At 52.9% G+C, this 140,448-nt stretch overlaps 2 protein-coding genes and 1 long non-coding RNA gene across 5 annotated transcripts in view; all 3 read left to right on the top strand.

Annotated features, from left to right (window-relative positions):
* The window catches only part of H6PD (hexose-6-phosphate dehydrogenase/glucose 1-dehydrogenase), a 35,055-nt gene extending 3,033 nt beyond the window's left edge, over positions 1-32,022 (top strand). The window contains exons 2-6 of one of the 2 annotated variants that reach the window (XM_033228474.1): positions 2,151-2,532; positions 7,106-7,742; positions 9,148-9,265; positions 22,528-22,797; positions 23,977-32,022. In XM_033228474.1, the coding sequence (XP_033084365.1) occupies positions 2,510-2,532; positions 7,106-7,742; positions 9,148-9,265; positions 22,528-22,797; positions 23,977-25,337 (2,409 nt within the window). In that variant the 5' untranslated portion in view covers positions 2,151-2,509 and the 3' untranslated portion in view covers positions 25,338-32,022. The remainder of the gene's footprint in view (positions 1-2,150; positions 2,533-7,105; positions 7,743-9,147; positions 9,266-22,527; positions 22,798-23,976) is intronic. The other variant, XM_033228475.1, reaches the window with a different exon arrangement.
* A 23,184-nt stretch (positions 32,023-55,206) lies between these two features.
* SPSB1 (splA/ryanodine receptor domain and SOCS box containing 1) lies at positions 55,207-132,627 on the top strand. Of its 2 annotated transcripts, XM_033228471.1 has the most exons (3): positions 55,207-55,435; positions 119,570-120,411; positions 132,210-132,627. In XM_033228471.1, the coding sequence occupies exons 2-3, from the start codon at positions 119,718-119,720 to the stop codon at positions 132,335-132,337; spliced, it is 822 nt and encodes a 273-aa protein (XP_033084362.1). In that variant the 5' UTR covers positions 55,207-55,435; positions 119,570-119,717; the 3' UTR covers positions 132,338-132,627. The 2 variants fall into 2 exon arrangements, with proteins under 2 accessions (XP_033084362.1, XP_033084364.1); XM_033228473.1 differs by lacking the exons at positions 55,207-55,435; positions 132,210-132,627 and adding an exon at positions 55,575-56,144 and having other exon boundaries at positions 119,570-119,712.
* Positions 132,628-139,953: 7,326 nt separating this feature from the next.
* Positions 139,954-140,448, top strand: part of LOC117093356 — a 4,483-nt gene continuing 3,988 nt past the window's right edge. Inside the window, exon 1 of the long non-coding RNA XR_004441111.1 lies at positions 139,954-140,136. This is a non-coding gene — a long non-coding RNA (uncharacterized LOC117093356). The remainder of the gene's footprint in view (positions 140,137-140,448) is intronic.

Raw genomic sequence — 140,448 nt, 5'->3', positions numbered from 1 at the left:
CTGGCCGGGCGCGGTGGCTCAAGCCTGTAATCCCAGCACTTTGGGAGGCCGAGACGGGCGGATCACGAGGTCAGGAGATCGAGACCATCCTGGCTAACACGGTGAAACCCCGTCTCTACTAAAAATACAAAAAAACTAGCCGGGCGAGGTGGTGGGCGCCTGTAGTCCCAGCTACTCGGGAGGCTGAGGCAGGAGAATGGCGGGAACCCGAGAGGCGGAGCTTGCAGTGAGCTGAGATCTGGCCACTGCACTCCAGTCCGGGCGACTGAGCGAGACTCCGCCTCAAAAAAAAAAATAGAGATGTATTCCTTTGTCCATATTTCAAATGCAGAAATGATAGTGGTCCTGTGCAAATGGGATTTATTTGTCCATTTAGCAGTTATTTATAGAGCGCCTTCTGTATGGCAGGCCTTGTGTGGAGGTACTGCGGAGAACAAAACAAACAAAAGTCCCTGTTCTCATTGGCACGCACACTCTTGGGGGAAGGAATGGCAGACAGTAGGCAAAATGAATGTAATTATCATACAGTATATTAGAAAGCGATGTACTGCAGAGAGAAATAAAGCAGGAGAGGAGGATGGGGGTGGGCGGTTTACAATTTTAGAGTGGTCTGAGTAAGCCTCACTGAGAAGATGACATTTTAGCAAAGAACTGAAGTTAGTGAGGGAGTAAACCACGTGGACATGGTGGGGGACATGGGGGAGTTGGCCAGGCGGAGAGAACAAGTGCAAAGGCCCTGAGGCAGGCGGCTGGGCAGCCAGAGCCTAGATGGGCAGGATGGTAAGAGAAGAGCTCAAAGAGGTAATGGGTGGGAGGCCAGAATGTGTAGACTCTGCAGATGTCTGCACAGAGGAATGGCATGATCCAGCTGTTAGCTATAAAAAGGTCACTGACTGCCGTGTTGAGGCTCAACCATAGAGGGTCCGGATAGACAGAGGAGACCAATTAGGAAGTTCCTGCAGTAATCCAGACAGAGATGACGGTAGCTGGCACCGAAGTGGAGTGGTGGAAGGTGGTGAGAAGCAGTTGTATTCTGCATAATTTTGAAGATAGAAACTACAGGATTTGCTGACAGATCAGATGACCTCAAGGTTTCTGGGTCTGAACACCTGGAAGGATAGAGTTGCCGTTTACTGAGAATGGGGAAGCTACATTGGAAGCAGGTTGGGAGAGAAATCAGTTCAGTTTTGTACATATTAAGTCTGGCAAACATCCCACTCATGCTCTTAGAATAGCAATTGACTGCATGAGTCTGGAGTTTAGGGGAAGTTCGGGCTGTAAATAATGACTTGGGCAGATAGGCAGTTGTGTGCTGGTAATGTTTACCAACTGACTCTGTGAGGGGTGGGGTTGGTGGTGGGGAACCTGATATAGCCTTTGCCTGTATCTGTCGTGTAAATATTCCCACATTGGCCAACTTCAAATACACTATAATAGAATATCTTCACCTCATAGATGCAGTGGATATAAATAATATCAAGAGCATAGATATTAGTGAAATGCAGTCAGATGATTAGGAAATAATGAGTTTTGAGTATTTATTACCTTTTTAATTTATGTAATAATTTTTTTTTTTTGAGACGGAGTCTTGCTCTGTCACCCAGGCTGGAGTGCAGTGGTATGATCTCTGCTCACTGCAACCTCCAGCGGTTCTCCTGCCTCAGCCTCCCAAGTAGCTGAGATTACGGGCACCTGCCACCACACCCTGCTAACTTTTGTATTTTTAGTAGAAATGGGATTTCGCCATGTTACCCAGGCTGGTCTCGATCTCCTGGGCTCAAGTAATCCTCCCACCTCGGTCTCCCAAAGTGCTGGGATTACAGGGCAGGTACCTAAAGATGGGAATGAGGATTCTCTGAGATGAGAGAGGAACAAGGACCCCAGAGCCCGATCTGGAAGCTTTTGTCCCCATTCTGGCCATGAGGGCAGTGAATGCAGATCAGAGGTCATTGATAGCAGGCTTGATTTTTATCTGCATTGATGGGTTCAGCATAAATGGACCAGAGCAGGAAGAGTGCAAAAAAGAAAACAAACAAACCCCCAAAACCTTGGGTTGGCTATTGTAAAAAGACTAGGCACATCACCGTGTGCTTTAGTTTCAAATGATCTTTAGTTTGAACTTTTGTTTTACTCCCACGTGTTCTTTTTAGAAAATTCCAAACTCATGGGTCATGATTTGAAGAAAATTTCCCTTCCTCCTGCCTGGCGCACAGAAGATAACGTCAAAAGCCGGGAAAGGGAACAGGGCAGCAGCAGACATTGACCTTTACCTCCCAGCTCCTCTCTCCCACCCCTTGTCGGCTGGGCATAAGAGAATTAGAACTGCTTCCTCCTGTGGTTTTCCAGAAAACGCTCTGCGGCTGGAGCTTCAGCACAGGCTAGGTCTGTCTGTACTGGGTCTGGTTGGGGACAGCTGCATGCCTCTTCCGCTTGGGTGAGAACAAAGGCCGGAACCTGGATTCTGATTCAAACCCCCTGGCTGGCCAAGCCAGTGCTCCCACCTTCTGGGATGTTAGCAGAGCCTTTTAACTGGTAAGTCTCTCCCAGGATGACTGGTAGGAGCCTCTCAGGATCAGAGTTGGAGACAGTGAAGGATGCCCAGGACTGGGTTCCTGTGCCCGCAGTCAGCCCTGGCTCTAAGATGAGCCATTAGAAGAAGGTCTTTTCCACCTCCCTGCAGGATGCCCTCACAGCACTTTGTTCCGTAGTGAGTGTATTTCTGGCAAGTATCTTAAATAAGAATTGTAAATGAAATTGCATCCTCCACACACGTAAGTCATAGCTTCAAGAGTTTTTGTCTTAACTGCTGAATGACGCACAGTTCTCAGCTCTTGGCTTCATATTTTAGTTCTGTTTCCCTGCCTGGCTGCAGAGGTCAAGGCTTGAAGCACTCATTTGCCTTATGGAAAAGTAGAGGGCAGTTCCCAGATAATAGGGTGCGGATCTCCTTTCCTCGGAAAACAGGACTTAGGGACACTAAAAGATCACACAGATCCTTTATCTCACCCTCCCATTTCCTAGTTGAGGAAACTGAGGCCCAGCCAGGCTGAATGACTTGTTCAAGGTTATGTGGTTGTTTAGAGGCAGGGCCTAGACAAGAGCCACCATGCATTCCAGTTCCCAGTCTGATGCCTCGTCCTCTTACAGCTGCTCACACTTCTCACTAAAGATTTTCTCATTGATTTGTTCATTTTTTGAAAAGAAGTGATTCATAATTGGATAAGCCTTTGGAAGACTACTTCCATGCTCTTTGACTAACTTCAAGTATGTAATTTCAGAAGATTTATTTCATAGCCCATTCCTCTCAGAGCAGGCAAGGAGGCAGAGAGGAGAAGTGCTTCAGAGGAAAACCTGAAGCAGAGTCTTGCAGCTTGAGGAGGAGGCGTGGAGCCCAGGAGATGTGTTAGAGCTGTGGGTGCCTCTGCTCCAGAGGCTGGGGTCCCTCTGTTCCTGACTTTGACTTAACTGGACTTCTCTGGGCCTGCTTATTTCCCTGTCAGGACAGCAGGGAGGATGACCAAGCCAGCCTTCCTCCTGCTGCTTCCAGACTAGTCAGAAGTGTTGAGTTAGGAACCAGGGTTTGATCTCCAGTGCTGTCTGCAGGGCCTGGCTCTGTAACCCCAGGAGAGGAGAGAGGTTCACAATTTTTTTCCTGAGAGCAATGGTATTACACTACCCTTGGGGGCCAGGAGGAACTTTGCATTTAATTAATTAATCAACATTTGTGTAGCATTTTTGTCACATGTATCATCTCAGTCTTCACTGCCCCCACCCCCTACCCCCTACCTTGGGTTGATGGTATTTGCCTTGTTTTATAGCTGAGGAAATGTGTGTGCTAAGGCTCTAAGTACCTACCTGCCCTTATGGAAAGGTGGAGGGCATCTCCCTGATTTAATTAGCCTATTTATTTAATTATTTACTTAATTTTTTTTTTTTTTTGAGACAGGGTCTCGCTCTGTCACTAGGCTGGAGTGCAGTGGTACGATCATGGCTCACTGCAGCCTGGACCTCTCAGGCTCAAGCAGTCCTCAGCTTCCTGAGTAGCTGAGGCTACAGACATGTGCTACTATACCCAGCTAATTTTTAAATATTTTTTGTAGAGATGGAGGTCTCGCTCTGTTGCCCAGGCTGGTCTGGAAGTCCTGGGCTCAAGTGATCCTCCTGCCTCGGCCTCCCAAAGTGCCGGGATTATAGGCGTGAGCCACTGTGTCTGGCCTAATTAGCTGACTGAATTAGATCACGAAGCTAGGCAGTGGTCCTGAGCCCAGGTCCTTGGACCCAAATGCCTCGTTCTTCTGCTTGACTAAGGAAGCTGTTTAGCATCGTGACTGAGGCCCCAGGCTTTGTGGCTTGACAGTTTCCTTCACCTTCCAGTTTCCTTGTCTGTAGAATGAGACTCCTCACAGAACCCCCTCCGCAAGACTGTTGTGAGGAACGATTGGAACAGTGCGTTTAAGTCACCTGGCACACGCTGACTACTTGGTTAACACAGGTATTATTATATTTTTTTTTTTTGAGACGGAGTCTCGCTGTGTCGCCCAGGCTGGAGTGCAGTGGCGCGATCTCGGCTCACTGCAAGCTCCGCCTCCCGGGTTCCCGCCATTCTTCCGCCTCAGCCTCCGAGTTGCTGGGACTACAGGCACCCGCCACCGCACCCGGCTAGTTTTTTTTTTTTTTTTTTGTATTTTTAGTAGAGACGGGGTTTCACCGTGTTAGCCAGGAGGGTCTCGATCTCCTGACCTCATGATCCGCCCACCTCTGCCTCCCAAAGTGCTGGGATTACAGGCTTGAGCCACCGTGCCCGGCCAACACAGATATTATTATTGGACTCAGGAACAACCAGTTTTTACAAGGGGATGGTCACATGAAACCATTTGAGACTGTTTCGAAGCACCTGTGTTAGGACCTACCCTCTGCCTTCTGGAGCAGAATGTCTTTGTCTTGAGAAAGGCAGCAGGAGGCGAGGCACGCGTGTTTGTTCTGATGCCCTCCTTTGATGAGAATCGATGCTCTGGTACTCACTGCTTGGTATTCCAGAGTCTTGCTACTCAAAGTGTGCTCTTGGACCAGCTGCCAGCACTTCAGGTCCCCTTCCTTCTGCATCAGAATCTCCCTTTAAAAAGATCCCCAGGAAATTCAAATGCTCATTAAAGTTTGAGAAATACTGTAAAGGTTAAAAAACATAATAAAAAAACAAATATCCACACATACCACCCACACCCATTTAGGAAAGAGTTCTCTAGTTGTTTTGAAACACAGAGTAAACAATCATGTTGTAATACCCAATATCTTGGATTTGTTTAAAGAAGTGCTGGGAACATAACAGATAAGGGAAGCCAACCTGAGACCCGGGGACCCAGAACAGGACTAGTTAGGGAGGACTGTGGCAAACCTCAGAGTCAGAACAGGATTAAATAGAGGGCCAGGAGTCAGTTCAGGCCAGGTGGCCATCCGTCACAGCTGTCTGCAGTCTTCTGGGGTGGGGACAGAGGTGCTGGCCCTTGGGGCTCCCCCACCTGCCCATGCCAGCACTCTGGGGGCTTTGCTCCTCCCTTTGTACCAGGCACGTCCAGAGCCCTGGCTACCCGGATCCGATCAGCAGCTCTGAAGCACAGCCTGCCAGCTGGCGGCTCCTCCTTCTCCAGGCTGTTCTCTGGGCTTCAGATTTCTTGCTCGCCCTCTCCCGCACTGACCTTGCAGCTTCTCCTTCTCTCCAGACGGGCGATTGCCGGTTGAGGAAAAAATGCTTGAAGGGCCAAGGACAGGGACTGGAAAACAGGAGGAAAAAGCAGAATGGTCCTGTGGTCCATGTGTATATTTAGGGGTGGGGGCAGATACAGGGAGAGTGGGAGAGAAAGGCTGGGGAGTCACTCGTGTGGCCCCGATCCTCTAGTTAAAGCTCCAGTGATGGACGCGTCGTGTGTCCTATAGACTCTGGCTCAGACACTGTTGTTGGGTCCTCACCTTGGGTGGGTCACTCACTAGGACCCTCTTGGAGATGGATCTCGAGAGCGATGAGGAAGAGGCAGAGGGGGCGGTGGGAGGAGGGGGTCTGAAGTCAGGGTCAGGAGGCAGATTTGGTCCCCTCTGTATAGCGATGGTGGAGAGGTCATTGGGCGTGTCATGCAGTGACTGCACAGTCAGTCCCAGCTCCCCTGCTTTCTTACCCTGGGACCTGGACCTTCATTGACCTGAGCCTCAGCTTTGCCATTTGCAGAATGGGAGAACTATAACAGAACCCACCCCGTGTGGTTCCTTCCAGGATTCTTGTCTGGATTCATTGAGCTCTAATGCATATAAGTACTTAGTGCCAGCACTAAGCGTTTGCTGGTATCACTCTTCCAGGATGACACCTACCACTCAGTGCTTAATAGGTGGTAGGCACTGGCCTAAGCTCATTACAAGCACGAACTCCTTTTATTCTTATAACAACTCTGTGGTGTAGGTACCACTGTTACCTCCATTTCAGGTGAGAAAACTGAGGTGCAGCCAGGTTAAATAATTGTGCAGTTACTAAGGGGTTGACCTGGGATTCAGACTCAGGCAGTTGGTCTGGAGTCCATGTTTCCTGTCACTATGCCATACCAGTTATTAGTCATCATTTTGTAGTTGGAGCCCAGTAGACATGGAAAAGAGGCAGGTGAGAGGCGAGAGGAGGTGGTCCTACCCTCTCACTGTTCCAGCTGTCGCCTGAGGCCCTGCCAGTATACCTAGGCTGGGGCTGCCCTGCTCATCCAGGTGACCTGTGCTCCTGGAGGAGACTGGCCTTGGTCATAAAATGGACAGCTCTACTCCCAGGCCTGCTGCCCTTCCTGGTGGCCTTTGCCACTTTCCTACGCTTCCGGCAGCAAAGTGGTCATCTCTAGCAAGTGGTCTCTAACTTTCCCAGGCAGAGTCCCTGTCTGCAGGGCAGGCTCCCTACCCACTGGCTTCCTGGAACAGAAACCAGGCTGCCACGAGGGAGGGACAAGCCGTGAGCCTATAACATTTTCTCAAGAAACACGTGGTGGTTTCTTGCCAGGCAGGAAATGTTGGTTCCCATCATAGCCACCCGAACCATGTCTGATCCTTCCTTGTTCCTCGTCTGTCTCTCTGTGTACCCCAGGCAGCCAGGCATGTGGAAGATGCTCGTAGTGGTGATGTGCGTGGCCCTTCTGGGCTGCCTGCAGGCCCAGGAGCTCCAGGAACATGTCTCCATAATCCTGCTGGGAGCAACTGGGGACCTGGCTAAGAAGTACTTATGGCAGGGACTGTTCCAGCTGTACCTGGATGAAGCGGGGAGGGGCCACAGTTTTAGCTTCCATGGAGCTGCTCTGACAGCCCCTAAGCAGGGCCAAGAGCTCATGGCCAAGGCCCTGGAATCCCTCTCCTGCCCCAAGGACATGGCACCTAGTCACTGTGCAGAGGAAAAGGATCAGTTCCTGCAGCTGAGCCAGTACCGCCAACTGAAGACGGCTGAGGACTATCAGGCCCTGAACAAGGACATCGAGGCACAGCTCCGGCACGCAGGCCTCCGGGAGGCTGGCAGGATCTTCTACTTCTCGGTGCCACCCTTCGCTTATGCAGACATTGCCCGCAACATCAACAGCAGCTGCCGGCCAGGCCCGGGCGCCTGGCTGCGGGTTGTCCTTGAGAAACCCTTTGGCCATGACCACTTCTCAGCCCAGCAGCTGGCCACAGAACTCGGGAGCTTTTTCCAGGAGGAGGAGATGTACCGGGTGGACCATTACTTGGGCAAGCAGGTGAGCATCAGCGTGGAGCCTGCCAGGGCTAGGGTGAGCTGGGTACTGGTAGACCCCAGCAACAAGGCCACTCACTCATTGTGGAGCTAGGCCCCAGGGCATTGTGAACTCAGAGCTCCCGTGGTCTCCTTGAAGGTAGGCAGGAGGCGAGGGGGTAAAAGAAAGACAGCAGCAGGGCAGGACTGTTGGGTCCTTGTCCGTGTGTCCGGCCTCTTTTGTCCTCTGCAAAGCCCCCATTCTCTTTGTTTCCCAGTCTGGGCTCTGGCTTCTCACAGTTGCCCTGCATCCTCTGTGGAGGTGGCCCAGCGACTCTGGTATCTGGACCTGGCTTCCTGTTGGGTGTGCTGTGGGAATTAAAACGAGCTTTCTTCTCCTGCACCCATCCACCTTTTTTTTTTTGGAAGACAGAGTCTGCTCTGTCCCTAGGCTGAAGTGCAGTGGTGCGATCTCGGCTCACTGCAACCTCTGCCTCCTGGGTTACAGCAATTCTCCCCCCTCAGCCTCCCAAGTAGCTTGGATTACAGGCATGCATCACCAGGCCCGGCTAATTTTTTGCATTTTTAGTAGAAATGGGGTTTCACCATGTTGGCCGGGCTGGTCTCGAAATCTTGACCTCAAGTGATCCACTCGCTTCGGCCTCCTAAAGTGCTAGTATTACAGGTGTGAGCCACCGCGCCCTGCCCCATCTACCTTTTTTCAAAATCTTTTTCTTCCTAAGTTGTCTTTTGAGCCAGAAGGTTGGCAACAAGAGCTTAAACCAGGGAGTAGTAGGACTCTAAGCCCTGGGCAGGGGCATGGGGTAACCTCCTGGATGATACATGTGCGTTGACCAGTTCACTCAAAATGCCTTGGAGGCCCTTGGGCGCATCCTGTCCCAGGAACCCCAGCAGAGAGCGCAGCAGCCCTGTGTTCTGGTACACGGTGCTGGTGGGCATAGGTAGTTGCTGAGGACAGAGACATGGCTTTCCATCCCACCCTGCCTGGAGTTGCCCATGGTAGGATCCTAAGTAGTGATCCTCAGAACTGGGCCAGTCCTGGGGAGATTTTCACTTGTTTATGGCAAGGTGAGAAGAAATACTGAATGTGTTCAATTCGAAGCTCTTCTTGCTACATTTTTGGTGTTATTTATTAAATAACATTTATTTTATTAAAAATTGTAATAGAAGAGAGGAAATTTTAACTATTTCTTTTCTTGGCAAAATACAAATCTGGTAACCCTTTGGAGGTCACTTGCAAGTTTTTGGAACCTTTACTGGCCTGTGAGATCCTGAAGTCCAGAACTACTGCTCGGAGGGCATCTTCTGCTCTGAGCAGGGAATAGAGAGGTCAGAGCCCTTCCCAGGAGTCAGGGTTCCTCCTTCGTCACGAGAGGAACCTGCAGCATGCCCAGTCTTCCTCCTGACAGGCGGTGGCACAGATCCTGCCTTTCCGAGACCAGAACCGCAAGGCTTTGGACAGCCTCTGGAACCGGCACCACGTGGAGCGGGTGGAGATCATCATGAAAGAGACCGTGGATGCCGAAGGTGTGTGACTGGCCCGGCGCTCGGTCCCCCAGCCTCTGCCTGCCCGCTGTCTGCGGTGAGGCATGGTGCGCTTGTCAGAGGGAGGTTTTCTGTGGGCGTGTGGTCTCCCTTTGAGCCTGCCATGTGCCCAGCTCTGGACCGGGCTAAACCCCAGGGTGCCAGCTGGCAAAGCCCAAGTAGCCATTGCTACCCATGGGGAGCGTATCGTCCAGAGAAGTAGACCTGGCACAGAGGCAGGAAACCACTGGCACGTGGTAGAGGCTGGAGTCCCCCTGAGATCCCCCTGAGTTTTTCAGTGTGTAGAGACCATGGGAGCTGCGTGAGGGCTTCTCCGACTGTGGTGCTTGCAGCTGTGGCACCTCCTGCCTGGGGTACTCCCTGTCATGTCCCCCTCACCTCCTGACCTCTCTCTCGCTTGTTAGATCTCAGCTCCATGGCCCTCCAGGAAGCCTTTCTGAGCCCTGCAGACCCACTCCCCTCACCCGCACGGCGCCACACACGTCCCTCCCCTGCCCTGCATGGTGTTACCCTTGCCTCGTCCTTTTCCACCCTGTCCCTCCTGCCAGCCTGTAGGCTCCAGACACACTGAGTAAACACCCGGGAGGTGGGGGGCCCTGCGTCAGCCCCACCTCTGCCTTCAGCTGGGTGGCTTCAGCATGTCACTCCCTGCAGCTGTGAGATGAGCATGTCCTGTCAATGAGGACAGCTAAGGTCCCTTTGGGACCTGGCATTCTGTGATGGTAGCAAAGTTTTGGAGCATTGACCGTGAAGATGGAAAGCACTGGCTCTTGCCCAGTAATGATAACAGCTAAAGTTTACTGTGTCCCCAGTCCCCCAGCCGCCGGGTGAGGTGGGCGCTGTTCAGATGAAGATGGTGTCGGGCCCACAGCTCCACAGTAGAAGGTGGTGGAGCCTGATCCTGGGGGCAATAGTCTGGCCCCAGCACTCAGGCCTGGCGCCGCCACCCTGTGCTGCCAGCGCTGCGTCAGTGGCCAGCTCATCCCCACAGCCGCTTTCTGCAGCTGCAGCGGGAGCACCCGAGGCCACTGGCCCCCCCAGCCCCCGCAATGCGTGCCCGCCACAGGGCAGGGCCCAAGCCCTGGACCCAGGGATGGGCCAGGAGGTTTCTCCTCTTTTTCTGTCTACCTTGCTCTTTCTCTGGGCCATTTTCTCTTTTTCTTTCCCCCACCTTGGTTTCTCTCTTCAGCTGTTTCTCCATTCCTCTCTGAATGTGTATTTAGTGCCAGAAGCTCTCTGCGGGGCTGAGGTGCCACAGTGAGGTACAAAACTCAGCCTCTCAGATATGGCTCCCTCATACTGCCCAGATTCACGGGTGCTGTGGAGGGTGATGATCTCATCACACCGGCTGGTGGGACAAACTCCAAAATGAAGCCGGGCACAGTGGCACACCCGTAGTCCCAGAAACTCGGGGACAGAGGCAGGAGGATCATTTGAGCTCAGGTGTTGGACACCAGCCTGGGCGGCATAGTGAGTCCCTGTCTCTGAAAAAGAAAACAAAATGGGTGACGGGTGTTGCAGGCAGGCAGCATGGTGAGGGGACAATGTTGGGGGGTGTGCGGGAGGCCAGGCAGGACTTCCCGAGCCAGGCCTTGAAGGACATTGCTGGGCTCGAGAAGGCACTGGGTTTCTCTACTCCAGAACCCACAGCAGAAAAGAGGCCCTGCCCCCTGCAGTGGGTCACAGGGAATTGTCCTCTAGCCCTTCCAAGTTTCCCTCCTAGTCCTCAACGGGGCACCGGTCATGGGTTTTCCCCCATGCCTGTCTGTGCCTGATATCCCAGCAGGCACGTGTGCTGGGCCTATCCCTGCTTCATCTTCAGAGAAGTGAGCTGCACCTGGTGCAGAAAGCCTGGAGCAGGATGGGAGGGAGCCCTGCCCCTGCTGCAGCCAGTGGGCTGGAGCCTGCCCTTCTCTACCTGGACTTGGCCCCATCCCCAGCAAGGCTGGGAGACCAGGATTCCTCTCCTCTCCCCTTTCTGGCAACTCCTTCCTGTCCCCGCCCTGGGGTGGGGAAGAGCCATGATGTCTGGAGTTACCTGTTGGTGCTGTTGCCTCTTAGTTCTTCCAACCCTCCCACCGTTTCCTTCTTGGTATGTAGTGTCAATTTGTGGGTTCTGTGTAGGTCCCGTGGAGCCAGGGACCAGGCAGATTACAGGCCTGATTATCCTAGCAAAGGTACTTTTGGATTTTGGAGAAAGAAACATGGAAGATATGAAAGAAAGACAGGCGGAGCTCTGGGCGGGTCTGTTTGCCGAGACAGTCTGAGGATGTTGAGTTTGAACAGCAACACAACAGCCTGGGCTGGCTGTCCTCAAGGTCCAGGAGGGAGAGCTACTTGGAGCCCTGTTGTCACAGCTGCGGGGACTAAATGGACATCCAGCCTTGCCTGCCATGTGGTGCTCTGGGGGAGGGTCCACTGCTCCTAAACTTCGGAGTCCAAGGCCTTTAGTTCAACTGGGCCCTGCACCTTCAGCCCAGGGGCAGAGGGAGCCTCAGCGCAGGACAGGCAGTGGGGCATCCACTAGTCCTGGAGGCTTGCAGCCTGTTGCGCTGAGGCCAGAGTGGGGCTCGTTCAGTCCATGCTTCCTGTCAGAGGTGGCCAGCAGGACTGCAGCCGTCCTGCGGTTTGGGCCTCACTGGTTGGCTTGTTTACCTGCCATTTACCGGCAGGCCCTACCTAACTCATAGCAGGGAGGGACTGCCTGCTGCTGTGCCCAGCCCCCCAGCAAGTGGGCCTTGGACACGGTGCTTTGGCAACAGAATGAGCTTGCTTGCTGTTTCTCTCAGTTTTGTGTGCCTGCGTGCCAGAGGACACATTCTTTCTACATCCCAAGAAGGTGGCCTGGTACAGCCCTGCTGGCCCAAGCACTGCTCTGTGCTGTCTTCTTTGGGTCCTGCTTTGGAGCCAGTCCCTCAGGGGGCCCCCGTCTGTAGTTCAGGCTGGAGAGAGGGGACAGGCACCGCAGACCTGCAGCACACCCCAGCATGGTCAGGAGCCCTGTGCCCAGCACAGCAGGGCCTAGGCTCTCACTGCTGCCCGGGTGAGGACAGGAAACAGGCAGGAGGAAATGCTGCCTTCTACTGGCATTTGGTGGACTTGGCAGGCGAGCGCCACTGCAGTGGGGCTCAGCGTGGGCAGAACGTTTCCAAGGCAGGATTCAGAGGCCCGTGGTCTGACTGCTAAGCAGAGGGGCAAAGTGCACAGCAGGCCATTCTCCCCAACTCCCCACCCCACACACACCACAGGCCATTCTCCCCCACTCCCCACCCTGTGCTCTGCCCCTGCCAAGGGTTCCGGTGGATCCCAGCTGCCCTCCACCCCCGCAGTGGTGCAACCCTAGCTGACTCCTAGGCAGGAGTGGCACCTGCGTAACCCAAGCCAGCACCCTGAGTGCTGGGAAGGGAGGAGGCTGCAAGCCAGGCCTGGGAAATGGAGCATTCCTGGTCCAGAGCTGCTGCAGGCCCCAGGAAAGGGACTTCTGAGCTGCAAGGTCGTTTGGATGTCTTCCCCCATCCGTATCACACACATCTAAGTGGGTAGAAGCCGGCTTCCCCGGCTCCCTCCCCTCCGTCCTCCATGCTGGGTGAGTGCTTTTTTTTTTTTTTTCTTGCGGCAGCCTCTGGCCCAGAGGAGTTTGCTGCAGAGTCAAGGCTACTGCACAGGCCGGAGGGGGTGGGGAGGAGGAAAGGAAGAAGGGATCTGGTACCCAGCTCCCCTCAGCCTGACCTGGGGTGCTCCTCCTGTGTGTCCCAGTCTGTGATCCCCTGAGAGGCACAGCCACCCAGGGTACCCTGGCTGGGGTCTCTGAAGCAGCGTGGGCCATAGAAGGAGAGTCACTGAGCCTCCTTCATCCCAGAGATGACCCTGGCTGGCCCTCATCATGGCATCGGGAGAGCTCTGCAGACAGGCGGGCCCATGTGATGAATGGGCTGTGTTCAGCTGTCTGGGTCTGGCTGTCTTTTTTGTCGGGAGTGCTGGAATTGGAACCGAGGTCTTGGGCACCTCAGAGCCCAAGCCTCTAACCACTGAGCTCCACAGCCTCCCAGGCTGGCCAGGCCTTTAGCAATTGGCCTCCCTGCTGGAACGCACTCAGGGCCAGTCTCCCTGCTGCCCTAGTTTCCCCTCTGTGTAGAAGGCCTGTTGTTGTTAGAAAGAAGGAGGGAGACTTCCTGAGGATGTCACTGCTGGGAGGGTCCCTGTCCTGACATGGGGAAAGGAGCCTGATGCTTGCCCCACCTCTGAGGGCTGGAGTGACCGTTCAGTGCCTCTCACTGAGGGACCAGGGCAGCCAGGGTCCTTCCAGGCACACACCAGCTGTCCCGCCTTCCATCCTGGTGTGCCAGAAGGGGCCAGGAGCTCGCTCAGCAGGGCCAGTTCCCCTTCTCGCCCCATCTGCAGAGCTGTCTGCGAGGTGAGCCCAGGGCAGCTGCTGGATCTCCTGTCCAGAGAGAGCACTAGCCAGCACACTGCGCTTTCCTTGGCCCTCACCTCTTTTTATTTTTAGTAATCCCAGAAGGTGTTGATAGGGATTGCAGCTGGCTCTTAGTTGTTTGTCTTTTTTTTTTTTTTTTAATCTATTTTTGTTGGGAAAACCTGGATTTCCCACAATGTGGAAGCCAATGAGGAGGGGGTTTCTGGTCCCGGTTCTGAAGGCTGTGACCTTCAGCACACCTCTATACAATGCTGATAGCCCCGGTACCTCCCTCTTGGGTAGTTTTAAGGATTAAATCAGATAATGCACACGGAAATACGTTACAAATGGAAGTGTTGTTCTTCTTCCAAGTTTGCAAGGAGAGGCAGCGGCAGTGTGTCTGAGTTCCACGTGACTTATATTGGATTATTATATAAATCCTGTAAATTGATCTATCATAGTCTTTTATGTCCATTCTTTATGTCATATTTCTCTCTCACATATACACACACAGTTGTATACATATTTAAATCTTTATGTATAGTAGTCTGCACAATATATACCTTTTAATACTTATATTTCTCTTCAGTTCTGTTCATACCACAGAATATGTGTTATAAATTCTTTTATTAAGCTTTTTGGTTGTTTCTGGTGTTTTGCTATTTTATTATCTTAGAGATGGAGTCTTGTTATGTTGCTCAGGCTGCTCTTGCACGCCTGGTATCAAGTGATCCTCTCTTGCTTTAACCTCCCAAGTAGCTGAGACTACAGGAGTGCCCCGCCTCCCCTGGCTTCTATCTTAGATATTACTTTATGAGCTTTTTTAAAAATTGAGATACAATGCACATACCACAAAATTTACGCTTTTTAAGTATAAAATTAAGTGGTTTTCAGTATATTTACAAAGTTATGCAACTACTATCTAATTCGAGAACATTTATGAGCATTTAAAAAAAACATCTTCCCTGGAAGTATATGCTTCTGCAGTGGAACTACTGGGCCAAGGGGGAAGAAGTGCTTTCTAGCTGTTGCTCTGTTACGAGACTGAGCAGCAGAGCCGGCGGGCGCAGTCATGGTCCCCCTACTTTGTCATCCTCTGACCTTGGACGAGCTCTGGATGTGCACAGGCGGGAGCCAGGTTACAGCGGTCTTTCTTCCAGTGTCCACCCTGGCTGTGCTTTTCTCTATCCTTTTCTTTTTTTTTTTTTTTTTTTTTTTTTTTGAGGCGGAGTCTCGCTCTGTCGCCCGGACTGGAGTGCAGTGGCCGGATCTCAGCTCACTGCAAGCTCCGCCTCCCGGGTTTACGCCATTCTCCTGCCTCAGCCTCCCGAGTAGCTGGGACTACAGGCGCCCGCCACCTCGCCCGGCTAGTTTTTGTATTTTTAGTAGAGACGGGGTTTCACTGTGTTAGCCAGGATGGTCTCGATCTCCTGACCTCATGATCCGCCCGTCTCGGCCTCCCAAAGTGCTGGGATTACAGGCTTGAGCCACCGCGCCCGGCCCTTATCCTTTTCATATACTGATGGGTTTCAACCTTCAACTTTCAACCCAGGAAAAGATACTAGGAGCCAATATAGATCATTTTTAGGAGAAATCAGTCCACAATAACTGGCAGTAACTAGAAAAGATCAGCATCAGCAGGAGGGCCAGCCCCTCACCTCCTGTCCTTGCACTCAGCTGCATGGCCTCTTCCGGGGAGGTGCCAGGCCATGGTCCCGGTCACTGCATTAAACTCTGAAAAGACAGAGCCAGCCAGGAGAGGAGCAAAGTCCATAAATCTACAGGCCGTGTTAAACACAGGCGCACCCCTGAAGCTTGAAATTAAGGAATAAAGGAAGCTCTCTTTTCCCAGCAGGTAGTAAACCCGTGGAATGCATTCTTTCTGAGAATTGAGAGAGGATAAAAATAGGAAAGGGGCCGCTTAGGGATTTGCTACATTAATGAATAGTAAGCAGATAACAGGGCTTTTAGGGACTCTGTTGTGTTCCCTTCATCAAAAATTCATCTGTTTTTAAAGCTTTAACTATGTTGTTGACATATAAATCTGTAATTCATTGATCAGAAGACACATGTTTTTCATATTTGGACGTCTCTGAAGTTGGGTTTATCCTTAATGGGGTGACCCAGTGGAACTGGAAACCCTTTTCTTTCTTAGGGATTATAAAACAGTGATGCCTCCACCACTGATGGCATTTCAGATTTGATGAAATCCAGTTTCTCTCCAGTGTCTGTTGTCTCCCCAGGCCCTAGTTTATGCCTCCAGCCGCCTTTTAGATAGCTCCACGGGGAGCTGCACCATCACTTCAGATTCAGCAGATTCAGAATGAAAACCACCACTGCATTTTTCTCATGAAATACCAACTGCTTTTTCTAACCTCTTTATTTCAAATGGGAACAGTGCTCTCTGAGTGACCAGGCCGGTAGCCCTTCTCTTACAGCATCTGTCATAAGGAAAATTCCAACCCATATTTATCAGTGTTTCCTATGTGCTACCCACTGTTCGAAGCCCTGTATGGATATTCACTCCTGAAGGCCTCCAGAAGCCCTGCCAAGGAGGCGCGGGGATTATTGCTTGTTCACACGTGAGGTGATGTCGGGTGCTGGAGATCACAGGCCTGAAAGATGGCAGAGCCATCTTTTAAACCAGGGCAGACTGGGCATGGTGGCTCACACCTGGAATCCCAGCACTTTGGGAGGCCGAGACAGGTGGATCACTTGAGGTCAGGAGTTCAAGACCAGCCTGGCCAACATGGTGAAACCCCATCTCCACTAAAATACAAAAATTAGCCAGGTGTGGTAGCATGTGCCTATAATCCCAGCTACTCAGGAGGCTGAGGCAGGAGAATTGCTTGAACCCGGAAGGCGAAGGTTGCAGTGAGCCAAGATCGCGCCACTGCACTCCAACCTGGGTAACAGAGGGAGGCCCCATCTCAAATAAAATAAAAAAAAATAAATATAATATAAAATAAAATAAAATACTGGAGCAGCCTGACTCCAGAGACCACACTCCAGATCATAGCTGTGCACCACCATTCACAGATCCAGCCAGCCACCAAGTAGTTTGTGTTCATCTATAATAACTTCTTTGCAGTTCACTGTGACTCTGTTCCCTCCTACCTGTTACTTCCTTTGATTGCAGCAAAGGCTGCCTCGTTGATTTCACTACCACCAGTCCCATCCTGTTCATCCTGCGGGTCGCAGACAGCTTCATCTGCCTTAAGTACCTCTTTCGTGGGTCTGCTTCCCTGTTCTAAAACCCTTTAAAAAAAGTTTTATTGAGCCATAACTCACAAATCCTGCTACACTTTACTCAGTTAAGGTGGACAGGCCAGTGGGCTTTAGTGTATTCACAGAGTTGTGTGTCAGTACCACAATCAATTTTAGAACATGTTCATCATGGGAAAGGAAACCCTACACCCCTTAGTTGTCATCCCCTAACTTCCCCCTCCCCCCAGCTCCTGGCAACCGTAGAACTGCATTCTCTCTGTGGGGTTGCCTGTTCTGGATATTTCATACATACAGGATCATACGGTGTATGGTTTCTGTCACTTAGCATCCTGTGTTCAGAGTTCACCCATGTTCTAGCAGGTACCAGCACTTTATTCCTTTCTACTGCTGAATATTATCTTATTGTATAGGTATACCATAATTTATCCAGTCTGCAGTTGGTGGACATTTGGGTTGTCTCTACTTTTTGGCAATTATGAATAATGCTGCAATGAGCATTCATGTACAAGCTTTTGTGTGGACCTGCATTTTTATTTCCCTTGAGTATAAACCCAGGAGTGGGGTTGCTGGATCATGACTCTGTTTAACTGTTTGAGGCCAAGAACTCTTATTTATGTATTTATTTATTATTTTTGGAGACAGGGTCTTGATTTGTTGCCCTGGCTGGAGTGCAGTGGTGCAATCATAGTTCACTGCAGCCTTGACCTCCTAGGCTTAAGTGATCCTCACACCTCAGCCTCCCAAGTAGCTGGGACCACAGATGTATGCCACCATGCCCGGCTAATTTTTGTATTTTTTGTAGAGATGGGGTTTTGCTATGTTGCCTAGGCTGGTCTTGAACTCCTGGACTCAGGAGATCTGCCCGCCTCAGCCTCCCAAAGTGCTGGGATTACAGGCATAAGCCACTGTGCCAGGCCTTAGGTCCCTTTCAAATATAAGATGTTCCTAATTTTCCTGTTCTACTATTGCAGGGGAAGGGAAGAATTGTCTTTTTACATTCTCCCAAAAAGGAGAATTGGAAGGTCTGGTCACCCTGGGCCCACACTCCTGTGAGGCACCACCTGAATGCAGCTGAGGTACTTAACTGTCCCTCTGAGGGACACCAGCCTTACTCCATCCTCTTTGCTTTTGCTGGCTCTGGTAGGCATTGGAATCTCTGACGTTTGCCCTAGACCCTTCCTTCCAGAAGCTCAGTTGGCTTCTTCATTGTGCTCCGTTTCTAAAGGCCAGTGGTGCCCACGCCACTTAACTTCACACCATTCTGTTATAGGGTTGAGTAGTAGGTGATTAAAAGGGAAATGTTTTGCAGGCTCTGGGGCCAACTGCCTGGGTTTGAATCTCATTTTTACCTCTTCACCAGCTGTGTGTGACCTTGGGTAAGTTATCAACCTCTCTGAACTTCAGGTTCCTTATATTTTAAAATAGGGGAAATGGAAGGGCCTCCTTATAGGTTGTTATTCTGAGGATAAATGGACTGATCCACAGACATTGCTGTCATCAGTATTCTCTTTTTCTGGATGTCTTCTCAACAATAGCACAAGAACTCTGAAGGCCACAACACTACAGAGCTGGGGGACCTCAGCCATTGTTTTCCCAGTGGGGACCACTCTTGGCATTTTGGTTGGCACAGTTGGGCTGGACTTCCTGTTCCTTTCATGGTTTAGTATCCCTGGACAGAGCTGCACCCTCTAGCTTCCGGTTGCTATGGCTGGGGACAGGGTGCCTTCCTACGAGTGGCTGCCGGCTTCATTTCTTGGCCCCCAACACTGGTGCTGCTGTCAGGAATGGCGTATCGGGCTGGCTTCAGGGCAGGTTGCTCCCCCAGCCATGACATGCTTGCTGTCTAGTTGACCCGAGAGTGCGCACCAACAACCCGGTCAGGGCAGGTGCTCAGGGTTGGCTCCGTGGACCCAGAGTGGCTGCTGGCAGGGAGTATGCTGGGCTCAGCAGGCCTGGACTTAGAATCTGCTGCTTTTGGTCTGTTTGAATTAAATGTTGACTAGATCCTAGGTAAAATTGAAGTTTACAGAATGCATGGAAGAGATACAGAACTATGGTATAACAAACACCAATCCACCTACCACCCGTTTTTAAAAAAGAGCTTGATTCTCCTGCATGTCCCTCCCCACATTCTGACCTATTTCCTCATCTTACGCTTCCGAGTTGTGGATGGATTATTCCCTCACTTCTCCTTATGTTTCCATGCACGCCTCGTTCCCTAAACAACCTGTTGTTTAATTTTGAACAAGAGTCATCCTGTATGTGTCGAGCATGGATCTTTTTGTCTCTGTGTCCAGCATTTGGGAGAATTGTTTCAGCTCTGTCTTCTGTTAGCTGACGCTGTACAGCTGTTTCTCATCTGTAAGGCCCATCATCTACTGAATTTCTAATTTCCAATTACATTTTTCATTTATTGAAGTTCTGTTTATTTTGGTCACTTTATATCCTGTTTTCTTTTTCTTTCTTTCTTTTTTTTTTTTTTGAGACAGTCTCACTCTGTGTTGTCTAGATGGAGTACAGTGGCGTGATCACAGCTCACTGCAGCCTTGACCTTCTGGGCTCAAGCAATCCTCCCACCACAGCCTCCCAAATAGTTGGGACCACACTTGGTTAACTTTTTTTTTTTTTTTTTTTTTTTGTAGAAACAGGGTCTCACTTTGTTGCCCAAGATGGTCTTGAACTCCTGGACTCTGGGCTCAAGTGATCCTCCAGCCTTGGCCTCCCAAAGTGCTGGGATTACCAGCATGAGCCACTCCGCCTGGCCTATATCCTATTTTCAAATTAATTTTTATTTTATCAAAGTAATCATGTTGCTTTCTCACCACATCAGGTTTTGGAGGTTTGTCCGTGATGATGTGTGGATCTTCATTTTCTCTGCTGTCCACTGTCTGAACGTAGTGCTGTGTTAGGGGCTAGGGATGCAGCAGAGGGCAGATACCACTCAGATGGAGCCTCCCTTATAGCGGGGAAGCAACTCACATGGAGCTTCCCTTGTAGAGGGAAAGAAAGAGAAACAGGCCTGAATTACAGTCAGCTGGGCCAGGAGAAGACAGGGCCTCTCAGAAGGGGTAGGCCAAAGCTCCTGGAAGCCGAGCCCTTAAGGATGAGTGGGACTTTGCTGGGTGAACAAATGAATCCCAGGTTAGGGGTCCTGCATGCAGAAGCCTTTGAGAAACGATGGCTCCTCGTGTCATGAGGCCAGGCTCTCTCTGTAGGTGAGATTGTGAGGAGACTTGGGCATTGGAACTCTCCTGCGAGGTGGTATGCGTTGGAACCCTGAGCTCTGGGACTGTCCTGTATATTTGAGTCACTGATAATCAGTGCTCACCAGGGTTGAGCCTCGGAGGAGGGAGTGGAGTAGAGCTCGTGGTTAAGCAGTGCCTGCTTCTGCCCCGTCAGCCTGGTCACCTGTGTCCTTCCTCACTAGTGGAGCAGGAGTGATCATGGTGCCTGTGTGCAGGGTCTTTGTGAGTATAGGGAGGAGTGGCGCGGGCCCAGTGCGGGCCGGGGGTGTTGTCAGCATTGGTGTTGTTACGGTGGTAGTGTTATGTTGGTGTTACACCACTGTTGTTATGTTGCTATTGTTACACCAGTGTTGTTATGCCAGTGTTGTTATGCTGGTGGTAGTGTTACATCAGTATTATTAACGCTGGTGTAACGTTGCTGTTGTTACACTGGTGGTGTTATGTTGGTGTTGTTACGCCAGTGTTGTTACATTGCTGTTATGCCCATGTTGTTACGTTGTTATACTGGTATTGTTATGCCAGGGTTGTTACGTTGTTGTTACGCCAGTGTTATGTTGCTAATGTTATGCCGGTGTTATGTTGTTGTTACGCTGGTGTTACGTCATTGTCATACCAGTGTTGTTATGTTGTTATGCCAGTGTTACATTGCTGTTATGCCGGTGGTGTTATGTTGCTGTTGTTAGGCCAGTGTTGTTATGTTGTTGTTACACTGGTGTTATGTTGCTATTGTTACACCGGTGTTACATTGTTATTACACCAGTGTTGTTATGTTGCTGTTGTTATGGTGGTATGTTGTTGCTATGCTGGTGTTGTTTTGTTGTTGTTGTTGTTGTGCTGGTGTTATGTTGTTACACCGGTGTTACGTTGCTGTTGTTAGTCTGATGGTGGTGGTGTTACGCCGGTGTTATGTTACTGTTGTGTTGGTGTTATGTTGTTGTTATGCTGGTGTTGCTGCACTGCTGTTATGCTGGTGTTATGTTGTTCCACTGGTGGTGGTATGTTGCTCTTGTTACGCTGGACGTGCTGCTCCGTGTTCTCCAGGTGGCCTTCCCTTTTATCCTCACAGTTACCCCGTGCACCTGACAACTGGACATCTGCGCCTAGGAGTCTTCAGCCTAAACATACGTAAACCCTCCACCAAACCCCTCTGCTCCCGCCTCCCCATGTCTGTGAGCGCCTCCACTGCCCGTCCCTCCCCTCAGGCCCCACCTCCAGGGCTCATCTTTGGGGCCTCCACTTTGCTCACACCCACCCCATCTGTCAGCAGGGCCAGTCAATCCTGACTCTGAGGTGCCTCTCCTTCCCCTCCAGCTCCTGTACTGCCCATTAGTCCAGGCCCGGTCATCTCTGCTGAGCAGCTCTGCAGCCTCTTCCTTGCCTTCTCTGCATCTGCACCCATTCTCCCGCTAAGGCCAGGGGTCGATCCCCAGTATAGGTCAGGTCTCATCTTCTCCTGCCTCAAACCCTCCAGTGTCTTCCCTACAACTGAGCTTAGAAAAAAGTCCAGTCTCTTCACCTTGTCCTGCAAGACCCCTGAACTCTTCTCCAGCCTCACCGCTGTCCCCACTCTTTCCTCACCTCCATCTGGCCCCCAGCACACCAAGTTCCTTCCTGCCTCAGGGTTTTGGCACCTGAGGGTCCCTGCATCTGAGATGCTTTCTCCCTGGGTTTTTGCGAGGCTGGCTCTTCAGGTCTCGGAGGGGCCTTTTCATTACTCCCTGTCACAACTGCTCTGTAATTTTGTTTACTTCCTTTTCTCTTCCCCCATTCCCTCCCTCCCACTCCCCTGCACATTGCCTGGCACAGGTGTGCGCCCAGTAGTAAGGCGGCATTTGTTAGTCTCATCCAAGGGCAGGATGCAGGAACAAAAGTCAAGTAACTTGTCCAAGATCACACGCTAGTAAGCGGCAGTCATACTCTGGGGCCCCCGCCCCCGCCATGGTGCCGCAGCCCCCGCCATGGTGCCGCAGCCCCCACCATGGTGCCATAGCCCCCACAGTGCTGAGCCTCCTGCTGGCAGTGGCCAGGCAGGGCAGGGTGAGGGGCTGGCCAGTATCTGCAGAGGCAATCTGTCGTTTGCTGGGAATAGAGCTTTCTTCATGTGGATTTCTGGAGAAGCTCACGGATTTGTCGCCTTCTCTTACAATAGTTCTCATTGACAGAGGTGGCTCCAAGACTTCCTCCGTCCCTTCTCGTGGTGAGGTTGGTTTTGGTGTGCACCATTTTTATAGGCCCTGTGGACTGGGGGAAGAGGATGCAGGACAAATGTGCAGGCTGGGGTTTTGGTGCACCTTGGGGAAATCTGATGCTCTGGCCTCTCTTTACATCCTCCTCACTTCTCCACCTCCCTCCACCAGGCCGCACCAGCTTCTATGAGGAGTACGGTGTCATTCGCGATGTCCTCCAGAACCATCTGACGGAGGTCCTCACCCTCGTGGCCATGGAGCTGCCCCTCAATGTCAGCAGTGCGGAGGCTGTGCTGCGGCACAAGCTTCAGGTCTTCCAGGCGCTGCGGGGCCTGCAGAGGGGCAGTGCCGTCGTGGGCCAGTACCAGTCTTACAGTGAGCAGGTGCGCAGAGAGCTGCAGAAGCCAGACAGCTTCCACAGCCTGACGCCAACCTTCGCAGGTGGGCCCTGGGGCCGGGCATGGGGCACTGGGCTGCCCACTTCACCGGGAGCAGCTTTCCAAAGCAGATGCCCTTGGGTGGGGTGGAGGGGACTTGAGGTGGGATTTCCCCCAGGGTGCTCGGAGGCAAGGATAGCATTCCCCTGTCTCCCTGGCCTCCTGCCAGCCTGAAGCGGCAGGCCAGCTGGTGGTGCTCTCCGGGCAAAGGACATCCCAATGGCCATGGCCTCACGTCAGCCCCAGTTCAGTCCCAGATGCTTCCCAAGGGTTTGTCGTGCGAGGCTCAGACAGACCTGGTTTCTACCCCATAGGGCCTCCCCAGTGAGGCCGCAAGCCTTTTGCCTGGCCACAGCTGGAGACACTTCCAGCGGCCAAGTGCCATGCCAGGGCTGTCCTCTGGGCAGTTCCAGAGGCCCAGGGCTTTCTGGGAGGGGCTGGCTCCTCACCAGGTGGCAGCCAGGCAGTGAGAGCCACAGCTGCCTGTTGAGCATGCGCCGTGTGCCAGGTGCTTTATAGATGCCTCTCATAGAAGCCTCACGCACCAACCACGAGGCAGAGGCCATTAGCCCCGTTTTATAGGTGAGGAAACGTAAGGCTCGGTGAAGTCGTCAAAATGAACCAGGCTTGGAACTTGGGCATGGAATACTGTCAGCCCCTGGCTCTTGCCACCAGGCCTTGCCCCTCCTCGCCAACACTCCACCCACGGGCCTCTGCTGGGGTGACTGTCTCCCCACTCCGCACCACTGACCCTGCGTCGGGTGCATCCTGAATGCTTCACAGACAGGAGGGGAGCACGTTTCTCTGTAGGACCCCTGCCCCCTCACACACCTAAGAGTCAGGGTCCCCCACCCCACTTGCCCCCACTGTGGGGCGTCCTTTAGAGTCTCCAGGTTGGATGCTCTCAGCCCGGTTCTCCTTTGCTGGCGGACCATAACTCTAAGAGGGGCCTCAAGGAAGGCAGGTGTCAAAGCCGTAGAGATAGCCCCAGAGGCCGGTTTTCAAGCATGGACTGGGAAGAGAAGGTCATGGAAGAGATGCCAGGTGAGGAGTGAGCATGGCAAGGTGAGGGGCTTCCCTGAGGCAGGGGGACGCCCAGAGGGCCCAGCGAGGAGAGGAGAGGGCTGGCCGGAGAGTCCTGTTCTGTGCCAGAGAGTCACCCTCTGCTGTTCCCTCACCTCAGCCGTTCTAGTGCACATCGACAATCTTCGCTGGGAGGGCGTACCTTTCATCTTGATGTCTGGCAAAGCCTTGGACGAGAGAGTGGGCTACGCTCGGATCTTGTTCAAGAACCAGGCCTGCTGTGTGCAGAGCGAAAAGCACTGGGCTGCGGCACAGAGCCAGTGCCTGCCTCGGCAGCTCATCTTCCACATCGGCCACGGTGACCTGGGCAGCCCCGCCGTGCTGGTCAGCAGGAACCTGTTCAGGCCCTCCCTGCCCTCCAGCTGGAAGGAAATGGAGGGCCCACCTGGGCTCCACCTTTTCGGCAGCCCTCTTTCCGATTACTACGCCTACAGCCCTGTACAGGAGCGGGACGCTCACTCTGTCCTCTTATCCCATATCTTCCATGGCCGGAAGGATTCCTTCATCACCACAGAGAACTTGCTGGCCTCCTGGAGCTTCTGGACCCCTCTGCTGGAGAGCCTGGCCCATAAGGCCCCACGCCTCTACCCTGGAGGAGCTGAGAACGGCCGTCTGTTGGACTTTGAGTTCAGTAGCGGCCGGTTGTTCTTTTCCCAGCAGCAGCCGGAGCAGCTAGTGCCAGGGCCAGGGCCGGCCCCAATGCCCAGTGACTTCCAGGTCCTCAGGGCCAAGTACCGAGAGAGCCCGCTGGTCTCCGCCTGGTCCGAGGAGCTGATCTCTAAGCTGGCTAACGACATTGAGGCCACCGCTGTGTGGGCCGTGCGGCGCTTTGGCCAGTTCCACCTGGCGCTGTCAGGGGGCTCAAGCCCCGTGGCCCTGTTCCAGCAGCTGGCCACAGCGCACTACGGCTTCCCCTGGGCCCACACGCACCTGTGGCTGGTTGACGAGCGCTGCGTCCCGCTCTCAGACCCGGAGTCCAACTTCCAGGGCCTGCAGGCCCACCTGCTGCAGCACGTCCGGGTCCCCTACTACAACATCCACCCCATGCCTGTGCACCTGCAGCAGCGGCTCTGCGCCGAGGAGGACCAGGGCGCCCAGATCTACGCCAGGGAGATCTCAGCCCTGGTGGCCAACAGCAGCTTCGACCTGGTGCTGCTGGGCATGGGTGCCGACGGGCACACAGCCTCCCTCTTCCCACAGTCACCCACTGGCCTGGACGGCGAGCAGCTGGTTGTGCTGACCACGAGCCCCTCCCAGCCACACCGCCGCATGAGCCTTAGCCTGCCTCTCATCAACCGCGCCAAGAAGGTGGCAGTCCTAGTCATGGGCAGGATGAAGCGTGAGATCACCGCGCTGGTGAGCCGGGTGGGCTATGAGCCCAAGAAGTGGCCCATCTCGGGTGTCCTGCCGCACTCTGGCCAGCTGGTGTGGTACATGGACTACGACGCCTTCCTGGCATGAGGGCGCCTGTGCCCCTTGCCCGCTCTGCTCCTGTGCTTTCCTTCGCCCGTGTCTTCCCTCCCTTCTCGGCTCCACCACCTGCCCAGCGTGCCCTGGCTCTCCAGAACCTGCTGCCCCACAGTCAGGCCCCAGAGGCCAGGACAAGGCCTTGTCCCGATGCTTTTGACAGGCAGCTCTGGCTAGTGGTGGATAGATGCAGAAACAAGGAAGAAATGGGAATCTGTTCATGAGAAGCTTCAAACCCAGGCCAGGAGAGAAGCCTTAAGAAGCCTCCAGCAGTGACACATCCACATCAACCAGCACAACACGGATGGCGCCCAAACTCCGGTGTTCACAAGAGGAGACGTGGTGGGCTGAGGTCCATCAGGGAAGGTTTCCTGGGGGAGGTGATCCTTGCACTGGCTCCCGGGGAACATTCAGAGCATGATTGGTAGACAGAAGGGTGCAGAGGCGCCCAGGGGAGTACATGACCCTGTGCAAAGCAGGGGCACTGAGGACTGTCTTGAGACCCTGAGGGGGTCAAGCCCCTCTTTCCCCAGCTGCCTGTTCTTCTAGAACCTCTCTGCACATCTAGCCTCTGGCCCTCCTCTTCATTGCCTCCACCTGCTCCCGCTTGTCCTCCCTCTCTCCTCCGTCCTGGCTGTGCGGTAGAGTGCCAGGCTCCTCCCTGGGTCTTTGCTGTTTCTCAGACTCCATTTATAGAGAATGAGGGCTGATAACGGGAATACAGCAGCAAAGACTAGACTGTGAAAAGGGTTCCAGAAATTTTTTTTTTTTTAATTAAAAAAAAATATTTGCAGAGATGAGCTCTTGCTCTGTTGCCCAGGCTGGTCTCAAACTCCTGGGCTCAAGCGATCCTCCCATCTCAGCCTCCCAGAGTGCTGGGATTACAGGTGTGAGCTGCTGCGCCTAGCCCCAGAAATCTCAGCGCTGTTCGGGGCTCCCTTTCTCAGTCGATGACCTGCTCTGCATGGGGAGGTGGAGTCTCCTTCCCCCAGCTTCCTCAGGGAGGACCCCTGCCCTCTGCTGCTCCTCTGTCCTGCTGGCCTTCCTCCATGAAGCACGCTGGGTGCAGATAATCAGGCCATTCTGGGGAGCCCCAATTTAAGAGGGTCATTTCAATCTCAGCAGACTCCCAGGTGGGTGTTTCTGCTCTCAGTAGCCCCTCTTGTTTTACCAGGAAAGATCCAGTTAAATCACCCACTGAGGTGACAGCTCATTAGCGGGGAGAGAGATGCAGCATTAAGTGACACTGGGCCATCCAGGCAGCTCTGCTCCCACCAGACAGGAGCCAGGCCTCTGGCAGGAGGCTGCCCACAGCCTTTTCAGGGGCTCGCTTGGCGGGTGACAGGGCCACAGCCAGGCCTTCTCTCCCTGCCCCTTGGTGACCCCCCCCCGTGACTTCCTGTGTGCCAGTCTCTCCTGCCACCTCTCACTTCACCATTAACTCTCTGCCTGAGACTGGGGAAGTGATTGGGTATCTTCTCGGTGAGCATAGGTTGGGGACTGTGATCTTGAGAAGCCATGGGCCAGCAATACCTGCTTTTCTGAAACCCCCAAGGAGGGCTCTGACATTCTTTTAAAAAACAGCACAAAGCAAAATTCCCAGGACACATGTAGTTTTGTTTGTTCAACATCCCACAACTCAAGGCTGGGAGATGGAACTCTTGGTTAAGGTCGATTTTTCTGTGTGGCTTCTCCCCCACCTTACACTTGCTCTGTGGATCAGGCAGATACAAAATTTCTACCGCATTTTCAGAGAGGGCTTTCATGGGTGAGGGAGCATGGCGAAGTCAGTTTCTTTCCTCTGGACTTTATACTTCAAGGCTATGGATTTAAAGGAATCCTGGCTTTCATTTTCAATACCAATCTGAGACATGGTTCCCAAGCTGGGGCTCTTGTTCAGACTACCTACTCTGGCCGCCAACAACCCAGGCCAGACAGAGCATCTTGCCTTTTTTTTTTTTTTTTTTCTTTTCTTTTTCTTTTTTTTAGACGGTCTCTCTCTGTCGCCCAGGCTGGAGCACAGTGGTGAGATCTTGGCTCACTACAACCTCCACCTCCCGGGTTCAAGCAATTCTCGTGCCTCAGCCTCCCGAGTAGCTGGTACTATAGGCGCCGGCCATCACGCCTGCCTAATTTTTGTATTTTAGTAAATACAGGGTTTCACCATGTTGCCCAGGCTGGTCTCGAACTCTCGAACTCAGGCAGTCTATCCACCTCAGCCTCCCAAAGTGCTGGGATTACAGGTGTAAGCCACCGCACCCAGCTAGAACATCTATTTTTATACCCAGAGAGCGCCCCTCTTAGGACAGAACCACAGTGCTCAAGCCGGGAAGCCACCCTCCTGGCGCCCAGCATCTGAGCTGCTACCCGTGATGGGCAGGCTCAGGAGAGGACTGGGGGTCGCGGTGGAAGTTCCACAGCTGGCCGCGTGGGGGAGCCCTTGCACTGTACTGCCGCCTCCGGACTGCCCCGCTCCCTGGGCAGCTCCTGTGCCGGATTTCTTTTCATTTCCTTCCTCTCTCCCCGGTGCCTGGCCCCAGCCCTCTCCCATCTGTTCTTCAGGAACCGACTCCTCTCCGGTTGCAACACCAGAGAGAAAGGGGCCTCCACATGCCCAAGGAGGTGGGGTCCCTCCTTGAGGATGTAGCCCTACTCTTGGGCCCCCAAATTAGCAGAGTAATCAAAGCTTCCTACCATTTGGCCTCCTATTCCAGACTATTCCCTTGAGGGGTTTCATTCCAAAATATGCAGGGCTCGGGCTCCCTACTCCGGGCCTGTCTCCTTTGCTTCATCCCTGAAGGATGAAGGGCAAGCCGGCCCTTGATGTCACCATTTCTGAATAAGAGTCACTGCCATAGAGCCTAGGATATCCTGTTCGAACTCAGTCCTGCCTTGGATGCATCACAGATCTGTGCGGAGTGGGTGTGGGAGCGTGGGTGAGGGTCGAAATGCCAAAAGTCTGCTTTCCAGAATCAAGTGCCTTCCGCAAATACGTTGGAAAAGTCCAAACCTGGAGATGTCCGTGTGCCTCTGCCCCTGCCCACCCCTTTCCCTATGTTAGGAAGAAGTTCTCAGAACCCTGTAGGCTGGTGGCTTTCAAACTTCAGACCATGCGCTGCAGCAAGAAATGTGCCTTCCATTATAAATCAGTTCATTTGTTTACAGCTGTGTTCCAAGCAAGTTTCATAAAGAAGTTCTCAACCCTTAGGACTTCAGATATCCTCTATTTTTTAGTTTTCATTTTTTAAAAATGCTTCTTAAAATTCACCAAATTGTGCTAGGTGCATTGGCTGATGCGTGTAATCCCAGCACTATGGGAGGCTGAGGTGAGAGGATCACTTGAGCCCAGAAGGTTGAAACCAGCCTGGGCAACATAGTGAGACTCGATCTCTACAAAAAGTTATAAAACCATGCATGGTGGTGCCCACCTGTGGTCCCAGCTGCTCGGGAGGCTGAGGTGGGAGGATCACCAGAGCCCAGGAGGTTGAGGCTGCAGTAAGGTGTGATTATACTATTGCACTCTAGCCTGGAAAACAGAGTGAGACACTGTCTCAAAAAAAGAAAAGAAAAGAAGAGAAAGAATGATGACAACAGCCCAGGGAGCAGCCCCACTCAGAACCCAGGTCTGCAGGGTTCCAGGTTCCAGCCTGTGTTCCCAGGCAGGATGCCTGCCTCTTCCTGGCCTCGGAGCCCTTGGGTCCTATGGTGGCAGCAGTTACCACCGTCCAAGTTCCCTGGTGGGGACCAATGATTCCACTCGCATGGCAGCCCACGGGTGCACTTAGGGGCCCATAAGTGGCAGAAGGGCCCCTCCTTTGGGAGACCTTGTCAGTCAGCCTCTCTAGGGCAAGCATGATTCCCATTTGTAGAGGGGAAGGGGAAGGAATCAAGGAACTTGAAGCTAGATTTCAGCTAGGTCAAAATCGGGGGGAATATTTTTCTGCTAACTGCAAGTTAAAATAGGCCCTTCTGATTGAATTTCCCTATTGTTTGTTTCTCCGCAGACAATGCTGTAGCCCTACTCTTGGGCCCCCAAATTGGCAGAGTAATCAAAGCTTCCTACCATTTGGCCGACTATTCCCTTGAGGGTTTTGATTCCAAAATGTGCAGGGCTCAGGCTCCCTACTCCGGGCCTGTCTGCTTTGCTTGCATTTCTCCTGTCCCTGTTCTCCCGGAGGGCCCAGGTGGAACTCACCACAGGGAGGGAGCAGCTTCCCAAAAACCTGCAAGGCTGTTTCCCAGAATTTGGTTTTCAGGTACAAAACTTTTTGTCCTGTCAGATACACGCAGCCTCACAGAAGCAGCCTCTGCATCCGCTTTCCCCAGCTAGATTTTTATCTTAAGCACATGGGGCTCCCTTAGAACTTACTCCACTGGTTTAAAAAAACAAACAAACAAACAAAAAAAAAGCTGCCTGGCAGCATCTCAGTGTGAGAGTGAGCACGGCACAGGAAAGGCCCGTGGTGACGAGGGTGAGGTGGCCACAGTGACCAGACGACACCCTAGCACCCATCCACCCTGCAGATGAGACTCTATAGAGGGCAAAGATTGGCAGCCTCCAGATGTCACAGGCCATGTGACCCACTAGGGACCACTTACCCCTGGCCTTCTGCTGGCTGAACTGAACGCATTCCCTCTCCGTGCAGCTCTCCCATGAGGCTGCACCCTTGTGGGTGGCACTTGAAGCGGCGCTGTTTGCATTGTACACAGGAAGAAGGAAGTTCTTCCAGCCTCACCAGCACCTAGCAGCGAATCAGCCTGCGAGGGCATCCGAAGCCATGATGCAGTACGATCCTCCCAGCTGGTGCCGCTCTGCCCTCGGGGGCTCCAAGCATTGTGACTCAGTCATGGGAGCTGCCTCAGTGGAGTGCAGATTGATTCCTGTAATAATTCTGCCTGCTGTTATCTCTTGTCCACTGACCAAGTGTGAGTCCCGGTGTCAGTTGGCCCAGTCCAGTGTCCGTCTTCATTTGCTCATGCAGAGGGGATGAGTTGGACACTCCCTGTTCTTGGTTTTCCTTTTGCAACGCAGTGGGCAGTCTCCCTATAAAACAAAAACCCTACTTTCTGTGCCTTTTGCTCTAGAGCAGAGCTCCCCCTCCCATTTCCTCAGTCTTCCCTGCAAAATCTGTCCACTGGGGAAGACAGCAGGAACCCTGGGCAGCGGATGTTCTGGGAAGACTAGTGACAGCAGATGTCATCCAGGAACAGCCACACACATAGTTCTGCAGGCCGCCATCAGCAGCTCGAGGTGGGGTGTGAGTGAGAAGCTGAGGATCTCGCAGCTTGTTGCTGAGCAAGGTGCAGCCGGGCTCATGCTGTCATCAGCACAAGACAGGGTGGCAAGGGCTTTCAGATGCATTTCTGAGAGTCCAGCGAGCCAGGGGGAAAATGATCCGTTTGCCGAAGCGTTCCCTCTAGCCAATTTTTGGGAGTGCTTCTGTTTGCAAAGCACTGGGGATGTGCCTGTCTCTGTGTGACCCACGCACGGGAAGGGGGAGCACTGGAGTAATTATACTTCTGCTGCTGCTTTGATTCTCAAGGCTCATCTTTAAAACCCTCCCCTTGCTGTCAGGTGCTTTAAAGGCAGTCTACATCTTTTCTTCCCTTGGTGTGGGAGAGGTAAACACTTTGATTTGCTGAAAACTGTATGAAGTATATTTGAATAGTTAGTAGTTAGCTTTGAAAGTGGACGTGTGAACAAACACTACCTGTGTCAGTTTGGGTCCTTCACTTGACCCCCACAGAAGTCTAGAGGCGTCTGTTATAAAGCGTTACGGCAGGAGGAAGGACCTGTATTCGCTGGAAATCATCAGGAACCCAGCTTGCCTCCATCTCTCTGAGATGTGCTGGGTACAGCCTGCCCCTCCTAGTTCTGTCCACCGGGAAGAGGCGGCTGGCAGCAGATCCTAGGGGCAGAGGCCCTGTTGGGTCCTGGGAGCTCATCTTGACCTGTGCCCGAGTGAGAACTGTGATTCCAGCCGGGCAGGTCAGATTGGAGCAGTGCTAAGAGGCTGTTGCAGGAGAACTAGACCGGGGCAGGGCCTGCTGCATCTGGATCATGTTTCTGCACTCTGCCCTGCGCTAGGGACTCAGGGTCTGGGCTTCTGCCAGGTGAGGAGCAGAGAGACTGTTCCCTTGGGTGGAGAGGCGTGGGCATGAGAGCCACCCACTGCCAAGCAGGAAGAATGTTGGTGCTTTTTTTCAGGGAGGGGAACCCCACTGGTTTTTATGGAAACAATGGAAACTTACAGATGCCTGGGATGATGAGGCACATTCAGAACAAATGCTTTTTTTTTTTTTTGAGACAGAGTCTTGCTGTGACGCCTAGGCTGGAGTGCAGTGGTGTGATCTCGGCTCACTGCAACCTTTGCCTCCCAGGTTCAAGTGATTCTCCTACCTCAGCCTCCTGAGTAACTGGGATTACACCACCATGCCCAGCAGATTTTTGTATTTTTAGTAGAGATGGAGTTTCACCATGGTCAGGCTGGTCTCGACCTCCTGACCTCAGGTGATCCACCTGCCTCAGCCTCCCAAGGTGCTGGGATTACAGGCGTGAGCCACCATGCCTGGCTAGAGCAAATGCCTTTTTAAACCTTTTAAAAACATTTTTAAAATGCCTTTTTCTATGTCAAATGTAACATTTATTTTTTTAAACAATAAAATTGATTTGCCAAAATCCATGCTTTAATTGTTTATTTGGGGGATGGGGTGTAGGGGTTTCTGGGCCCCAGCATCGTGCTGTGTGTGTTCTTTGAGGAGGGGAGGGCTGGGGTAAGTGAGGGCCCTGAACCGAGGACAGCCACATGCCTGTTGGAAGTATAAGTGTGTCTGAGCAAGCCAGTGCATTCCATTTGCAAGAGGGTCTGCGGACCTCATGGGAGAGACAGCGGTGGGCAGGATGAGCGCATTTCATAGACTCCCAAGCAGTCTGGGAAGAGTCCCCCAACCTTGCCGGCAGCCCACTGGAGGGGAAGGAACTCACCCCTGCATGGGAGATACCAGGAGGGGAGGGTCTTGGAGGACACCAGAGCCTGATGCCTTCATTTGTCTTCTCTCCTGTCCCCTGCCTGAGTCCTCCCTCCAAGCTGTGTCACACTCCCAGGAATGTAAGTGTTTTGGGGAAGTCAAATAGGATTTCAGGACCACTTGAGGTGCAGGAGTTAGAGATTTGCAGGTTGTCACCAGCGGCATGCAGGAGCCACGCAGGTTTGGTGACAGCACAAGGTGGCAAAAGGAGCAGCATGTCCATTCGAAATAGGTGAGCTCTCGGCAGGGGCCCCACGGCAGAGGGGACAGAGACGGGGTGAGACATGCCCAGAACCTGCAAGGGAAGATGTCACGAAGGCCAGAAACCAGAGCTGCAGTGACCGTCCCCGCCTGTCCCTCAGATGGGAAGCGCGTGGGAGATGTGCTGCTTCCCTGGGGGTAGCCCAGGGCGTCCCTCCCTGCTTCTGTGTGGTGATGGCTGCTAGTTCTGCAGTCCTTACAGAAACATGGCCAGGCAGGACTGCGGGTCCCAGCCAGCATCTGTGAGGGGCACACTGGAGAATCACCTGGTGCCCAGCCCCTGTTTGGGGACCCTGCTGTACATGTGTTCTGGGGAGTTCTGACGGCAGGCATGGGGCGTGGGACCCAGTGCTGGCCGATCAGGACATCCAATGCCCACAGCTGCAGCAATGGGATCAGGGAGCGCTCAGGGCCCAACCTGGTCAAATCAGAGTGACCCCAAGGACTCAGGCTGAAGCGGCACCATTGGTCTGGACTCAGGTCTTGGTGAGCTGCAGCAGCCATCTCAGCACCACGGGGCCTAAGGAGAAGGCCGGCATGGAGGAGAGGGGAGCCCCAGGATCCCACTTTGGGGGCCATCTCTGGGACCTGATTCCAGTCTCCTGAAGTCAGCCTGCAGACCTCATTTCTGGGTGCCTAAACTACCTTGTAGCAGCAAAACCTAATAGATACCAGAGCTAGGAGCGTTGTTACGTATTTCCAGAACCCCAGCAGAAACCCTACACTGACCTAAGTAAGAAGGTGATTTGCGTGAACCAAGGGGACAGATCCTTCTGTTTCGGGTCAGGGTTTCGTCAGGCCAGTGTGGCAACACCAGTTGGGTGGCCCCTGCTGTGCAGCTTCGGTTTCTTCTTGCTTAATTGGAACAGTTTTCCTGATAGACCATAGTTTTGGAGATGCAGGGACAGATGGAAGGGCAGGAGGGGAAGAGTTGGGCAAATCATAAAAGAAGCCATGGTGGAGACAAGCTCAGGAGCTGCTGGCCTGAGTCCACCTTCTCCAGGGTCTCTAACAAGCTCTTTAGAAGCAGCCAGAGCCCAGGTGGGGTCAGCCAGCCGCCCTCCCTGCCGCCAGCTCCCAGCAGAAGGGGAGGGGATGCCATTGCCCCTGTGCCCTCTGTTACCCCCATCTTCCCACTCACCTGTCGGGCTGAGGACCACGAAGGCAGAGACTCCACATGTTCTCAGTTTTGTGTTTCTGATACTTTACATGCCACCCTGCAGTGAATGTGTGAGTGAATGAATGAGTGAATGGTAATAATGAAAGCAAGGTAAGAACTGTTATCTCCAGCTGGGAGAGGTCTGGGATTGTCCCGGTGTGATCGTCCACAGGTCATCCAAACACTTGTAGGGTTGATGCTCTGGACGCCAAAACCTTGTGCCCTCTTCTTCTGAAGGAGGACGGAGCGGGGCTGCTTCCTTGGTCGCCTGGGGAAGCTGTGCCAGCAGCTGCTCAACCAGTGCTCACGACCTAGGGGTGAGTCACCAGGAAAGGCTCAGGCAGGATCTGCGAGTGGGACCCAAGGCAGGTGGCACAGCACCAGTCCTGGTGTCTGTGGATCAGGAGAAGAAAAACTGGTGGGTCGGGCTCAGAGTTTCCATAAGAGACTGGTCAGCAGAGCGGCTGGAGGGGTGGAGGCCTGAGCAGGTGTGGGGCCAGCGCTGAGCCTGGCATGTGTCATCCTTTCTAGGGGAGGGAGGCTCTGAGCACATGGGTCTCCTGTGCCCAGAGTGGGGCAGGGCCTAGGGGTGCAATGGATGTGGTCCAGCCATGGCAGGCCACCACCCTTGTTGGCACCATGGGATAGGAGGGTCACTCAGAAGTAGGGCAAGGCCTGGCCCCCACTCCTGACAGCTCCCGCTGGCTGCTGATGGAGAGCAAAACCAGGGTCAGTGCCTACTGCCGGATGCTGCAGCAGGGATGGCAGCCGGGGGGCCCCCAACAGCCTAGGGCCGCTCTGCCTCCCTGGAGAGACCTCACTACAGCCCTTTCTTCTCCCCCGTCCCCACTCATTGACTGCAGAAACCCAGCCTCATGAGTTCTGTTTGTCTGAAGAAGCATCGCTGGGAGGAAAAATTATCAAACTAAGCTCATGCTGTCAGTCAGGCCCTCCTCCTACTCTGTACATCTTTATTTTTTTACTGAAAAAAAGAAAACACAGTAAGCACTCGGATGAGAATATTAATCCATGGAGATTGCCCTCTTCAGCATTCACTGTATGAGGTCTTTTTATACTTGCTTTTTAAAAAGAAAAAACACAAATATATATTTTTTGACAGCAAAAACCTGGACACACGTTTTTGTAAAGCTCACACATGCTTGTTACAAATGCATTCAAGCAGTGAAGAAAAGTACACAAATGTGTGTAAAGAAAATCACTGTAGTCCAACCCTCCAGAAATTAGCAATAGCAGCACCAGGCACACATCCTTCAAGACACAGATGCAAACAGAAGATCAAAAATATTTCATAAAAATGGGATCCTCCTCTTGATGCTAATTTTAATCTTAACAAATAATAGTGCATTAATAATTTTACTAGAAACTGAAGGAATTGCTGGACTTCAGAAATATATTTTGTCACACAATCAATATCATTTCCCAAAAGGTCTCTTTAACATTAGAAGTGTGTGAAAAGCCGGGTGCGGTGGCTCACGCCTGTAATCCCAGCACTTTGGGAGACCGAGGCAGATTATCTGAGGTTAGGAGTTTGAGACCAGCTGACTAACATGGCGAAACCCTGTCTCTACTAAAAATACAAAAATTAGCCGGACGTGGTGGCAGGTGCCTGTAATCCCAGCTACTGGGGAGGCTGAGGCAGGAGAATCACTTGAATCTGGGAGGTGGGGGTTGCAGTGAGCCAAGATTGTGCCATTGCACTCCAGCCTGGGGGATAGGCCGAGACTCTGTCTCCAAAAAAAAAGAAGAAGAAGAAGAAAAGGAAGAAGAAAGAATAAGAGGAAGAAGAGGAAGAAGAAGGAAGAAGAAGAAACATTAAGTCTGAAGTCCTTAATGGATTTTAATGTGATTTTTAACTCCCTGAATCAGTTTTGATTGGGGGTGTCTATTGACAAATATGGATATTGATTCTCCATTACTTCCCGTTGCCTGGCTTCCAACTCTGGATTTTTTTTTTTTTTTTTTGAGATTACTCAGTCTGTCACCCCAGGCTGGAGAGTAGTGACGTGATCTCGGTTTACTGCAACCTCTGCCTCCCGGGTTCAAGTGATTCTCCCGCCTCAGCCTCCCAAGTAGCTGGGACTACAGGCACACACCACCATACCCGGGTAAGTTTTGTTTTGTATTTTTAGTTAGCAGCGTTGCCACTTGGCAGCTGTCATCTCGGGCAAGCTAGGTGACTTCTTAAAGCCTTGGTTTTGCATCTGCAAACTGGGAGCCTGTTACCTGAGCTGTGAGTCAGCTGTTGTGGGAGTGGTGGCCTCTTATCCTCTTGTGGGCGCAGCCTCCGAGCTGTGGATTTGTCCTGCAGCAGGGCAGTGGTGGCCTCTGAGATAGTGCCTTTCATCGTCTTTAAAGTCTTTGGGTTAAAATGGTGAGAGCTGGTGGGGACAGCAGAGGGTAAGGAAGACTCTTTTGAAGATGGGTGGGTGAACGCCAAATAAGGGAGCAATGCAAGACTCAAGAGAACAAAAAGCATACGGCCCAGGAGGATGGGGTCTTGGTTCCTTGGTATCCCCTGGAACAGTGCCCAGCCCTGAGCCAGTAGTCAACAGTTGTTAGGACGTGAGCCCCACGTGCTAGGCAGTGCAGGGCTGTGTGGTCAGCCTGCCTATCCACATGCATGAGGGACAGATGGACACAGCCAGAATATGGGGCAGCCCTGGCCTCAGCAAGAGAAGAAGGGTGCTCTACAGGCAGGAAGACAAATGAGACGTGGTCATGCCTCCATCCTCCTGGATAGGAGACAGTGCCTTGAGTTCAGGCATTAGAAGTGGGAGGCAGCCAGGTGGGGGCCCACAGGAAGCAAATCGGACAGAGTAAAACAAGGAAGGAACAATGAAGGATCCTGAAGAATAGTGAGAAAAAATCCAGAGTTGGGGCCAGGCCCAGTGGCTCACGCCTGTAATTCCAGCATTATGGGAGGCCAAGACGGGTGGATCACTTGAGGTCAGGAGTGTGAGACCAGCCTGGCCAACATGGCTAAACTCCATCCCTACACATAACAAATTATTTATTTGCTCCCAAATCCACAGCTTGGAGGTTGCCCCCACAAAAGGGTAAGAGGCCACCACTCCCACAACTGCTCAGGTAAGAGGCTCCCAGTTTGCAGACGCAAAACCAAGGCTTTAAGAAGTCACCTAGCTTGCCCAAGATGACAGCTGCCCAGTGGCAATGCTGCTAGAGTCTGCCTGAGCCCTTGGTGCACTCCCTTAACTAGCAGCTGCTCCAGGGAGAGGAAGAGCTGACACTGGGCAAACCCACAGCTCTAGCCACCAGCAGCTGATCCATTGCTGGACGCTGTGTTACATCTCCAGTCTGTATCAGGCCCCCAGGGCCCCCAGGTCAGAACTCCAACCAACACTGGGATACAGTTTCCCCGGCTCTGGCTTCTCCCGCAGGAAGCATCTACCTACTGAGCCACAGCAGACAGTATCATTCAGTTGGGGCAGGAGCTGTCACCAAGGCCTGCTGGCTGCCACCAAATCTAGGAGACTAAAACGATGTCTGCCAATCCTGAGAGCAGGTCCAGAGAGGTAACTTTTCTTTTTATTGCCTGGGCTGCTCTATTGTCCTCTTGCTTTATTCTCTTTGTGAATTTAATTATGGGGGGCACAAAGCTGAGGCTTGCCCACCTTCTCACTTCTTCTCACTTAAGGCAGTTTGTTAAGGGTGAATTTTCTCCCCTTGGATTTCTATTTATGTGTAAAAACTACCTTGGGCCGGGTGTGGTGGGTCACACCTGTAATCCCAGCACTTTGGGAGGCCGAGGCAGGAGGATCACTTGAGGTCAGGAGTTTGAGACCAACCTGACTAACATGGTGAAACCCCATCTCTACTAAAAATACAAAAAATTAGCTGGACGTGGTAGTGCATGCCTGTATTCCCAGCTACTTGGGAAGCTGAGGTGGGAGAATCGCTTGAACCCAGGAGCCAAGATTGCACCACTGCACTCCAACCTGGGTGACAGAGTGAGACTCTGTCTCAAACAAACAAACAAAAAAATTAATCATGTAACCAAAAACAACTTGTTGGCTACTGAAATAAAATATATATGTATATATAATATTCTAATGAAAAAAATATAAAATAAAAATAAAACGACCCAGTAAGTACAAATTTCTTTGCAATGGAAGACAAATGCTGATATAATTCAAATCACAATAACAGCCAATGGCCTAAGAAAGAAAGGAAGGGAGGGTTTAGAAGACTCAAGATAGCTCAGGCACAGGTGGAGGCCCAGAAAAGCTTTAGGTCAGGAAAAAGGAGTGAACCTCAGGTCACTTGCTATGTAGGCAGCTGCAGGGATGCAGGGCACCCACCTTGAGAGAAAAGAAAGGCTGCCCTGGACCAGAGGCCATGACACCAGACCTCGAAATTCTCCTCTAGGAGATTTGGGCCCCTGTGTACTAGTCTGTTTTTACGCTGCTGATAAAGACATACCCGAGATTGTATATTTTATTTTGTTTTGTCTTGTTTTATTTTATTTTTTTGAGACAGAGTCTCAGTCTGTCACCCAGGCTAGTGTGCAGGGTGCAATCTTGGTTCACTGCAACCTGTGCCTCCTGGGTTCAAGCAATTCTCCTGCCTCAGCCTCCCCAGTAGATTAGCTGGGACTGCAGGTGTGCGCCACCATGCCCAGCTAATTTTTGTATTTTTAGTAGAGACAGGGTTTCACCTTGTTGGCCATGGCTGGTCTCAAACTCCTGACCTCAAGTGATCCGCCCACCTCGGCCACCCAAAGTGCTGGGATTACAGGTGTGAGCCATCCCACCAGGCCCAGACTGGGTAATTTATAAAGCAAAAGAGGTTTAATGAACTCACAGTTCTACGTGGCTGGGGAGGCCTCACAATCATGGCAGAAGACGAGAGGCACATCTTACATGGTGGCAGGCAAGAGAGAATGAGAGCCGACTAAAAGGGGAAACCCCTTATAAAATCATCAGATCTCGTGAGACTTACTCATAACCATGAGAACAGTACTGGGGAAACCACGCCCATGATTCAATGACCTCCCACCGGGTCTCTCCTACAACACTCGGGAATTCTGGGAGCTACAATGCAAGATGAGATTTGGGTGGGGACACAGCCAAACCATATCACCCTGGTTCTAAACTCTCCCTCTCCAAGCCGCTAGATTTCCATGCCACACCTCACTTTGATCCTGAATTTTGGCCATCACTTTCTATATTTGCCAGGACTCCTTTGGTTGCAAGGGACAGAAACCCAACTCGAACTAAATTTAAAAATGAAAAAATAAAAATAAAAAAAGGAAATGTCCTGGCCCTTCTTCTTGGAAGCCCCAGGGGTGGAAACAGCTTCAGCAGAGCTAGGTCCAGGGACATTAAACAACGTCGCCAGGAAACTGTGAGTTCAGCTCCCTTTGCATTCGTGTTGCCAGATTGAGCAAGTCTATCTTCAAGATGCCTAGTTAAGTTTGAATTTCAGGTAAAGAATAAATACAATTTTCATGTAAGTATGTCCTTTGCAACATTTGTGACATTTTTATACTAAAAATTATCTGCCGTTTATTTGAAATGCAAATGTTCCTAGGTGTCCTCTGTTTTATCTGGCAACTCCACCGTATGTATCGGCCATTTTCTTGCCTCCTGCATTTGGCTTTTCTTGTAAGGAAAAACGGCTCCAAACAGCTCTCAGCGTCCTGATGGCCCAAAATGCCAGAGGAAGAGAGGCCATCCAGCTGCATGGCTGTGCCTTGAGCATCCTAGGGAGACCCTGGCTGGGTCTGTTGTGGATGCCGTGGCTGCAACATTGGGAAGCCCCTGGGGTGCCTTCTCACTTCCCCCAACCCCAGCAGCCTCCTCCCTCCCACACCAATTCTTGGGTAGGACTGGTTGAGAGTTTCTCAGTCTTTGTCAAGGGCTGTGCCAAGGCAATTTCAAGCCTGGCTGTGCTCCCTCTTCCAATCAGATTCTGCCCAGAACCCCTCCCCACGGGGATTCTGGTAGGGTTCACGTCTGAAGCGATCGCTTGCTGGATTGGGATGGGGGCCGGTTGTCCAGCCATGGGGTGTTGCACGGCCCTGAGTGAGATGCTCCCAGAAGGAAATGCTGAGCACAGAACCACACGGATCCATGCAGGGGCTGGAGGTGAAAGTTCCGAGGGATCCCGGAACTTGTCACTAAGCGTCTACCAGGCCATAGAAATCAGGACAGCCTAGTGAACAGAAAAAACAACTTTAGCAGTTGTGATTCCATGTTCCAGGGAAGGGAATATCCACCCAAAAGTTTTTCTAATCATAAAGTTATTTCAGAAGCAAGTCATGCCCCAAGAAAACCATGCCGAGGGGTGCATTTATATTTAACAGCCTCACAGGGAGTCGGCTCCAACGCCCACCTGTGTTCGAGAGCAAAGTTCGCAGGAGACTGAGGTGGGAGGGGAAGAAGCCTCTTCCTGCTCTCGAAAATCAGCGTGGGCCGCAGTGCTTCCCTTCCTCAGCTCCCCACCGTAGGCTGCTAAAATGACCCCGAATGCCTCAGAAATCTCAGGGCCACTGCGGCCTCTCCACTCTCAGCCATGGTTCGATTCCTTGTAAATATTAAGACTTCATGTGCTGCTGTGGGGGATTTTCACCAAGTCCTAAAATGCGGTGTAGAGGTTCCAGGGAAGAGGAAGCAGGTGACATTCCTGGCCCGCTCGGATGCCAGGAGACGAGCCACGAGCTCTGCAGACGCCGAAAGTTTGCTCATGTGAGGCGGGAAGTGCCAAGGGTTGGGCCTCAGGTCATGCAGAGGCCAACTGTGGGCCAGGGTCCCAGCGTCAGCCTCCCCCACATCCCCCAGGGCTGTGTTGAACCCTGGAGAGAGAGAGCGAGCCAGAGAGAGAGCGAGCGAGAGAGACAGAGCGGGAGAGAGCTAGCATGAAGGCTTGTCGGAGGCCTGACTCCCCAAGGCCAGACCCTGAGGCCTTGAAGGTCAGCCAAGAAGTTGACCAAGCCAAGAAGTCCTGAGACTTGGAGCCATAGGGCCAGTGGGGCACCATCTTCCCAGAACAAAAACCGTACCCCAAGAATTGAAGGGAAATATTATTTTTACTCTGAAACGTTCTGGAGCAGAACACAAAATTTCATCCCTTTCAAACAGAAAACACAAGGCTTCAAAGCTTTTCCCACTTGACGTGGGTGAGGGTGCTTTTGGGGAAGAGTTTGACAGTCGTTTCCTGAGCACTGGGCAATCATCAGAGGGTGTCTCCCTCGGGAGGGGTCCAGTCAGGCCTGGCTACACCGGGATGGTCAGTGAAGCAGGGCTGGGCTAGGAGCGGCGGCTCCTCCTCAAGTCAACCTTTCATTCATTCATTCAGCAAATGGCAGCTGCCGGGTAGGCAGCCATGCACACGTGGGTCCTTGCCCGCTGCCCTCCCTTTCCATTCCAGACCGTGATTGATCCGTGCACGCCCCCGCTCCCCGCCCCGCCCCGGGCAGCGGGCAAGGACCCACGACTCATCCCATGGCCTCCCTCTGGCTAAGTGCTTGTCGACTGAGTCAACGACTGAATCAGCCGCGGTTGTCAGGGCTCAGCGGGACTGAGCGCTGCTGCCTGTGGGCGTTTCCTCCTCATGTGTTTTTTATCAGCAGCAGCGGATACAGGATCCCCGTGCCCAGGGGTTGCCTCTGCGTGCTCACTTTGCCCCGCGCTCTGCCCACACCCCTGCTCCATCCAACCCGCAGATGGAGCGGTTTCCTTCGAGCCTCAGGCCTGTCCAAACACAGGGCGGTGCTGGGCTTTCCCTGTGGCACATTTTCTACACTCTCTGTAGGCGGGAAGGAGCAAGCACATGGAGGCAGCCCTGTTGTCCTTGGCCTTTCCAGGACACCTGGGAGGAGACAGCACCTTGTAAGGCTAAGAGTTGAACTCTGGAGTCAGAAAGGTCTGAGTTCAAATCCCACCTCTGCTGCTGAGAGAGTGGCACAGGGCAGTTTCACCACTGCGAGCTTGTTCCTCCTCTGTGAACTGAAGCATAAACCCTGCTTTCCAGAAAAGAGGCGCACAGTGAGGACTTGATCGTAGAGCCCACGATGAGCTCCCAGGGTCTGAGCGAGAGACCCGCAGCACCGCTTGGTGGGGGCAGGGCCATGTATCTGTGTGTGCACCTGTTCATTTGCTCACCGCAGGCTCTCACATGCCAGGGGCTTTGCCTTCTACAAAGATGACCAAGACATGGTCCTGCAGTCAGGCAATGACAGGCAAGGAGCGCTCTCGGGTGGCAGATGTTGTGGAAGCATTTGGGACGGAACCACAGGGCTCTGGGCAGAGACTGCAGTTCTGTGATGAGGGAAGGAGATTAGGGAGTCAGGAAAGATCTCCATCATGTGGGGGCCTCAGATTAGAAGTTCAGCAAGTGCCACTGACTGATTTCACATCCCACCGCAAGTATTTATTGAGCACCTACTGTGTGACAGGCACTGTGCTTGGTGCTGGGATAGATAAGATGGTAGCACAAAGGAAGACACTGTCTGGGGCTCCTGGCCTGGTGGGGAAAGTGATGGTAGCCCCAAGGGGCAGGGCCAGGCTGGGCCATGTGGAGGATGCTGGGGGACTGCCTGGCAGGGGCACCCACCCGCCCTGGGGATCAGCACAGGACATGATTCCATCCTGATGGAAAAGATGTTTTGGCTGGGAGCAGAAAAATGAGGAAAGCGCTGCTGTGTGGCATGGGGCCAGCTGCTTCCTCTCTCTGGGCCTTGGTCTTCTCACCCACAAGCAGAGGGACTTGGAGCTCTGCTCTCTCAGGTTCCGGTGGCTCTGATGGGATGTGACAGCCATGACATTCCCAAGGGCTGAGAGGCTGTCCTGCTACTTGATAACCTGGTAGCCCTGTGAAAGCTCAGGGCTCTGTCAATGTAGGAATCAAGGCTGTGGAGGAGATTAGCGGCAGGCCAGCCAAGGGCCGGGCCCTGCTCAGCACACCTCCTCTGACTGGCATTGCCTGCATGCCCCAGTCCTGCCACAACTGCACACTCCACCTCCCAGACTGAGCCCCAGGGCCCCAGGGCCCTCTGAGAGGAGGCAGAGCTTCTCTCTTGGCCTTTGCTGCAGCTCCGCGCCCTCCCCAGCTGGCCCAGGAGCCAGATGGGATCCAGCCGAGTTGCAGAACCACCGTGAACCTTCCTGCAGTCCTCAGCCTGGGACCCGAGGATCACAGGCTGACGGCCTGATGCAGCTTCCAGACAGAGCTCAGCCCACTCTTGGGAAGTGCCAGCTGCCTGGGTGGTCTGGTATCGGAATGAAATCCAGAGGCCAGAAGGAGCCCGGGGTTCAAATTGCCACCAATTTCCTGAAAGTTCCTCTAGAGCTCCAGGCAAACCCACCAGTTGAGTGTGGAAAATAACAGACCCCTCACTTAAAACCAGATGTCAGCATCTGTCTTGAACCAGCCCAGGGAGACAGAGGCCTCCTGCTCCCTCCTTTTCCTCCTCCTCTCCCTCCCCCTCCCCCTCCCCCTCCCCCTTACCCCTCCCCCTCCTAGTCCTCCTCCTGTCCCCCTTCCAACTCTGCAACCAGGTCAGCCACGACCTCTGGCCCCACAACAGACCCTCTGCAAAGGAAACAACTTCTTAGCTGGCACCTACAAATGTTGACGTGTGTTTTTCTTTAAATAGACAGGAAACTCACTCACTCCACCCCAGTGCTCCTCTTTCTGGATTCTGAGTGGGCACCCTGGGACCTCACCCAGACTCAGCCGCCCCCTCACTGAGCCACCTCGGTTCGGAGGGATGGAGCCATTTAGGATGCAGGAGGGAGTGGGGCTTGTCCACTCCTGAGAGAGGTCTCCTGGGGCAGGGTGGGAGTGGGGCTGGCCGGAGAACAAAGCCCATTCATCCAGAGAGGGATGGCCTCTGATCAAGGAATGGGGTGTCTCTGCGGCACATATAAATCAGAGGATGAGGTGGTCACGGTTACCAGATGATCCATAAAACAAGAAGAGTGACAGGGGCCAGGCACAGTGGCTCATGCCTGGAGTCCCAACACTTTGGTAGGCCAAGGTGGAAGGATCACTGGAGGCCAGGAGTTTGAGACCAGCCTGGGCAACATAGAAAGACCCTGTCTCTACAAAAAAAAAAAAAAAAATCTAGCTGGGCATGGTGGCATGTGCCTGTAGTCTACAGGCACTAATTGGGATTCTGAGGCGGGAGGATCACCAGGAATTGGAGGCTGCAGTGAGCTAGGATCATGCCACTGCACTGCAGCCTGGGTGATTCTACCACTGCACTGCAACCTGCCTCTAAACAAAGAAAGAAAAGAACAGGAAGAGGGTGACAGGGAGGCTCTGAAGCCTCAAGCAGGCAGGCCTTGCCCAGATCTCCAGGGCTTATTGAGCTTACCCCGCCCCAGATCCCCACGTGGACCTGTCTGAAAAGCAAGTCAATGGACAGTGGCCAGGGCAGGAGCATCTCCTTCTGGGTTGGGTGCCAAGGCTGTGAGCTCTGCCTGAGAGGAGAGGCCCCTGGGCCTGGTGGCTCTACTCCTGCATCTGTGGCTGGGCTTATAAAGGCCCTTGAGCTCACACAGGCCCCTGCAGCTGGGAGCTCCTGCTTGATAATGAGGCACAGCCATGCGATAGGAACTAGGGAGAGACCCTCATGCGCTGACGGGAGCCATCTCCAAGTCAGGTTGTTGGGGGAAAGAGGAAAGAGGCAGCCATGCGTGTGGTGTGAGGTACCTATCTTGGAGAGCACAGATGGGTCTGAAAGCTCTAGGCAACGCCCAGGAAGCTGGCCAGAGGGTGACCACTGGAGAGGGGAACGGAGATTCCTTTTATACTGTCGGAATCTCCTTTTCTCGATTTGGTTTGCGTTTTCATCCAATAATGCATGCTGCTCAGATCTGAATGTTTGTGTTCCCCCCAACCCCCAAATTCCTCTGCTGAAATCCTAACCCCCAAAGTGGTGGTATTAGGAGGGAGGAGCTTTGGGAGGTGATGAGATCATCACGGTGGAGCCCTTAGGATGGGATTTAGTGCACTTGTGAATGTGGCCCCAGAGAGCTCCCTCACTCCTCCACCACGTGGGGTCACACAAAAAGAGGCCAGCCCTCAGGGAACAACAAATCTGCCAGCACCTTCACCTTGGACTTCCCAGCCTCCAGAACTGTGAGAAATAAAATTTATGTCATATATTTATCTTTGGCTTATAAGCTACCCAGTTTACAGTACTTTGTTACAGCAGCCTGGATGGACTAAGACACATACAAATAGTTTTTTTAATGTCAGAGTGTTACAAGTAAAACAAAACAAAAGAAAAAACCCCAACCACTTCCTACCCCACCCCTTCCCACACCCAACTGCTACACCCAAGAGGTGACAACTTCCTATTCTTTTTAGCTGTTCTGATATTTACTGCTGTTATTTCTCAATAGTCTGCTTATGCTTCTGTTTCATAATCTTTTCATTTCTGGAAATGTCTGAAATCTAACAGGCTACATAGAATAATGGTTAAGATGCTGACTTCTGAGCCAGATTACCTGGGTTCAATTCCAGGTGCTGCCACTTACTAGCTGTGCAACCCTGAACAAGTCACTAATCTGTGCCTCAGTTTCCTTATCTATGACATGGGATCATAGTACCTACACCATAGGGCTCATGTGAGGACTAAAGGAGTTTACACATGTAAGTATTTATTCTGTGCTTGGAAGATAATAAACTCTCAATTAAGTGTTGGCACTATTATTATTATTACTATTAACTTCCAGGTATGAGAGATGAGGAGTCACACTCTTCTTCCAACTTCATGGTATGGTTGTATTACAACTTTTGGTTAAATCAATATTTGTCGTATTATTATCAGTATGTAAATATTATTTACAGCTGAGCCATGTAGTGTACTATGATTAAATTTCCTTTCTAGTTTATTTTTTGCTCTGTTTTTCCTATATGTAATTATTGCTGTGTCTTTTAATTTCCTAACATGAGTTTTTCCCTCCAAATCACTGACAGAATTGTGACTTTTCTGTCAATATAACCAGTACATAAGGTCACCCATTGATTCCACTTTTGGAGCCTGTTGGCCTCCTCCTCCTCCCCATTGTGATGCCTCTTTGAGCAGGTGTCTAGCATGGCCAAGGGCCAGTCTGAATGGGCACCCAAATCCTGAGTTCCAAATATCTCTCTCCAGTAAAAGCAACTGGCCGCCCTGACTGTGAGTTGCCTGCATGGCAGAAATCATAATCAAAATAATGGACTCCCATAGGGGTTGAGGCTGAGCTTGGGGCTCACTCTGGAGGAAGGAGAGGGGCTCCCTGGTGTGACTTATGGGTTTGCTTGGGGTCCATGGCACAGAGAGAGACTTTACAAACAGTTCTACTTCCAGTCTTGGAATTTAAACCTAAAACACTAAGACTAATTTCTAATTTCTGTTGCCCACTAGTTCTGGGCCTTGAACAAGTCACTTAGGTCTGCATGCCTCAGTTTCCTCACTCAGCCATCATGGGTGTTTCAGGATCATCCACTCCCCCAAGTTCTGGCATTGGAGGATTTTGTGATTTGGGGGCTGCCCAGCTCATGTTCCAGGTTGGTAGGGGAAGCATTGGTCCACTGCTGCCTGCCTCTGGGGAGGGGGTCTGTAAGGAAACTTCCAGAAGCTGGGAATGTATGGTTCTTTTGCTATAAGGAGAGGGAGGGGAGGCCAGTCGATGTTGGGGTCCAGGGCTGACGGAGAACACACTCCCCCTGCCTTTCAGCTCTTGGGTGAACTGCAAAGGTATCAATAGAATAGCAGAGTGAATCCAAATACAGTAGAGGGAAGGAATAATAGAAAATATTACAAACAATGAAATGGAACATGAAGAAATAGTAGAGAAGATCAATAAAGCAAAAAATGATGATTTTAAAGACAAAAACAGAACATTCACACTTGGCAAACTTGATCAACTACAAAGACAGAAAAACAGAGAGAGAAATGCAAACAGTATTAGAAATGAAAAATGGGAGCTAAATATAGAGACAATAGAAAATATAAAGATCGAAAGAATGGACCATGAAAAACTTCTTTATGGCAATAAACTTGAAAACATATATTCTAATAAACAGGGATGCCCAGTATACATATGGTATACACATTCTACACTTGTGGCATGACTAGAAATCGGCATAGAGTCCTGGTTGAGTCTGGCTTCCTAGAATGGAAATTCATTCATTCAATTAATATTTACAGATACCTACTGTATACTTTTAATTGTGCTAGTGCTAACTTTTTTTTTTTTTTTGAGACAGAGTCTCACTCTGTCGCCCAGGCTGGAGTGCAGTGGCGTGATCTTGGCTCACTGCAACCTCTGCCTCCAGGGTTCAAGCGATTCTCCTGCCTCAGCCTCCTGAGTAGCTGGGACTACAGGTGTGTGCCACCACTCCTGGCTAAGGTTTGTATTTTTAGTAGAGACAGGGTTTCACCATGTTGGTCAGGCTGGTCTTGAACTCCTGACCTCGTGATCCGCCTACCTCAGCCTCCCAAAGTGCTGGGATTACAGGCATGAGCCACCACACCCAGCCTAACATATTTTTATAAATGAGATAGACATTAAACAAATCAGTAAAAGAAATAAGTATTAACAACTGTGGTAAGTGCAGTATAGGAAAAGCGAGAGTGTTTGACAGGGAACCTAATCTCACTAGGGCAAAGGGCAGATCAGCAAAGGTTACCTGAAAAAGTGATATTTAAGCTGTGACCTCAGTGAGTAGAAATAATCCGGGTTAGATGGTGGTACAGAGTCTAAATACAGAGGAGAAAGAAAGCGATATATGAAAGCAGTATGATATGAAGGATCAACCGGGGATCAGAGGGTACAAAGGTAGAAAGGTGTGTGACTCGGTGTGATCAGAGGGGGGCCCATGGGAACCACGGGGAAAGTGAGCGGCAGAGGGTCCTGTCCCAGAATCCTCTTCTGTGGCCATGGCAGGGCCAGCGTGTGTCGCCCCATAGTGGAGGTGGGCAGGTACGTGTATGTCCTTCCACAGGAGCCTAATGCTAACCTTGGCAGGGTCCCCTGGAGACGGTTTCCTGAAGGCCACCTCAGGAGGCCAGGGCTGGGGCCCATTAGACCTACAGACTCCCAAGTTCCTCCTTCGGTTTTTCACCTGCTGTCTCTTTGTTTCCACTTGACTCAGTTTTGCTCAAGGAAACGTCTCCATTTCTTCAACAAACATTGTTTGAAGACAGTAGAAGATTACATTAGTGTTCAAATGTTTACTGTCCCCCCACCCAGTGGAGCAGTGTCCTTCTCCACCCCATGGCCTGGGACTCGACCATAGGACTTGTTTTGCAAAGCACTGGAAGTGAATGGATGGGACTGAAGCTGAATTGAAATGCACTCGCTCCAATGGGCTTTTCTTCTCCTCTACCATCGCAGGGAGAGCTTCCAGGCCTCCCACCGCCCTTCAGCCCAAGCTCCAGGACGAACACATGCAGAGCCATCCTGTGGGCCAAGCCCAGGCAGCCTCCATGCCAAAATAGTCACCCAGTCAAGCCCAGGGGGACCTGCTGAGCCCCCTCCAGCCACCCTGCAGAAATGAGAGTGAGAACAAATGGTTTGAAGCCACTGAGTTTGGGGTGGTTTGTTCCACAGCAGTGGATGACTGATACAAGGGACTACCACCGGTCAAGGTCCCACCCACATAAGACTTGGGAGTTCAGTGGGAAGCAAAGACAAACCCTCATGAAATGAACAGTCTGGCGAGATGTAGATTAACGAAAGAATCAGACAAGTAAGTGTGAAAATCACCCCCATGACAAGTGCAATGAGGGGGTTCATGGGAGCATGGGCCATAGGAGCAGTGAGCAAGTCAGACCACAGAGAGTCTGTGGCCATAGAAGGTTTTTGGACTCTATTTTAAAAGCAGTGAGTGGGGGTCTGAAATGTGCATTTTGCAAAGATCATTTCTGCTGTTGAGTGGGAAACAGATTGGGAGGGGCTGTGAATGCCAGGAGGTGGATGAGGAGGCTCCGCAGTCAACTAGGTGAGAGGCGATGGTGGTACGTGGCTGACAAGGTCAAGATCAAGGTGTGGGCAGGGCTGTGCTCTCTCTGAAGGCTCTAGGGGAGGATCCTTCCTTGCCACTTTCAGCTTCTGATGGTTGTGGGCAATCGTTGGCATTCTTTGGCTTGTAATGCATCACTCCAATCTCTGCTTCTCTTCTCTGTGTTTCCGTGTTCAAATCTCCGTCCTCTTAAAAAAGGATACTTGTCATTAGATTAAGGCCTGTCTTAATCCAGTATGGCCTCATCTCAACTTGGTTATGTCTGCAAATACCCTATTTCCAAATAAGGTCGTATTCACAGGTTCCAGGTGGACATGAATTTTGGGGGAATACTCTTCAACCCCGTACAGAGTGGCATGGGGTGGGGGCAGAGGATGTGACAGGGTGGACAGTGTTGGGGGTTACTTGAGGAGGGGAAATGAATGGAATGTGGAAGGGGGCCACCGGTGGGCCATCTGGTGCCATATTCTTTTCTTGACCACATTCTGACCTTTCTTTCTGGCCACGGAGCCACTGCTTAGAGTCAGCGTCTGCTCATTTCCTTGTTGTGTGGTCAGGCTTGCCCCTGACTTGCACAGATCCTTTATTTGGCTATTGTTCTGCCTATGATCCTTGTAGGGGCTGCAAAGGGAGCACCTACCCTTTTCTTTGCCGCTTGGTACTCCCGGTGCTCTGGGTTCAGAAGAGTCACTCTCGATCTGACCTGGGCCAACGTGCAGCTTGGCTTTTGCGTTCAGGGGTTCAAGTCCTGGCCCTACCACTTACTGGCTTGGCGACTCTGGAAGATCTATGTAACCACTTTGTATCTCAGCTTCCCCACCGTAGAGTAGAGATAATTATAGAACCCACCTCATAGAACCCACTTCCTAGGAGGGTCACATGAGATGGTCCCTGTACCATACAGAGCATGGTGCCTGGCACATAGCACTCAATAAATTTTAGCTTTGAAAACATCTATTGTCATTCTATGGGTTTGGATGCCTTAATTATTTTTTCTTCCAAACTGATATCCCCTGAAGAGAAAGATCAGGACATCCCCACTGAAGCAGCCCTCCCAGAGTCCACCTCACTGAGTTTCCAGCTGGAATGTGCCAAGCTCTGTGCAGAAGGGTGGCAGGACAGACTGGGTGCGGTGGCTCACACTTGTAATCCCAACACTTTAGGAGGCCCAGGTAGGCAGATCATGTGAGCTCAGGAGTTCGAGACCAGCCTGGCCAACATGGTGAAACGCCATCTCTACTAAAAATACAAAATTAGCCAGGCATGGTGGCGGGTGCCCCAGCCCCAATTCCTAGGGAGGCTGAGGCAGGAGAATCACTTGCACCCGGGAGGTGGAGGTTGCAGTGAGCCAAGATCATGCCACTGCACTCTAACCTGGGCAATAGAGGGAGACTCCATCTGAGAAAAAAGAAGGGTGGCAGGACTGACGCTCTAAGCTCCTGGGGGTATTTTTCCAGGAATGAGGCAGAATGGGAGCTGATTCACTCTCATTCTCCAAACCGGTCCCTCATGGGATCAACGCTAACTTTAAAACCTCCCAGCACAGAGCAAGGCATACAACTTACATCCAGTAAATGCTTGCTGAATGAATGAGGCAGTTGATCCTCTGGCTGGGGACAGGGGCATCCTGAGATGAGCATGGAGCAGAGAAGCTGGACTTGTCAGTCTGGACTCTTTGTCAAGGTGTTGACCAAACACAGCAAGCTCTGTGGTGGGGAACAGGAGGGTGAGATGTGTCCCTGACTATTGGAAGTCTCTGATCTGTTATTTGAGACAGAAAGGTGAACGTTTCTAGAATATTTATACAGACTCTTAAAATTTGAACTGAAGCCACTGAATACAGGTCTTTCTCCCTCTCTCTCTAAGTTTTAAAAAAAAGACCACAGAGCAAACTTATATAAAATGATTATTTGTTAACACTATTACTATCTGGCATGATCTCATTTATTGTTTACTATTGGTCTCTCCCACTGAAATGGAAATTCTCTAAGGCCCAGAGCCTGGTCCGTATTGTTTATCACCCTCTAGCATGCAGAATAGCACTGTTCCATATTTATTTATTAGGTTCCTAAATTTTTAATAAAAATAAATACTGAGGGATCAAATAATAAATACTTGGAGGGGATTTTGCTTTGATTGTTTAATGGAGTTTTACTACATTCATACTACTAAAATTAGTTAATTATATTATAATGTATATTCAAGATGTCCCACGGATAAAGATAAACTGAAATACTGTTAAAAGCATCTGGTGAAGATTTAAGATAGGCACCAATATCACAGCCTGCTCACTATTACTTCACTGTGTTTTTGAAGAACTTTGCAATAGTTATTGTCCCAAACCCAAGATCATCTCTTTATTATTTTTTTCTCAAAGTCATAGGAACTCTTTCCAAGCCTGTTTATCATCTAATGTCTCATTTAAATCTCCCCAAAACTTTGCTCTGAATCTTTTCCTTTATTCGTGATTAACAATGTCTGATAGAGCTATAGTGCAATATCATGCTTTGCCAGCAGGCGTCGCTGTCTGACAATATGTGATCTGGTGTGCGCACTACAGTAGTTTATGACCAAATGATCTATAAAATGAATCAATGTACTAAATTAGGGAATATTATGAGATCAAAATTCTGTAAGTAGTTGGTTGTGATGGCTCATGCCTATAATCCCAGTACTTCGGGAGGCCAAGGCAGGAAGGTCTCTTGAGCCCAGAAGTTCAAGACCAGCCTGGGCAACATGGTAAAACCCTGCCTCTATTTTTTTTTAATTAACATATAAAGCACTCTACTTTTGTTTTGCATCATGAGATAAGTATATGTCTTATGCTAAGGATGCATAATAGATGTAAATTTTATTAATATGATCCAGTGTTCTTCATGTTCTGGTGGATCTTGCTACAATTCTGTGTTGTGGATCCCAGGCTTTTCTTTAACAACAACAACAAAAAAAACTATTGTCTTGAAAATTCTCAAAATCCTTGATTTCATTCCAGCACAATTAATTGTGCTCAATTAATGTTTGTTGAATGATTGCACCACCTCCCCAAATTCTGGGGAAATGTGTAGAGCAGTTCCACAGATGAGAACAGGAAATCTCAGAAAGGTTAAGTAACTTGCTCAAGGTCACACAGCTGATGAATGGCAGAGCTGGGGGTTGCATTGGGTTTGTCTATTACCAAATCCTTTGCACATTCGCTCCAGTCGGCAAAAGGGACTCAGAGAAGATGGCAGCCCTTAACACTTGTGAGGGCAGGAGGATTCTGCGCTAAGAGCTCAAGGCTCAGAACCATCATCAGAAAAAGTAGCTGATGCTAATTCACCATCTAACAGTTTCTCTTCACCATTTCCTGGAGACAGATTCCAGAGACAGATTAAAGACAGGAGCAAATTGTGCTGATGCAAGTGATAAAATGTGTGTAGGGGTGGGGTGGAGTTGGGGGGGTTGGGGGGTGACACCACTGGGAGCTCAGAGCCACCTCCCTCCCGACTCACCCCTGCAGGACACAGATCCTTGAAGAAGTCCTGAGTCACCCTTCAAACTTTTGGATAGTATCTATCAGCTTATGTCACAATGTTGCAAGATCGCGTATCTTTTTTTTTTTTTTTTTTTTTTTTTTAACAAACAATAGTATCAGCATGCTAGGGTGATTCTGGGCCCTTCCCACACATAACCTGGCCTCCAGGATTGCTCAACATTACCCCATGCCGCAGCAGTCACTGCTGGCTGACCAGCTTTCCATCATCCGGCCAACCTGCCCAGCGTCCTGGAGGAGAGGAGGTCCACTCCCCCGGGGTTATTCTGGGAAATTTAGGTCAGCAGGATCTAATTATTCAACTGGATCAGAGCTGAGATTTCCAGATTAACGCCGAAGGGAGGTGGGGTGAGGGGGCTGAAGATTTTTCATCAGGAACTGTCTTTCAGGGCCTTAAATATCAAAGCTGGGTCTCTAGCTCCAAAGTGCCCCAGTCTGCCCTGGAAGCTTCCCAGATGGTAAGAGGTGAGGCCTGGAGCAGATCCTCTTAGGAAAGCTGACAGCACCATGGCCCCAGATCACGTGGCCATAGCACCAGCCCCATGAGATGACAGTGCCTGGTAGAGGCCACACACACAGTGAATAACCCACCACACAGGGCTACTCTCCCAAGGCGGAGAAATGAACCCATCAGAGGCAGCCGTGATTTTCAGCAATGACTGCAGTGGGCTGCACCCCATGGGCCTGTCCCAGAGGCTCTCACCAGTCTCCCAAGTAAACAGCAGTTCTCAAACTACAGAGTGGCTGGAGGGGATCATATGCTCTTTTTTTTTTCTTTTTTTTGAGACAGAGTCTTACTCTGTCTCCCAGGCTGGAGTGCAGTGGCTCGATCTCAGCTTACTGCAAGCTCTGCCTCCCAGGTTCACGCCATTCTCCTGCCTCAGCCTCCCGAGTAGCTGGGAAATTTTTTGTTTGTTTGTTTGTTTTTAAGTAGAGACAGAGTTTCACCATGTTAGCCAGGATGGTCTGGATCTCCTGACCTTGTGATCTGCCCGCCTCGGCCTCCCAAAGTGCTGGGATTACAGGCATGACTCATGCTGTTTTAAAATTATTATTATTACTTTTTTTTTTTGAGATGGAGTCTTGCTCTGTTGCCCAGGCTGGAGTGCAGTGGTACAATGTTGGCTCACTGCAACGTCTGCCTCCTGGATTCAAGAGATTCTCCTGCCTCAGCCTCCTGAGTAGCTGGGATCACAGGCATGCACCACCACACCCAGCTAATTTTTGTATTTTCAGTAGAGATGGAGTGTTGCCATGTTGGCCAGGCTGGTCCTGAACTCCTTTTGTGTGTGTGTGTGTGTGTGTGTGTGTTTGTGTGTGTGTGTGTGTATGACGGAGTCTCGCTCTGTCGCCCAGGCTGGAGTGCAGTGGCGCAATCTCGGCTCACTGCAATCTCTGCCTCCTGCGTTCACGCCATTCTCCTGCCTCAACCTCCCAAATAGCTGGGTTTTGCAGGTGCCCGCCACCACGCCCAGCTAATTTTTTATATTTGTAGTAGAGATGGGGTTTCATTGTGTTAGATAGGATGGTTTCGATCTCCTGACCTCATGATCCACCCGCCTCGACCTCCCAAAGTGCTGGGATTACAGGTGTGAGCCACCGTGCACGGCCAATTATTATTATTATTATTTAATTTTTGTGCTGAGTCTGTGTCTTGCTCTGTTGCCCGGGCTGGTCTTGAACTCCTGGGCTTAACTGATCTGCCTGCCTCAGCCACCCAAAGTGTGGGGATTAAGGGCGTGAGAGCCACCACATACAGCCTCAAGTGCTCTTTTAACGGGGAAGCACCCCTAAGCTGCTGGCCATGGCTGCCCACCTGACCATTCCTAAACCGCTGGCACCTGGAAAGTCAGAATGCCCACTCAGGCCCGCCCAGCCCAGGGCAGTCGGTTGAGTCTCGGTATTCTTATTCTGAGTTCAAACAAAGCTAAACTAAACTGATTTTCAGCACCGTAAGATGGGAGACATCAAACTTTGTAATCTCACAGTTCAGTTGGGTTCCAAGCTCTGGACAGCTGGCCTCGGGGCAGGCACTGTTTCCTCTTTATAGTGAGGGTGACACTGGTCCCCCCCACCCTCACTGTATTGGGTTATGGTAAAGACCCAATAACTACGGTAGCCCCGCTATTTGTTTCGACTTCCCCAGAAAGGCTAACTCCTCACCGTTTTCAATGGACACTACACAGCGAGGGGTGGGGAATGCAAGAAAATTTTGCTCTCAAAACAATGTCTTTAAAATCTTCCCAGTCCCAAGTGACTGCTCTGTTCGGGGAAGGGGCAGGAAAATTCCTTGGACGAGCTAGAGCCACAGGACAAGTCCTCAGAGGCTGGGACCTGTTCAGGGAGCAGCCCTGCGGATGCCAGGTGCCCGCGCCCTCAGGGTCTTAAGGTCCGAGGCCCCCGTCCCCGTGGGCACCGAAACGTGCGGGGCTGAAACAGCGCTGCAGGAGGCTCCCTGGACCCCCCGGCGGCCGCCCACCCGTCCCCGCTGGGCACTTCAGAGGAAGCCGGCGAGGCCTTGCTCGGGATTACTGGGACAACCCCATTCCCCGCGAAGATTTCTCCTTCTCGTAAGACCCCCGCCCCCACTCCAGCCTCCCGCGGCTGCAACCCAGGCCCTGCGCCACGCGTTTCCCAAAGACGCCTCCGGAGGGATCGGAGCTTCGGGCTGGCAACACCAAGGCGGCGGCTCGGGAGAGGGCGGCGGACCAAGGGGGCGGAGGGGGCGGCAGAGCGAGCGTCGGGCTGACGCGCCCCGCGCCCCGCGCCCCGAGCCCCGCGCCCCCGGCCTTCCATGCAGTGCTGAGTGGTCCGTGCGCCGGAGGCCGGGGGCGGGGCGGGGCGGGGCGGGGCGAGGCAGGGACAGGGGACGGCCCCACCCACCGGCGCTTTTCTCTTTTTTTCACTTTAAAGCCGTCGGTTGATTTTTCTCCTCCGCACAGAAGTCGCGCTCGGGCAGCCTGCGCGCTCGCAGCAGGAACCAGGCTCCAGGCGCCGGCGCCGTGGCCGCGGGGAGGAGGCGACTTCGCTCCCTGCGGCGGGCGCGGCCCGGGCGCCCGAGCCTCCTCGGCCTTGGAGAGCAGCGGCGACGGCGGCACCCAGGGCGCGGTAGGCGGCGCGGGGCACCTGGGACCCGATGGGTGGGCGTCCGGCCCGGTCGGGGGGCGCGGGGGCCCGGGCGGGGGCGGACGCGGGGATCGCGGCGCTGGGGGACCGAGTGGGTGGCGCGGGGCCGGGCGCGGGGGAGCGGGTGGGGTACGGGATGGGGACTCGGGGCGCGGCTCCTCCCGCGGTGGCTTCGGGGGCGCCTCCCTCGCCGCGGATCCAGGGAAAGGGGCCCGGGCCCGCTCCTCGCTGCCGCCGCTGCAGGGCAGGGGGTCCCGGGGCGAGGCCCGGCGGCGGTCTCAGGGCGCGGGGACCGTCGCAACGAGTTGCGGTCCCGAGGAGGGGCCGGGGCGCTCCGGGGCAGTCGACCCGTCCCCTCCTTAGCCCGGGGGCAGCGGGACCCCGCTGGGCTGAGTTAGTTTCGCTTTTCCCGCCAGTCCGAGTCGGGATTGGCGGCGCGGCCCGGTCCCCCGTCAGGGTGCCCCCACCCTCCCGCAGCACCTCCCCCAGGGAGCCTGCCGGGGACACCCGAGCGCCGCCCTCCCCGCCGCCCCGGAGCCGCCGCAGCTTCTCCCAGCAGCGGAGGGAGAGCCGGAGAGTTGTCAGGAAATCGATTAAATCAGAAAAACAAGGGCGGCCTGGGCCCGCGGGAGGAATCGCGGATGGGTCACCGTCCCCGGGCGTGTGCGGGGCTCGTGGCGTCCAGGTTCCGGTGAGGGGCGAGGACGGGACGGGACGGGACGGCCCCGAGGGGAGGGTGCGGGTCTGCAGGAAGAGCGGGTGTCTCTGAGAGTGCATCTGCGTGTGTTTGTGCGTGTCCTTGTGAATATGTACCTGCGTATGAGTGTATTTGTGTGTTCATGTGGGGGTGTGTGTGTCTCTAAGTGCATCTGTGTATGTATGTGTCTCTGTGTGTCTGAGTGAGTCTGTGTGTCTGTCAATGTGTGCCTGAGACTCTGAGTGACTGTGTATGTGTCTCTGAATGTGTCTCTGTGTATTTGTGTGTGCCTCTGTATGTCTGTGTGTGTCTTTGTGAGTGTGTGTGTGAGTTGTGTATAAGTCTTTGGCTGTGTGTCTCTGCAAGTTTGTGTCTCTGAGTGTGTGTCTGTGTGTCCGTCTTTGCAAATGTGTGTCTCTGTGTCTTTGTGTGTGTGTGTGTCGTTGTGTGTCTTTGTGTGTGTCTCTGTGTGTCTTTGTGTGTCCGCACGTTTGTCTCTGTGTCTCTGTGTCTCTGAGTGTGTCTGTGTGTGTGTGGGTGTCCGAGTGTGTGTCTGTGTATCTTTGTGAGTGTGTCTTTGTGTGTGTGTGTGTCTCTGTGAGTTTGTGTGGGGACCATCCAGGAGGACCTCTGGTTCCTAGGTACTGCTGCTCATGGTGATTTCTTTGCTTGGTTCTGGATAGCTGGGCATGCTGGGCCACAGACACCTCACTAGGCAAGCCCTGCTGGTGCCCCAAGGAGAACGCAGGCTCCTCTCTCCATTTCTCTGAAAATGAACTACACAGTTTGGGGGTGAGTTGGCAGGGGCTGCTTCCTGAGTGAGTAATATTTAATTAAACACTCCAGTCTGTAGCATCAGAAACTGGTCATGAGTTGAGTTTTAACAGGTGTTCATGGTAAAAGCGCCATCCCTGGTGACTAAGGTTTGGTGGCCTTGGAAGAATTTTCTTGTTGCGGGGGGCTGGGCCCACAGCTTCATTTCTCATCGTGGGGTGTGAGGAAAACAGCAAGCAAGGAAGGGGATGAGGGCCTCTCCCTTCTGCCCTGCCCCCTCCTCACACCCCGCTCCCAGTGGTGGGAAGTCCTGGGCTAAGCATGAGCCGGCACAGGTGGTGGTCTCCCCCCACTGAGGAATTTTGGAGTCAGAGAAGCACTGTCTTACTGTCTAGGCCAACCTGTCCTTTCCCAGCAGAGGCCCAGAGAGGGTGGTTCACTTACCCAGATTGCACAGCCAGGGCTGTGGACCAAGACTCCCAGTCCTGAAACTGTTGCTGTTGGTTACTGTCCCCAGCGCTGAGGTCATGGGCCAGGCACTTCATGTCTCCCCAGCTGTGAAATGATGGGCTGGATTAGATCATTTAAAGCACTCCTGCTCTCTTACAGCTGCTTTTCTTCTGCAGGGAGCACTTTACCCAGTAGATGGAGTGTGTGTGTGTGTGTGTGGTGTGTGTGTGTGTGTGTGGAGGTGTGGAGTGGACTAAGGCAATCACTTTACAAGTCTTCCTTTTCCAGCCTGGCTACCACCGTAGCAGCAGAGAAAATAAAAGCAGTAGCACATTGGCCCCAGTGGCTCAGACAGCCCCGAGCAGGGAGCAAACCTGGTGCCATGCCGGCTTCAGGGAGGCCAGGCCCTGGGAAGAATCAGTGGGTTTCAGGGCCCTTAGGAAGGAGTGGTCCTGCCTGGGGCCCTGGTGATGTCACTTTGGAGCTGGGTGAGGCCGTTTCTTGGGCTGCTCCAGTAAGGCTGGATCCGCCCTTCAGTGGGTTCCTCTGGGCTGCTGCAAAAAACTCACCCCCTTGGAATCATCACAGATGTTTAATTTCTCCACCAGAGCTGGGGAATGGGGTGGGGTCCCAGCTCGTGGAAGCCAGTGCTGCCCTCCCACCCCCATGGTATGTGCCGTGCTCCCTTCCTGCACCTGCCCCTCCTCCTGGGTGGATGGAAACTTGCCTGCAGACGCATTTTCAAATTTAGCAAAACCTCTGATTCTTACAGTGTTCATGAGTTCATCTGGGCATTTTGCATCAGTTCTTCTCAAGAAATAGGTTGTGGCTGGTGTGCGTGATTCAGTTTATCTTTTTGTTCTGAAAAATTTTATCAGACGAAAGCGCAAGGTCAGGTACAGGTGTGCCTCAGTCTGCCAGGGGTATGTTACCTTCTCCCCAACCCCCAACACTCGATCAGTGAAATTCAGACTCTAAGGCACTTTGATTTTGGACTTTCAGTGAGTGCTCTCCCCTCCCCCAGTTATCTGATAACATCTCCCGCAGTCTAAAGTTCCACTGGCAGCCAGGTGCCAGGCTCTGTGCTACAGAGTGCTTTATGGACGTGACTTTGAGTCCTAAGCATAATAATAGTGGGAAATGGTTTCATGGTTTCACGGTGCGTGTGAGTGCTGGCTCTGACCTGAGTCCTTGACACATTGACTCATGGGCTTCCTGAGGACCCTGGGAAGTGGGTTCTGCCTCCATGTCCATTCTCCTGAGGCTTGGAATGGGCAGGTCACTTGGCTAAGGTCTCGCTGCAAGGGAATGGCGGAGCCAAACCTCGAATCCAGATTTGTCACCCAAGCCCTTTGCCAGTACAGTGTGTCACTTCCGCCACCTGAGCCTTTTCTTCAAGAAGTATGTGCTCATTTTTCTAATGACATTTTTTGTTATTATGGAAAATAAATTCAAACATACCAAAGTTAGAAGCAGAGTATAATGAGCCCCCAGCTTTCCTCACCTTGCACGCACACACATACTCACATATGCATATACATACTTATGCTCACAGAAGACGCGCACGTGTGTACGCACACATACACAAACATATGCATGCACACTTACATATGCACACACATACATGCACACTTACACACACACGCTGGATTATTTTGAAGCGAGTACAAGATGTCAGGTCATCCATAGCTTCTTCCTAAGAAGCATTTAAAGGAAGCATCAAGTGTCAAAGAGGTTGACTGTTACTCTATGCAGGGCAAGAGTCAGGAGATACAGATCCATTCTGACTTGGATTTGAGGCTCTTTCCTTCCTTGGACAAAGCGAGAATGGCAGAACCCAACAGCTCATTGGGGGATCTGTCCTGCTGCCAACCCCTTAGAACCTTTGGGAAGCTGCCTGTTTGCTTTGTGTTTTAAAAGTTCTGTTCATTGCCCAACGTTAAAAATAAATGAGTCCAGTGGTCATGAGACAGACCACATCAACAACAGGCTTAGGCTCTCGGGGCCTTTCTTGGAGATGGGGAAGAGAATCCGCCAAGGCACAGCCCAGCCTTGCCCGCCATTGAGGTCCAGACCTTGTGCAATGCAGGCATGGGATTTGTGGCAGGGCTTGGCTGTCAGGAGATGTGACTGTGAGAATGGTTTGTCAACAACCTCTGCATCTGACCTAAAACTGAGCCTGACCCTCTTGAATTTACTGCGTAGGCGATGGGTGGAGGAGTCCAAGAGTCTCTGCCACCTTTGGGCATCTCTTGGAAAACTAGGGAGGCATTGGGTGATTTGAGCGTAAGATGAAGAAAGTATTAGGATGCAAACCCCACCCTTGAGAAATGACTGCTGAGTAGGAATATAGGATTCCAGGGTTGGAAAAGCCTACCTGTGACAAGGGCTTGACAGGTGCCCCAGTTGTGAACACCCCTTACCAGACAGTCTGAGTGTGACCGATCTGGTCACACCCTTTCCAAGGTCAGAGTGAGGAGCTGCACTCCACTCCAAGAGAACCATTTGAGTTTTCTAACTGATACAAGCAGACACCAAGGGAGCATGTGTGGGAGTGGATATCAGGATGTGGAACCAACATGAAGTTGGATCCGGCTGAATTTATGGATATGGGCCCACTAAGCAGAGATTCTGCACTTAATGTTGTAGCTCAGGGAGTTAAGAAGAGATCCATTTGGTTGGTTGACTGGAACATGGATCAAAGGATGACCTGCTGGGAGTGAGTTCGAGTTGCTGGGTCTCCTTTGGTTTAATGTAGAGGTAGGGATTCATAGGCTTAGGTTTCATGTAGAGTTAGGGATTCCAAGGCTTAAGGATGTTGGAATGCTGGAGTGGATCTGTCACTTAAAAGCTACTCACCCACACTGGGAAGATTCAGAAGACAGATCTTTCACCAGTATGTTGAGAGAGAGATTTGTGAGGGGCCCCAGCATCCCTGAAGAGCTCCGTGATCCAGCCCTTACAGTACAGTCACTCAAATGGAAAACTTAAATGCAACGGGAGTAATTGCATTTGGAGTGCAGGGGCCAAGTGGCAGTACTCAGCCATCCAAGGCAAGGTCAGTGTGGTCACCTAATGGACTGCAGAGGCAAAGCTGCCATCAGAATAGTCTGACTTGTGTGGATCTATGGCATTGGATAGTTAATCGTGGTGTTCTTAGAAGTGAAATAGACAGGAAACCTATGAAATTCTTACTTGATCTTATAAGTTACTTGATTCTTTGAAGTTTTCTATATAAGCAGAAACTTACAGGTCAAATGAAAAGAAGTCTTAACTTGAATAATTGAAACAGAAAAATAATTAAAACAGAAAATCACAGCCCTCAATCAGCTTCCCAGGCTTGAGCCAGTTTACACAATTAAGCACCCGTGAATGAATGAATGAATGAATGAATGAATAAGCGAATGAATTGGAGGCTGGGTCCCTTTGAAGAAGGACCTCAGTACACTACAGCAAGTTTATGCTATTAGTCTTCCTCCTAGCCTTCCCCCAAAGGGACCTATGGCCTTTTACCAGGGTGAATATGCCATTGAGAAAAGGGAAATAATTAGACTTTTCAGGGATAACTGGACGCTGAACTGATGCTGATTCCAGTCACTGCTGATGCTGATTCACTGCGGCCCACCAGTCAGAGAAGGGGCTTATGGAGGTCAGGTGATCAATGGAGTTTTAGCTTCGGTCCAACTTGTGGTGGCTCCAGTGGATCCCTGAACCCATCCTGGGGTTATTTCCTGGTTCCAGGTTTGTGATTGACATACTTAGCACCTAGCAGAATCCCCACACTGGTTCCGTAACTTGTGCAGTGAAGGCTATTATGATGGGAAAGGTCAAAGGGAAACCATTAGCATTGCCTCTGCCTAGGAAAATAGTACATCAAAAGCAACATTGTGTCCCTAGTGGAGCTGCAGAGATTAATGTCACCATCAGGGACTTGGAGGATGAGGGGGGTGGTGACCCCCACTACACCCCCATTCAGCTCTCCGATTGGGCCGGCGCAGAAGACAGATGGACTTTGGAAACTGATAGTGGATTGTTGTAAACTTAACCAAGTGTTGACTCCAAAAATTCACATATCTCTGGTCGCTAGTACTGCATGTAGATGTTGATCTGGCAAATGCCTTTCTCTTTATACCTGTCCATAAGGCCCACCAGAAGTAGTTTGCTTCCAGCTGATCAGGCCAGCAATGCCCCCTGACGGTCTTGGCTCATGGGTATATCAGCTCTCCAGCCCACTGTCACAGTTTACTTCACAGTCATCTTGATCACCTTTCCTTTCCACAGATATGCTAGGGCTGGACGCAGTGGCTCACTCCTGTAATCCTAGCACTTCTAGCACTTCAGGAGGCCGAGGCAGGAGGATTGCTTGAGCTCAGGAGTTTGAGACCAGCCTGGGCAACATAGTGAGACATCATCTCTATAATTTTTAAATTTTTTTTAATTTTTTATTTTAGACAGAATCTCACTTGATCTTGGTTCACTGCATCCTCTGCCTCTTGGGCTTAAGTGATTATCTTGCTTCAGCCTCTCAAGTAGCTGGGACTACAAGTGCGCACCACCACTCCCAATTTTTTTTTTTTTTTAAGTAGAGATGGGGTTTCACCATCCCTACAAAAAAAACTTTTTAAAAAATTACCCAGACATGATGGTGCATGCCTGTGGTGCCAGCTACTTGGGTGGCTGAGGTGGGAGGATCGCTTCAGCGTAGGAGGTCAAGACTTGCAGTGAGCAGTGATTGTGCTACTTTACTCCAACCTGGGCAACAGAGTGAGACCCTGTCTCAAAAAAAAAAAGATATCTTGCTGGTTCATTGCCTTGATGTCATTATGCTTGATTGGACCTAGTGAGCAAGAAGTAGCGACCACTCTGTACTGATTGGTAGGACGTTTACATGTCAAGCGATAGGAAAGAAATTCGACGGAAATTTGGGGGCCTTCTCCCTTAGTGAAATTTCTCGGGGTCCAGTAGTGTCAGGCCTGTGAAGGCATCCCCCCTAAGGTGAAGAATAAGTTGTGACAGCTTTCCTCCTACAACCAAGAAAGAGGCACAATGCCTAGTGGGCCTATTTGGGTTTTGGAGGCAACACATTCCTCATTTGGGTGTGTTACTCCAGCCCATTTGCTAAGTCACTCGAACGTGTCTAGTTTTGAATGGGGCCCGTGTCTAGTTTTGAATGGGGCCCGTCGCAGAAGACTGCAACAGGTCCAGGCTGCTGTGCAACCTGCGTTGCCACTTGGACCACCAGCAGATCCAGTGGTACTTGAGGTCAGTGGCAGACAGGGAGGCTGCTTAAAGCCTTTGGCAGGCCCCTGTAGATGAATCGCAGTACAGGCCTTGGGATTTTAGAGCAAGGCCCTGCCGTCATCTGCAAATAACTTCATTCCTTTTGAGAGACAGCTCTTGGCCTAATCCTGGGCCCTAGTAGAAACTGAACGTTTGACCATCAGCCACGAAGTTGCCATGTGACCTGAGCTGCCCATCATGAAATGGGTGTTGCCTATGATCTGACCCACCAAACCATACATTGGGCATGTACGGCAGAACACTCCCGTCAGGTAGAAGTGGTATATATGGGATCAAGTCTCAGTAGGTCCTGAAGGCACAAGTAAGTGACATAAGGAAGTGGTCCAAAGGCCCATGGTTCTTACTTTGCCCACTGCCTTCTCTCTCCAGCCTATACCTATGGTCTCCTGGGGAGTTCCCTATGATCAGTTGACAGTGGAAGAGAAGACTCAGCCTGGTTTACAGATGGCTACAGATGACTCTGCACTATATGCAGGCACCACCCGAAAGTGGACAGCTGCAGCACTATAGCCCCTTGCTGGGACGTCTCTGAAGGACAGGGGTGAGGGGAAATCCTCCCGGGCAGAGATTCAAGCAGTGCACCTGCTTGTACACCTTGCTTAGAAGGAGAGATGGCCAGATGAGTGATTATATACTGATTCATGGGCTGTGCCTGATGATTTGGCTGGATGGTCAGGGACTTGGGGACTTGGAAAGAATATGATTGGAAGATTGGTGACAAAGAAATCTGGGGGCCTGACATAGTGGCTCACACCTGTAATCCCAGCACTTTGGCAGGCCAGGGTGGGAGGATTGCTTGAGCCCAAGGAATTCCAGACCAGCCTGGACAACATAGTGAGACTCCCCACCCCCCATCTCTAGAAACAATTTAAAAATTAGCTGGGCGTGGTAGCTCATGCCTGCAGTCCCAGCTACTTGGGAGGCTGAGGTGGGAGGATCACTTGAGCCTAGGAGGTTGAGGCTGCAGTGAGCTGTGATTGCTCCGGCCTAGGCAACAGAATGAGACCCTGTATCGAAAAACCCAACCAAACAAAAAAGAAATTGGGGGAAGATGTATGTGGATAGACCTCCTGAGTGGGCAGAGGACATGAGGTATGTGGGTGGGATGACCTAGGTGGATTCTAGTCAGCCTCTTTCCCTAGCCACCCCTGTCATCGCCTGATGGGCTCAGGGACAAAGTAGTCACGGTGGCAGAGATGGAGGTAATGCGTGGGCTCAGCAACATGGACTGCCCACTCACCAAAGCCGACCTGGCTATGGCTACCACTGGGTGCCAGTCTGCCAGCAGCGGAGACTAACACTGAGCTCCAATATGGCCCCATTCGCCAGGATGATGACTGCACTTGGTCGAAGGCACATTGGACCACTTCTATTTTGGAAGGGGCAGCATTTTGTCCTCACTGGAACAGCACTTCTTCTGGATACAGATTCTTCTTCCCTGCACACAGTGCTTCTGCCGAAGTCACCATCCATTGATTCAGAGGACACCATACCCACAGTCATGCTGTCCGCATAGCACTGTTTCCAAGGAACTCACTTCACAACCAAAGAAGTGTGGCAATGGGCTCGTGCCTGGAATTGGCGGGTGAACACGAGCCCACTGGTTTCACCTATCATGCTAAGTGGAACTATGACCTTGTTATTGCCTTTATTTGGAAATTAAGTATGACTTAAGATGCCAGTGGGTGCCTATGGGTGCCAGTTGATAAGGGGTAGACCTATGATGATTGATTTTGGATGTCAACTTGACTAGATTAAGGAATACCCAGATAGATGGTAAAGCATTGATTATTCTCTATGCTTCAGTACACACTGAGCCTGTCCCTTTTCTGCTGACAGGGAAACCCAGTGGTTTGACATTATGTAGAATGATCGAGCTGCCCCAGATGTGTCTGTGAGGGTTTTTTTGGAGGACACTGGCAATTGAGTCACTCAACTGGGTGGGGAGGATCTGCCCTCCATGTGGGCAGGCACCATCCAGTCAGCAGGGGGCCTGGATGAAACAAAAGGCTGGAGGAAGGGCGAATCCTGGCTCTCCGTCCCGGAGCTGGGACACTCTTCTGCGCTTGGATGTCAGAACTCCAGGTTTTCTGGCCTTTAGACTCTGGGACTCGTACAAGTGGTCCCCGGGGTCTCTGACCTGGGACTGGGAATGACCGTGTTCCCCACCATCCTGAAGCAGCTGACTTGAGAGAAGGGCAGTAGAGTCTTTTGAAGTTGCAATTACAACGCCAGCTAGGTGACAGTACTTTGTAGGGCTGGGGCAGGGGTCTTCAAAAGGCTGTATGTACTCTGTATCAGCATCCAATATATGGTGCTGGTTTCTACCATAGCCAGGATTCACGGGTCCAGGAATCAAGGGGAGGAAATGGGAGTGGCACCGTGCATCATATGCCCTAGGGACCCACTAGCGAAATTTTTATTTCCTGTTCCTGTGACTTTATGCTCTGCTGGCTTGGAGGTCTTCGTTCCAGAGGGAGGAATGCTCCTACCAGGAGACACAACAGAGATTCCATTGAACTGGGGGTAAGGCTGCCACCTGGCCACTTTGGGTTCCCTGTGCCTCTGGGTCAGCAGGCTGAGAGGGGAGTGATAGTGTTGGCTGTGGAAATTGATCTGGACTACCAAGGGGAAATTAATCTGGACCGCTCCACAATGGAGGTAAGGAAGAGTGTGTCTGGAGTACAGGATACTCCCTAGGGCATCTGTTAGTATTACCATGCCCTGTGATTAAGTCAATGGGAAATTACAAGGATACAATCCAGGCAGGACTGTGAATGACTCAGACCCTTCAGGAATGAATGTTTGGGTCACTCTGCCACTTAAAGAACCACAGCCAGCTGAGGTGCTTGTTGCAGACGAAAGGAACACAGAACAGGACAGAGGGAGGTAATTAAAATAAATACCAGCTCCAACCACGTGACCAGTTATAGAAACAAGGGCAGAATTGCCGGGAGTATTTCCTCCCTATTTTGTTCAGAATACGGTTGTATGCATTTACTTGTATATTAGGCAAATATCTGTTTTCTTTCCCCTCTTACTCCTTATTCTTAGAACATGTGTTGAGTCTATAGCAGTATTTAGGTATTAATTTTACATCATAGTATTTAAGTTATGGAGTATCAGAGGAGAAAGGAGTGAATGGCACTCAAGAACTGTACCCCCTCTCTGGAGAAGGGATTGATGTGTCTTTGGTATGTAGCATAGTAGTGTCATGATAAGTGGAACTATGACCTTGATATTGTCCTTGGAGATTAAGTATGGTTTAAGGAGATGCCAGTGGGTGCCTATGGGTGCCAGTTGATAAGGGGTGAACCTGTGATGATTGATTTCAGATATCAACTTGACTAGATTAAGGAATACCCGGATAGATGGTAAAGCATTGATTATTCTCAATGCTTCAGTATACACTGAGCCAATCCCTTGTCTGCGGAAAGGGAAACGCAGTGGTTTGGCATTGTGTAGAATGATCGGGCTGCCCCAGGCATGTCCGTGAGGGTATTTTCGGCATTGGAGTCACTCAGCTGGGCAGGGAGGATCTGCCCTCCGTGGGGGCAGGCACCATCCAATCAGCTGGTGGCCCGGACGGAACGAAAAGCTGGAAGAAGGGCGAATCCTGGCTCTCTGTCCCAGAGGTGGGACGTCCTTCTTCTCCTGCAGTCGGATGTCACAACTCTGTGTTCTCTGGCCTTTAGACTCTGGGACTCATACCAGTGGTCCCCGAGGTCTTTGGCCTGGGGCTGAGAATGACCCCATTGGCTTCCCTGGTTCTGAGGCCTTCAGACTTGGCTGAGCCACACTCCTGGCTCCCCTGGGTCTCCAGCTTACAGATGGCCTGTAGTGGGACTCAGCCTCCATAACCGAGCAAGCCAGTTCCCCTAACCCATCCCTTCTCATCTGTCTCTCCCTCTCGATCCTATGGGTTTTGTGTCTCCGGAGAATCCTGGCTAATGCAGTTATGGACACCTTAAGAATCTGGTGGAGAGGAGGCTGGAGCTGGAAGGCCAGGGAGATGGCGGTTCATATCCCTGACCTGCCAGTTGGGATGGACACTGGTGGCATCTCCAAGGTGGCGTGGGTAGGCTTCGGTAACTAGTTGAATGTGGGGTGTAGAGAAGGGTGAAGAACTGCAGGTGCCTCGGGTTCTCAGATAGTTTGGCGGTCATTGTGAATGATGACCTACAGGCTAGGGGAGTAGGTCCACGGAGGTGCTTTGAACCTGTCCCAAGTCGAAGTGGTCCGAGTGGACATGTCTGGCAACTGGGCTTAACGCTCAAGCAATCCTCCCACCTCAGCCCCACTAGCAACTGGGACTATTGGAGCACACCACCACCTCCAGCTAATTTTTAAATTTCTCACAGAGACGGGATCTCCCTATGTTGTCCAGGCTGGTCTCGAACTCCTGGGCTCAAGCAATCCTCCCAAAGTGCTAGGATTATGGGCATGAGCCACATGAGCTCACCCTCTGCCGCTTGGGTGCCGTTGCTCTATCCTGGCTTAGAAAGCTCTGGCCATTCCCTAGGCTGCACCTGCCTCCTGCGCCCAGACCCATCTGGCATTGTCTTCCCTACAGGAGCCTCTCCCACCTCTCCCTCTCACCCTTGTGGCCCATATGCCGCCTCAGGAGAGTCCCTCTCCGCCCTTGTAGCCTCAGTCACTGTCACCTGTATTCACACTCTTCATGCTGCCTGGTCCCGCCTCGGCTGGCCCGTTCCCACCGGCTGGCCCACACCCCTCTCGCTTCACTTTCCAAAACCAGGTCCCCTCACACCTCCCCTCTTCCCAGGGGTGTCCCCTTCAGCAGGTAGCCCTGCCATCCATGGTCCGCCCTGTCACACAGACACATGCACCCTCAGCCGTGCCAGGGACAGCTGCTGTTATGGGCAGCCCAGTGACCTGTGCGCTCCAGGAGGGCAGGACCCGGCCACGTGGCTGCTGTTCACTGCTGAGTCCCCAGTAGTTAGGTCCACAGTAGGTTCTTGGACACTTGTTAGATGAAGGAGTAACGGGAAGACTGGTGGCATAGTGGATCCTGGCAGGGTCTGGGAGAGCTTGATGTGGGCCTGGGGTGTGGGTTCTGGGGGTGGGGACTCCCCATCACGGAATGGACTGCCAGCTGTTCTGTTCTCAGATGAGACTTCCTTCCGTTGCCCCTGTGGGAGGTCAGGAACTCTGAACAAGCCTCCATTCTCAGGAGCGGTTAGTGGACCACTTGTCATTCTTGCTTTCGTTCAAACATTTGCTGAGCACCTACTGTATGCAGCCAGTCTGCTGGGGCTGAGGATAAAAAGAATGAGGAAGCTTTCATTGTCTAGTGGGTGAGACAGGCCCATCTCTGCTGATGATAGCGCTCAGGGCATCAGAGGATACTGGTGGCGGGGGTGGCCAGGTTGGAAAGGCAGGAAGGGTGCTGGTGTGTGGCCGAAATGAGTGCATAGAGGCAGGAGGGCCCACAGACCTGGGGACATTTGTGCAACTGCAAGTAGCGTGGGAGGGGCATTCGTGCTTTAGGGAACGAAGACGTGTTGGGGACAGAGCAGTGGTTTTTGAGAATCAGTCAGCAGGCTGGGTCCCAGCTGTGCTCCTACAGCGGGAGGGACCAAGACATGGGGGCTCCTAGAGGGTGAGCCTTGCCCTTGGTCCCTCAGGGCAGGGACTGAGGGCACCTCGGACGATTGCCTGTTGCCATCAACCACCTTCATCGTTTTGCATGTGTCGAGGGATGGCCAAGCCCTGGGCCTTCCTAGCCGCGTCCTGCAGCAGTCGGCTTTTTCGCTCTACGGTTTCCACCATGGAGAGCCTTTGGAGCACGGCAGAGCTGGGGTGGGAGGGATACCAGTTTTCCTTTGTGATGCTCAGCCTGGAGGAGGTGGAGATGGATGGAGTGGAGGGGGCTGTGGGAGGTACATGGGCTGGGGTCCGTCTATAGTGGCGTTAGTGACAACAGCCACCAACCGGATGTGGCATATCTGAGCACGCTTCCAGGTGCTGGGCATGCATGAAGTCATTCATTCGTCATAGCGTCAGTGATACCTATAGGGTAGGTACTACCCATTTTACAGATTAAAAAAACTAGGATGGCTCCAGGCCTCCCAGCCACCCAGGGGAAGAGCTGGGAGCTGAGCCCCAGCAACCTGGCTCCCAGTCTTATTCTTCACCACCATTCCCTGCCACAAAGAAGGAGCGAGGAAGAAATGAGCGATCCAAGAGACAGGTCAACAGAGCGGATGTCACTGTGGCTGGGTAAATAGGATGCAGGGGCTGCTGAGAGTCAGAAGTGGTCCCAGGTACATGGGGATGGGTGTCTGAGCTAAACGGAGAGAAAGTCGAGTCAGCTGCAAGGTGTCCTGGATGTGCAGATGTGCTCTGTGATACTGGCTAATTAGGGTGTCTTTTTTCTTTTTCTTTTTCTTTCTTATTTTCTTTGAGATGGAATCTCGCTCTGTCATTCAGGCTAGGGTGCAGTGGCACAGTCTCAGCTCGCTGCAGCCTCCACCTCCCAGGTTCCAGTGATTCTCCCACCCTAGCCTCCTCGGTAGCTGGGATTACAGGCACAGGCCACCACGCCTGGCTAATTTTTGTATTTTTAGTAGAGACAGGGTTTCACCGTGTTGGCCAGGCCGGCCTTGAACTCCTGAGGTGATCTGCCCACCTCGGCCTCCCAAAGTGCTGGGACTACAGGCGTGAGCCACTGCGCCCAGCGTCTGTTTTCAGTTGAGGTGAAATTCACATCGTATAAAACGAGCCATTTTAAAGTGAACAGTTCAGTGGCGTTTAGTACATTCACAGTGTTGTGCAACTATCCCCTCTGTCTAGTTCCAAAACATCTTCATCCCCCCCGGAGGGAAACCCCATCCACATTAGGCGTGGCCTCCCATCCTCCCTCCCCAGCCCCTGGGAACCGATCTATATTCTGACTCAACGGGTTTGACTCTGTGCTGGACAGTTCATATAAACAGAACCATACATTGCGTGGCCTTCTGCATCTGACTTCTGGCTAATTAAGTTTTGCACAGAAGATTGAAGCGTTTCCTAAGTGGAAGCTGGATTTCCTGTCCTGGCTCAGTTGTAGAGGCCACGTGAAGGTGGGATGGAAGAGTTGGATCCAAACAGCTTGTCTAAGAGGTTGGCTGGGAAACACCACCACTTGTCTTTTTCTCCATATCCCTCGTCACCAGAGACTCAGCCACTATCCTCTTGGCAGCCAGTGATCTTGTTACTTACTTATATTTTTCCTCATTGATCTATTAAAAATGCCACCTGTTGTCAGTTCCCTTCTGAAGCCCACCAGCCGTTCTCATTGCTCTTAGGGTGAACTTGCAAATCTGTAACGTGGTCTTTGGGGTGCGTGTGGCCCCTCCTAGGCTTACCCCGCGCCACTCCCTCCTCTCCATGGTCTGCCTCAACTGTGATGCCAGAGGTATCCCCATGGGGACTGACCCTGAGGCTGGGGATCTGCAACTCATGGCGCTCCTCCTCCTGGGGGGCAGGAGCTGTTTCCAGGATTAGTTGCTGACAGGGTTGCAATTTGGTGCCACTTCCAAATCCTGTTAACCTGTCTGGGACCAGAACTTCAGCTTTAGCAAGTTGCTTTCTTAATTCCTTTCCTTCCGGTTTTCCAATACATATCAGGTCCCGAAGGGGGTGGACTGTCTTTCATTTGACAGAGAGTGTGACAGAAGTGTGCTTAGGAGCTTCCTGCCTGTGCTTTTGGGGCAGTGATGCAGTTGCGCTGACTGGTGGCACCTAGCAAGGGGGCTCTTTGCCCTGGGCCCACCCTTGGTAGGGTCATGGGCACTCCAGCAGTAGGTTCTGCATAACCAGGGCCCCCTGGAGCCACGGTGCACTGACTATAGGTTGGGGGACAGTTTGCAGAAAGGAGACGGGTGGGGTTGCCCCAGGCATGAGAGGAAACCTAAGCTGTCATCAGCTGGGGGCCTTCGACTCCCGACAACTTGTTCCTGCCTCTTCCCTCCCATGGTGGGGCTGGCATTTAGTTTAGGGTGTCTCAGATCCCATCTGCTGTGAGTGTGATCCTGCTGGAGATAGCCTTCACGTGTGTTGATTGAATGTGTGCCATGAGCCAGGCTCTATGCTTGCCACTATAGATGGGTTTTTAACCCCTTAAACAATCCTGTGAGTTAGATGTTACCTCCCAGTTTATAGGTGAGAAAGAAGGACTTTTTTTTAGAGAGGTTTTCTGCATTGAAGGAGGTGGCATGGCTGCCCGGATGCTGGAAGGTGGGCCTATTTTTCTACTCTGACAGTGGAATGTGCCAGTCCTGTTGATTGGGCACCTGCTGTTGCCAAGCACAGCTAGGGAGGTGTGTGATGCACCTCCGGGCCCCTGAGAGCCTGTGGCCCAGCAGGTGCATGCAGGAAACATGAGCTCCCTGCCAGGAGCTGAGCTGGCACCAGGTCTGCGTGGGTACAGAGGGCCTCCTGGGACTGTCAGGAGGATTTGTTCTAGGCTGGGGGGTTTCATGGTAGGGGACCAGGAGACTGGATGCCATGAGGAGGACCGGGAGAAGGCTGCAGAGCTGTGTAGCAGGGAGGGCATCGAATGCGAGGCCCAGGGGTCATCAGTGGGCATGGGGTGTCCTTGAACTTCCACGCCATTCACCTCCAAAGTTGTTCCTGAGATGTGCAGATAAGCTAGACTCCCCCTTCAATTCAATTCCTTTGTGCTCCCCTACAGAGAGAGAGAGAGAGAGAGACTGTGTGTGTGTGTGTGTGTGTGTGTGTGTGTGTGTGTCAGGTTCTCTCTCTGTCACCCAGGCTGGAGCGCAGTGGTGTGGTCACAGCTTACTGCAGCCTCGAACTCCTGAGCTCAAGCAATCTTCCCACCTCAGCGTCCTGAGTAGCTGGGATTATAGGTACATGTCACAATACCTGGCTAATTTTTAAAAGTTTTTGTAGAGATTGGGTCTTGCCAGGTTGCCCAGGCTCTCCCTTGCATTTAAAACGTGGTAATCAGGCTGGGCACAGTGGCTTACACCTGTAATCCCAGTACTGTGGGAGGCTGAGACAGGTGGATCACCCAAGGTCAGGAGGTCGAGACCAGCCTGACCAACATGGTGAAACCCCGCCTCTACTAAAAATACAAAAATTAGCTGGGCATGGTGGTGCAGGCCCCCACTACGTGGGAGGCTGAAGCAGGAGAATTGCTTGAACCCGGGAGATAGAGGTTGCAGTAAGCCAAGATCGTGCCATTGCACTCCAGCCTGGGCAATAGAGTGAGACTCTGTCTCAAATGAATAGAATAGAATAGAATAGAATAGAATAGAATAGAAGTAACTGAGGGCCCTGGCCAGTCTCCCTTGGGAGACCCAATTGAACTTCCTGGTCCTTTTGTTTGGCTGTGCCTGGGGCTCTTATCTGTCTTCTTGGGAGTTTGGCTGTAGGTCCTGGGCTTCTGGCTGGGGTAGTTTTGCCTGCTGCCCTGAAACTCTCCTCAGGTGGGGGATGGTGAGGGGCCTGTGATGATGCCTCTGCACCTGCCGTGGGAAGGCTGCAGAGTCTAGGCCCATCTGTGATGATGCCTCTGCACCTGCCGTGGGAAGGCTGCAGAGTCTAGGGGCCATCTGTGATGATGCCTCTGCACCTGCTGTGGGAAGGCTGCAGAGTCTAGGCCCATCTGTGATGATGCCTCTGCACCTGCTGTGGGAAGGCTGCAGAGTCTAGGGGCCGTCTGTGTCATCTGTGATGATGCCTCTGCACCTGCCGCGGGAAGGTCGAAGAGTCTAGGGGCCATCTGTGATGATGCCTCTGCACCTGCTGTGGGAAGGCCGCAGAGTCTAGGGCCCATGCTGGTGGGACTTGCCTCTTGGGTTGATCCCAGGAAGCCTCATGCAAACTCAGGAATAAGCACAGGACTCAGACAACAGTGGTTTTTGTGAGGGGCAAGGCATCTCATGTGAGTTTCTTGGGGCGCCTTCCTGGATTTCTAAGGGATGAGCTCCTGGATAGATCAAGAAGATCTGAGGAGCTGGGCATAGTAGCTCATGCCTGTAGTTCCAGCACTTTGGGAGGCTGGGGCAGGCGGATCAGTTGAGGCCAGGAGTTCATGACCAGCCTGGGCAACATAGTGAAACCCCGTCTGTACTAAAAGTACAGAAAAATTAGCTGGATGTGATGGTACATGCCTGTGATCCCAGCTGCTCTGGAGGCTGAGGCAGGAGGATCACTTGAGTTTGGGAGGTCAAGGCTGCAGTGAGTTGTGATCGTACCACTGCACTCCAGCCTGGGCAATGGGAGTCAGACTTTGTGTTAAAAAAAAAAAAAAAAAAAAAAAGACCTGGGCAGCAGAACCTGGTCATCTCACTCCTATGCAGATGGGGGTCAGGGAGATGCGTGTTTCTCCTGTCTGAGGGTCTTCTCATTTGGAGATTTGAAGAAAGCACTAATGAGAAAGGTCGCCTTGCATTTGTGAAGCCTGGGGACGTCATCCTAAGGGGGCCACAGCATGCTTAATTTATTCTAATTCCGTAATATATAAATTATATATTAATGTCAGGGTTCTTCTAAAAGCACTTTGCCATCATTGGAAAAATGGAATGTTCAAAAAGATAAATATTTTTCCCCCTTCTTCTAGTTGCATCCTATCGGGCCAACTTTGAGCTGTTTGGTGTGAACAGACCCTTTCTTCCCCCACCTTTAGCCTCCCAGGCTCCCTGAAAGCCAAGTCCTCACCCCCACGCCACTCTCAGGGGTGTCTAGACAGCGTGGGATAAAGGGTATTTTTTGTTGTTTTTTTTTTTTAAATGCCTTCATCATTCAGCCAGTATTCCCTGAATGCCCGCTCTGTCCTGGCTGTCACCGTGCCTACACCGGGAGAGCCATGCCCAGACAGGGCCGACCCAGGAGCCTCCGTCCGAGCCGAGTCCTGACCCGTGACTGGAGTTTCTTTATTCTCCTTGATGGGTCTCAGTGTGGCTGAGGTTTTGCTTTGCTGTCCGCATTTATGGAGATTTTTGTAATGGAAAATTTCAAACACAGGGCAGAGTAGAGCGACTGGTGTCCTGAACCCCACACCCACACCACCCAGCACCAAAAATGTTCACTCGTCTCTTCACCACGCACAGGACATCTTCCTTCTGGAAAGACCGATCGGGCTTAGAAATAGCATCAAAGTCCTGGAAAAGGGTCAGACTTGAACCAGCCCTGGAGCCAGAGCAGTCTCACTCTTATCTCTCGGCTTTTTTTTTTTTTTTTTGCGGGGCAGAGGAGCACTCTGTAGAAGATGTAACGCCGCTGCTTCTGGAAAACAGCAGGAGTAGATTGGGGTCAGCACCCAAGATGTTTCTGCCAGGGTTGCCGAGTGGTAGACGTGAAACGTGGCTTTATCCACCACGTTTTGTGTGTTTGGGATGGGACCTCTGTTTTCTCCCTGGAAAGGTGGGTTTGGTGCATCCCTAGGGGGTATGAATTTTCTTGGTGGCCCTGAGCCCTGTTTCATCCTCTGCCAGATGAAATAGCTATGCTCAGACAAAGCGGGAAAATGGGACTGGTTTTCTCTCCTTAAGCCAGTGGCTAAGTATTGCGATACAGGAGCCTTCACGCGGATGACGTTTTTGTCTGGGTGTAACCGTTGGTGCTGCCTGCCTCTTGTTGCCCAGGCTGGAGTGCAGTGGCGTGATCATAGCTCACTGCACCTCGAACTCCTCAAGTGATCCTCCCTCCTCAGCCTCCTGAGTAGCTGGAACCACAGACACACACCACCATGCTCGGCTAATTTTTATTTTATTTTAATTAATTAATTTTTTTTTTTTTTTTGAGGCAGAATCTCACTCTGTCACCCAGGCTGCAGTGCAGTGGCGTGATCTCGGCTCACTGCAACCTCCGCCTCCCAGGTTCAAGCGATTCTCCTATTTTATTTTTTAGAGCGGAGGTCTCACTGTGTTGCTCAGGTTGGTCTCGAACCCCTCCTGGGCTCGAGCAGTCTTCCCAACTTGGCCTTCCAAAGCTCTGGGATTACAGGCACAAGCCACTGTGCCCGGTCTCTCTGGTTTTTTATGAGACAAAGCAGGGAGTCCCTGACCTTCCTGAATATTGTAGTCAGTAAGCGCTAACACAAGGTTCTTTCATAACAGCCCTGTGGAGGATTATGCACACGCCATGCAGTTCACCTGTTGTAAATGTACACATGGATGATTATTAGTGCACACATATGGTCAGGCAGCCATGGACACCGTCCTAGAATTCATTTCTTCTTCCTACCTCAGCATGCTCTGCGGGCGGAGACTGGGGGAGGGCCGCATTCTCCCAAGTTTCCTGAGTGCTGATGGTAACACAGTCAGGTGTTTTGCTGGACGAGCAGCTCATGAGCTGAATTTTGCAGTGATCAGATGATCGTGCAGGGACTCATCTCATTAAACTGGCGCGGTTTTGGTTTTCTTTGGGTTTTATTATTATTATTATTAATTGATTTTTTCAACCTGGTCAGTCTTATTGCAAGAGTGTCGCAGTTTTGCAAGGCGCCTAGGGAAGGCTGCCTGGTTGGAGTTTGGAACTGTGTGGAAGGAGTGGAGGTGAGGTGGCCAGAGGCAGTGCGTGCCGATTGTCCAAAGCCAGGCCCAAGGCCATGTGTCCCCCGCAGACACACCTTTTCCCGCCGGCTTTAGAACAAGACCAGTTTGCTTGATGTTTACTGAGTGCTTGCTCTGTGCCTGGCACTGTTCTGGGCACTTCCCACACATTAACTTATCGACTGCTGCACAGAACCCTGTGTAATGGAGATTACTGTGCCCATTTTACAGATAGGAAAACCAAAGTTTAAAAAAGTCAAGGCTGGGCGCGGTGGCTCACGCCTGTAATCCCAGCACTTTGGGAGGCTGAGGCGGGTGGATCATCCAAGGTCGGGAGTTCAGGACCAGCCTGACCAACATGATGAAACCCTGTCTCTACTAAAAAAAATACAAAAATTTTGCTAGACGTGATGGCATGAGCCTATAATCCCAGCTACTTGGGAGACTGAGGCAGGAGAATCGCTTGGCCCTGAGAGGCAGAGGCTGCAGTGAGCCAAGGTCGCACCACTGCACTCCAGCCTGGGCAACAAGAGCAAAACCCCATTTGTAAAATAAAACAAAACAAAATAAAATAAAATAATAAAATAAATAAAATAAAATAAAATAATAAACTTGCCCAGGGCTGCACAGCCAAGAACTCAAGCTGGACGCAGACCCAGGCAATCTGTGCTCTGAACCGCTGCCCACATGGCCTCTGAGTGGGAACAGGCTCCTGATCTGAGGTGGGGAGGTTCTGGGATGTAAGTTCTGGGAGGGGTGGGTCTGGGCTGCTGGGGGAGAAATTTCTGATGGAGAGAAGCCTTAACCAGGCAAAGGAGAGGGCATGGGAGGGTACTCTGGGGGAGGGGTCAAGTGAGCATAGGCAGAGAGGTAAGATTGAACATTCACAGGAAGCTACCGTAGGGGCCAAGGCCTGGCCGGTCCAGCCTGCCCACTGTGCTTCAGTGGCTGGCCCTTAGCAGGTACTCAGTGAAGGCTGAATGAATGGAGGAGTGTTATTGGAGAGGCAAGATGGCTGGGGATCTCGAGTCTCCTGCTTTTCCCTGTAGGAGTGAACAAGACAACTGGCCAAGTGTGGCGGCTCATGCCTGTAATCCCAACATTTTGGGAGGCCTGGGTGGGCGGATCACTTGAGGTCAGGAGCTTGAGACCAGCCTGGCCAACATGGTGAAATCCCTTTTCCACTAAAAATACAAAAATTAGCCAGGTGTGGTGGCGGGCACTTGTTATCCCAGCTACCTGGGAGGCTGAGGCAGGAGAATTGCTTGAACCTGGGAGGCGGAGGTTGCAGTGAGCTGAGATCCCACCACTGCACTCCAACCTGGGCGACAGATTGAGACTCCATCTCAAAAAAAAAAAAAAAAAAGTGAACAAGACAACTAGAAAATACCCCCAAATACCCACCTGACATTTTCAGCGTCTCTGCTGGGCGGGGAGTAGATCCGGCCATGCCCCACTAAATCCTTCCTCCCTCCCACCCCCAAATATACAAGGCAACTGTCTGGCTTGGAAAGCTGGAGGGCTGCCTGTTCTGCAGTCAACTATCCTGGTACGTTCCTGATGGGAAGACGGGCACCGGGTGCCCGCTTGTGAGCATCTAGACCCCAACTGCCCACACACCTTCTGTGGACCCAAAGGGCTGAAATCTACTCAATGAGGCCGTTCATCACCAAATGGAGAGAGAGGCAGGTTAGCGAAAGGAAGAGCAAGACCCCAGATATTTGCCTCTGCTTTTCATCTAGTAAATCACACGAAGAATTGCAGAAAGTAGCAGCCTCATCCCTGAGTTTCCCTGGGCCAGACTGGGGCATAGGTCTTCTTACATTGTCTTGTTTTTCTCCAGGAAGAATCAGCCTTGAGTGTCAGACTTGAATTACTTATTCCCAAGGGACACTTCCTGTGGCCATTTCTAGTGGCAAGCGGCTGAGGTTGTGCCCCTAAATAAAAGTAGGGTTTTAAATTGGGTCACAAACTCACGTGCCCCAGGGGTTGGGAAGGAGGCACAAATGAGGGAGGCAGCCAGCAGGAGACTCCAGGGCAGGGAGAGGACTGCGGCAAAGGGGAACAGCATGTCCTGCACACAGGAGTGGCCTCTCTTACCTGGGGGAGTGGAGTCCTTGGCCCTGTAGTATCCCTTTTGAAGTCAAGAATCCAGACTTTTTAAAATGTTGGCAAATAATTCAGTGGGATTTTTGTTTGTTTGTTTTTAAAGACACGGCATTGCACTGGTTTAAAATACAACATCTGTGGGATGAATCTCCGTTCTCTGTAGAGGTGAGGAGGGCGAGGCTGAGAAGCTCAATGGTGCTGGGACAAGAGCTGTAGCTGCCAGCACCTGGCCTGGCCCTCTGCCTGCCTCCCCATGCCGCATCACGAGCAAAGCAGTAGGGCTGGGAACCAACTCAGCAGATTCCACTGTGACAAGAGACCCCATACTAGCTCCAAGGGACACAGCCCTGTGCCAGTCTCGCCCGCCCACCTTTGCTCTCCCACAGGAGGGAATCTCAGCAGCAGCCAGGACTTTGTGGCTGTCTTTTGGGTGCCAGGCACAAAGCATCTTGTGGCATTGTCTCTTGCAGTCTTTACAACACAATACACACACCTTGTGGTTTCTGCTCTCCCCGTTTTACAGATGAGGAAACCGAGACCTGGAGAGGCTCGAGTCACATGACGGGGTGGGAGCTGAATGTGAGTGTGACTCCTGAGCTACAGCTTCTAACCATCGAGTAATGCACACTCGGAGGCCCACGGGGAGATGCGCGTGGCACCCTCGGCCTGATGCCAGTGACCTTGCCCTCCACCTGTGGGATGCAGCCTCGTTTCGACCCTCTACCAGGGCATCACGTGCAGCAAAGAACACTGAGTCGGGAGTTGGTGGGGGGCCTCAGGAGCACAGGCAGCCCCACCTACGGAGGGACCGCACTGCTCACAAGGTTGCTGACTAATTCTCTTTGCAAACGGTTCAGTTTCACATGCTTGAGTTTCCAGTAACTATGTGGGTGGATTTGTTTCATTTAAGGGGAAAACAAAACAAAACAAAACATGGAGTTTTCTTTCCCAAGAAGAGGGCTCGCCAATTACGGGTTTCACGCGTGCGGCTCCGGGCATCCTGGTGCGGTTCTGCAGCCAGCGGGGCCTCTTGGCAGACGGGCTCGGAGGTGGAAATTGCTTAGTCATTTGCAAGCCCGGACCAGGTGCCCAAGATCAGGGAGGTGGTGGGGATGCAGCGGCACAGTGGTCTCCGGGTCCTGCTGAGGGAACCACGGTGGTCCTGTGTTCTTCCTGACTCAGCCTTGCCCTGGGCTGGCAGGGGGCGGGGACCTGGGCGAAGAGGAAGGTGCCAGGTCAGACAGCCGGCCTCCTTGACCCTGGGGCTCCAGCACCCCCAAGAGACCTGGCCTGGGAAGGAGACCCTCCCTGTGAGCGAGTCGCCTGCTTCGGGTGAGTTGGAGATGGGGGTGTCCTTTGGCATGCTCGACTGTGCTAGGGCAGAGGTGAGAGACAGTCCCTGGGGGACAAGGGAGGGGCATGTGTGCAATTGTATTTATATGTGTGCATATGTGCTTGTGTGTGTGTCTGTGTGTGTGTCCCCACACGGTGGTACCGGTACTCACCAAGCAGAGCAGACTTTGATGGGCACAAGGGCAGGGTCCTAGGGGGCTGCTGCTGGGCCAGGCATCACCCCTTGAGGTGCTAGATGGTGAGGAGGTGGGGGCTGATCAAAGCGGGTTCAGGGGCTGCCATTTACAAAAGGCTGGTAGTGCTTTGCTACCTTAGAGCCCACCTGTTCCCGCCACCTCGGGGCACAGGCGCAGGCGGTCAGCCTTGACTCCCGGATTCCTGTGGGGTGGCACAGGCCTTTGTCAGGACCGTGGCTGCTTCTCCAGAGGAGACCGCCCCAGAAGCGGCACTGGGTCTAGGTCCGGGGGCCGAAGCAGCTTCAAGCCCAGCTTGAGAGGTGGCTGGCCTTCCGCCGCGGTACTCTCTGCTCCTATTACCTGGCCGGGCCGTGTGACCTCTCTGAGCTTCAGTTTCCATCTGTGAAATGGGGGTATAAGAGTGCCCCCGGGTGGAGGGAGCTGCCTCATGCTCTCTTTCTGATCGCAGAGATCCCAGGCCTGTGGCAGGGTCCGGCCTCACCTCGGATGCACCTTCCTGCTTCCAAGTGGAAACACACTGTGGAATTTAGAATCCTTAACCTGGCCTGTGAGGGTTTGCTTCCTGTGCTCTAGGGAAGGAAAGAGAGAACTCTCAAATAATATATTATTCTAGGCAGAGGGTGGTAAAGGTGATTAGAGGCCGGCAACGTTCCGGCCTTGGGGATCAGGGTTTACTCTCAGCAGGTGAATCTGGGAAGGCTTCCTGGAGGAGGTGATGCTGAAACTGGGCCTTAGGATGTAGAAACACTGGAGAGGGAGGAGGAAGGGAAGAAGGGAGTAAATGTCACTGGTGGAAGGTGGCACGTGTGTGCAAAACCATGGAGAGTTTTGATGATAGCCGGTATATAGTAAGTGCTTGATAAAAGTCATCACCAGAGTCAATCCGACTCCAGGATTTGGTTTAGGTATCTGGGAGAAGGGGTGTGGGGGCGTGTGGTAGAGATTTTCACACCACCAGGTGAGAACAGACAGGTTTTTTGTTTGTTTGTTTTTGAGACAGGGTCTTGCTTTGTCACCCAGGCTGGGGACAAAGCTCACTGCAGCTTCTGCCTCCCAGGCTCGGGGATCCTCACATCTCAGCCTCTTGAGTAGCTGGGACCACAGGTACGCACTACCATGCATATATATATGCACACACACATATATATATATTTATATTTTGTATTTTGTATTTTTTGTAGAGTTGGGGTTTCACCATGTTGCCAGGCTGGTCTCAAACTTCTGAGCTCAAGCAATCCACCCTCCTTGGCCTCCCAAAGTGCTGGGATTACAGGTGTGAGTCACCAAGCCTGGCCAGAAAAGACAGTTTCAGAGCCTTATGTAGGTGATTTCCAGTGGTGAGGGAACCAAAAAAAATTTTTTTTTTTTTGAGCCCCTTAGATTGGCTGATCGCTTCGGTGAGAGTTTCTTGCTTCCTTGGCCCCCCATTCGCTCTTCAAGTTTGTTAAGGGCCCCTGTGTGCCAGGCTCGGCCCGAGCATCTGTGGAGCCAGAGGAAGCTGGGTGGACAGTCCCAGGTTTGGTGACGCACCAGGTGGGGAGAGGAAGCAGCTGCGCTCTTTCCCCTTTCCGGGCAGGTTGGGGAAACGTAGCGATTGTTCTGGGAAGCTGCAGCTTGGGGAGAGATGACGTTTCCTGTGGCCCAGTGAGGGTGGGGCCCTGGGGTCTGGGCTGACAGTGGGCAGTGGGGGAAGGTGGGTGTGGGCACCTGGAGGCCCATGATGCCCCCAGATCCTCCACCAGGGATGCAGCCAGCAGCAGAACAGTGACGGGTCCTCCGCCCGCTTGGGTCTCTGCCCGCCCACGCCTCCCTTGCTGGTCGATCTCTCCGGCCTCTGCTTCCTTGCTTTCTTGGCTAACAGTGTAGGACCCTGCCTGAGGCACAGCATTTCCAGGCTGCCTTGGGGACAGACAGGGAATGGGGACAGCGTCCTGTCCTATCGCCCATGAAGCCCCCCTGCCATGTTCCTCTTTGTCCCCAATTCCACCCTCCTTCCTCCACTCCCAGGTTTCCAGCATCCAGGGAAGACCCTGACTTTGGAATCTGGCTTCCGACTCAGATCCTGGACAAGTTACTCAGCCTCTTTGAGCCTTGGTTTCCACATCTGTGAGAATGGGCGTGAGACTTACCTTGCAGAATCGTGCAGATTGACCAAAGCTAAACTGTGTGGCCAGTGCCTCCGAGGCAGCTGTTTCTACCCTTTGGAGGATTGTTCCTCTGTCCGTTCAGCAATTCGGGCAGCTCACTCAGATCAGGGCCTCTGTCAGGCTCTGGACATACAGCAGGACAGGGTCCCTGTCTCCAAGGACTCACTGCATGTAGTGGGGGACAGTCACATGAGTTGGTGATTGTAACACAGGGTGTCAAAAGAGGAATCCAGCCTGGGGTGTCCTGCAGTGAGTCCTAAAGACGAGGTAGGGCCGGGTGCAGTGGCTCACACCTGTAATCACAGTACTTTGGGAGGCTGAGGCGGGCACATCACCTGAGGTCAGGAGTTCAAGACCAGCCTGGGCAACATGGGAAAACCTGTCTCTACTAAAAATACAAAAAAATTAGCCAGGCGTGATGGCACACACCTGTAATCCCGGCTACTCCAGAGGCTGAGGCGGGAGAATCGCTTGAACCTGGGAGGAGGCAGAGGTTGCAGTGAGCCAAGATTATACCACTACACTCTAGCCTGGGCAACAGAGTGAGACTCCATTACAAAAAAAAAAAAAACCAAAACAACAGCAACAACAACAAAAGAGGAGGTAGGACCTGGGAGGTGGGGGGACCGGGGGGTGGCACAGGGAGGGCACCAAGGCAGGCAGCATTGTGGGCTGCAGGTCAGTGTGTGGACACATGTGTGCTGCCTTGGCTGTGGCATGTTAGTCACCAAGGTGGGGAACACACCCAGCCCTCGAGCATCAGGTGCTTTGCTTCTCCTCCCTCCTCTGTCCTCCCTCCTCCTCCCTCCTCCTCCTCCTCCTCCCTCCTGTAGGATCTCGAAGTACAAGGGTGGGAGGAGGCCCCAAGGCCCTGCTGTCACCGTGCCCTCCTTGTGGGACTCCTGGGCCCTGTGCGCCTGCTGAAGTTGAGTGGAGGAGGTGGGGAGCGCTTAGGTCAGGCCCTCTGGCCTGCGCATGCCGTGTCTCATGGTGGCTGATGTTCTGTACCAGGCTGCTGTTCCGTTCTGGCTGATGCAGAGGATGCTGTGGGAGGCCAAGCCTGCTCATCTGGCCTGGCCCGATCTGCGACGCAGAGCAGCCCCCAAACGTCCGCTCTAATGAAGGGAGGGGACTACAGGGAAGTTGGCCTGGGGTGGCGGGGTGACTGGTTCCATGAGTCTTTGAGTGAGCCTTCACGTCCACACCTGCTGTTTCTGTTTCCACTGGAGCTGCTGGCCCAGCCACTCTCCACTTGGCTTCAGGTGGGAGGCAGCCTCCCCGCCTATCCAGCCCCAGACCTCCTGGGAGGACCATAGCTGGCTCCTGAGCTGGCCACCTGCAGGTCTGATCCCCGGGGTCAGAGGCAGGACCCTTAGCTTCTCAGAGGGGTAGAGGGGAGTCTGTACTTCGAAATCACTGGGCCAGGTGTGTGTGCAGCTACACTCACCTGCTCAGGGCAGGCCGCCAGGGACCCCAGGTGTCTGGGCTTCTGCTTCTCACCCGCCCCACCACCCACGATAGTTTCTCTTTGCTTTCCTCCTAAATTTGCATGGCAGAAACTTCCTTCTACACATATTTGCGGAGCACCCACTGTGTGCCAAGCATTGTTCTAGGCAGGTGGTTGCAGCTCGACCAAGACAGACTGCAGGGCGGTCATCAGCCATTATTGCCTCTTGGACCAGGACTGTCCTCTGTGTCACCTCCTCCACCCCAGCCAGATGGCTGACAGCTCCTGGGGACTTTGCTCCTTTCACCTGTCCTCCCCCTGCCCTGCCCCAGGTGTTTGCAGATATGGGGTGGCCCCATCTCCCCCATTTGACTGGGAGGCCTCTCGAGGGCTGGGAGAAGCCATTTCCCTTGGCGTTCCACAGCACGCTGCTACTGGGATGTTTTGTATATAGCGGCCTCGCTCCGTGCATCTAAGTTAGTCCTTGATAGACAGAGGAAGCATGCAGCCCTCTCTTCCATTTTGCGAGTATTTGGAGAAATGGAGCGGGAGAAACTGACTTGCCCCAAATCTGTGATCATTTTCTAGACGTTGCCCTATCCTGGTGACTTAGGGTCATGACTGCACCCTGGGCTCGCCTCTCTCGGCTCTGACTGGCCACGACCTTCCTTTGGAAGGTACCTGGAGGGTGGCTCCATGTTTCTTGTTTCCTGGTGGGGGATTTTTATTTTATGTCACTGGTGGTTTGGAAGCCACAATGTCCTGTACCAGGTTTAGCAGGATGAGTTAGCGTGAGCTCTGGCCATGAAACGCTGGCCTGATGGGGCGGGGCCAACCCCCCCAGGCTCCAGTGGAAGGCCCCCCTCCCCTGCTTAAAATGCTCCTGAGTCCCTGGCTGCCACTCTCCAGGCCAAGGCAGTGGGAGTTGCTCTGTGGGGGATTCTGGCTGGAAAAGGCAGCCGTGTAATTACAGGTACTGGAAATAGTCCTGTTTCCCTTTCAGCCTTTTCCTCCTACCCCTCCCCCCAAAAGAAAACAACAACCAAAAAATCCCCCAAAAACACAAAGCTGGAAAAAGCTCTTAAACCTTCTTAGTTTAGTCTGCAGAGGCGTCTCAGGCGGTGGGCCTTAAACATTTACATTCTTTGGGCTTAGCTGACTCTTTCGAGCGTCGAGTTTCTGGGTTGATGGCACATCCAGGGTGAAGCAAGAACTCCCTACGGAGAAAGCACGTGTGTGTGGTGGAGCTCGAGACAGCCCAGTGGCAGGGGGTGGGCTCCGAGCTCCAGGGCCCATTCTTGGGAGAGAACGGATCCTGTGTGATTTTACAAAACTTGTCCTGACCTGTTATTCATCACCTTGGTGCCTGATAGAGAAGTGTCTCCGCAGTTCTGTTCTCTAGACCTTTACTGAGCACTTACTGTGTGCCAGGGATTCTGCTCAGAACACGGAAGAGGGCGTGTGAGAGGCTGATGAGTCAGTGAGGGAGACAGATGCATGGGCAACTTGCTAATGCTGTATTTCATCATATCTGAGACCTGTCGACCGTGAGCTTCACCTTTAAAAAAAAAAGAAAATACTGCTGATTGTCACTATAATGTGCCCTTGACTCCAGGACCAGGCTGATGGCAGAGATCTTAAGATGTGAATCACATGACTCTGAGTCGGTGGGGGAGGAGGACTCTGAGAGGCTGGGAGACTGGCCGGGGCACTGCAGATCACGAGAGAGGCTCTTCAGTGGCACAAGTATCTCGGGTGGTACGTTATGGGCAGAGTGGGGCTGGGGAATGTGACAGCAGCAAGATTAATACCCGTAGGTGCCATTGAGGAGTGATCCTGCTCTGGGCTCTCCAGTCACCTATAACCCTGCAGGGGACAACCACAATATCTGTTTTACAGATGGACCACAACCATGCCCAGGTGGTGTGTACCTGGGAATCGCACTGGGCAGGTGATGTAAATATGTGTGCTCCTGAGCACCCATGCCGTAAGGGGCTTGAATAGTTCTTTATTAATGATCCACATTCCCGGGACTTAGCTCCTGGTGATCGAGGCTGGCTCCCTCTTTGTCTTGGACTCATCTCTGTGGCTTCTCTTTAATCAGCACTTAAAAATGCACCAGGCTGAGTAGTGTACCGGCATCGTCTCATCTAATCCCCACATCATCCCAGTGAGACAGGGCTATTAACCTCGGTTCGCAGGTGGGGAAACTGAGGTTCAGAAGGTCTCTCGGGTTATAGCCGGGTCAGGGCAGAGCTGGGATTAGAACCCAGGGTTGTCAGCTCCAAAGTCTGTGCCTAGCTCTCATTTTTGCATGTTTCAGCAGATTCTCTTTGGTTATTCCTGTCCCGAAAGGCGCCTGCTCACCTGCACGATCTGTCACCTACTGGGCTCTTGGCCAGAGGCATTTAAAGCCCTAATCTGATGGTGAATTGAGGAGGGATGGCGATCATGATGAGGGCTCAGGGTTCGTAGCTGATGAGTTTGCTTTCACGCCCCTGAGAAGTGGCATCGTTGCGGACAGAGGTGGGAGGTGGGCTGGGGAGAAATCTTGGGCCAGATTCTGGGGAGACCGGGACCCCCTCCAGGTTCCACTGTGACTGGAATATTCTGGAGGCTGAGGAGAGCCAGCACACAAGGTGGCAGGTGTCGGAGAGGGACGGTGCCTCGGAGGTTGGGTCTTGCTCTGGCAGGTCTGATGGTCAGCGGGGGCAGGCAGCCCTGACATGGAGGGAAGCACCGTTAGGTCACCAGACACCTCCAGTCCGCACCCACCCCGCCCACCCGGACGCTCTTCTCAGCCCCTTTCTTTTGTTGTCTGGCTGTGTCAGACGTCTGGGCTGGCAAGGAGGTTCCTGAATGGGCCTTGGAAATAGGTCACTCCCTTCCCGTGCCGCCAGCACTGACCCAGATGTGACCTTCCCCACAGTGACAGTGTCTGGCTGTCACTCTTTGATGCCGGTGGTGGACGGGCCAGGCGGCCGCCCCTCCCCAGCTCCGGCCTCGAGGACTTTGCCGCCTCTGCAGCCGCCTGCCGGACATTCCTTCCCACTGCCATGTTGGAGAGGGGTATTCCCAGGGCCTCTGTCCCGGCACTCAGCCTTTTTGCTCTCATGAAGTACCCTGGCTGGGCTGGTGGCTTTGAGTGTCTGGATGAACCATTCTAGTTCCCGCTGAGCTGAGGGGGGCTATGGCTCCACTGGGCCCCACTCTGGCCCCAGCCCCTTGGCGGGGCACTCAGCAGTGGATATGCCCTCCGTGGAGTCTCTGGGGACTTTCCACATCTCCCCCTGGCTGGCTGTGGAGCCTCCCTCGGGGCCCGTTGGCAAAGATCTCAGGGGATCTCAGAGGGTGCTCAGCCTGGCGCTGGGTACCAAGGCTGACCTTGAAGGTCAGAAGTCCGTGGTGGACTGTGCTGCCCTCATGGAGGCCCGGAGCCCTGTCCACAGGCAGGGACTTCATTGAAGCTCAGTGTTTAATCTGTGGAATCCAGATGTGAACAAAGCGTAGAAGGGAAAATGGCAGACGCGCCTCCCTGCATGGAGATGATCTCGCACACATGGCTGCCCGTGCATCTCCAGGCACCGAGAGCCCATGTTGGGCAGATTCTAGGGATTTGGCCTTTGGAGGTCCTCAAGGTGGCTGATCCTCCAGGCCTCAGTGAGACAGTGCCATTTTGCTGCCAGTTTCCTGGGTGATGAGGAATACATTTCTTCTGCTGTTGCCCATGGACGGCAGGGGCTGCGCCATGTGGTACCTTGGAACCAGGGCCTTCTCCCATCCCTTCCTGTTGGATCCGCCCTCTCTGTGGCCCGTGGGAAACTCAGGGGGTCTTTTCCTGCAGGAAGGAGAGCCAGGGTGCAGACCCAGAGGAGGTGGGCCGCTTGCGAGTGACTACCCAAAGCTCTCCTTCACAGCCCAAACTCGGGCTGCGGAGCCCTCCTCGGGCCAGCCTGGTTGCTCTAAGCCTGATTGCTCCGTCATGGCCCCACCCTTTTCCCTAGGTTTTTCAGCCCGTATCTTTTTTGTGTGTGCCAAAGTGGGGAACCATATTTCTGGTAGATAATCTCTTGTTTTTCTCATCCGGCAAGTGGGCGCCTCTGACGTGGCTGGAATGGGCCCAGGCGGGAGGGACTTTGTCTTTAACGCCATGTGGAGCCAGCACGTAGTGGGAGTCACAGCTCTTCGTGGTATCGATGAATCGTGCCCCGATTAGCTGTCGGTGGTGTGCCATCTGCGGCTCTGCTCCGGTGAGTTCCGCTGCCATCCTGTGGCTCAGCACATGGTAGGTCCTCAGTGAGGCCGTGATGAGCGTGGGGGTGTCTGGTGCCTGGGTGCATGTCCCTGGCTGTCCTCCACGGTGTCTGTCTGTGCCCAGCCTCTGGAGGGTCGGCTCGGAGGGCCGTGGGCCCGGGACTCGGTGTGTCTGATGAGGAAACCAGCTTGGGTGGGGAGGGGGAGTCAAGACAAAAGCCTGGTTGTGCCCTCAGAGAAAACCCAAACCTGGGTTTTCCTGAGGCTGAAACTGCCAGTGGCCGGCCTGTCTTGTTCCTATAAAGGGCACTTTGTGTGTGGCTCCTGGCAGGAGGCAGCGGCCAGCCAGCGTCTCCTGGAGCCCAGACTCTCTCTGGGAATGAGTGCGGCCACCTCCGAGCCACGGCTCACTCTGACAAAAACGCTTGTGGACCTGGACTTCTTAGAGCCGACACTGGGCCAGACAGTCGTGTTTGGGACAAGTCTGTTCGCCTGGCCATGGAGCCAGCATGGTCTTGTCGGATCCAGACCAGACACATGCTTTCTTGGAAAACCGAGTGGAGTGGGGGAGCAGGGACACCCGGCCTGGCAGGCTGGTGGATCGGAGGCGCCTGTGAGCAGGTCTGTACTGGGTCTTGCTGCCCCTGCCTCCTGAATGGACAGCTGGTGCAGATGCAGTGGCCGCACTCGGTGGAAGCTGGGACTCCAGAGCTCAGCACGTGGAGTTGGATGAAGCTTCGTCTGCTCTCACTGCAGACCGGGCTTCCCCCAACCGGGGTGCTGGGCATCCAAGAAGACCTGTACTCTGCCTCCACCAGTGCAGATGAAGAGCTGTCCCCGCTCCCTGGGTCCTCACCAGCCCTGCACGCTAGGGACCGTCTGGGCTGTGTAAGATTGAGCTCTTGCCACCTTTCGGGAATGAGTTCTTAAGGAATGAGGGGCCTGGAGGGCAGACCTGGGGCAGGAGCGCTTTGGATCCAGTGGGGAAGGTTCCATAGCAGGTCAGGGACAGAGAGATGGATGCTTGCCCACCTCTTCGGGAAGGTGGTATGGGAAACCCTAGGCCCTGCTTCTATGGGAGTGGCATTTCTGCAAAGCATGGTGGTGTGGGCAGGTGGCACTGTGGAACAGTCAGTCACTCAGCAGGCATGTATTGAGCACTTACTCTGTGCCAGGCACTGTGCCATGCCCTGAGGCACAGTGTGAGCAAGACTGAGTTCCAGCCCCTGTGTTCTCATAGGGGGACAGGTCTCGAGCAGACAACCGAGTGAACGCCATTGTGAAGTTCCATGGGGAAGCTCAGAGCGTGGCACGGGGGCAGAGGACGTTTGCCATTTGGACAGGATGGCTGAGAAATGCCTCGGTGACGTGATGACCGCAGAGCAGAGCCCTGAGGGAAGTGGGGGAACAGCCACCTGAGGCCTCAGGCCCAGTGTGCCCAGAGCCAGGCAGAGGGCTTGGGAAGTGCAGAGATCCTGGGGCAGGAGCTTGTCAGGCGCCAGGAACAGCCAGGAGACCAGTGGGGCAGGCGGGAGAGAATGGGGGAAGGAGGTGACAGAGTGTCCTGGGTCCTGGCCAGGAGGAGTGTGGGCTCCACGAGGTCAGAGTGACCTGTCCCACTCCACCCCCGCATGTCCCTTAGTTCATCTGTCCCCAGGAGGGTGGCTGGGCCGGCCGCCGTATGGGAAGGTCAGGTGGAATGCTCTCCGTGAGGCTGAATTTAGTCTTCCCTGCCTTTCTTTGGTTGGGCTTTGACGCTCCTGAGAAGACTTCTTGAAGAACAAAGAACCATCCCCTGGGACTCTTGGAAACATCTGTGTTTATTCCCAGCCACCCTGAGGCCTGGGCAGGTTGCTTTTCTGATCCTCACTCTCCCTGTGCACTGGAGGTAGAGACACCCAGGGGCCACTCAGACTGGGCCCCATGGAAGCTCTTGGAGTCTCTGAAGGGGCCACAGAAAAGTCAGTGGGTGGTGTTGGAGCTCCGAGTCACCTCACACTGCCTGGGCACAGTGGCTAAAGGCATGACCGAAGGGAATGGGGAGGCAGGAGGTTCACCTCGAGACCACCAGGGTCACTGTCTGCATGTGGCCGAATGTTCCCCCTGGTGGACTGGTCAGGGAGGGTTGGGTGGGCTCCGAGTGGGACGTGGGATGTGAGTCTGAGAGCCCCAAGAAGCTGGGGGACCAGAGGCCTTGCTGTGGCTCCTGTGCCACCTTCCAGAAGGAAGCCACTGAGGCTAAGCCACCCTTGGTCAGCTACCTCCAGAGAAAAACAGCAGGCTGATCATCAGCCGTCTTCCCTCCCACTGGCCGAGCAGAAATGGTAAGCCTGCCGCTTCCGAGGGGCCTTCCTCATTCCTGCAGTTCAGTCTGTGTTGGTTTAATCGGAAAGGCTATTGCCTCTGAGTCAAAACACAAAAATCCCCGTGGATGCAGCAGGGTGTTTGCTGCCAAGGGAGCAGCTGGCGCCTTTTTTAGGTGGAGGGGGGGACCCTAACCCCTTCTTTCCTGCTTGCTGCCCTTTTCCAGTCTTCCAGATTGGAAAGGCACCTGGGTCCCGAGAACCCCAGCCTCCTTGCACCTGGGGGTCTTGGCTTAGGGGCAGGTGTTCAGGGCCGGGCTCTGGGATGGTTCCTCATTCTTAGATGCATCTGCTGTCATTTCCTGGGGAAGAGACTGGCACAACCCCCAAGGCCCACGGGGCACAACCGCCAATGCCCATGGGTAGCACTGCCTAGGGGGTCCCAGGAAGGTCCTCTAAGCCCACGGCCTCCGGAGCGGCCACTCACAGGATGATCCACCCAAGTGTGGGCAGCTATTTTTATCTCATCCAGTTTCATTTCTATTTTGGGGATGTGTGTTTTGTAATGTATATAATCTATTGATACAGAAGCATGTGAGTATCACGTATGCATGGGTATGTATGCCTTTGGCGGGTACATGCTTAAAAGTCAATCACCAGGCAAGTGCATAACTGAAGCAGGATAGTAGCTTCTGCAAATGAGGTTCTGGGGTGTAAAGGGAAGGGGGTGTCACTGGGGGCCCAGGAAAGGCTGCGCCATGGGGAATGCACCTTACGAGGCAGAGCAGGCAGACCGGGAGGGTAGGGTTGGGCATGAGCTGGGCGGATGGCAGGATCTGAGCGCTTGTCTGTGCTTGGGGAGCAGCTGGCCACCCCAGTGCACTAGGATGCACGCACCTGAGCCAGTAGGACAGAGTCTTGGGGGAGTTTGGGGGGGAGATCTGACCCGTTTCTTCACCATTTCCTAAGGCCTCAACCAAGGGTCAGCAAACTTTAAAGGCCAGATGGTAACGATTTAGGCTTTGTAGACCATATGGTGTCTGCCGCAACTACTCAAGTCTATTTGTAGCATGAAAGCAGCCACAGACAACACGTAAGCCCGGCTGTGTGCCAGTCAAGCTTCACTTCCAGAAGTAGACAGTGGGCCACATTTGGCCCCTGGGCATAATTTGCCCAACTCTGGTCTAGATTTAAGAGGACGGGCCCTAACGGGGCCCAGGACCAGCCTCAGTTTCTCACCAAAGTGCAAGCCCCTGACCTGGGATCGGTGAATGGGGGGGCTCCAGTCACACTTGCGCTTTGGGAGGATTTGGGGGCCGTGGCGTGGACGTTTCAGAGAGTTCGCATAGCTGGAGCAGGTGATGGACGGCCCCATACCTCACACCGGAAACATCTCAGCTCTGCCGCGCACCTTCACGCCGCCTCCTTTAGAGCCAGACGAACGTGGCTGTCTGAAGGGTTCAGTACAGGGGCTGAGGGAGGAGGCAGGGCCGGCCCATCAAGAGAATCTCGAAGCAGCTGAGCCCGAAGACAATCGGAGGTCCTCCAAACTGTCATCCCTCGTGATGTTGTGCAAAGATGTACTCCGGGAAGGATGTCCCATTTCTTCACGTTTGGAAACTGCTAGAATTCAACAGAACCCTTACGTCTCTGTGCCACAGGACTTCTCAGAACCTTTAAGAAGCTGATGGGTTTGGGACTCTTTAGGACTGATGTGATGTTTTCCCGGCTCAGATATGATTTCAGGTGCCTTAAGAATCCGTCAAGGCCACTTCGGGGAAGAGCTGGTTTCTTTCAATGCTCCGTTTTATAAACAGGGACTCTAAGGCCCGAGACGTAAACATCTCATTCGGGGTAACCCAGAGGCTGATGAGCGTGTTGGGATGAGGACCCAGCTCCAGCTCACTACCTCCCTTCTGGCCTGGGAGAGCCGTGGAGCTGACACAGGGCCACAGGTGTCGGGTCCTGGGTGGTGCTTCTGGGCATGTGAAGTTGGTTTTGTCCCAGGAGTACCCTGCATCTTTTCAGCTGAAGCTCACTGTGCATCAGGGCTTCCCAACGTGGCACTGTTGACACAGGGCAGGGGAATTGTCAATGTGAGGCCTGTCAGCATTGTTGGGCGTTTAGCAGCATCCCTGGCCCCCACCCACCAGATGCCACCCCAACTTGTGATCCCCACATGTGTCTCCAGACATTGCCACATCCCCTGGGGTACACTGGGGTAAAGGAGGGAGGGTAGTAAAATCACCCCGGTTGAAAACCACTGCTCTGCCCTAATAGGGGCGGCCCCTGCATTTGCTGGAGTTTGCCAGTAAAGGGCAGAAAGACTTGCCAGAGCTCTGGCAGATGTGTAGGTGTTCGCTTGGGGGACAGGGTGGCGGGGACGGCCTCCCAAGGGGGAGACTTGAAGATACCTAAGGGCAGTTGTATGAAGCAGCTGAGGAGCACTGCAGGCAGTTCAGTCTGCACGGGGCCCGAGCGCCGCCAGTTGAGGGGTTTGTGGCTGGGGGGAGATGCAGCTGCAGAGGGAGGAAAAGCGAGATCCTGGATGGGTGGATGGGTGGACAGGTGGATGGGTGGACGGGTGGACAGATGGATGGGTGGATGTGTAGACAGGTGGACGGGTAGACAGGTGTGGATGTCTCGGTCCAGGAACTTCATGCCGAGGGCTGGAGGGCAGTGATGGAGAGGTCAGGGGAGGTGACACACAGTGGTGGGTAGGTCAGGTGAGAGGATCGAGGAAGGGAGTAGGGAAGAGAGCATTTGGGAAGATGGGCTTGGCCACCCTTCAGAAGTTAGTGCTGGACAGCCTGGCCAACACGGTGAAACCCTGTCTCTACAAAAAAAAAAAATGCAAAAATTAGGTGTGGTGGCATGCGCCTGTAGTCCCAGCTACTCAGGAGGTTGAGGCAGGAGAATCCCTTGAACCAGGATGGGGAGGTTGCAGTGAGCCAAGATCGCACCACTGCACTCCAGCCTGGGTGACAGAGTGAGACCTCGTCCCAAAAACAACAACAAAAAAAAAAAGAGAGAAAGGAAAGAAAAAAAGAAAAAAGTTAGTGCTGGAGTCCAGGAGACCTCCCAGATCTCGTCGTCGGACAAATGGCGGTGGGGCCGTGGGGATGGTGGGCTTGGGTGTGGAGGTAGAAGAGAACGTTCTGCGGGTAGTGTGGCTCTGCAGACCTTTCTTCTCAAAGCTGGGATACTATGAGGCCTTTGGAATCTTTTCTGGGACTCATTCCGAGAGTCCAGGGAGAAAATTGCTGTGGATGACAGGACAGTGGGTTCAGAGGGGCCCAGGAGCAGGTGATTGCATGTTTTTGCAAAGAGGAAAAGGGAAACCTGACCATCTGCTGGGTCTCTTGCCTCCATTTTGAGGACACAAGGCATCTCTTCGCACTGTAGTTTGTCCGAGACCAGTGGTGTAAATAATTGCTAGGTGATTGCTCATCTAGAAGAATCTGAATGACACCTGATATGTACACATAAAGATGTACCAGGCTGGGCACAGTGGCTCATGCCTGTAATCCCAGCACTTTGGGAGAGTGAGGTGGGCAATCACTTGAGGTCAGGAGTTCGAGAGCAGCCTGGGCAACATGGTGAAACCGCATCTCTACTAAAAATCCAAAATTAGTCGGGCATGGTGGTGAATGGCCGTAATCTCTGCTCCTTGGGAGGCTGAAGCAGGAGAATCGTTTGAACCTGGGAGGTGAATGTTGCAGTGAGCCAAGGTTGCGCCACTATGCTCCAGCCTGGGCAACAAGAGTGAAACTCCATCTCAAAAAAAAAAAAAAATACATATATATATATATAATAATAATAAAGATTTGCCAGTCTCCTCACTGCTACCACCCCATGGAAACCACACTAACATCCTGCCAGCTGACCTTGTGATGCGGACACACGTATGCCTAACTTCAGGCGACACGTTCGGGGGAGTATTTTGGGTTTGCCTTTCCTCTTCCCTTCCTCCCCTCCTTTCTCTCTCCCTTCCCAAACTAATGTTAGACTGGAGCATGTCCTTCTGAACTGTTTTTTTTTAATCGTGGTAAAATATACAAAAACCTAAAATTTACCATCTTAACCATTTAAGATGTGCAGTTCAGTAGTGTGGAGTACATCGCTGGATCGTGCGATCATCATTCTGAGTTTTTTGAGGGACCACCCTACTGTGTCCAGTGGCTACGCCATTTTGCATTTCCATCAATGATACACAAGGGTTCCAGTTTCTCCACATCCTTGCCAACACTTGTAATTGTCTGTGTCTTTTTTTTACATACTTAAAAAAAACCCATAAATCTTTTATTGAAGGATGATACACCCAGAATAGTTCCATACCTCCCTGCCTGCACTGACCTGTATGTCTGTATCTTTTTTTTTTTTTTTTTTTTTTTGAGACGGAGTCTCACTCTGTCGCCCGGGCTGGAGTGCAGTGGCCGGATCTCAGCTCACTGCAAGCTCCGCCTCCCAGGTTTACCGCCATTCTCCTGCCTCAGCCTCCCGAGTAGCTGGGACTACAGGCGCCCGCCACCTCGCCCGGCTAGTTTTTTGTATTTTTTAGTAGAGACGGGGTTTCACCGTGTTAGCCAGGATGGTCTCGATCTCCTGACCTCGTGATCCGCCCGCCTCGGCCTCCCAAAGTGCTGGGATTACAGGCTTGAGCCACCGCGCCCGGCTATGTCTGTATCTTTGGGGATGCCATTATTTTATTAGAATGGGCTCTCCTTTCATATTTTTTCATGATCTTCCTGCTGAATGCTTGTGGAAGTGGCTCCAGGCTCACTGATGTGGTTCTACGTTGTCTTTTTAATTGCTGCATAACGACAGTTCATGGTGTAGACATATCAGAGGGGTCTGCCTGAGTGACCTTTGTCAATGACCATGCACTCAATTTGGAGTGGCAGGAAGTGGCTGCACCTCTGTCATAAACACCTGTTTATGGATATCCTTCTGCTACTAGTGCTCTTGTTTTTTTGTTTGATGTTTGTTTTTTGAGACGGAGTCTTGCTCTGTCCCCCAGGCTGGAGTGCGGTGGCACGATCTTGGCTCACTGCAAACTCCGCCTCCCGGGTTCATGCCATTCTCCTGCCTCAGCCTCCCAAGTAGCTGGGACTATAGGCACCCACCACCATGCCCGGCTAATTTTTTGTATTTTTATAGAGACGGGGTTTCACTGTGTTAGCCAGGATGGTCTCGACCTCCTGACCTCGTGATCCACCCGCCTCAGCCTCCCAAAGTGCTAGGATTACAGGTGTGAGCCACCACGCCTGGCCTTTTTTTTGTTTTTGTTTTTGTTTGAGATGGAGTTTCACTCTTGTTGCCCAGGCTGGAGTACAGTGGTGCAATCTCGGCTCACTGCAACCTCTGCCTCCCGGGTTCAAGTGATTCTCTGGCCTCTGTCTCCCGAATAGCTGGGATTACAGGCATGCGCCACCATGCCTGGCTAATTTTTTGTATTTTTAGTAGAAACGGGGTTTCATCATGTTGGCCAGGCTGGTCTCGAACTCCTGACCTCAGGTGATCCACTGCCTTGGCCTCCCAAACTGCTGGGATTACAGGCATGAGTCACCGTGGCCAACCGGCACTCTTGTTCTTATGGGTTCATGCACCGGGGTGGAATTGTTGGATCAGTTGCCCATTCATTTCCCCGAAGTTGCTGGATTCAGATCCCACCAGCCACATTGGTACTTGCTTTCTGCTTCCTGTAGACAGGAGGCACCATCTCTGTATTGACTCTGTAGCAATCTGGAGGGTGCAACATGCGATCTCATTACTGCTTTTATGTCCCTTTGTCTCCTTGGGAGGTTGAGCTTCTTTTCCTGCAAGTTTACTTACTGTTTGCATTTCCTTTTTCTCTGTTCCAATCCTCTGGCTATTTGACTATTGTGTAATAAAAGGACCGAAAACAAATGTGCCAAACTGTTGACAGTTTGTTTTGAGTGTTGAAAATATGTGACTCTTTTGTACATGTTTGAATTACAGATTTTCAAAATTTAAAAAAGCCTTGGCCAGGCGAGGTGGCTGATGCCTGTAAATCCCAGCACTTTGGGAGGCCAAGGCGGGAGGATTGCTTGAGGCCAGAAGTTTGAGAATAGCCTGGGCAACATAGTGAGACCCCATCTGTACCCAAAAAAAAAAAAAAGTCTCAATGGGAGCGTTTTAGGAAGATCTGTTTGAGTGGGCTGAGATCTAAGGGGCTTGGAGACTCTTGCAGTGGCCTTGCAAGTGATGACTTAAGCCGTGAGAGTGAAGGTGGCAGTGAACAATTATGGGGGGAGCAATTTACAACGTTCGGTGCTAACGTGGAAAGCCAAGAAGAGGAGGAATCGAGGGAGATGAGGGGTTTGAATCTGGGTGAACTGGAGGTTGGTGATAGAAATTGGCAGCATTGTAGAGGCCAGGAGGGGGCCGTTTGAGTCTACAGGGATGTATGAGTGGGAGCAGGGTCACCGCTGGGGAGATGCTATTTGGTGGACACGTCAAATTCACAAGCAGACACTCCCTGGAGCCATGAGATCAGAGGATCCCACGGAGGGAGGCCCTGTGGACGGAGAGACCCTCAAAAACATCTGTGTGTAAGCAGCAGGAAGAACAGGCAGAGGAGCTGGGACAGAACCTTAGAGAGGGAGTCACATACTGTCACAAAGCTAGGAGCATTTCAGGCCAAGGGCATGGTGGTATTTTCAGATACAGTTGAGAGGTAGAGAGAGGTTGCTTGTTTTTTAGGCCCATTCAATTTATCGATTAGGAGGTCATGATCTTGCAAGAGCATTTTCCCTGCAGGGTCTAGGCGTGAGGTCAGCTTGCTGCTTCTGCAGCCTGAATGCGTGGAGGGTGACGGAGACCACAGGAAGTGTGGTGGCAGCAGGAGAGGGCATCGGCCATGGGTGGTCCTGGCCCGGGCCCCATCTTGGGCTCCGTGGCCGAGACTTGGTTTCAGTGCTATCCACCAACAAGTACTGACTGAGCTCCTGCCCTCATGGGCTGCGTCAGGCACAGCAAACGCCCAGGGTCCAAGAATCAGCCTCCCAGGTGCATATTCCATGGAAAAATGGCCAGAAACATGCAACCCACCTTCTTCGGTGAGAACCTTGGTCTGCCCCGTTCAGTGTCTGCTCCCAGAGGGACCAGCACAGCCATGTGTCACTTTCTGGACAGCAGCCCGTCCCCAATCTTAGCCATCTAGGGCCTGGTCTTATATGCATTTATCTCCTTTTTCAAGTCCACTTCTACTTCCTGCCAGTTTTGTCTTCTTGTCAGCTTCTTTTTTTTTTTTTTTTTTAAGGCAGAGTCTCACTCTGTCACCCAGGCTGGAGTGCAGTGGTGTGATCTTGGCTCACTGCAACCTCCACCTCCCGGGTTCAGGCTGCCTCAGCCTCCCAAGTAGCTGGGATTACAGGTGCACGCCGCCATGCCCAGCTAATTTTGTTTTTTTTGTTTTTTGTTTTTTTTTTGAGACGGAGTCTCGCTCTGTCGCCCAAACTGGAGTGCGGTGGCCGGATCTCAGCTCACTGCAAGCTCCGCTTCCTGGGTTTATGCCATTCTCCTGCCTCAGCCTCCCGAGTAGCTGGGACTACAGGCGCCCGCCACCTCGCCCGGCTAGTTTTTTGTATTTTTTAGTAGAGACGGGGTTTCACCAGGTTAGCCAGGATGGTCTCGATCTCCTGACCTTGTGATCCGCCCGTCTCGGCCTCCCAAAGTGCTGGGATTACAGGCTTGAGCCACCGCGCCCGGCCCGCCCAGCTAATTTTTATATTTTTAGTAGAGACGCGGTTTGGCCATGTTGGGTAGGCTGGTCTTGAACTCTTGACCTCAGGTGATCCGCCCACCTTGGCCTCCCGAAGTGCTGGGATTACAGGCGTGAGCCACCATACCCAGCCCTCCTTGCCAGCTTCCTGAAGTACCTGCAGTGTGAGCCTGCTGTGAACAGCCTTATCCAGTGTAGGTTGACCCCCACAGCGGCCCGGGGAAGAGCACAGTCCTTTTTTTTTTTTATACCAACGAAAAGGAGAGGAGGTTGCCAAAGAGGCCCAAGGAGCCCACAAGCCAAATAAATAGCAACATTCTCCCTCTGCCCAGCTGGTTTTCCTCTCCAGCGTGGCTCCTGGGAAAACAGCTGAAGGTAGAGACGACCTGGCTGTTGACTGGCATAGAGGCAGGTGGGGCCTGGCCAGGGATGCTCGGCCACATTCCTTCACACTTTTTCGCTTTTGTCCCAGTAGCATCAGGACAGAGGGACTCCTTTCATCACCTAATCTCCATGTCTCAGGTTTCTGTTTATTTTTATATAAAACAAAGCATTTTTCAATTGTAGCAAATACATGTAACATAAAATTAACAGTTTATTTTATTTATTTTTTGAGACAGAGTCTGTCTCAGGCTGGAGTGCGGTGGTGCGATCTCAGCTCATTGCAACTTCTGCCTCCCAGGCTCAAGCAATTCTCCTGCCTCAGCCTGCACTTTGGGAGGCTGAGGTGGGCAGATTACCTGAGGTCAGGAGTTCGAGACCAGCCTGGCCAACATGGTGAAACCCTGTCTCTACTAAAAATACAAAAATTAACCAGGTGTGGTGGTGAGCACCTGTAATCCCAGTTACTCGGGAGGCTTAGATAGAAGAATCACTTGAACCCAGGAGGCGAAGGTTGCAATGAGCTGAGATCACACCACTGCACTCCAACCTGGGGTGACAGAGCGAGACTCAAAAAAAAAAAGGCCGGGCACGGTGGCTCAAGCCTGTAATCCCAGCACTTTGGGAGGCCGAGATGGGCAGATCACGAGGTCAGGAGATCGAGACCATCCTGGGTAACACGGTGAAACCCCGTCTCTAATAAAAAAAAATACAAAAAACTAGCCAGGCGAGGTGGCAGGTGCCTGTAGTCCCAGCTACTCAGGAGGCTGAGGCAGAAGAATGGCATAAACCCGGGAGGTGGAGCTTGTAGTGAGCTGAGATCCGGCCACTGCACTCCAGCCTGGGCGACAGAGCGAGACTCCGTCTCAAAAAAAAAAAAAAAAAAACCACTGTGGGACTGGGTGCAGTGGCTCACGCCTGTAATCCCAGCACTTCAGGAGGCCAAGGTGGGAGGGTTACTTAGTCCAGGAGTTCAAGACCAGCCTGGGCGAGGTCCCATCTCTACAAAAACTAAAAACCTAACTGAGCATGGTGGTGCATGTCTGTAGTCCCAGGTACTTGGGAGGCTGAGGTAGGAAGATCACTTGAGCCTAGAAGGTTGAGGCTGCAGTGAGCCATGATTGCGCCCTGCACTCCAGCCTGGGCGACAGGGCAGGACCCTGTCTGTGGAAAAAACAAAGAAAGAATGTTGTCGCTCTGTGGTCCCTTGGTCAGTGGCTGGAAGATGATCTTTGGAGTTTCTACCCTCCGAATGTCATGTGCACACAATAGCCACCACCTAATCCATGAATACATATCAAGTACAAGGTACTCAGGGGTGCCCCATGCCGAGCTGTGTAAGCATCCAGCACTGTTTGAGGACCTACTGTGTGCTGGGAACTGTTAGACTCTTTGTGTCTGTTCATTTTCTTCTCTGAGGCTCTCTGCAATCTTCCAGGGTAGGCATTTATTGTTCTCATCTCTGTAGGTGAAAAATGAGCAGTGCTGTCTCATGCTGTTGATTTGAAATGTTATTTCTTGGGTTGTTAACTCACTTTGAATTTTCTGTTTACTTAAAACAAATTTTTTAATTTTTCCTCCTGGTTCTTTACTAGTTGCCACAAAGCAAAAGAAAGAAAGAGGAGTAGGGGATCATCTGCCTGTGTGCGTTCAAGGAAGAGTCTGGGGCTGGGGCAGGGGCAGGAGGCCACTGCCTGGGTTTACCTGTAGCGCTAGGCTAGTGAGGACGCAACTCCTGGCCGGCTCAGGCAGGTCCCTCACTCTGAGACAATGAAAGGGCATTGGTTGCTGTATTCAGGGAACCACTGCCCTTCGCTGTCTTATCATTAGGTGGTGAAACTCCACTGCTCCCTGGAAGGAGGGGGACACTAGCCCTCTATCTCCATTTATAGTTCTTTCTATAGTCCCTGTCCAGAGACCCAGGGGGGTGTGGGTGAGTTTGGGGAAGGAGCCTTCTGACCTGCCACCTCCCCTTCTGGTGCCTGCTGGTGTCCACTGAGGGGCTTCTGACCTGCCACCTCCCCTTCTGGTGCCTGCTGGTGCCCACTGAGGGGCTGCTCTGCAGCGCTGGGGCCTGACTCCCTATCGTGGCACTCAAGGCCCTTGGCATCTGGCTGCAGATCATGTTTCTAGCTCTCTCTGGCATCATTGGCCCAAATGCTCATGGCATTCTAAGAAACTCCTCCATCAGTTCTGCTTGTCCCAGTGGGAAGAGATGACGAGGGGCCTACATGAGAGGGGGAGGGGTGCTTTCTAGCTGTTTCCATCTGGTTATCCTAGAAACGGTCCATTTATGTTACCAGCACATCAAAGTCAGGATCTGAGCCTCTAATGCCTGGTATTAGCTCCAACTCAACGGCCTTCCCCCTCTGAGGTGGAGTGGAGGGCAGGAGTTGGCTCTGAAGACCCTCTAAGAGGTCAAGGACGGGGGCTCGGCGGGAGGGAAGAGGAGAGGGCTCCTGACATTCAAGGGAAGAGTGTGGCCAGGGCAGCCACCTCACGCCTGGCCAGCCACATGCCCACCTAGCCAGTGAGACTGTTCACTCGTTTTAACTTTAAGGTCTCCATGGTTTGGGGACAGGAAGCCCTCTTTGGGGGGATGGGAGAACAGGACAAGGCTGGGGATAGGGGAGAGGTGCACCCTAATCTCACACCCCAGCCCTCTGCGGGCTTTTCTCCCCTTCAGCTGTGAGTGCTGTGCCTCCAGCCTTGCTCAGGTGGGGTCCCCACTTAGGTGCCTTTCCGGGGGTGGCACCCACTCAGAGCCTCAGGCCACCCTCCTGATGGGCACACCCTGGCCACTGGGGCCCTGAGCCAACATCCGTGGAGGCTGCAGAGTCACTGGAAAAGATGAACCTCCCTGCTCCCTGCCTCCGTTCATTCTCCTCTTGCTCCCCCACTCTGTCTCTGTCTCTGTCCTGGGAAGAGGCCCCATGAAGCCGGGGCAGCTGCTCTAGCCAGAGACAAGCACGGGGAAAAACGGACCTCAGAGCGACTTTAGGGGCGGGAGGGGTAACTTAAGAAAGTGGTCTGGTGTCTCTTCCTGTGCGGAAGGGCTATGGATCTGCTGCCAAGGCTCTGGCCAAGGTCAGCAACCTGTCTCTGAAAAAAGGCAGGGGTGGAGATGCTCCCGCCTCCTCAGCTGGGGTGCAGGGAAGAGAGCATGGCTTGAATTGGTTCCTGGAAGACATTGAGTGCTCAGATGGGGGAGGGGCCAACATCTCTCCCTGCAGGTCCCCTGTCCCCTCCCTCCTCCCCCAAGACCTGGAGACATGGAGGTTGGTAGGGGGGTATCACTCAGCTCTCCCCTACCCCGTTTCTTCAGGCTTCTGCTCATGGAGACCTGGGACATAGCCAAGGCCCTGGCTGTGGGCTCCCTGGGACCCCTTTGTGGGGTGCCCCTGCCCAGGGGAAGACCCTGTCCCCAGGGAGGAGGTTCGTGACTGACTGGGGGCTCTGAGTGTGCTGTGACAGGAGGCAGTTGGGGATCCATGCCCAGGCTATCCTGGCTGCGCCTAAGGCCCCTCCACGACAGCACTTGTGGGGGTCACTGCACCTAAGGCCCCCCAGGACAGCACTTGCTGGGGAGGGAAGGGGGCACAGCCAGATGCTGCCCTGGCCACTCTCCTGCCAGCCCCGGCCTCTCCCAGGAGGAAGTGTACTTTCTCTTTTGCTTGTGAGTTTCTGTTCATTTCAGGACAAGTTGCCTGGGAACCAGAGAGTTGGCCACGGTTGGAAAGGGTCTGGGAAGGGAATTGTACCAGCTTCACCTTTGAGTCTGGCCCTGCAGGCAGGGCTGGGGTCTTCAGTGCCATCTTTTGAGGTCTGAGGGGGGCGTCACTTCCCCCATGTGACTTCATGGCTGTGAAACGTGGGTGGCGTGGGCCACAATTCTGCCTTCGCCCCGGCTTCCTGGGGGGCACCCGCCTTGCTCTGCTGTGCTTTCCTGAATGGGATGAGGGGGTCTCCGGGTCTTGGGGAGGGTGCAGCAGCCGCAGGACAGGAGTGTGGACACCCTGGCCCCATTCTGGAGAACTCTGGAAAACCTGGCCGATTACCTTGTAATTGTTCCCAGCAGTGAGGAGCGAGTCTGGGCCCGGGAGCGGCCTCCAGTGTTTGTTTTGCCTTCTGGTTCTCCAGGCCAGTGGTAACCAAGGACCGCTTCCCCTTGGAGACGGTGGAGCTTGCTCGGGCCAGGGCTGACCCAGCCCAGGCAAGGCAGGCCTGGGGACACAGCAGGGAGGCCCCCCTACTGCGGGGGCTCCGGAGGTGCTGCCCTCACCCCTCTTCTGTCATTTTTCCCCCAGTAGTGAGGACCTGTGGGGCTTTTCTCCTGGGTCTTTTCCCAGGCACTTGCCTGGAACATTCGAGAACTCTAGATCCCCCGGTAGGTATCTGGGACACCGTGAGAACGCTCACTGGCCAGCCACATGTGGGTGGTCTCGGGTGGGGCGTGGACTTCAACTAGGACTCAGGGCTGTGACCGACCGCCAGGCCAGGTTCTGGCAGGACCCAGAGTCCTGAGGTAATTCCGGGGCGAGTTTGGAGCCAAAGGAGAGGTGCTCTGAGATGGCGGCAGTGGAGGCCAACCAGGGAAGGCTCCGTGGAGGAGGGGGCGCTGGAAGATCCCACACAGATGGGATTCCTGTCAGGTGGGATTGTTTGAAGTGACAAGCACGTCGTTATAACTCATGTGGTTCTTAAGAACTAGCAGGGCTGGTGTAGCCACTCATGTCTAAGGGACCGTTGAAGAAGCTGAGCGGGCCTGTCAGGGGCTTGGAGGGTGGAGAGCGGGGAGCCTGTGAGGAGGGAAGGGGCCTCCAGCAGGGTTGCCCTGACCTCTGTCTTCCCAGACCCCAAGTGGTTGACAGCTTCTACAGGGTCTGGGCAAGGGGACCACAGCCTGTTTATGTGCCCCGCCCCCCATTCTCGTGGACCTGGCGGCAGGACAGGGGATGCTGCCTGCTCCTTCCGTGGCACAGGTCGGCCTCTAGATGTGGCTGGTTCAGGTCAGTTGTATTTTAGGATTGACTTGGAGAAGGATGGAAGCCCCTCCGCCTTTTTCTTCTCATGTGTGTTTCCTCCAGCCCCTCACCTTGGGAGGACCCCCACCAACAGCACTGAACCAGCTGGGCATGCGGGTCACCCGGAGGTCTGGGGCCAGTGCCATTCAGGGGTGGTAGCCCGAGACTCTGCATTTCCAGCAAGCTCCTGGCTGATGGTCTGTGGGCTGCCCTAGGGTCACCGGGTGCAGGGCACGCAGCGTGACCGGTTCCCTCGCCCCTACAGGAACTGTTCTCAAGAAAGGAGACAGACTCTCCTTGGGCAGGCTCTCACTCCTGTCTGGTTTTCCATTTGGGGGCCTAGAGAAGGGGTGCTGTCAATCAGCAGAGGAGGGGCCTGGTGGGGAGGGCAGGGACACTGGTGTTTGGGGACTGGCCCGAGCCCCGCGGTCTAACTTTCACACGGATTCCTGCCACCAGCCCAGCTGCCGATACAATTAAACCTCAGTGATTCACTGTAGTGCATTTCAAGGCAAGGCGTGTTATGAAAACGTGGGTCCCAGCAGCTTGTTTTGTTGGCAGGTCTTGCTGCCTCAGCAGAAAAGAGGCGCTTTTGATATGGGAACGGAAACTTGGGACCATGTTAGAAATAGTTAGTGTGTTTGGCGGAGAGGACGTTGGTCCTCCTCCAGCTGTGGAAACTCCACGCCTGGCGGGAAGACGGCAGCCTGTGGGGCTGGGGAGGGTCCCCACAGCACCTGGGTCTGTGGTCTGAGCCTCCTGTGCTGTGATGTGGCTGGCCTTCCCTGCCACTGAGGGGCGTGGGACGCAACCGTCCCCTGCTCGCCCCTCTGCCTGCAAAGGTAACATGCTGCTGTTTTTTATTTTATGGAAAGTCCAGCTCGCAGAGGAAATACCTTTCTCAACGCACCCTGTCTGATGTCGCGGAGCCGCTCTGCCCAGCAAGGCGAGCACATGAAATGCACATTTGTAGTCCTCATGTGTACCTGGCCGCGGTGCGGGGAGGCAGAGTGGGAATGGGAGAAGACTGTCTAGCTCAAAAGGCCAGTCCTGGGCTTCAATTTCCAACACTGGGCTGACTCTGCTGGGATAAGCAAGTGCCTGTTCTTGTCTCTTCCTCCTCCGGCCCTGATTGCTGTCCTGGACTAGCCCATTCAATGGATATTGGGCCAATTTCCCTTTTTTCCAGTTCCCCTTTTTTCCCCTTGTGTTCTCAAAATGTGATAAATGGAATAGGCACACCCCAGATCCAAGTTACTTGTCTGAGAACCTTCCCGCAGTGCTTAGGTCCTGGCCCTCTGGCCTCAGAACAGAAAAGCAGGGCGCACAAACCCCTCCCCACCAGTACACTGCAGACCTATGCCCAAGCTGCCACCGCTTCCCAAGGGCATGGGGGAGGCACTGGGGGAGAGTTCGGAGATGCAAGCAGAACCACCGCCAGCCAGCCCCTTCCCCTGAATTAAACCTCAGTGATTCACAAGCTTTTGCACTCCTTGTTCAAATGATTGGATGTTGCCTGCCTCCCCCCACTAGACAGTAAGCTCCCTGAGGGCAGCAAGTTCGGCCTGTTCTGTGTATCCAGTAGGTGCTTAATACTTTTGGAATGAATTCCAGCCCTGAGGCACGTTATTTGGACTTGGGTGTTTTCCCACTGTTCGCCAGCTGAACATTGCCAGACCATCTCTCAGGTTGGGTCACTTCTGCTGGTGACATCTTGTCCACGTTGTTTGTTCCTTCCAGTTTCCCCTTGGGGCAGATGTTTTCTAGCAGTTCAGAGGAAGGCCTCTTCTCCCTTCCTGAACACTAACCACGGTGGCCTGTGTTTTTGTTTTTGTTTTTGTTTGTTTTTTTTTTTTTGAGACAGAGTTTCGTTCTTGTCGCCCAGGCTGGAGTGCAATGGTGCCATCTTGGCTCACTGCAACCTCCACCTCCCGGGTTCAAGCGATTCTCCTGCCTCAGCCTCCCAAGTAGCTGGAATTACAGGCGTGTGCCACCACGTCCGGCTAATTTTGTATTTTTAGTAGAGATGGGGTTTCTCCATGTTGGTCAGGCTGGTCTCAAACTCCCGACCTCAGGTGATCCGCCCGCCTCAGCCTCCCAAAGTGCTGGGATTACAGGCGTAAGCCACCGTGCCCAGCCTAGTTGGCCTGTGTTTTTGAATTGGCCACCTTGTTGAGGCACTCAGGGACTGAGAAACAAAGCAAAGTATTGAGAAGCTCATTCTAACCTGTCTTAGGGGCTTAACAGATACTTGTGGGATGGATGAGCAAGCGACTCAGCGCACAGGCCTCGGATGGTCAAGTTCTCAGCCGACTTCCCATGTTCCATGTGAGCTAGCCTGGCCAGGAGAGGATCCGTGGGCAGGGCTGTGCCAGGCCTGTGCGTGATGATCCCTCCACCTGAGAATGAAGAAATGCAGCCCATGAGAAGAGGTTTGCATAGCGACAAGTCCAGAGACCCTGTGCATCAGCCTGGGGCATCCCTAGCTGTGGGCAGACACTCCATGGTACAGCTCATAGTGGCGGTCAGGCTCCAGCATCGTCCGTGGGAGAGCACAGAGGATCCCGGTGACTGGGCGATTCCCTGATAGCAGAAGGTAGAGCCTTTGCCAGTTTGGAGCTGCCTCAGGGTGTCGACCTGCTCAGTGAGAAAGTAGGCGCCTAGGGCCGGGCGCGGTGGCTCAAGCCTGTAATCCCAGCACTTTGGGAGGCCGAGACGGGCGGATCACGAGGTCAGGAGATCGAGACCATCCTGGCGAACACGGTGAAACCCCGTCTCTACTAAAAATACAAAAAAAACTAGCCGGGCGAGGTGGCGGGCGCCTGTAGTCCCAGCTACTCGGGAGGCTGAGGCAGGAGAATGGCGTAAACCCGGGAGGCGGAGCTTGCAGTGAGCTGAGATCCGGCCACTGCACTCCAGTCCGGGCGACAGAGCGAGACTCCGTCTCAAAAAAAAAAAAAAAAAAAAAAAAAGAAAGTAGGCGCCTAGGAATCGAAACGTTCCTCTCCTGCTTCATCCTGCCTCGTTCCCAGGGTAGGGATCACCCTGACATTGGTTCTCCCATGTCCTCATCACCCGCCAGCCCGCAGGGTCATCCCCTCCCCAGACCACCAGACCACAGTTTGGGCCCCGGGGTGGAGATGCAGGCACACATCCCACACTCCTCTGGAGAAACTCGATCTACAGGTGCTGTCTCGGGGCAGCAAGGGCTGCCAAACCACAGCACTGCCCTTTTTCCTTTGGAGAACAGAAAGGGGAGGGGGCAGAGGCCTGGACTGCAGCAATTCTGCTCTCAAAGGCTCTTTACTCCCCACATCTGAGCGTCGTTAACGGTGTCCTTTTGTGTAACTCTGGGCTAACAAGCCCAGTCCAACCAGCCAGGTCTCTGTAAGCTCTGTGCCTCTCTCTGCCCTGCACCCCCATCCACACCCACCCCCTGTCCATGTGGATCTTGGAGAGGTGGACATTTTTCATCCATTTATTTATTTATTTATTTATTTTTTTTTTTTTTTTTTTTTGAGGCGGAGTCTCGCTCTGTCGCCCGGACTGGAGTGCAGTGGCCGGATCTCAGCTCACTGCAAGCTCCGCCTCCCGGGTTTACGCCATTCTCCTGCCTCAGCCTCCCGAGTAGCTGGGACTACAGGCGCCCGCCGCCTCGCCCGCTAGTTTTTTTGTATTTTTAGTAGAGACGGGGTTTCACCGTGTTCGCCAGGATGGTCTCGATCTCCTGACCTCGTGATCCGCCCGTCTCAGCCTCCCAAAGTGCTGGGATTACAGGCTTGAGCCACCGCGCCCGGCTATTTATTTTTTTTTAATTGAGGTGAAATTCACCTAACATTCATCTTTTTCAGAGTACAATTCGGTGGCATTCAGTACATTCACAAGATGGTATATTACCACCTCTGTCTTGTCCCGAAACAGTTTGATCACCCCTAAAAGAGGCTCGAGTCCCGAAACAGTTTGATCACCCCTAAAAGAGACCTCTGTCACTTCCCGTCCCCCTGCTTCCTGGCCCCAGGCAAGCACCAGTCTGCTTTCTGTTTCTGTGGATTTGCCTATCCTGGTCATTTCATCGAAAGGGAATCATACAATGTGTGACCTTTTATATCTGGCTTCCTTCACATTAATCTAAAGTTTTTGGGGTTCATTCACACTGTAGCATACACTAGTACTTTTATGGCTGAATAATATTCCACTGAATGTGTATACCACAATTTGTTTATCCATGCGTCCATCGATGGACATTCAGGCTCATCCATTTATGTTTTTGCAACAGTAACAAAGCAACAGTAAAGAAATTTAAGAGGGAGGGAACTCATAAGCTCATCACTCTAAACACAGCGACATTTTCTTTTCTCCGGGCTCCTTTCTACCTCTTTCCTGAGTATGCCGATACAGTTTTTTCTAGGTTTTAGTCTCAGGGCAGATGCAGTTGTGACCCTTTTTTCACTTGACATAGGAAACCTTTTCCCTTGCCCTCTTGTACAGAGATCCTTCCCGTTAGCAGGTTTTTTGTTTTTTGTTTTTTTGAGACAGAGTCTCACTTTGTTGCCTAGGCTGGAGTGCAGTGGCGCAGTCTTGGCTCACTGCAGCCTCAACCTTCTGGACTCAAGCAATCCTCCCACCTCAGCCTCCCAAGTAGCTGAGATTATAGGCATGTACCACTACACCCAGCTAATTTTTGTATTTTTTGTAGAGACAAGGTTTCCCTATGTTATCCAGGCTGGTCTTGAACTCCTGGGCTCAAGAGATCTGTCCACCCCAGCCTCCCAAAGTGCTGGGATTATAGGCGTGAGCCACCACACCCAGCCCCCATTAGCATTTTTGGTGGGTAATACTCCACTCGCTAGCTGGGGAGTCACTTCCACACTCCTTGCCTTATCCTATATGTGACGAGCTGGTGCCATGCCATTCTGGCCCCCAGGCCCTTCTACTTGCCTGGAAAGTTGAGGATGAATTTATTCACTGCCTTTGAACTTGCTGGGACCCTCCCCTCTTGAGTGTTGACCCGCGTGTTCCAGGTTGATGGAATTGGAGGAGGGAGACCTCTGGCATATAAGAGGAAGTGCCTGAAGATTACTGTGGCCTGAAAAGTATGTTGACGTCCTTTTTTTATTCACCACCTGCCTGGGAGGCCCCGGGATTTACCCCTCTCTTGGCACCCTGCTCAGTTCCGTGAAATCCCATACGGGAAATGGCGATTGGGTTGCACAAGGAGGTGCACAGCCTAAGTAAGTCCTTTTAGAATCCTCTCAGGTTCATTGGCCAAGATCCAGTCGAGGTCCGGTTGAGAAACCTCCAGTCCAGCTATCTCCACAGACACACTCCCCAACACCCTGGGCTTGCCTCAGTCAGTTGCAAAGATCAGGAACCTGGAGGTGGGTTACTTGGACACTTGATTTTCTTCTAAAAGTGGATGGTGGGGCGGATGGTCCCGAGGTCCAAGATTTTGAGAGCGGTAAGAGGAGAGGTGGCTGTGAACTAAATTAAAAGAAGCTGCTCCAAGGCCATCCTGTTATGGAGAAATAATTAACTCCCCACACATGACCGTGATTATAGCAAACAGCCTAAATGTCCATCTAGGAGGGAATGTCACCAAAATTATAATAACACATAATGGGATATTATGCAGCCACTAACATAAAATTGATGGAGGAGCTAATATATTATGATGGAAAAAGCAAACTGTGGATTCGTATCTGCAGTGTGATCTTTTGCTGTAAATAGACTATTTTCATAGGCACCAGAATGTTCTAGAAGGACATACCTCTGTGCTTCCCTGGGCAGTGAGTGAGAGGAAACACTTTATGCTTTTTACATTTCTGTATTGAGATTTCTTATGAGAATGTCTAACATTTGAAATATTTCATATCAAGATAAGTTTTTAAAAATTCTGGTGCAAGTGTAATCCTGATAGTTTTCATTTAATAGAGATCTGAGATTCTAAACTGTTGAGCCATCATTCCTTGAAACCAGTAGTTCTCAATTTCTGGCCTCATCATAGTCCCCTGGAGGGCTCTAGAACGCAGGCTACCCCACAGAGTTTCTGATTCAGAGAGTCTAACGGGGTCAGGAATTTGCATCTCTGAGTTCCCAGGTGATGCTGACTGATGTTGCGCGTTGAGGCCCCACTTTGAGAACCACTCCTGTAAAACAGGGCCTTTTCTGTTTTCCTCACTGCCAGATAGAGCGAGGCCTGTGGGTCTGGTGACGGGGCCAAGCAACTTGGGTCACCCCTGTGAGCTGTAGGACCAGCACCTGCCATGGCATTCCCCGGCTGAGTGCTCTCCTGCACTTGGCATTCAAGATTCCAAGCTATCAGGTGTCCCCCGATAGCCTCAGGTGTTGAGAGGCGGTAAGGGGAGGGCAGGGAGCGGCATGTATGAAGCTCCTACTTTGTGCCTGGAGCTTTAGTTAGGTGATTCTATGGTGAAATCATGAACGTTGCCCTTCCTATTCCCCCAGGTGGTTTGAGGGCAGCCACCTGGGCCTCAGGGGGGAACGCGTGGATGCCCGGCCCTCTGACTCTTACGTAGGCTGGGTGATGACCCCTGAAATTTCTCTGGGTTGATGCTTCCTAAGTCCTCAGATCCTCTCCCCAGCCCCTTCCTGGTCACCCTGCTGCTTATTATCCCTGGAGGGACGCGAGGGTGACCCAGGGACGACTCCCAGAGGTGACCTTTGCCAGCTGGCACATCCCACAGAGAGAGGTCAGTGTGTCACCGCCTCCCATTCAGGCCTTGGCACCCTGAACGCCTGGGTTTGGTTGGATCCCCTGTGTCCAGGAGACTGCCTTGTTGGGGGGAAGTGGCAGACTTTGGATGCACTCCAGCCTCCTCCTCTCAGCCAGGCAACCCTGAGCCCTGGAGTCCCTCGGGAGGCTAGGCTGGAGCAAGGCCCTGCCAGCAAACCAGCTTCTCTGCAGAGCCTCCTCCTGGGAGTCACTGGGCCCACCTGATCCACCCTGCCTCGAGCTCCCGTCTCCTGCCTTCTGGGGAGCTGCCGGGGATCAGAGGGCGAGGAGCACCAGGTCTCTGAGCCTGTCCCGTGGGTATCCTGTTGGTGGCTCTTTTCTTGGAGATGGCCGTGGGGCTGCTCTTGGCCCTGCCTTTCTGCCTCCACTCTTTGGGGCGCCCCACCTCCTGTGTGAACCAGGTGGACCCAGTGTGTGACCCCCCGAGGCCAGGCAGTGTTGGTGGTCCATAGTCTACGTTTTATTCCCATTGCCGTGGAAATGTCTGCTGCTGTCTGGGTCACCTTTCAGGAAGGTTGCTGTTTGTCCCTGGGGTCCCTCCAAGAACTGGCTTCTCGTCTGCACCAGGCACAGTTCGTTGTCCTCATCACCCTGCCTAGGCTACAGCTGCGATTTATTGTAATTTGCAGTCTCTATATGAATATCATGCTGGTTTCCCAGGCCGTGGCTCCACTGATTCGAGCCCTCTGAAAGTGCTGTGAGTCATCTGGGCCCTTCCATAGGCGTTTACAGCAGGTGCATTTTGGGTCTTTTGAGGTCAGGGGCTAGAGCTCTGGACCGTGTGGAATTTTCTCTCCAAAATCACTTGTCAGAACTTTCCAGAAGGATCCTGTTGATTCTAGGGGCACAGACTTATTTTTATATCCCTATTTGAGGGGTCCTTCCTCAAGTTGGCGGTTGGTAGGGTGAGGGGTGGAGGGTGGTAACCAGTGTCACAAGCCCTGCTGGCGGTGGCCCCTTTGCCAGGGGCTTCATGGCCCAGCCAGCACGAAGCATTCCCTGAGCCCTTTCACCACCAAGAGTGTCCCTGCCACTCATGTTCAGGATGCTGGAGGGAGCACAGGACCCCAGTGAGCAGGCAGAGCCCAGGCGGCGGCTGAGCCAGCCTGCAGAGGTTGATTCTGATAAAATAGCAGATCGCTCGGGGCATGTTTCTCTTGCAGAATCCTGGGTTGCCACCACTGGTGTGTGAGACGGGCGGCAGAGGGAGGGAAGTTACGTGATCTTCAGGTGAAAGGAGGCTTTATAAATAGGTCACCTTGTTCCACATCCTGAATTTCATTATTTCCCCATCTTGGGGCAAAACAATGGTTTCACTGTTCTGGGCTTGGTCGGACACTGAGGGGGAAAGGGCGTAAGGAGGAGGGTGAGTGTCTGCCACTCCCTGGTGTCCGACCCACATCTGTGCATCCCTTACCTGCCCTTTCTGTCTGTTTGTCCCCAGTCACGTTGGCTACATCCCCAAAAGAGGGTGTAGCCGCTCCTTCAGCAGACCTCTTCCTAAACACCACCACGAGCAGGTAATTTTTAGTGGAAGCGAGGCTCCGGGACAACTGATCTGAAAGCATTTTGGGGGAAGGTGGAGTCTACAGGGTTGTGGCTTTAATTGAAATGCCACTGGGGGGTTGCAGGCAGGTGCTGTGCAGTCTGGCCTGTCTCAGCCTCTCCCAGGGTCTGCTCTCAGAGCCTCATTCCTCCTCCCCTCCTCTTCCCTGGAGTGGATCTGTTGCGGCCGGAACAGCCACCGGTGTTTCTGATGGGGCCACCTCACCTGGCCTTTGCCACGTGCACAGCCGCTGTGCAGCTGCCACCTGGCTGGGTATGGGGATGGACCAGCTGTTCTCTTCTTGTGTTCTGGGTCAGTAGAGAGAGATAGCTGCCTCATTTTTACTGGGCTAATCAAAATCCGTAATTTTAAAGCAGTATAACCGGAAGTCTCGGGATGGATCGCTGTAGACATAATGTCCCTCTTTGGTGTGGCCTCAAAGCTTCCCCAGGATTCTCATCCTTTATTTAAATACCCTTCTGCCAGGCTGGGTATGGTGGCTCACACCTGTTATCTGAGCACTTTGGGCGGCCAAGGCAGGAGAATTGCTTGAGCCTAGTAGTTAGAGAGCAGCCTGGGCAGCATAGCGAGACCCTGTCTCTTTAAAAGGAAAAAAAGCATTTTAAATGCCGTTCTGCCAGTTATGGATCCTTAACACGTACCTTCATGGATAAAGCATTCAGGACAATAGTGCCCACACATTACGCTGTGCTTGCTTTATAAAAGCAACACAGGTGCAGAACCTGTAGGAATTGCTTTGGGGATAACTTGTTCTTGCAAACATAGTGTGTGAAATCATTGTTTCTCAGCCTTTGATTCTCTTTTGTGTGCTTAAACATCATTTTAGTTTCAAAAGGAATACATGCATTTTAAAAAATTCAATTCAAAGCGTTTTTTCCCTCCCACCCACCAGCATTAACCGTTGTGAAAGGTTTGATGTTTATCCTTCTAGACCTTTCTCTGTACCTACAGATAAATGTGCACAGAGAGAATCTTTTTAAATTCTGTTCTTTCAGAAACGGCATCATGATCTGCGTATTGTTCTGCGATTTGCTTTTAAAAATGTGACAGCATCGCGTTACATTTTCTGTTGCGTCACCACTTTGGAGGGGCTGCATGGAGCTCCATGATGTGGACGAGGTGGGATTCATGCTGTCCCCAGCATCTTCATCCTCATGTCCCTGTGCAGGCCTATAGGGTTTGGTAGACAAGAGCCCTGGGTGATTGTTAGGCATTTTGCACATGGACAGGACAGGGACTGCCTCGTTGCACCTGTACACCTAGAAGGCTGTCCCAGTTCAGGGTCTGTCCCCCTTCAACACACACCCACGCTGTGTAGGAATGTCCTTTCCCCACATCCTTTGCAGTTCCCTGCAACTTTTTTTTAACAGAATTTTGCTCTGTCGCCCGGGTTCGAGTGCAGTGGCATGATCTCGGCTCACTGCAACCTCCGCCTCCTGGGTTCAAGCGATTCTCCTGGGTTGAAGCAGTTCTCCTGCCTCAGCCTCCCGAGTAGCTGGGATTACAGGCACCCACCACCATACCTAGTTAATTTTTATATTTTTTAGTAGCGATGGGGTTTCACCACGTTGGCCAGACTGGTCTCAAACTCCTGACCTCAGGTGATTCACCCACCTTGGCCTCCCACAGTGCTGGGATGACAGGCATGAGCCACCACGGCAACTGTTTTTAACCGTGTGCATGCCACAGCACTATCTCGCTCCTGTCTTGGTGGTAGTGCTGTGTCTAGCATCACATTCCTCTGTGCCTTGCATAATGAAAGCAAACTGTGGCTGTATCCAGAAGGCACTCTCTGACCACAGGGGCTTGCCTTGCCTCTGCTACCACTCCAGGCTCCCTCGGCCTTCAGAGAGAATGGCTTCCCTAGATCATTAAAGGCTGAGGACAAGTGCCCTTCACCTGTCCCGGGTCTAGGACTCCCAAACAGTGCACTTCGGGGATGCTTTTGACTCCTCTCCACCTGCTGGGGATCAGCATTCATTTCCAGGCTTTCTTCCCTGTGTATCTGCAGACCTGGCTGCCCCCACCTGGAGGAGCCCACAAAACTGGAGGCTTTGCGAGGTTCTTTTCTTCCTTCCTACTAAGATCTGGGGCCCCCAGCAAATCCAAAGATGGCCTCTTCCCTGGACCCAGACAACCTTAAATGGCTGTTCAAAGCTGGCCAAGGGAGTAGGGGGCTTTTAGAAGCTCATCTGCTTAGAGCCCAGGCTGCCACCGGGAAATCCAGTACGGACATACAACTCTGGTGGGTGTTTGGAACCCAACCCACCCCCGTCCCATGGCTGCTCTGGAGACACTGGGCTGAGGGCTTTTGCCCTCAAAGGGTGTGAGGGACATCCCCTTTCACTCATGCAAGAATTTGTGTGTGTGTGTGTGTGTGTGTGGTGTGTGTGTGTGTGTGTAGTGGTGGAGCATTCCTCCTGCTGGGGGATGAAGTTCACTGAAGCCAAACCCCAGGGCTTCGTGTCATCTGGTGTCCCTGCAGGTAGCCCCTCCCCCTCCTCCAGAGCTTTTAGTAGCCTTCACTGTGTTGTAGGAAAGGCAGCATCTCCTCCAGGTTGTGTAACCCTCTACAGGGGAAGCCAAGGTGACTCCAGGGCCGGTGTCTGCTCTCTGGCTCTGAGGGCCTGGGCGGTGGTTCCTGCCTCCGTCCCGTTTTGCACTCCTCTCTGCTTCCCCCAGCCCAGCCCTCCCATGCATGAGACAGACGCTCCCGCCATGTGCTTGACTTTGATATTGGTGACGTGTCCTGTCCCTTTATCCCCCCACCTGCTTGTGGCACAATGGGGCCCAAGCTGTGCCGGGCCAGGACTCGGAGTAGGTGAGTGTGGGGTCAGGGGGTTGTCCCAGCTGAGCTCAACCAGAGAGGCTGAGGGACATGGAGCATGAGAGGCTGAGGCCTTGGTGCCAGCGCCATAGATGCTCATCAGATTGGATAGCTGATCTCTGACACAAGGCGTGCAGGAGCGTGGGTGTGTGGACAGCTCGCCTGCCTTCCTCCGGAGGAAGCTCTCCACGGGACATGTCCTGAGCAAGTGTCAGGGAACTCGCGTCACACACAATCTGCCACCAGCATCGGTTCTTCAACCCAGATGAGATGCAGCTGTTCTCCGTGACTCACGGCCTCTGGGCCAGTTGTGTGAGGAAGGTCCTTTCGGGAGCTCCCAAGCTGCCGTTTTATGGCTGTTTTTCTCTCTTGACCCTTCTTGATCTTTACTTTAATCTGATCTTATGGGAAAATGTTGCTAGGAGTTCCTGACCCAGAGTGACTGGTGAGCTCCCTGCCGCCCATGAGGAGGAGGGTCCTGCAGTTAGAGCTCCTGCACACACAGATGTATACACGCAGACACACTCCACACACGCAGACACATGAAGACACACGACACACATGTACATACATGCACACGCATATACATACATGCATGCACACACAGCACACACATATATACACACGAAGATGTGCCACACACATATACACACATCCAGACACACCACACACACAGATACATACACACTTCACATATCTACACACACACACGTGCATACCGCCCATGCACGCACACACATACACACACACATTCTTTCTCACGGCATTCATGCCTGTGATGAGGTAACAACCTGGTCTTCAGGAAGCGCCAGACACTGGACCCCTGCGTGCGACAGCTGACCCTTGCAGCCTGAGGGCTGTGTACAGTGAGAACTGTCATTATTTAGAGTGAATAGAGTTTGGTGGGGCAGGAGGGGTATAGGCCAGGAACTGGTTTGTTGTGGGGCTTGACTGAGACAGTTGTGCAGAGGAGGAGGCAGGTGCGGTCCTGGGGACATGGTAGCTAATGCAAGAATGTGCTTTTGGGGATAAAAACTTTCACTAAGGGAGTGGAGAGCAGGCGCCGCCGGCCAGGGCACTGCCTGAACTGTGACGCCTCTGTATTGCTCGTTAGTCTCAGCTGCTGCCCTTACTCTCAGTGTGCAGGCACACAGTGTACACGTGTGTGTATGGGTGTACGCATGTGTGTACATGTAGGCATGGGTGCTTGCATGTGTGTGGGGGGTGGTGGTGGCAGCAGCAGGGCCACATCTGTTCTCTGCTCTCCTGTTCCAGCCCTGCAGGGCAGTACAAGCCACGCCCTTTGTGGCTTGTACTTTGCTCCTCCTGGGTGGGGATGAAGGCTGAGTCCTCCCACCTCCTGGAAACTCACCAACTGCTCAGCAATCCCAGGCCCCGAAGCTTCTCTGGTGCTGCTGGGCCCCACAAGGCCTAGGCATCTGCATTTGCTTCTCAGAGCAGCAGTAAGTGGGGGTGGTTCCAGAGCAGGGGCCTGTACTGTTCTCCCAGCTCCTGCCTGAAGTGTGGTGCCCAGTGCTGGATGCCCTCCTGGCCCAGGGATGTCCGTCTTGGTCTAGTGTTAACAGAAGCCGTCCAGGCACCTGTGAATGTCACTCGGCACCTGTGAGTGGTACACACCCCCCATCCTGAGCGCCATGTCCAGGAATTATAGTGATCGTATTAGCAGTTTTGCATGGGTTTACAACAGGGGTCGGCAAACTGCAGCTCCTGGGCCAAATCTGGCCCGCTGTCTATTTTTGTAAATAAAGTTTTATTGAAACACACCTATGCCCATTAATTTACATATTGTCTGGAGAGCCTTAAATAGTTACTATCTGGCCCCTTATGGAAGAAGTTTGCTGACCCCTGGTTTAGAAGGGACCTTAAACTTGGTCTGCCCTAACCCAGCCTTCCAAGTCCTTGGGTCTTGGCCCAAAGGCAGCATCCCTCTGTCCGGCCAGATGTGGTGACCAGGAAGACGGGAGAACAGTGATCTTTGTTCAGTGAATGGAGCACAGGCTAGGAAATAAATGAAAGTGGAAATGCAGTGACGCCAGCTCCCTCTGGAACACTGTCTCCACTGAGTTTTAAGTAAGTGTGTGACAGATGAGCGAGCAGAAGCTTGGAGAAGCTCGGGGTGGATCTTGGTGGCTGGAGCTACTGTCTCGGCGCATGAGCTTGGAAGCTTCAGGAAACAGGGCTGGGGAAGCGCCCGCCGGGCTGCAGTTCCAGGGGAGGTGGCGAGTCCAGCTCCTGGGGACCCACAGGAAGGGTGGATCTGTGCAGCCACATTTTAAAATAGAAGGAGGAGGACAGATGGATGGCTTCAGTGTTCCTGCACGGCAAGGAGGTGGCTAGGTGTGGACAACAGGAAGGTGGGAAGGCCCTGTCATCTTTAACCATAGCCTGGACACAGGGCGGGTGACAGATGAGTCAAGAGTAGCCCTAGGGCCACCACAGTGATTGACCGCCTGGATGGTGACTCAGATGGCAGAAGTGGCCGGGTGGGTGGGCCACATTCCCTGGGGTGCCCTTGTGAGGGAGTCACCCCACAGTGCTGCAGGCCCTTTACCTGCCTGCCCTGCCCAGGGAAAACGCCCACCCTCTTTCCCCAGCCTCCCTCCTCCCAGACCCTCCCTCCCACAGACCCCCACCCCTCACAGCCATGTGGTCCAAGGCCTGGGCCCGGGTGAGGGGGTGGGGGAAGGTGGGTGGAGGTGGAGGGGTGGTGGTTCCGGTTAGGTTTAGGGAGTTCAGCCCAGCATTGGTGTTGAGGACTTGCTGGGCCACCTGAGGTGCTGGCATCTCAGAACTAGGAGAGCTTGTGGAACTGACCTGGACAGACAGACAGTGGATGTCCCATGTCGGGGTGAAGCCACCCTTTTCTGGTGGCTCTTTCTGGGATGAGGCTGGCCCAGCCTCCAGGGACCCCCCCGCACCACCATCCGGCTAATGCCTGCCCCAGCCCCACAGGGCTGTGTCTTAAGTGGAGTCAACGCAGGGCCCTGTCTAAGCTCTGGCTGGCGGACCCCAGGCCGGCCTGTCCTTATAAATAAAGTTTTCTGGAACTCAGCCACGCGCGTTTATTTATGTCCCGTCTGTGGCTGCTTTTGCGCGACAACAGCAGAGACTGTCTGGCCCTCAAAGCCAGGCATTTACTATCTCGCCTATTTCAGAAAAAACTGATCTCCGGTCTCACTGAGACAGGCATTCTGTGTGTTCGGGCCTGGGTTTATTAGCCTGAGAGCTCCCTCCCCTCCCTTCTCTCTCTCCCCGTCCTTCCCCATCTCACCCCACTTCACCCTTTCTCCCGCTCTGAGGTGTTGCTCTCCTCGCCTCTTCCTGCCTCAACCTCCCTGTTATGGTCCCTGCTAGCATTTTCAGTTACCTGCTAGAGGACCCCTCCCCGCCACCTTTCTCTCCCACCCTCCCCTCCCTCCCCCAGCCTCCTCCCCACTCTTCCCACCTGCTCCCACACGTGGAGAGAGGGCGGATCTTCCATGACAGACGAGATCCCAGGAGAAAGGTCCTCCCTGCTGCGACAGTTGAGCGGCAGGGGGGCTGTGGAGGGGCTACGCTGCAGGAAGCGTGACATGAACTAGCTCTCTTAGAAAGTAATTCGTGCCCCGTCCTCCCAGGGAGCTGACCTCTGTGCCCACAAGACCCTGCAGAATTGAGAATATGGAGAGGTTCCTGGGCACCAAGGTGGAGGGGTGTCCAGACAGAGATGGGGGTTGTCCTCTTCGCCCCCACTCCTTGCAGCTCTGACCTCTAGAGCCACCTCGGCCCGGCCTTCCTACAGCTCAGAAAATGCTCCAGTGGAGGTTGGGGAAGAGGGGAATTCTGAGAAGGCCACACTGGTGCCACACCAGACCTAACTCTCTCTCCCTCCTGCAGCTTGAGGCGCAGGCCCCAAAGCCACGGGTTGTCCCTCTGCAGCAGCATCGAGGGAGTCCTAGAGGTTTCAGTGGCTCCCAGGAGAGGAGATGGAACTGAAAGCTTGAAAATGGGATTTTCCTGGGAGATCATGGATGTGAGGTCACAGTATTCACAGAACTTTCTGGAACCAGGGCGGCCCTCCAGGCTGCAGAGGGTACACGTCCGCTCTAATGGTTTTGCAGACACTGGACACAAGGAGTCCTACCCTGTCTTTGAAGAGATGACCGTGCCCCTGAGATCAAAACCCTCTGTCTGTGGCCGGGCACAGTGGCTCACGCCTGTAATCCCAGCACTTTGGGAGGCCGAGGTGGGTGAATCACCTGAGGTCAGGAGTTCGAGAGTAGCCTGGACAACATGGTGAAACCTGGCCTCTACTAAATAGAAAAAAATAGCTGGGTGTGGTGGTGGGTGCCTGTGATCCCAGCTACTTGGGAGGCAGAGGCAGGAGAATCGCTTGAACCCAGGAAGCGGAGGTTGCAGTGAGATGAGATTGTGCCACTGCACTCCAGCCTGGGCAACAAGAGCAAAACTCCATCTCAAAAAAAAAAAAAAAAAAGAACCCTCTGTCTCACATCAGAAAGGGGAGGGCGAGAAGCATGAACCGGCCCCTGAGATAAGGGGGTCGGGGCACCAAGTGTTCCCACATGGGAAGGTTCTGCCAGGACCAAACTTCCTGGAGGCCTGGCCGCTGGAGGCCAGCCCCCCTGCGGAGCCTGGCCTGGCTGGCCCCGCACTGAACTGGGAGGCCAGCCCTCTGAGATTCCTGGTTTCCCTGTGTCTGGGAGCTCGCGGCCTCCCCCACCCAGGTTCCTTTGGGTTCTCTTTGTCTCCTTTACTTGGGCACCCTAGTAACAAGGGACCCAGCATGACTCTCCCGGCAGCCAAGGCTCCGCTGGCCTACCCCCCAGGCACCCCCACAGGCTCCTTTAGTACCGTTGCTTCAGCCAGGAGCCTGCCTTGCCCCACCCAGCCTGGTTGATCCTAGGAGCCTGACCCCAAACCAGGCTGCTCTCCCTGGCCTCTCTGGTCCCTTCCAGAGGCCAAGGAGGTTCTTGATGGCAGAAAGAAACTTCTCTCTTGAACGAGGCTCAAATCTTCTGCTGCCTTCTCCTCCTTGGATAGAACTCTTCCTGACCAGCACTTTGGGAGGCCAGGCCAGGTGGATCACTTGAAGTCAGGAGTTCAAGACCAGCCTGGCCAACATGGTGAAACCCCGTCTCTACTAAAAATACAAAAATTATCCAGGCATGGTGGTGGGTGCCTGTAATCGTAGCTACTCGGGAGGCTGAGACAGGAGAATCACTTGAACTCAGGAGGTGGAGGTTGCAGTGAGCCGAGATCACGCCACTGCACTCTAACCTGGGTGACAGAGCAAGACTCTGTCTCAAAAAAGAATTCTTCCTGGGCTGCCAGTGGAGAGGATGGGGTAGATGATGTAGTGAGCTCTCTCCCCCAACCCAGAGTCCCTGTTCTCCCTCCTGAAGGACCCAGGGGATGGTGAGGCCAGAGAGGGAACAAGGCATCTTAGCGTTGGACTCTCCTCCCCAGACGTGCTGTTGAGACCTAGAGGGCGAAACCCTGGCTTCTAGTTGAAGGATGTGGGCAGGAAAAAGAGGTGGTCAGTCATCTAAGAACTCCTGGGGGTCAGGGGATGAGCCCCCCATGCTGTCTGCCCTTGAGAAGAATGTTGCTGGCGGAGGAGGCTCCTGGGGCCCTTGCCGCCAAGCGTACACAGACGCCTGAGTTGAGCCGTCCGACTGCACCAGAGAGCCCTTCTCTGGAGTGAATTGGTGGTGTGTCTGCTGGAGGTAGCTGTGACAGAGACAGAGACAGGGAGGAGGAGCTGGGATTGGCATCCTCACAGCCTCTGCTGCTACCTGGGGCTCCACTTCCCCTCTGAACAGCAAGGCAAGGGCCATCCACCTTCTTCTGTTTTGACCAAGCAGATGACCACTGTCGTGGCTGAGTCCTGGTTCTGTGACACCATGGCCTGCCGTCCTGTGGAACCCTGATGAGGTATTTGGTAGGCATCAGCCGTGTGTCTGCACCCAACACAGATGAGGGTGACGCGCAGCCCCCAAGCCCACCTCTCCATGCAGTCTGCCGGGTGGACAGACAGCCCCTTTCCTTTGTGACAACCTAGCCAGGGAACGGGGGATTTCATTCCACGCCAAGACTCCAGCCTGTCCGTGTCAGGCGTGACGGAGCCCAGGTGCAGGCTGCCGGGACGTGCTGATGTGGTTGCCTCGACCTCCGGGTTAACTTTCCCCTTCATCCCACAGCCCCGCTCACCAGTTGTTTGTCTTTCCGTCCATTAGGCAATACTGAACACTGTGCAGCTTGCAGAGGTCTCCTGGCAGCCCGCCTTAGGAATTCTGTCTGGCCCTGATCAGAATACTGGAGACGAGACCACGAGATTGATGAGTTTGCCTTGGGAGTCGGTGAGAAGGTGAAACCAGGGCGAACATGGGTCAGAAGGTCACTGGAGGGATCAAGACTGTGGACATGAGGGACCCCACGTACCGGCCCCTGAAGCAGGAGCTCCAGGGTCTGGATTACTGCAAGCCCACCCGGCTGGATCTGCTACTGGACATGCCCCCTGTGTCCTACGACGTCCAGCTGCTGCATTCGTGGAACAACAACGACCGGTCGCTCAACGTCTTCGTGAAGGAAGACGACAAACTCATCTTTCACCGGCATCCGGTGGCCCAGAGCACAGACGCTATCAGGGGCAAAGTCGGGTATACCCGTGGGCTGCACGTGTGGCAGATCACGTGGGCCATGAGACAGCGGGGCACACATGCCGTGGTGGGGGTGGCGACGGCGGACGCCCCCCTGCACTCGGTCGGGTACACTACCCTCGTGGGGAATAATCACGAGTCCTGGGGCTGGGACTTGGGGCGCAACCGGCTCTACCACGATGGCAAGAACCAGCCAAGCAAAACATACCCAGCCTTTCTGGAACCAGATGAGACATTCATTGTCCCTGACTCTTTCCTGGTAGCCCTGGACATGGACGACGGGACACTGAGCTTCATTGTGGATGGACAGTACATGGGAGTGGCTTTTCGGGGGCTCAAGGGCAAAAAACTGTATCCTGTAGTGAGTGCCGTCTGGGGCCACTGTGAGATCCGAATGCGCTACTTGAACGGACTCGATCGTAAGTGTCCCCTCTGCTGTCAGAGGCAATGCCCTCCCTCTGTCCCCATGGTCCTGGCTGGGCTTAGGCCAAAAGTTGATACAGTCATTGGAACTAAGGTGTTTTAAAGTCGATATTCCAGTGTATTCAGACCCTCAGAGGCAACTTTTGCATCTGGTTAAGTGAGGAATTCTACCCAGAGTCTGCTAGATTACCTAACGGTGCCTCATGAATGAATAGACAGATGGATGGATGATGGATGATGAATGAATAGATGGATGAATGATTGGTTGGATGGATGGATGACGAATGGATGGATAGATGAGTGAATAATGGATGGATGAGTAGATTGATAGACAAGTGGTTGAACAAAAGGATGGATGGATGGGTGGATGGGTAGGTAGGTGGGTAGATGAGTGTTTAGATTGAGGGATGAATGAGTGGATGAAAAAGTGGATGGATGAATGAGTGGATGGATAAATGAATAGATGGATGGGTGGGTGGATGGATGGATGGATGGATGGATGTATAAATGAACAGATGGATGAGTGGGTGGATGGATGGATGGATAAGTGGGTGGATGGATGAGTGAGGGATGGATGGATGGATGGATAAATGAATGGGTGGATGAGTGGGTGGATGGATGAGTGAACAGATGGATAGATGAGTGGTGGATGGATGGATGGATGAGTGGATGGATGGATGGATGTATAAATGAACGGATGGATGGGTGGGTGGGTGGATGGATGGATAAGTGGGTGGATGGATGAGTGAGTGGATGGATGGATGGATGGATGGAAGGATGGATGGATGGATGGATGGATGGATAAATGAATGGGTGGGTGAGTGGGTGGATGGATGAGTGAACAGATGGATAGATGAGTGGTGGATGGATGGATGTATAAATGAATGGATGGGTGGGTGGATGGATGGATGGATGGATGATAAATGAACAGATGGATGAGTGGGTGGATGGATGGATGGATGAGTGGGTGGATGGATGAGTGAATGGATGGATGGATGGATGGATGGATGGAGGATGGATAAATGAACAGATGGATGAGTGGGTGGATGCATGGATGGATGAGTGGGTGGATGGATGAGTGGATGGATGGATGAATGGATGGATGGATGGATGGATGGATGGATGGATGGATGGATAAATGAATGGGTGGATGAGTGGGTGGATGGATGGATAGATGAGTGGGTGGATGGATGAGTGAACAGATGGATGGATGAGTGGTGGATGGATGGATGAATGAGTGGATGGATGGATGGATGGATGGATGGATAAATAAATGAACAGGTGGATGAGAGGGTGGATGGACGGATGGATGAGTGGGTGGATGGATGAGTGGATGGAAAGCAGATAGACTAATGAATTGATGGATAAATGGATAGATGGATGAATTAATGAGCAGGTGGTCTTTGTTTCTCTGTGTGACCTGCCTCCAGGTTTGATCCTCAGTTGACCAAATTCTAGCCCAGTTGCCAGCATATTATCAAGCTGTGGTTTGTAACCTTGGGGATACTAGGGCCTCTCCGGTAAATGAACGCTAGTGACCTCTCTCACTCATTACACAGGCTTAGAGTCTTTCTCTTCTGCTGGAGGCTTCTGAGTGGGCTCCTTTGAGATACAGTCCTGAGGGACTTGTTCAGTCATGAATTTGGGGAGGAGCACGCAGATCAGAAACAGGCTGAGTCAAGAGCGAACTCCACCTGTCCCTTTGGGAAGGGGAGTGGACTTTCTCAGACTGTGTAAATGCAGCCCATGTGTAGGGACACTGTGCTGGTGTGGGAATGGAGGCTCCATGGCTGCCCAGTTGGGAGCCCGTGGTAGCAGGAGGGCCTGGCATTGCAGAACGGCTCACCCCATGCAGGGCCCTCTCTCAGAGCTCCTTGCCTGCGTGAGTCCCTTCTACTGCCTGCAAGTCCCACATCGGGAACCAAGGGGCCTGGAAAACTCCATCCACCCATGGGCTGACTGTCCTTAAAGGGCAGTTTTGGCTCAGCACCCTGAGTTCTAACCCCACCCTGCAGGCCAGGCAAGAGGTGGAGGGGGGTGAGGCCCCCCACCAGAGGTCAGGAATACAGATGTTGACTCTGTCTTCAAGTCTCCAAGCCTGCAGTTTCTCCTGGAGAAGGAGGTCCTCCTCCTGTTCCTCCTCCCCCACCTCAACCTTTGAAAGATACTGGGGAAAGTGTTGGGGTGGTCAGGCATGTGCAAATGCTTACACATTTCTCTTTGGAAGCCTCCCCACCTCTTTCTCTTGGTCCTCTGCTGTGACTTTGACCGTGACGGCAGCGAGTTGACAGCCACACACGACATCTGTGGTGCAGGCTCCCAGGGCTGCTTGGTCCTCGTCCATGCAGCCTGGTGCCCCTAGGTCATGGGACTCCTGGAAGAGGTGGGTGGTCAGGTCTGCAGCCAGCCGGTAACCTCCCTGGGGAAGTAGTCACCTCGGAACTGAATGAGGGAACCAGCAGAGTGAGTTCTGTGTCTGTCTCCCCAGGTGTCAGAAATGAGTGGCACCACATCCACAGCCAATTTGCCTCAAGCTGGGATGGGTGTGGATTGGGAGCCCTGCCCAGGACCTAGGATCTTGAGGAGCCCTGGCCCTCAGCCCTGCCTCCCTCCTCCCAGCCAAGGGGTGGTCACGGAGCCAGGGAGGTTAATGTTCGTTCTTTGCAGACAGACAGATGAGGAGACTGCCAGGCCTGCTCTTGTTGCCTGGCCACTGAGACCGCGGGGGCTCCATGAAGATTTCCAGCCCTGTGTCTTCCAGGAAATGCCCCCCGATACTGTCATGAGCTCTGGGTTTGCACAGCTTCATGGTTATACATCCCAGCTCCAATAAAGTACACAGACCCCTGGAGTGGCCGGGAGGGCACTGGAGCCTATTTGAACAGAGAGTTCTGCCCACCCACTCCTGGAGGTGCAGATGCGTGTCCTGTGAATAGGTGATTTCCTGCTTGGTTAGCTCTGCGTGAGACGGAAGGTTGGATGCGTTCATAATTTTCCTTGTTTGGAAAATCCTAAAGGTGTTTTGTTGGGTGAGCGGGGGATACGAGATTGGGAATCAGGATTTGGGAACCGCATCTGTGAGCTGGAATCTAGATGGCCACTCAGAGCATCACAGCAGGGCACTGTTAGTCAATGACGAGGATGTTTTTTCCTCTCCAGCAGAATCAGATGCCCGGCAAGTCCTGCTCAGACATGAATGGGCCCTGGGCCACGTGGTCAGTTTAGAGGCTCCAGATTGGAAAATAGATGTGGTCGTTCTTGGGACACTGAACAAAACATTGGAGGGTGGGGCACTGTCACAGCTCCGCTGCAGCATGGGGATAGGGGGAGGTGTGGGTATTAGCGCTGCCAGCCTCAACCCGCTTAACCCGACACCTCCGGGCGCTTACTGAGGCAGCATCTTGTGTTTTAGAAGTGTCTTTCTGTGGCTGGGCCTGGTGGTTCACGCCTGTAATCCCAGCAGTTTGGGAGGCCGAGGCAGGTGGATCACGAGGTCAGTAGTTTGAGAGCAGCCTGGCCAACATGGTGAAACCCCGTTTCTACTAAAAATGCAAAAATTAGCCGGGTGTGGTAGTGGACGCCTGTATTCCCAGCTACTCGGGAGGCTGAGGCAGGAGAATTGCTTGAACCCAGGAGGTGGAGTTTGCAGTGAGCAAAGATTGCACCACAGCACTCTAGCCTGGGCAACAGAGCAAGACTCTGTCTCTGGGGGGAAAAAAAAAAGTATCATTCTGGCTGCTTTATAGAAATGGACGGCAGGGGCAAGAGTGGCCTCTGAGAGGCCAGGCCAGGGAGGAGCCAGGCTTGTCCTGGTAAGAGGTGATGGGTGCTCGGGCCAGGATGGAAGCCGCGGAGGTGGGGAGGGGCCGCCCAGTTCCAGGACTCTTTGGAATGGGCTCATCCATGGACTCGATGTGACAAGAAAGGGAAGCACCAAGGTGACTCGAGGTGTTTGGGTTGAGCAGTTGGAAGGTGGGAGCTGCTGACCTGAGATGGGAAGGCCCGAAGGAGGAGGAGATGTTACATTTGAGACGCTTCTTCAACACATCCAGGGGGCCCTGCGAGCCTTGTCTTGGAAAGCGGTCAGTGGGGGAGTTGTCTGCATATAGGCGGCTTCAGAGCTGCCACCCTGGGCGAGGTCTGGGGCTTTGCTGTCTCTGTCTTGGAGGTGGAGGTAGTTCCAACTCCCTGGGACACGTGCGGAGTCATCAGTGTCCCCGCCACACCTGGGCTCAACGTTCGTAAGGGGCAGCTGTTTGCAGGGCCGCTCAGACAGTTACCCTGCGTGTGTGCCTGCCCGGGGATCTCCCAGCCCACTATCCCCTGTGGCCTCTTTCCTGCATGCCAGGCAGACCCCGCCCCCGCCCCCCCCCCCCACCCCCAGCAGAGTCCCTGCTTGCACACTGAGGCCATGGCCGGGCAGAAGCAGGGGCACTGAGTTCTTGACGTTTCCCCGTGCGGCCTCCCCACTGCCCAGCCAGCTGGGGCCACAGGCCCCATGCTCCGATTCCTTCTCAAGGCTTGAGGCACAAGGCCTTGTTGTGCTGAGGATGCAGCCAGAGAGGCTGCTGTGTCATCCTCCTTCTCTTTTCTGGGGGGCAGGAGTGGAGATGGCCATTGCTAAGTGGGGAGATACAGGGCCTGGCCTGTCCCCAGGCCTGCCCGCCACCCTCCCTGGAGATGTGGAAAGGCCTGTTTGCAAGCAGCAGGCTGGTAGGCAGTCCAGGGAGAGCCCCTGACCTTGCGGGTTCTCTGGCTCCACCCGCACTGCTTTGAAGACTCCCACTGAGGAGGCATCTTCCATGCAGTTCCGCATTTTCGAATTTTCTTTAATGGCTCCCACATGGGTTTGCTGTGGTTTGTCGTGGTTGAAGGTTCAGGGAAGGTCAGCTCGTCTCCTCAAGATCAGCGCCTCCTCCCGGGTGCCTCCTTCCTGCAGTCCACTCCAGCCGGGCTCTGTGGGGAGCTACTCCTCAGGAGACTGGTACCCCCGCCACCAGGGCTGGGTGGCCTGCCGGCCTGCGCGCCCGCCCTCCCTCCCTTCCTTCCTTCCATGTTGGGGAGGGGTCGTTCCAGACCCTATTCCCCACGCCCTCCAGAAGGTCTGGTCATATGAGGACCACAGGCTGTCAGAGTGCAGGGGGGATAGGGGACCAAGGGTGTCTGATCACCTAGATGAGTCTCAGGCGTCCTTCCCCAGTTGACAAGGACAAAGGCTCCACGTTGTGTTTGGCTGTGCTTTTTCGTAAGAACTGCTTAGTGTAGAGGAAAACACACAACCTATGATGGCCACCCCACCCGTGACATTCTAGAATCCATGTCCTGGAGCATGGTCCCCACAAGCTGCTTGTAGGGCCAGCCACAGGAGCCATGACAGCTATCAGTGAGGACAATGCAGAAGCCGGGGCATTCTCTGATACAGAACGTTTTTCCTTGACTTTACCGTTCCGCAGCTCATTCATTCAGCCCGTGAACTGGGCACAGCGCCACACTCTTGATGCTTGAATTGGATTGAAATCTCTCAGGGAACGGCGAGACAGTCGTGGGTTGGGGCTCTGGGGCTGTGCATGTTCACGTTGGCCACCAGGTAGCCGTTTCTCACAGAAATGTGGAAGCTGGTGCACCGTCTCTTCCAGTTCCTCAGCCTTCTGCTCCCAGAAATAGCTCCTGATTGACTTCCTGATTTCTTTGCTGCTCTTTCAGCATTGCACTCTCTCATTCAAAGAAACTATTTAAATGAATGAGTGCCTAAGCTTCCCGGGGATGGGCATAACAGCCAGAGGCCCCAGGCCACAGGACAGATGCCCACCCCCTCGGTGGATTTCAGCAGGCACCTGGGTTTGTGGCTGGAGCTGGGCGCAAAGCTGGCAGCCCCAGTCAAGAGTGTGGAGGTTGGGGAGAACTCCCTGGTCCTGGTAGTGACCAGCTGGAATGGGGGCTGGGCATTTTTCACGGCACGAAGCCCACGTCTGTTTCTGTGGCCGTGCATTCTTGGTCTCTGCCCAGCCTTTGGAAAGCAGTTAGACCGGGCCCTATGCACCGTCAGTTTCCTCCTGCAAGATCAAGGAGGCGTGACCTGTTTATGTACTTGAGGCCCCAGAGAATAGACCCATTCACAGGATGCCTGGGTGACTCTGGTCCTATTTTCAGCTCATAACGCATCACTGCAGCCATTCACTGTCACTTCTGTAGCCCATCTTGGTGGATCCCATGACCCGTCCCTAACTGGTTTATTCAGTGGGATCCAGAGATGGCCAGACTGTGGCAAGTCCTCCACCCCACACAGCTGCATTCACAGGGGATGGATTGCGCCAGCTGGAGGGCCTCATCCCTTTGGAGTCCGTGGCTCTCAGACCTTGGACCCCTAACTCTCACCTCTCCAAGCCCATTTCCCCATCTGTAGGTTGGGGTCACAGTCCCCACCAGGCACACGACTGGTACCCCACAGGCCATAACTGAGGCTGGGGCTGCAGTGTCAGCCACTCAAGGCGCTGGATGGAGCTGGGAGTTCATGTGGGCCTCTGCAGTTTAGAAACTTTTTTTTTCTTTTCTTTTTTTGGAGATGGAGTCTCATTCTGTCGCCCAGGCTGTAGTGCAGTGGTGCGATCTCAGCTCACTGCAACCTACGCCTTCCAGGTTCAAGCAATCCTCCTACCTCAAACTCCCAAGTAGCTAGGACTACAGCCTTGTACCACCATACCCGGCTAATGTTTGTATTTTTAGTAGAGATGAGGTTTTGCCACGTTGGCCAGGCTGGTCTCAAACTCCTGACCTTAGGTGATTGCCCACCTCGGCCTCCCAAAGTGCTGGGATTACAGGCATGAGCCACCGCACCCGTCCTAGAAACACCGAGGGGGTGGGCACCTGTCCTGTGGCCTGGGGCCTCTGGCTGCTATGCCCATCCCTGGGAAGCTTAGGTGCTCATTCGTTTAAATAGGTTGATTCGAAACCCATTACACCAAGAGGGTAGCGACAGAACTCCCTTCAGCCCTCACTGCTGCAGCCTGGCAGAGCTCTTGGGCCACATTCAGTGACTCTTGGAGCTTTCTCAAGTGCCTTCCGACCACCAAGGAGAACCCCTCCCCCTTCCAGTGGGGGCTGAGCCACATCCTCCCGGGAGGGAGCTCAGGGCAGCCCAGGCCCCTGGACCCCAATGAAGGCCAGATGCAGCCGTGCTCCCAACCAGAAAAGAGAACACACCTCCAAATTCCCCACTCCTCTGTGCAGAAGACGCACTCCCGACAGCCAAGCCAGGCCAGGCCGAGGGCTGCGATAAGCACTTCTGGCCTTCAGGATCTTGGCTGCATGGGGCTTTGGGGAGAATCTGGTCTGGATTCCATGTCTTACAGATGAGGAAACAAGTCCAGGCAGACGGAGGGGTCTTCTCCAGGTCAGGGTCTGGAGTCACCAGGCTGGTGCTTCACCCGAGAGAAACTCAACCCTGTGAGCTGCTGGGTGGGGGAACCCAGTCCCACCCCATCCACGAGGGATCTGTGGGCTCCTGGACCTTAAAGGACCTGAGGTTATTTCGTTCCTCCTTTCGTCTCCAAGCGGAGCTCCTCTTAATCATCCTAAGCTGGCCACGAAAGGCCCCTTTCAAAATTCTCCATTAAAAACACTGAACGTTTCTGTTCCTTGTCAGCAGCTGTGGCTGTGACCGTCCGTGGAGGATGAAGAGCAGTGGTCCCTCTTCTTTTGTTTGTTTGTTTATTTTTTCAGTTTGGGTTTTTGGTGGTGGTGGTGGTGGTGGTGGTTTTTCTGAGATGGAGTCTTGCTCTGTCACCCAGACTGGAGTACAGTGGTGTGATCTCGGGTCACTGCAACCTCCACCTCCCAGGTTCAAGCGATTCTCCTGCCTCAGCCTCCCGAGTAGCTGGGATTACAGTCCCGGGCCACCATGCCTCGCTCATTGTTGTATACTAATTTTAGTAGAGACGAGGTTTCACCATGTTGGCCAGGCTGGTCTCAAACTCCTGACCTCAGGTAATCCGCTCACCTTGGCCTCCCAAAATGCTAGGATTACAGGCGTGAGCGACCACACCCGGCCTCTTTTCATTTTTGAGACAAGGTCTCTGTTGCCCAGGCTGGAATACAGTGGCGTGATCACAGCTTACTGCAGCCTTGACCTCCTGGGCTCAACTGATCCTCTCGCCTCAGTCTCCCAAGTCCTGGCTAATTTTTATTTTCTGTAGCGATGAGGTCTCCCTATGTTGTTCAGGCTGGTCTCAAACTCCTGGGCTCAAGCAGTCTCCCGTCCTTCGCCTCCCAAAGTGCTGGGATTACAGGCATGAGCCACCGCACCCGTCCTAGAAACACCGAGGGGGTGGGCACCTGTCCTGTGGCCTGGGGCCTCTGGCTGCTATGCCCATCCCTGGGAAGCTTAGGTGCTCATTCGTTTAAATAGGTTGATTCGAAACCCATTACACCAAGAGGGTAGCGACAGAACTCCCTTCAGCCCTCACTGCTGCAGCCTGGCAGAGCTCTTGGGCCACATTCAGTGACTCTTGGAGCTTTCTCAAGTGCCTTCCGACCACCAAGGAGAACCCCTCCCCCTTCCAGTGGGGGCTGAGCCACATCCTCCGGGAGGGAGCTCAGGGCAGCCCAGGCCCCTGGACCCCAATGAAGGCCAGATGCAGCCGTGCTCCCAACCAGAAAAGAGAACACACCTCCAAATTCCCCACTCCTCTGTGCAGAAGACGCACTCCGACAGCCAAGCCAGGCCAGGCCGAGGGCTGCGATAAGCACTTCTGGCCTTCAGGATCTTGGCTGCATGGGGCTTTGGGGAGAATCTGGTCTGGATTCCATGTCTTACAGATGAGGAAACAAGTCCAGGCAGACGGAGGGGTCTTCTCCAGGTCAGGGTCTGGAGTCACCAGGCTGGTGCTTCACCCGAGAGAAACTCAACCCTGTGAGCTGCTGGGTGGGGGAACCCAGTCCCACCCCCTCCACGAGGGATCTGTGGGCTCCTGGACCTTAAAGGACCTGAGGTTATTTCGTTCCTCCTTTCGTCTCCAAGCGGAGCTCCTCTTAATCATCCTAAGCTGGCCACGAAAGGCCCCTTTCAAAATTCTCCATTAAAAACACTGAACGTTTCTGTTCCTTGTCAGCAGCTGTGGCTGTGACCGTCCGTGGAGGATGAAGAGCAGTGGTCCCTCTTCTTTTGTTTGTTTGTTTATTTTTTCAGTTTGGGTTTTTGGTGGTGGTGGTGGTGGTGGTGGTGGTTTTTCTGAGATGGAGTCTTGCTCTGTCACCCAGACTGGAGTACAGTGGTGTGATCTCGGGTCACTGCAACCTCCACCTCCCAGGTTCAAGCGATTCTCCTGCCTCAGCCTCCCGAGTAGCTGGGATTACAGTCCCGGGCCACCATGCCTCGCTCATTGTTGTATACTAATTTTAGTAGAGACGAGGTTTCACCATGTTGGCCAGGCTGGTCTCAAACTCCTGACCTCAGGTAATCCGCTCACCTTGGCCTCCCAAAATGCTAGGATTACAGGCGTGAGCGACCACACCCGGCCTCTTTTCATTTTTGAGACAAGGTCTCTGTTGCCCAGGCTGGAATACAGTGGCGTGATCACAGCTTACTGCAGCCTTGACCTCCTGGGCTCAACTGATCCTCTCGCCTCAGTCTCCCAAGTCCTGGCTAATTTTTATTTTCTGTAGCGATGAGGTCTCCCTATGTTGTTCAGGCTGGTCTCAAACTCCTGGGCTCAAGCAGTCTCCCGTCCTTCGCCTCCCAAAGTGCTGGGATTACAGGTATGAGCCACTGTGCCTGACCTGGTCCCTCTTCTTTTAAAGCTTGGGGTTTAGTAAATGCATTATCAAGCCTAAGGTTCATTCTTTTATTTTGTAACAGCTTTACTGAGCTATAAATCACATACCGTGCAATTCACCCATTCAGGTATCCAGTTCAGTGGCCTGTCCTGTGGTGAGACCTGGGAAACAATTTCAGAACATTTTCATCACCCCAAAAAGAAAGCCTGTGCCCATAAGCAGCCTCTCCCCATTCTGCCATGCCTCACCCATAGTGTTAGGTCTTCAGTAATTGATTTTCATATTTTTGAGACACATTGGTGAATATTGAAGAACTTTAACCCACTTTTTACTGGTAGGATGGAGTTCTGTGGGTTCTTTTAGTTTTGGGAGCTGACTTTATTTTGCTCACAAAGGAGTCTCAAAGTCAAGGGGAGACCATGGATGAAGCCTCAGATCCATTGGTTTCAGGGCTTTCCATCTGCGGAACAGCAGGGTGGTCCCATGAAGGTCCAGGTGTGCTTACTTGTACCTGGTTTCAGGAAAGAGAGCAGAGAGGATTCTGCTCTGGTGAAGCCGGTGAGCAGGGCCCTGCAGGCTTCCAAGCTCAGGAGCCTTGGAAGGCATGAGTTTCAGACTCCCGAGATCTGAAGCTGACGGCTCATCTGAGATGCAGCTGAATGAACTCCTTTGTAGGAAGGCAAGGCTGGGCGCTCTGGGAACGCAGGATGGAGGTGCCCAGGAGGCTGCAGCTGCAAGCGCTCTGTAACCCTGGGGCTTGAGGCAGCTCTGCCCAAGTTCCCCTGGCTGTGAGAGGGCCCCATGTGCCTGGGGCAGCTCTGGGGGATCAGCTGAAGCTGGGCTGGCATTTCCAGTTTCCTGAGGCCTGAGCTTGGCCTGGACCCTTGGCCTCACTGTCAGACAGAACCATGGACACCCGGGGTTTCTCTGGCTCCATGTGGCACAGAAATGACGCCTTCAGGCCATGGGGCCAGCTAGGCCTGTCACGTGTGATTCCACACAGGGTTTGCCATGTCTTCATCTGCAGCACGGTTAGTGGCTAAGGGCATGGACACTGGGCCCAGGCTGCCTGGATTCAGATCCCAGCCCTTAACCCTTGGCACACTGGGTGTCCTCTCTGTGCCTGTGTGTCCTCAGTTCTTTTTTCTTTTTTTGGACAGAGTCTCGCTCTATCACCCAGTTTAGAGTGCAATGGTGCGATCTCAGCCCACTGCAACCTCTGCCTCCAGGTTCAAGCGATTCTCCTGTCTCAGCCTCCTGAACAGCTGGGGTTACAGGCACATACCACCACGCCCAACTAATTTTTGTATTTTCAGTAGAGACGGGGCTTCACCATATTGGCCAGGCTGGTCTCGAACTCCTGGCCTCAAGTGATCCACCCACCTCGGCCTCCCAAAGTGCTGGGATTGCAGGCATGAGCTACCATGCCCAGCTGGTCTTCAGCTTTAAAATAGAGGTGAGAACGGTATCTGAGAGCAGCTGGTAACAGAAAATGATTCCCTTCCTGAAGCCTGTGTGGGGTCCAGTGCTGGGGCTGCGTGCCGGGAACAGCTGGCTCCCATGTGCTCCGACCAACAGGCTCCAACGGCAGCTGCTGGCCTGGACAGGCAGAGTCACCAGTGGGGAAGAGCAGGGATGGCCTGGGTTCGAAACCTAGCTCCATCTACTGCCAGCAGGGCGACCCCTGGCAAGTCATTTAGACTCTGTCCCTCAGTTTCCTCACCTTCAAAATGGGGATGAAGGTAATGGTGTCTGTGACTATTAAGCCATTCATAAGAAACCACTGTGAGGATTAAATGAGTGTTAGCAAAGGGCTCACCCAGGTGCCCAGCCCAGGGTGGGCTCCTGTTGGTAGCTATTCACATGCTAAATTTAAAATGAAAATCAAAGCATTGCATTTTTAATTGTTTCTTTACTGATTTGAATGAACACTAATCAGTGATAATATTGCTGCCATGGTTAGCGTTGTTTGCTGAACACCCACCCAAGCTGCGCTGACCTGCAGTTTCTCTTGTCTCCCTAGCCGAGCCGCTGCCGCTCATGGATTTGTGCCGCCGCTCGGTGCGCCTGGCCCTGGGGAAGGAGCGCCTGGGGGAGATCCACACGCTGCCGCTGCCGGCTTCCCTCAAGGCCTACCTCCTCTACCAGTGATGTTCGCCATCGGACCGCCAGCACGACAGCCACCTGGTGCCACCTCACTGAGCCACCCGCCGCTGGGGCTGCCGCACCCTGCACCTTGGACCGGCATCCACAGCCATGGACAGAGGTCCCTGGTCTTCCCTCATCCTCCGTGGCTGCCTCCATGGGACAAGGACCGATTCCAACACAGGCTCCTCTTTCCCCCTTCCCGACATCAGCAGAAGGCAGCGTCCCTGCATGCCGTCCATATACAACCCCTCTTTGAGAAAAGACACAGAGAATAAACTCCTACGAAAGCCCTACGTTGAGCTCCAATCTGCTCTCGGGGTGGGACGGGTGCTCCCCACATCTCTGGGAGAAGGCTGCAGCCACCTGGGGTCCCAGGGTGGTGGGGGTGGCAGGTGGTGCCACAGCTCTGAGAGCAGATACCAGGGGTACTAAGAGGTGCTTAGACAAGGGCTGGTGCCCCGCCATGGGTGCCCAGCCCAGTAGGGCCATGCCATGACAGATAAAGCTCAGGACATCAGAAACTCACCATGGACACCAAAGCAGAACCCAAGAACCGTCCGCAGGCAAATAAGCACCCAGCATCCCTCCTGGCTGTCGGTGCCCCATACCCTGTATTTATTCTTTTAACAATAACAAAAGCCATTTATTTATTCCATCTAGAAAGGAAACCTTGTTTCAGTCCCCTCTCTCTGGCTGTTCTGTTACTTTCCTCCCACCTGTGCCCTCCCTGGGATGTGTGTGCCTTGCCCGCCACCCTCCCTGGGCACATGTGTACACGTGCCCAGGCACAAGTGTGTCTTTGGGTCCCTTGCCCTGCAGTTTCCAGAGGGCTCTGCTCCAAGTTCCCTAGCGGGCCCTTCAGGGAGAAAGAGCCTCACGTGCAATCTGGGTGTCTTCAGGGGCACATCTGGAAGGGCTGCAGCAGTTCCCCTGTGTCTCCAGGTAGCCAGTTAACTCTTGGGCTCAGGCATCCTTGCACATGATTGCATTTCCTTAGTCTTCTGTGGGTCTTTTGGTGTGAGTTTGATTTTGCTTTCGCTTTTCTAGCTGAGGTTTTCCCTAGTATATCCTCAGAAGCTCTGGGTGTGCCAGAGGACCCCCGGAACTAAGAAGGGAGGGCGAGTGGATCTCCATTCCCTGAGAAGCCAGGGGCAGAGTCAAGCCTAACAGAAGCCAGTGCAGGTCTCTGCTCAGCACCCCAGCTGGGGCTCCGGGTCCAGGGAAACAGCCCCAGTTCATCCCAACCCCTCTCAGAGCCTCAAGAGGGGTGGTTCGGCTGCCGGCAAGAGAGGGGTGCCCTGTCCCTGGCAACCCCTCCACGTTGCATACCCCAGCACCTGCCACCGCCTTTGCCATTTCTTTGAGCTTGAAGTTAACTCTCTTAAGAGTCTCACTTTGGTTCATTTCTGCACAGGTACAATAGATGACTTTATTTGTTTAAAATGTTTAATATATATACATACATATATATATATATTTGTCTGTAAGAGTTATGTTTTAAACAGCTGCTGTAGAGTACCTTTTTTAAGTAAATCTTCCAGTGGAGTATATTTTTTAAAGCACAAAATTGGTGCCAAGACTGGATGAGAAAAGTACATTACCCCCTTATTATTCTGAGGTTTTTGGTTTTTTTTTTTCCGGGACAGGGGACCTTATCTGTAAGACTTTTAAAGATTTTCCTCCCTCCTGTTTCAGGTGGGTCACAGTCTGGTGAATGTTTCCCTTGTACAGATACCAGCTTATGGCCTTGACTCAGCCGTCCCCACGGATGCTGGGTGACCCTCTAGCTCTCTCTGCATCTCCCACCCCCCGACGCCCTGGGACCCTCGACCCCACCCTTCTTTCCTACAGGCCCAGAGCCTTGTGGCTTGTACAGTTTTGAAACTCCTGTTCTATTTTATGATGGTTGATAATAGTCACCTAATAAAGGAACGTTTGTTAAAATATCAAACCATTTTTGAGTTCCTTGTGTGTGCCTCGGGTTGGGGAAGAGACACAGCTGACCCCTCCTGGGTCCAGCCATCTCCACGGCCCACAGTTTTCAGCAGATGATGGGCCGACTCCCTACCACCCCTTGGCAGAGGGTGAGATGCCAGGTGAAGCCCCAGAGAAAGAGGAGGAGAGTCCTGGAGGGAGGACCCCAGAACAGCCTCATCCCCATTTCAGAAGTTCCTCAGCCTGGCAGCCCAAGCTGTGGAAACTTGCTGAGCCTAACAGAAAGTGATTCTATGCCTTGGTGAGCACAGCAGGTTGGTTTGTGGGGTTGTAGAACTTGAGTTGACCGTGGGCTTTTTAGGAGCAGAGTGTGAGCCATTGTGGGCGTCCTCCCATTGTGGTCTAGGGTCTAGGGGAAGGAGCCGGTCCTTCATTCATCTTTGTGTCCCCTGAGGCCGAGTGCATGGTGAGGTTTGCTGAACAGTTGCAGAGTGAACTTGTTTTGCTAGGCGCGTGGGCAGAGCCCCCAACAGAAAGGACAGGAAACTCTGGTTTATTTAGGGGATCAATGGGTGATAAAATGACAGTCAACAAATTTACTAAGATGTGATCTCATGTCACAGCTAGTTTCCAAAGAATTAGCAGGAGCACATTCAGCTTGCGGTGGGGAGGCTTCATTCTCAAGGCGTGCTGGGTCCTGATAGTGCCGTGAAAAGTGCCTGACCTGAGAGCCTAAGATCCCTGGGCCCAAAGACCCATGTTCCTTTCTCTAAGAGCCTCCTGACCAGCTGTCCTCAGCCCACACACATCAGCAGCATCTGGGAGAGGGTTGAGAAAATGCAGATTCCAGGGTCCCACCTGAGATGTACCAAGTCAACACTTCTAGGGCCAGGCCCAGGAATATGCATTTCCTGAACTCCCTAGGTGACCGTGCCTAAGAGAGTTTGGACACCACTATTTGTGACAGTGTCAGCTGTTTTGCAGAGTTGCTGGGTAGAAGGAAATTATTCCATGGTGTCGGTGGGTTGGCTCAATGAGGAGCGTATGCACTCCTGAGTCAGACCTGGATTCAAATAACTGGTTTTGTGGCCAGTTGGATGGCCACAACTGGATGAGCTTCCGGAAAACAGCAGTCACTGTAGTGTTGTAGCACTGTAGTGTAGCACCTGTCTCACAGGAGGATAGCAAGGGTAAGATGAGGCTCTCTGAACAGGACCTAGTGTCTTAGTTTTTTTTTTTTTTTTTTTTTTTTTTTGAGACAAGAGTCTTACTCTGTCACCCAGGCTGGAGTGCAGTGGCGCAAAGTCGGCTTACTGCAAGCTCCGCCTCCCGGGATCATGCCATTCTCCTGCCTCAGCCTCCCGAGTAGCTGGGACTACAAGGCGCCTGCCACCACGCCCAGCTAATTTTTTTTTTTTATATTTTTTGTCTTAGCAAGTGTGCAAACGAATGCTTTAAAAGCTCCTGCATTTCTGGAAAATGGCAGTTTCTGGGTTGCGACTTTGTCTTTAAGAATGGACCAGATGTTTGGGCATGGTGGCTCATGCCTATAATCCCAGCACTTTTGGGAGGCCAAGGCAGGCAGATCATGAGGTCAAGAGATGGAGACCATCCTGGCCAACATGGTGAAACCCCGTCTCTACTAAAAATACAAAAATTAGCTAGGCGTGGTGGCGCGTGCCTGTAGTCCCAGCTGCTCAGGAGGCTAAGGCAGGAAAAGGGCATGAACCCGGGAAGCAGAGGCTCCAGTGAGCCGAGATCACACCACTGCACTCCAGCCTAGGCGACACAGTGAGACTCTGTCCCCCTCCAAAAAAAGAATGGACCAGACATTCCTTTTTTTTTTTTTTTTTTTTTTTTTTTTGAGACGGAGTCTTGCTCTGCCACCCAGGCTGGAGTGCAGTGGCCGGATCTCAGCTCACTGCAAGCTCCACCTCCCGGGTTTACGCCATTCTCCTGCCTCAGCCTCCCGAGTAGCTGGGACTACAGGCGCCCGCCTCGTCGCCCGGCTAGTTTTTTGTATTTTTAAGTAGAGACAGGGTTTCACCGTATTAGCCAGGATGGTCTCGATCTCCTGACCTCGTGATCCACCCGTCTCGGCCTCCCAAAGTGCTGGGATTACAGGCTTGAGCCACCGCGCCCGGCCTGGACCAGACATTCCTAAACCAACTTCCTGATAATGATCTTCCTTCCCAGGTGAAGTCTCCAAAGGTCAAGGTAGATATTGGGAAGAGGGACCCCTAGATGCGTTTCCCAGACGCGGTTGGAGGAAAGGGTGCTCTAAAGTGATTTTCAGGTTGGAGTTCATGTCTGGGTTGCAGTTGGAACTCCGCTTCCTTTGAAGGGGGCGGCAGGGGAGGAGTGGGGTTGGGGTCAGGCACGGGGGGCGGGGGAGGCACAGGGAAAATCAGGGCCCTTGTGCTGCCAGGAGGCTTCTCGGGGAGCAGAGTTTTGTGCCGAAGGGAGTGGGATTAATAAAACCATCTGTGCAGACTTGGCCCATGTGGTTGTAATTAATCCCCTGCCTTCAAGCAGGTAGCAGACTCTCAGGGCTTGGCCATAGATGGGAAGAGTCCTCCCGTCCCCACCCTTCAGCACGCAGCTTCCCTCCCGCCTTCTCCACTCCTCAACGAGATGAGGAATGTGGAATTTACTGAACCATAAACTATGCCGGGGGAGCTGGGGAGGGGGCCGAAGACAGAGCAATTAGTTCATGCTCCAGTCCAGACACCCAAACATGGTTGGATTCCAGCTGCAAGGAATATTTGAAATAAATGAGCTGCCCAGGGCCAGGAGTTTGCTGTGTTTTCTGTGCGGGGCCATGGCAACCAGGGAGGAAATCGTGAGCTAGGGACTGGGCTCTAGAGTCAACAAATGATGTCCTGGCCCAGCAAATGCAGAGGAAGCCGCTCATGGCTCTCCTCGGGTTTCTCAGGATTCAGCTGCTGGCAGGCAGGACTCGGGCTGACCATCTCCCTGGTGCACTCAGACCGTGGTGTTCTCTCCTGGGTTCTGATTTTTTTTTTTTTTTTTTTTTTTTTTTTCTGGTAAGGAAAGAGAAAACTAACTCTTCTCTGGAACCTTTCTTCCTGGGCCAGAGAACAGCTGCTGTTGTTGCTGCCGGGCTGATAATGATTTTCCTGGGTAGAGGAATATGCTCCGTGGAAAAGCTCAGGCTGAGGGCAGCTAGCTAGACAGAGGTGGCACTGACTTTGTGCAGGGTTGTCTTCCCACCCCACCCCAACTGCAGCCTCTACTGGGTCTGCTTTGTAGGCAGGAAAGGCCAAGGTCTCCTGCAGCTCCCTTCCCCGGTGGCGTTTAGAGGTGAACCTTAGAGCTGTCCCCAAGGATGTGTCTTACAAATGCATGTGAGTACCAGGACCTAATTGGGGATTTCACTCCGAAGTTCACAGACGCTCCCTGCATCTGAATCACCTGGGGGAACCTGGGTGGGCGGGGAAGCAAAATCCTGGTAAGCTTGATATGCAATAGGATGGGCCTGAGAATAGGCATCTTTGAACACCCATCGATGACTCAGATAACATTGCTCTGAAGGTTTCTGGGGTCCCAGCGTTGCATGCAGAGTTGCATCCATGCAGAGTTGCATGCAGAGCTGCACCTAGGCAGACCTCTCTGCTGTATCCTCACGGTCCTTCAGAGTCCTGCCAGGGGCTGAGACCCACAGAAGCTTAGAGACCACGGGTATAGAAGATTCTGTTCGAGTGGCCCTCCCAGCTCTCTCTGCTCTGTGCCTCAGAGCACAGGCACTCCGAGAGCTACCGATCAATGCATCAATGCCAGGCACAAAAACTTCTCACCCAGGCACAAAAGTGCTCGTCTTAGGAATGAACAAAGTAGGTCCAAGGGAGAAATACTGGAGTCCAGGCAGGGAAACCTTGAGCTCTATCCTTTAGCCTCAGTTTCCCCAAGGAAATTAGACTCTGGAAAGCTGAACCAGGAGCTTGGAGACAACATTCGGGTCTACAAGCCACGGCCCACGCAAGACCCTCCCAGCAGGGCCATCCCCACGGGAACTGCTCAAGGGTATTTCCCACAACCTCAGCACAGCGTGTAGGGACAAGGGCCTCGTCAGCCCAGGTATGTGCCTCTCAGAGTAGGTCTTCCTCTCCCTTTACAGCCTAAGAAGCAAACATTTTAATCCTGGGCCCTACATTTCAAAAGACGTTCAGCTTTGCCAATGATTTCTGTTAAGCAAAGTGGGGCCGCCAGGGTTTCTGATGCCTACAGGTGGAATCAACTCCAGTGGAAAAGGAACCTCACCGTCCAGGCTGGCCATGTGTGGAGACTGAGTGACTGGGCAGAAGGGCCCTGGCTTCAGGACTGACGCCCGGCTTCCTCCTTCCTGTCCAGGATGCTAACTTTAAAGCCTGGAGCCTTGGCGTCTCCATCTGTGAAATGGGAGCAGTACTTTCCTCCCAGCAGGGCCACTGAGACCCATATGCTTAGGGCTGGGCACATCAGGGCCTGAGCCCAGGGTATTCCTATCTCACCCTTTGATTTGTAATTAAGGTGAAATTCACATAATATCAAATTCACTGTTTTGAAGTGCACACATCAGTGTGGCGTGTAGTACATTCGCAGTGTTGCGCAACTGTCACCTCTATCTAGTTCAAAACATTATCATCACCCTCAATGGGTACCTCACACCCATTAGGCAGCCACTCCCCATTCCGCTCCCCAGCCCCTGGCAACCACTAATCTACTTTCTGTCTCGATTTGCCTATTCTGGACATTTCTTATCAATGGTATCAAACAATGGGTGACCCTCTGGGTCTGGCATCTTTCATTTCCAATTGGCTTTTTAAGGACCTGCTCCCTGGCCCCTCCCCCGTGACTTCCGTGTCTTCGTTTCCTCATTTCATCAAATGGGAGAACGTTTCCTCTTCTTAGGGTTGTGAGAATTAAGCGAGCCATGTATGCAAAGTGCTTAGAACACTGGTCACTGGTCACAGGAAGTAATCAATAAAAATAGCTAGCATAATTAGTCCTCCACACCCAGGGTACCCTTGTGTATGCTCCTACACTCACTGAAGTCGCCTAGTCCATGAATGACCCTTTCCTAGAGGGCGCCTTGCAGGGAAATTGCCTGGGCCTAGGGCCCTCAGTTTATCAGATCCGGTTTTCTAAAAACCAGTCTGGTCACCAGGGCTAGCAGAGTTGGGTGGTTAAGAGCTCTGTGGCCTTGGGCGGCTCCTCTGATCCCTAGTTTCCAAACTATATTCATTTCCTGGGGCTGCTATATCCAAGTACCACACACTGGGTGACTTAAGACAATGCACATTTATTCTCTCCCCACTATGGAGGCCAGAAGTCCAAAATCAAGGTGTGGGCAGGGCTGTACTCCCTCCAGAAGTTCTAGCAGAAGATCCAGCTCATGGCCGGGCGCAGTGGCTCACATCTGTAATCCCAGCACTTTGGGAGGCCGAGCTGGGTGGACCACTTGAGGCCTGGAGCTCGAGACCAGCCTGGCCAACACGGCAAAACCCCGTCTCTATTAAAAATACAAAAACTTAACTGAAAATACAAAAAATTAGCTGGATGTGGTGGTGTGCGCGCACACACTGGTGTAATCCCAGCCACTCGGGAGGCTGAGGCACAAGAATCACTTGAACCTGGGAGGCAGAGGTTTCAGTGAGCTGAGATTGTGCCAGTGCACCTCAACCTAGGCAACAGAGTGAGATTGTGTCTCAAAATAATAATAATAAACGTGATTTAAAAAGAAAAAAGAAGATCCGTCCTGGCCTCTTCCAGTTTCTGGCGGCTTTAGACTGTATGGCTTGTGGCTTGTGGCTGCATGGCTCCAATCTCTGCCTCTATCTTCTCATGGCCCCTCTGTGCCTCTGTCTGTCTTGTAAGAACACTTGTCACTGCATTTAGGACCCACCCAGATAATCTGGGATGATCTCATCTCAAGATCCTTAAATCAATGACATCTGCTAAAACCCTTTCTCCAAATAAGGTCACCTTCACAGTTTTCAGGATTAGGACAAGATATACCTGTGGGGTCCTAATTCGGGAAAAGGAGTCAGGCTGGCGGGACCAAGGGGAAGCAAAATGAGAAAGCAGATAAGCTGTAAATCTGTCTTTCTTCATGGTCCAGGACAGAGCGCCCTCCTGCGCAAATAACTCTCAATCTTCCTGTGCCTAGCTATCACCAG

Source organism: Trachypithecus francoisi, unplaced genomic scaffold (genome assembly GCF_009764315.1).
Source record: "Trachypithecus francoisi isolate TF-2019V2 unplaced genomic scaffold, Tfra_2.0 Lachesis_group12, whole genome shotgun sequence".
Taxonomy (NCBI): Eukaryota; Metazoa; Chordata; class Mammalia; order Primates; family Cercopithecidae; genus Trachypithecus; species Trachypithecus francoisi.
Note: the sequence above shows the minus strand (reverse complement) of the source record. Positions and strands in the feature narration are given on the sequence as shown.

Excerpts from the sequence above, each read along its gene's own strand:
- SPSB1 (XM_033228471.1), top strand. The coding sequence starts at position 119,718 with ATGGGTCAGAAGGTCACTGGAGGGATCAAGACTGTGGACATGAGGGAC. Across the intron at positions 120,412-132,209 it reads CTACTTGAACGGACTCGATC|CCGAGCCGCTGCCGCTCATG; the intron begins GTAAGTGTCCCC and ends TTGTCTCCCTAG.